At 38.2% G+C, this 144,179-nt stretch overlaps 3 protein-coding genes and 1 long non-coding RNA gene across 4 annotated transcripts; 2 read left to right on the top strand and 2 right to left on the bottom strand.

The window, feature by feature from the left end:
- The first annotated feature begins 48,905 nt into the window (after positions 1–48,905).
- On the top strand, positions 48,906–70,602 carry LOC105218319 (uncharacterized). The gene is made up of 5 exons (XM_029044216.2): positions 48,906–49,032; positions 65,692–66,263; positions 67,075–67,258; positions 67,365–68,105; positions 69,036–70,602. Exons 2-5 carry the CDS (start codon positions 65,746–65,748, stop codon positions 69,555–69,557), a joined length of 1,965 nt encoding a protein of 654 aa, XP_028900049.1. The 5' UTR covers positions 48,906–49,032; positions 65,692–65,745; the 3' UTR covers positions 69,558–70,602.
- Positions 70,603–89,747: 19,145 nt separating this feature from the next.
- On the bottom strand, positions 89,748–108,869 carry LOC128923063 (uncharacterized). The gene is made up of 13 exons (XM_054235431.1): positions 108,748–108,869; positions 108,311–108,677; positions 107,026–107,226; positions 99,603–105,600; positions 98,060–98,337; positions 97,823–97,952; positions 96,839–97,437; positions 96,327–96,710; positions 94,865–95,331; positions 94,726–94,776; positions 94,535–94,628; positions 93,669–93,746; positions 89,748–93,394 (listed from the first exon to the last, which is right to left on the bottom strand). Exons 2-13 carry the CDS (start codon positions 108,674–108,676, stop codon positions 93,359–93,361), a joined length of 8,682 nt encoding a protein of 2,893 aa, XP_054091406.1. The 5' UTR covers position 108,677; positions 108,748–108,869; the 3' UTR covers positions 89,748–93,358.
- A 7,792-nt stretch (positions 108,870–116,661) lies between these two features.
- Positions 116,662–141,010, bottom strand: LOC105218320 (uncharacterized). The gene is made up of 4 exons (XM_011193839.3): positions 140,656–141,010; positions 138,668–138,961; positions 128,072–128,119; positions 116,662–124,938 (listed from the first exon to the last, which is right to left on the bottom strand). Exons 1-4 carry the CDS (start codon positions 140,693–140,695, stop codon positions 117,014–117,016), a joined length of 8,307 nt encoding a protein of 2,768 aa, XP_011192141.1. The 5' UTR covers positions 140,696–141,010; the 3' UTR covers positions 116,662–117,013.
- Positions 136,915–139,440, top strand: LOC128923068 (uncharacterized). The gene is made up of 2 exons (XR_008472143.1): positions 136,915–137,874; positions 138,655–139,440. It is a non-coding gene; the product is annotated as an uncharacterized LOC128923068 (long non-coding RNA).
- Positions 141,011–144,179: the final 3,169 nt, after the last annotated feature.

Below are 144,179 nucleotides of genomic sequence, written 5' to 3'. Positions count from 1 at the left end.
GTCAGCGACAGTTGATCCAGGAATAGTCTGGCAAAAATCACCTGCCAACAGAATCATGGCTTCACCAAAAATATTTTCGTTGTCGCGTAAATCTTTTAAAGTCCTGTGCAGTACCTCCAGCAACTTGAATATCTGGAAAATCTTCTTTTTTTGGCGATTTTGCAGACTGGTGTTTCGTTGATTTGCAATTTAGGAGTAATTTCAAGGCCGAATTGTCGTTTGTCTGTCTACTAACAGGTGCCAAGTTGTCCCTATTCCCATTATAACTGGGCGTTGAAAATGAGTGAAATCGGTTCAGGAATTACCTCAATCCTCATGTACTATATATGCTGATTTTCGTTATTCTATTGGACTTTATTTCAAACTGTGTGTAATAAAATTACATCAATAAATTGCGAGAGTATAAAATGTTCGGTTGCCTTTCCCCACTTGTTACAAATTGTTTTGGGCTATCGACACAGCCTTATACAATTGAACAATGATAAAAATATTTTAACAAAGCAACAATGACAACTTTCAAAATATTATTATTATTTTTTTTTTTATAATTTTGTTGTCAATTCAAAAAAAATCATCTTCTTGTTATCTTCCTCACAATTTTTCGATATATACTCTCGCAGCAAAAGTTGCTAAGAGAGTATTATAGTTTTGTCCACATAACGGTTGTTTGTAAGTCCTAAAACTAAACGAGTTATATATAAGGTACCAAAGATACCAAAGTGATCAGGGTGACGAGTAAAGTTCAAATCAGGCTGTCCGTCTGTCCGTCCGTGCAAGCTGTAACTTGAGTAAAAATTGAGATATCTTAATGAAACTTGGAACACGTGTTCCTTGGCACCATAAGAAGGTTAAGTTCGAATCGGACCACTGCCACGCCCACAAAATGGCGATAACCAAAAACACATAAAGAGCTATAACTAAGCCATAAATAAAGTTATGAAAATAAAATTTGGAACATAGGATCGCATTAGGCACATTTTAATGTAATTTTTTTGGAAAAGTGGGCGTGACCCCGCCCCCAAATAGGTTTTTTCAATATATCTTGCAAACCAATAAAGCTATATAAATTAAACCTTCTGCAGTCGTTTCTTTTAGCCGTTTCCTTATACAGTCCAAAAATTAAAGAAATCGGATACTAACCGCCCACCGCCCACCTCCCATACAAAGGTTAGGATGAAAATTACTAAAAGTGGGTTAACTCACTAACGAAAAACGTCAGAAACACCAAATTTTACATAAGAAATGGCGGAAGGAAGCTGCACTGAGATTTTTTTTACAAAATGGAAAATGGGCGTGGCGTCGCCCACTTATGGCTCAAAAACCATATCTCAAGAACTACTCGACAGATTTCAATGAAATTCGGTATATAGTATTTTCTTGATACCCTGATGACACTGGTGGAATATGGGCGAAATCGGTTCACAACTACGCCTACTTCCCATATAACTAAATTTTGAATCCTTCTGATTCGTTCACTTTATAATGTATACATAAGGAACCGATAAAGATAGCGAAATAAAACTTTACACAACTACTGTATATGAGCTGTAACATCACTTGTGGAAAAATTGTTAAAATCGAATCATGACTTTTCAAGGCCCCTGATATCAAACAATTCAATAATTTGTAATTTTTCAACGAAAATATAGGTTGATCTCTAAATAAATTGCGAGAGTATAAAATGTTCGGTTGCACTCTAACTTAGCCTTTCCTTACTTGTTTAAAACTAAAATTAGCCAGATCGGTTTGGCCTTCTTGACTTTTTTCGAGACTAACGACACAAATTGTTTGTATGGGTGATTAGAAAATTGTGGATTAAAGACTTTTTCAGGCAATTTTTCTAATTTTTCTCTCCGTAAGAACCAACCCGGTACCTCTAAAAACATTCTAAACAAAGAATTTGCGAAATCGGTTTAGCGGTTCTCGAGTTATGCGCTTAGCAACACATTATTATACTCTCGCAACATGTTGCACAGAGTATCATAGTTTTGTTCACATAACGGTTGTTTGTGTCACCAAGAAATAAAAGAGTTAGATATGGGGTTATATATATATAAATGATCAGGATGACGATTAGATTTGAAATCCGGATGTCTGTCCGTCCGTCCGTCCGTCTGTCCTTGCAAGCGATAACTTGAGTAAAAATTAAGATATCTTAATGAAACTTGGAATACATATTCCTTGGCACCCTGATGAGGTTACTTTCGAAAATGGGCAAAATCGGTCCACTGCCACGCCCACAAAATGGCGGAAACTGAAAACCTATACAGTGTCATAACTAAGCCATAAATAAAGTTATTAAAATAAAATTTGGAACACAGGACCGCATTAGGGAGGGGCACATTTGGATGTAATTTTTTTGAAGAAGTGGGCGTGGCCCCGCCTTAAAATAGGTTTTTTGTATTTATCTCGCAAATCAATAAAGCTATATAAACCAAACTTTCTGCAGTCGTTTATTTTAGCCACTTCTTAATGCAGTCCAAAAATGAAAGAAATCGGATAATAACCATGCCCACCTCCCATACAACGGTTAGGTTCGTCATTCTGGTTTGTAGCTGTGTCAACTCTCCTTTAACGATTAAGATTAAGATCAAAGAGATCCTTGTTTTTTTACCACCAATATAAGTCATTCAATCAGCCATTTATGTTTATTATATTATGGTTTCATGTCAGGAAAAACACGATGAATAAGCTCCTCTTTCGAGGCCATGAAGTGATTTCTACAATCGCAGTATGATATTGTTGGAAAAACACTCGTATGTTATTTGTTAATTGGCGATTCTTTATGTGTCGCCACAAATTAGACGATTTTAGGAATGTGATTAGTTCGTCAGCAACAGTTGATCCAGGAATAGTCTGGCAAAAATCACCTGTCAACAGAATCATGGCTTCACCAAAAATATTTTCGTTGTCGCGTAAATCTTTTAAAGTCCTGTGCAGTACCTCCAGCAACTTGAATATCTGGAAAATCTTCTTTTTTGGCGATTTTGCAGACTGGTGTTTCGTTGATTTGCAATTTGCCACCACTGCCACGCCCACAAAATGGCCCAGACCTTTTTGAAGAAGTCTTTAGACCCACTTCTCTTATCGACAATTTGTTGTCGGCTAACGAAGCTGCTTCTTCAATTATGAGCTGTATCAAGAGAGCATGCGACGCTTCAATGTCCAAGCAATCTGTACGTAACCACCACCCTCCTGTGTATTGGTGGAACGATACAATTGCGAAACTACGTAAAGAATGCCAGCATGCAAGGCGCTTATACCAACGATCACGTGGTACCTCAGAGTATACTATCCTCCAAATACACTTTAAGAACAAAAGAAAATCCTTAAAACAGGCGATTAAGAAAAGTAAGCAGGAATGTTTCCTCAAAATGTGCGACGACGTTGAAAATAATGCTTGGGGACTCGCATATAAAGTGGTAATGGGAAAACTCCGAACTCGCGGACAAATGCCAACCTCCCTCTCAACAATCGGAAGAATAGTTTCGGTACTCTTTCCAACCCGACCCCAACTCCAACAGGAGACCGTGAGAGTACAACAGAACCAAGGTATACCTGATGTTACGGATGAAGAAGTTCGAGAAGCAAGCGATCGGTTAAACCCATCTAAAGCCCCTGGACCAGATGGAATTCCGAACATAGTGTTAAAAACAGCGATTGTCAGAAACATAGACCCATTCCGAACAATGTACAACATATGTATTCAAGAAGGCCGCTTTCCTAACATATGGAAAAGGCAGTACCTTAGATTGCTGCCAAAACCTAACAAACCAATGACAGAGCCGTCCCACTTCAGGCCTCTCTGCATGTTAGACTCCGCGGGAAAAATTTTAGAGCGGATCATATACCAACGGTTAAACAAGGCAATCGACGACGCCGGTGGACTATCCCCAAACCAATTTGGATTCAGAAAGGCAAGATCCACAACTGCAGCGGTAACCCTAGTAAAGACCCTGGCTGAACGGGCTATAAGCGGAAAAAGATGGAAGGGAGGCACAATACAGTACTGTATGGTTGTAACCCTCGATGTTAAAAATGCATTTAATTCGGCGAACTGGCAGAGTATATTGAGTGCACTAAAAAGCTTCTCCGTACCTCAATATCTTTACAACATAATTGTAAGCTATTTCGAGGAAAGAACTCTGAGATATGATACAAACAAAGGCACACAAAAATACAAAGTCACTGGTGGAGTACCCCAGGGGTCCTTACTTGGGCCTCTACTCTGGAACATAATGTACGACGGAGTACTACGACTCAAAGTACCCAAAAATGTTCACATCATCGGTTTTGCAGATGATATTGCTGTTGTTGTTATAGCAAAACACATTCACGATATTGTTCTGATAACCAACAGGACAATAGCGTTAATAGGCGACTGGCTCGAAACTCACGGACTGACCCTATCAGAGAACAAGACCGAAGCGGTACTTATTACCGGCAGAAAAGTCCGCGAAGTTGCCACGTTCAGCACAATGGGGGTGAACATTACTACACAACCAGCAATCAAATACTTGGGTATTATTCTTGATGCAAGGATGTCCTTTAAGGAACACGTAGCATATACATGCGAAAAAGCTACAAAAGTGTGCAGAGCTTTGACTCGTTTAATGCTCAATACTCGTGGGCCAAAGCAAAATAGAAGACGACTACTAGCTGGGGTACTTAAGTCCGTCGCTCTGTTCGGCGCCCAAATTTATGGGAAAGCCCTCGAAATAAAATCATATCGTCGGGGCCTTTTCGCCACATATGCCACTTGCGCACTGAGAGTATGCTCCGCATTTCGTACAGTATCGGAAGACGCTGCTTTAGTAATTGCGGGCTTACACCCCTTAGACCTCTTAGCCAAGGAGTTTCAGTATGTGATGAATGATAGTTTACCACACACGACACTAAAAAGAAGTGCCAGGGCAGAAACGACCAATCGCTGGCAAAAACGATGTAAAGACAGCGGAAACGGGCGTTGGACATTTCGTTTGATCCCAAACATTGAACCTTGGTTATATAGAACGCATGGTGAAGTGGATTTCCACCTAACTCAAATCCTCACAGGACATGGCTGCTTCAAAGCATATTTGAAACGATTCGGGCACGAAACTAACGATATATGTGATTATTGCGGAGGCGCAACCGTGGAAAATGTAGAACACACATTCTTCCATTGCCCGAAATATAACCATGAGAGGCAACATCTCAAAAATTCGCTTGGTATAGACCCTACTCCAGATAACCTAGTAAACCAAATGGTCGAATCGGTAGAGAAATGGGAAGCAGTTTGCGAAGCTGCAGCCAGAATCATGAAATCACAACGAGCCAGCGAACAGCGGCGGAGAAGTGAGCTGTTAAATACAACGAACAACTACGACTTGAACACACTAACATTGACGTGACGGGAAGGGTTGGCGACGAACAATTTACGAGGCGGGGTATTAGACCAACAGAGGTGGGGCCAAGTAAATGCAACTTGTGACTGAATGCATTTTGACCACCACGTACGTATGAGTGTAACTCAACCATCCTCCCGACGTAATACTTGACGGTGGTACCGGGGGGAACGGTACAAGACGGTAGGAGGTTTAGTTCGGATTAAAGTTCCACTTGGGGTTCAGGCTTTCGATGCTTCCTCCTCGTAAATAAATAAATAAAAAAAAAAAAAAAAAAAAATGTCACCAACCAATAATGCGCAACCATACAATCATACATATGCGTACACATTTTTTCGAAGTCGTATAAGAAGTATAACTTCAAAAAAATTTAATTTTATCAAAGTGTATTCAACAAAGTGAACTAAGTATATGATATTTAATTTTTTTTTACATTTATTCAAAAATTCAAATTTTGAAATTCAAAAGTAAACAAATTTCTAACCAAAAAAAAATATTTTTTAAATATACTTTGAATTTAATTGAAATAAAAAATTTACTGTCCCGGGTGAGGCTCGAACCCACAACCTTAAGAAATTTGAAAAATTAAATTTTATTGAAATAAATAAACAAATTAATGCCCCGGGTGGGGCTCGAACCCACAACCTTAAGAAATTTGAAAAATTTAATTTTATTGAAATAAATAAAAAATTTAATGCCCCTGGTGGGGCTCGAACCCACAACCTTAAGAAATTTTAAAAATTTAATTTTATTGAAATAAATAAAAAATTTAATGCCCCGGGTGAGGCTCGACCCCACAACCCTAAGAAATTTTAAAAATTTAATTTTATTGAAAAAAATACATACACAGGTGAATATGTTTATACCAGGGACCGTAATCATTATAAGTTTTATTATAAAAATCACAAAATAATGATTATATATTGTTTTTTATGATTTTCTTCACCGTTAATGATTAATTTTGAGTAATTTGTGAGAAATCATAAATAATCATAATTTTTGAGCAAAAAAAAAATAAAAATCCTAAATAATCATTAAAAATTATTTTTATTTTTTTGGCTCAAAATAAAACTCACTTTTGGATTACAGGTTGATTATTAAGTTTTTTGATACTATTTTTTCATGTCCTTTTATAACATATCTGACTATTTGGATGCCAAAAAAATTTATTCGAATTTCGTTGAAATTGGTCCAGTAGTTACTGAGATATAGTCCACTTAGGGCGGCGTTACTTTCAAACTTCAAACTCTTTTGAGTAACGTCCCTATTTTAGACCTGATGGAGATAACATTTGCAAGGTATGTGCAAACCAAAAAGGAGTTTTATCTTGAGCAAAAAAAAATAAAAATCGTTTATAATGATTATTTATGATTTTTTACAAAATTTCTCAAAATTAATCATTAACGGTAAAGAAAATCGTAAAAAATCTGAATTTTAAAAATCATGGTGGAAATGGATAGATCGTCCAAAAAGGATTACAATGACTTTATCCTTTTGTTTGTGTGAAGTTTCTAAGTGATTGATTTTTTTACTTAAAAAACGGAACGATAAACATTATTTACGGTTACATACACATTTGAATATGTTTATACATACACATGTGAATATGTCACCAACCAAAAGTAATACTTTCGATTTGCAAAGAAAGTAAATGAAGACCATTGTATACAGAAGTAGAGAAACTCCAAAAACCCACCTCCAGAAACTACTTTTGACATTTAAGCCAACATGTCCGCCTATGTTGAGCTAATTCATATTCCCCAAAAAGGGTTTCCCATAATCAAAAATTTGTGTATTATTGTTTATTACCATTCGAATTTTTGGTAGTATTATGATGTTATTTAGTATTACGAAATTAAATTATATTAATTTTTCTTGATAGGGATGAATACCCAACATAATTATTTGAAAATATTTTATTTAATTGAAACGAGAAGATTTATTTTACTATAAGTGGGATTCTCGAAATAGCATTGTAATGCGATATGGTACGAAAAGTTAGCAGTAATTTAAATAGTATTATAATTTAATTATTTTGAAGTATTTATAAACAAAATTGGGAATGGAAAATACAATTTATACATAAGTAAATATGCATGTGTATATTTTTATTGTAAATACAAATCGATTTTATGCGCTTTCATCAATGAATAAACATGGGAGAGATCAAGCAGTTATTAAAATAAGACTTCTTATAATAATGATATAAATTTGTTACATTATCAGTTTTATGTATTTGTCTGTATTTAGACAATACACCACATTTTTTTTCTTTTAAACATTAATTGTATGTCATGTATGGCCACTTTATGGCAGCAGACCTATATATGAAGTTAAGTTTTATTTTTCAAATTGTGCAAGAATTATCCAAGTTACTGCATTCAAATATAGAAATATTTGTCCCTTTTAAACAGCTAACGCTAATAATTTAAATCGAAAAAAATTACAATACATTTTCAAATGAGCACAATACATTATATATTACCTATATAAAATAACTTATTTATTCCGCACTCACTTTTAGCTTTGCACTCACACTAACCAATTGTTCAAACAAGTATTCACTTCCCGTAATTTCTGGTTTTTTCAAACTTAGGTTTATTTAACAGATTTTAAATTAATTTGGAATTACTACAATTATGAGGAGGGATGGAATAAAATTGCGATTTAAAACAGCGTCACGTGACAACTTGTACTCGACGGCGTATCGAAAAGAAGGGGCGAGATCTCCTGTTGCGATCCTTTTTGTATGAGATTGTGTGGCCGGTGTGGTGTCCTCGTGTGTGCTGTTATCGGTTTGATGTATGTGTGTGTATTGGTGTATCGGTATGATGTGGATATTAAGTGGTGATGTGGTGAGTGTGGTGAATGTAGCGTGTTAGTGATGTGTATTTGCATGTGAAAATGGTGTGTGTCCAGGTTGATTAGAGCTTCTCAGGGGTTGGTGTTGGTATGGTGTTTACGTGTAATCTGTTGTGTTGTTAGCCGATTGAGACTCATTTAGCCATCCCGGCCCCCCTAGGCGAATGTTTAGCCTAGCAATCGCTGGAGTTGCTGCAATGTAGCTACTACGGTGCTGAGGCCGCTTGGGCGGCGGGATGGTGACCTAGCTCGGTAACGTCGGGTCTGTGACGAGTTGGAACGGTGCCTCGAACGTGGTTCTGCTATATGGGAACCTCGGTTTCGCTGCTGCTGTCGCTGCAATCGTACGTTACCCCTCCAGGTACGTGGAGTAGGGTGTCGCCCGGCTTCGTGGTTGGTGGTACGGTGCAGCATCGTGTGATGCGGAAGCATACATACTTGGCACAGATGGCCGGGCGTACACTCCTGTGTTGTGTGTGTAGGTGCGAGGCAACTCAGGCAATGGCCATGGGCCTGGGCGACCCGCTGACGTTGCGGAGGTGGCATCCCCTTAAATATGCGACAGTGCGACAAACGGTGCGGGCAACAGCAGAGAGGACAGCGTATGTTCGGTTGAACTGCCGTAGTGGGGCGTGTTGTAATTCTTGGAACGATTGGCTGCGGTGTCGCCTTGCTGCTTCGGAGAGCTGGAGTAGGACCAGCGCGTGCCACAGTGATTGCCGAACGAATTGTTGGCATTGGTACTGTAGGCATATCCGCGTCCATATCAATCTGTATGGGAGAGAGTTATTAATATTATAAATTTCTGGCATGTACATGAATGCCTCTGAATGTGGCAAGAGTGGGTCGTCATATGATCGATCATCACAAAGATCGATCGATCTTTGTTGGATGTGAATATGTCACCAACCAAAAGTAATACTTTCGATTTGCAAAGAAAGTAAATGAAGACCATTGTATACAGAAGTAGAGAAACTCCAAAAACCCACCTCCAGAAACTACTTTTGACATTTAAGCCAACATGTCCGCCTATGTTGAGCTAATTCATATTCCCCAAAAAGGGTTTCCCATAATCAAAAATTTGTGTATTATTGTTTATTACCATTCGAATTTTTGGTAGTATTATGATGTTATTTAGTATTACGAAATTAAATTATATTAATTTTTCTTGATAGGGATGAATACCCAACATAATTATTTGAAAATCTTTTATTTAATTGAAACGAGAAGATTTATTTTACTATAAGTGGGATTCTCGAAATAGCATTGTAATGCGATATGGTACGAAAAGTTAGCAGTAATTTAAATAGTATTATAATTTAATTATTTTGAAGTATTTATAAACAAAATTGGGAATGGAAAATACAATTTATACATAAGTAAATATGCATGTGTATATTTTTATTGTAAATACAAATCGATTTTATGCGCTTTCATCAATGAATAAACATGGGAGAGATCAAGCAGTTATTAAAATAAGACTTCTTATAATAATGATATAAATTTGTTACATTATCAGTTTTATGTATTTGTCTGTATTTAGACAATACACCACATTTTTTTTCTTTTAAACATTAATTGTATGTCATGTATGGCCACTTTATGGCAGCAGACCTATATATGAAGTTAAGTTTTATTTTTCAAATTGTGCAAGAATTATCCAAGTTACTGCATTCAAATATAGAAATATTTGTCCCTTTTAAACAGCTAACGCTAATAATTTAAATCGAAAAAAATTACAATACATTTTCAAATGAGCACAATACATTATATATTACCTATATAAAATAACTTATTTATTCCGCACTCACTTTTAGCTTTGCACTCACACTAACCAATTATTCAAACAAGTATTCACTTCCCGTAATTTCTGGTTTTTTCAAACTTAGGTTTATTTAACAGATTTTAAATTAATTTGGAATTACTACAATTATGAGGAGGGATGGAATAAAATTGCGATTTAAAACAGCGTCACGTGACAACTTGTACTCGACGGCGTATCGAAAAGAAGGGGCGAGATCTCCTGTTGCGATCCTTTTTGTATGAGATTGTGTGGCCGGTGTGGTGTCCTCGTGTGTGCTGTTATCGGTTTGATGTATGTGTGTGTATTGGTGTATCGGTATGATGTGGATATTAAGTGGTGATGTGGTGAGTGTGGTGAATGTAGCGTGTTAGTGATGTGTATTTGCATGTGAAAATGGTGTGTGTCCAGGTTGATTAGAGCTTCTCAGGGGTTGGTGTTGGTATGGTGTTTACGTGTAATCTGTTGTGTTGTTAGCCGATTGAGACTCATTTAGCCATCCCGGCCCCCCTAGGCGAATGTTTAGCCTAGCAATCGCTGGAGTTGCTGCAATGTAGCTACTACGGTGCTGAGGCCGCTTGGGCGGCGGGATGGTGACCTAGCTCGGTAACGTCGGGTCTGTGACGAGTTGGAACGGTGCCTCGAACGTGGTTCTGCTATATGGGAACCTCGGTTTCGCTGCTGCTGTCGCTGCAATCGTACGTTACCCCTCCAGGTACGTGGAGTAGGGTGTCGCCCGGCTTCGTGGTTGGTGGTACGGTGCAGCATCGTGTGATGCGGAAGCATACATACTTGGCACAGATGGCCGGGCGTACACTCCTGTGTTGTGTGTGTAGGTGCGAGGCAACTCAGGCAATGGCCATGGGCCTGGGCGACCCGCTGACGTTGCGGAGGTGGCATCCCCTTAAATATGCGACAGTGCGACAAACGGTGCGGGCAACAGCAGAGAGGACAGCGTATGTTCGGTTGAACTGCCGTAGTGGGGCGTGTTGTAATTCTTGGAACGATTGGCTGCGGTGTCGCCTTGCTGCTTCGGAGAGCTGGAGTAGGACCAGCGCGTGCCACAGTGATTGCCGAACGAATTGTTGGCATTGGTACTGTAGGCATATCCGCGTCCATATCAATCTGTATGGGAGAGAGTTATTAATATTATAAATTTCTGGCATGTACATGAATGCCTCTGAATGTGGCAAGAGTGGGTCGTCATATGATCGATCATCACAAAGATCGATCGATCTTTGTTGGATGTGAATATGTCACCAACCAAAAGTAATACTTTCGATTTGCAAAGAAAGTAAATGAAGACCATTGTATACAGAAGTAGAGAAACTCCAAAAACCCACCTCCAGAAACTACTTTTGACATTTAAGCCAACATGTCCGCCTATGTTGAGCTAATTCATATTCCCCAAAAAGGGTTTCCCATAATCAAAAATTTGTGTATTATTGTTTATTACCATTCGAATTTTTGGTAGTATTATGATGTTATTTAGTATTACGAAATTAAATTATATTAATTTTTCTTGATAGGGATGAATACCCAACATAATTATTTGAAAATATTTTATTTAATTGAAACGAGAAGATTTATTTTACTATAAGTGGGATTCTCGAAATAGCATTGTAATGCGATATGGTACGAAAAGTTAGCAGTAATTTAAATAGTATTATAATTTAATTATTTTGAAGTATTTATAAACAAAATTGGGAATGGAAAATACAATTTATACATAAGTAAATATGCATGTGTATATTTTTATTGTAAATACAAATCGATTTTATGCGCTTTCATCAATGAATAAACATGGGAGAGATCAAGCAGTTATTAAAATAAGACTTCTTATAATAATGATATAAATTTGTTACATTATCAGTTTTATGTATTTGTCTGTATTTAGACAATACACCACATTTTTTTTCTTTTAAACATTAATTGTATGTCATGTATGGCCACTTTATGGCAGCAGACCTATATATGAAGTTAAGTTTTATTTTTCAAATTGTGCAAGAATTATCCAAGTTACTGCATTCAAATATAGAAATATTTGTCCCTTTTAAACAGCTAACGCTAATAATTTAAATCGAAAAAAATTACAATACATTTTCAAATGAGCACAATACATTATATATTACCTATATAAAATAACTTATTTATTCCGCACTCACTTTTAGCTTTGCACTCACACTAACCAATTATTCAAACAAGTATTCACTTCCCGTAATTTCTGGTTTTTTCAAACTTAGGTTTATTTAACAGATTTTAAATTAATTTGGAATTACTACAATTATGAGGAGGGATGGAATAAAATTGCGATTTAAAACAGCGTCACGTGACAACTTGTACTCGACGGCGTATCGAAAAGAAGGGGCGAGATCTCCTGTTGCGATCCTTTTTGTATGAGATTGTGTGGCCGGTGTGGTGTCCTCGTGTGTGCTGTTATCGGTTTGATGTATGTGTGTGTATTGGTGTATCGGTATGATGTGGATATTAAGTGGTGATGTGGTGAGTGTGGTGAATGTAGCGTGTTAGTGATGTGTATTTGCATGTGAAAATGGTGTGTGTCCAGGTTGATTAGAGCTTCTCAGGGGTTGGTGTTGGTATGGTGTTTACGTGTAATCTGTTGTGTTGTTAGCCGATTGAGACTCATTTAGCCATCCCGGCCCCCCTAGGCGAATGTTTAGCCTAGCAATCGCTGGAGTTGCTGCAATGTAGCTACTACGGTGCTGAGGCCGCTTGGGCGGCGGGATGGTGACCTAGCTCGGTAACGTCGGGTCTGTGACGAGTTGGAACGGTGCCTCGAACGTGGTTCTGCTATATGGGAACCTCGGTTTCGCTGCTGCTGTCGCTGCAATCGTACGTTACCCCTCCAGGTACGTGGAGTAGGGTGTCGCCCGGCTTCGTGGTTGGTGGTACGGTGCAGCATCGTGTGATGCGGAAGCATACATACTTGGCACAGATGGCCGGGCGTACACTCCTGTGTTGTGTGTGTAGGTGCGAGGCAACTCAGGCAATGGCCATGGGCCTGGGCGACCCGCTGACGTTGCGGAGGTGGCATCCCCTTAAATATGCGACAGTGCGACAAACGGTGCGGGCAACAGCAGAGAGGACAGCGTATGTTCGGTTGAACTGCCGTAGTGGGGCGTGTTGTAATTCTTGGAACGATTGGCTGCGGTGTCGCCTTGCTGCTTCGGAGAGCTGGAGTAGGACCAGCGCGTGCCACAGTGATTGCCGAACGAATTGTTGGCATTGGTACTGTAGGCATATCCGCGTCCATATCAATCTGTATGGGAGAGAGTTATTAATATTATAAATTTCTGGCATGTACATGAATGCCTCTGAATGTGGCAAGAGTGGGTCGTCATATGATCGATCATCACAAAGATCGATCGATCTTTGTTGGCGTTAGCAGATTTTGGTTTCGTTATTTATTTATTATTTTGTTTTTTTTTTTTATCTATTTTCTTTCAGTTTTTCTTCGGTTTTTTGAGTTTTGTGCGGTTTATTTGTTGCGATTTTACGTTTCGGTGTTATCGGTGGTCGGCAAAAAGCATAGTTTAACGAGCGGTCTCGTTAGTATTCCGGTTTGTGTACGCAGATCGACTACGCGAATATGACCGTCGGAGCCGTAGTGAAGCTTCTCTATGCGACCAAGCCGCCATTCTGTGGGGGGAAGATAATCATCGTTGATCAAGACACAATCCCCAAGCTGAGGGACAAAGGGCCCCACCGTGTTTTCCACCGGTACCTTCTGTGGAGGTCCTTTAAATAATCTTCTTTCCATCGGCGACTTAGTTCATGATGGAGAATTTTAATTCTTTCCCATCGGTTTAATAAGGAGAGCGTCTCCACGCCTGGCTCAGGTATGGCCAGGATGGGCGCTCCTTTAAAAAAATGCCCAGGAGTGAGGGCAGTGAAGTCTGAGGGATCTTGCGAGAGTGCAGCGAGAGGCCGTGAGTTGAGAACGGCATCAATTCTGGTTAACAATGTTGAGAATTCTTCATAAATAATTTGTAGTTGCCAGCCAACTTCTTAAAATGAGATTTGAAGCTTTTTACAGCTGATTTCCATAGGCCACCCATATGAGGAGCGCTTGGAGGTATAAACTGCCAATCGACACCTAGGGGAGCGTATTTTTGCACAATATCGGGTGAGACTTGTTTCATGAAATCCACAAATTGTCTTTCTGTCGCTCTTTGAGCTCCGATAAACGTTTTGCCATTATCGCTCATGATTTTTGAGGGTAAGCCACGTCGTCCGACGAAGCGAGCAAATGCCGCGAGAAAAGCGTCCGTCGTCAGATTAGTACAAAGCTCAAGGTGGACTGCTTTTGTCGTGAAACAGACAAAGACAGCCACATAGCCTTTCATGAGCGTGGGTGATCGTAGCATGGACGCCTTTATCTGAAAGGGCCCAGCAAAATCCACACCGGTAGTAGTGAAAGGCAGAGCGAAATTGCAGCGTTCAGGTGGAAGTGCTGCCATAATCTGCGTTCGCATCTTCTGCTTATGCATAGTGCAGATCTTGCACATGAAAATGCACTTCTTTATTTGGGGCTTAAGTCGGGGTATGAAGAATTCTTGGCGAACCATATGTTGCATGAGGCGATGTTCAGCATGCAGCATGAGTATATGAATATATGCGATGAATAAGGTGGCAAATGGAGATTTTTCTGGTAGAATTATAGGATGGCGTTCATTATAAGTCAGACTTGAATTACCAAGCCGACCATTCGTACGAAGCAGACCTTTCGTATCTAGAAAGGGGTTTAGGACTAAAAGTGAGCTCCTTTTATCAATCGGCTTCGATTCTTTTAGCAAGGATATGTCGCGGCTGAAGTAGCGCGTTTGTGTAGATGCAATAAAAGCGACCTTTGCCTTTTGTAGGTCTTGGTGCGTCAATGTATCGCATAAGGGATAAGTTAATCCTTTGACTTTCAATTTAAGGCGCTCTATGAATTTGAGCATATAGGCGACTACTCTCAGTGCCCGGGGGAACGATGAAAACCGTTGAAGGATGTCAGTATCATCCAGTGTTGCAAGATAAGTGTCGATTTTTCGACTTTCTGGGGCTATTATGTTTCGCATGAGCGATTGTGGCCAAGAATCGGGAGATTCTGTTAACCATCTGGGACCATTCCACCATAGGGTGGTGGTGGCGAGATGCAGAGGTTTGCATCCTCTTGTACCTAGATCAGCAGGGTTGTCAGCACTGGCTACGTGTCGCCAAGTGGCTGATCCCACTAGGTCAAGTATTTGAGACGTTCTGTTAGAAATGTACGTTTTCCACGCATGTGGTGGTTTTTCTAACCATGCTAGAACTATTTCGGAATCGGACCAAAGATATAATTTGTATCTTACCATGTTTAAATGGGTTTGCACCATAGATACTAGCTTGGCTAGTAGCAGTGCGCCGCAGAGTTCAAGCCGTGGCACACTTAGTGTTTTTAAAGGAGCAACTTTCGCCTTTGCTACTAGTAGGTGACTTGTTGTTGCAGTATCCATGTGGGCATTACTCCATGTGGGCATTACTCTTCTATCGTCTAGTGACTGTTCCCATCGTAGTAACGCAGCTCCAGGGAGTTTTTCTGCGCAAATAGTTACTATCATATGGTCCCAATATTCTACGGGAGCATTTTGTGTATGTAATATTGATAGGTAATTAGTCAATGTCGAGTAAAACTTTTGATATTCATGACTGGTTTCTTGTTTAATTTTAGGGTAATGTAGTATAGTTTTAATCGGATTTTCTATCATTACTCTTTTATTTTCATATCTTTGGACTAGCGCTTGCCAAGCCAGCTTAAAACTTTCGCCATTTAAGCCGAATTGCTTGACGATCATGCCTGCTTCCCCTTGTGTTTTATACCTTAGGTGGTATAGCTTTTGTGCATCTGCGAGTTTAGGATGATTTATAAAAAGAGCTGTGAACATGCCCCGGAAGGACGGCCATTGATCATAACATCCGTGAAATATTTCTGTATCGCATGCTGGGACATGGAGATACATGTCTGAATTATCTTCTTGGGGTTTTATTTGTGCCAGCTCTACTCTCGATTGGGGAGTAGGCGCGATTGACTTCAAAAGTTTTAATTGATCTGAGATCACAATTTTTGTGGCTACATACTGGTCTAAACAGTTTTCAAATTTGGCGTAAGCCGAAGATTTGAAATTTTCTGGTAGATCTGAATCATCAGTTTCTACGATTAAGTCATATACAGCTTGGAGACGTGCCCAAAAATTTTCGATTGTTTGACCTTTTATTTCTAATGCCGATTCAGAATTATCTTGCATCGGCGAAGAAGTAAATCGAGTGCAGTATCTAATTAGACTGTCACTCTCAAAAATAAATTTAGTGTATAATATGTCTTTCCCCCTCTTTTGTTTCGTAGTACCCTGCTTAGAGCGTGTAGCTTCTGCAGGTGCACATGGACTCTTATCGTCTGAAATCATTTTAGAAATTTAAAAAAATTGGGTCGCTTTAGATTCCTTTGAATCTAAGTTCATTTAGACAATGAAAGTTAATAAAATATATGTATATTTTCTTTGAATTATGGTAATCGAAAACTCTTTTAAATAAATAAGAGTTTTATTTCCGAAAAATTACTCAAAAGTCGCGTTTGTCGTTTTTATTTTCGCGTTTGTAAATACTTGCGATTTTTGTATTGCAATAATTATTTGGTATGGAATTATCCGTATGCCCTTGTATGTGAGCGCACTCGTGATTATAGGGGTCAATACCCTTTGTACATATGTGTGCACGATATGTGCTTATGTATGTGCATATAATAATGCTCTATAGGTTATTCATTGTCCTGCTTGTTTTTGTTTGACAAAGAGAACAAGGGGAACTACGTGAAATTAATATTTAAATGAACACTATGTGTGTAGGGTATATATGTATGTTAACAGAGTAGATGCCGTGGGAAAGAACTGTGCGGGTGTTTGACATCAGCACTTATGAAATGTGTAAAAGAGAAACTTGAATATGTGCGGGTATTTGGCCTCAGCACTTGCAATTGAAATATATATATAATTGTGTAAATATTTATGTATATCCAATTCTAAATTATGGTAATCTATATATAATGGATGATGTATATATATATATATATATATATGTATTAAATATACGTATGTATGTCTCTATGATGTCATTTCTTCCTCTCGCTTTAGGTGAGTTCTCATTCTCTTTTTTTTTTGTTCTTTACTTCCTTTTGTGTATGTATTCAATCCAATATTGCTTACTGCTCTTTGCAACAGAAGATCCCTTCTTGCCGTGAAGTGTTGCCAGTGGAACTTAATTTTTTTATATATATATTAATATGTATTTAATTTATATAATTATGTATATATATATATATATATCGACAGTTTATTTTTACCGTAATTGCAAAAGTTTGACCGTTTTGTTATAATGTATAAACGGTTATTTATTTTTTTTCTTTTTTTTCTTGTTTTTGCTTTTTTTTCAATTTTGAAATTAAAAAATCAATAAGAGGAATCAATAGGACTCACTTTGTTCCGCCTCAAGGGGGTATTTTGTTGTAACGGGTGATTTTTTTGAGGTTAGGATTTTCATGCATTAGTATTTGACAGATCACGTGGGATTTCAGACATGGTGTCAAAGAGAAAGATGCTCAGTATGCTTTGACATTTCATCATGAATAGACTTACTAACGAGCAACGCTTGCAAATCATTGAATTTTATTACCAAAATCAGTGTTCGGTTCGAAATGTTTTTTATCGACAAATTTTGTTCAGCGATGAGGCTCATTTCTGGTTGAATGGCTACGTAAATAAGCAAAATTGCCGCATTTGGGGTGAAGAGCAACCAGAAGCCGTTCAAGAACTGCCCATGCATCCCGAAAAATGCACTGTTTGGTGTGGTTTGTACGCTGGTGGAATCATTGGACCGTATTTTTTCAAAGATGCTGTTGGACGCAACGTTACGGTGAATGGCGATCGCTATCGTTCGATGCTAACAAACTTTTTGTTGCCAAAAATGGAAGAACTGAACTTGGTTGACATGTGGTTTCAACAAGATGGCGCTACATGCCACACAGCTCGCGATTCTATGGCCATTTTGAGGGAAAACTTCGGAGAACAATTCATCTCAAGAAATTTGCCTTTTGTTCCCGTTTCTCCTGCTTTTGTGGATAATGTTCCAGTGTGTTACTGTGGTTTTGTGTCGCGCCCGCCTTTTTTTGTTTTTATGGCTTCTAACACCGCACCTGTTTCATCACTGTTTCTTTAGCTACCCTATCCCAATAAAGCTTTAATTATGAAAAGCAAAAACAACAACTAGAGAATCTGTCAAATAAATTACATACATGGTTGCTGAATTCTTGCTACCATATTTCTGTGCTGAATAATTATACCACCACATTAGATAAAATGAAGCCCAAATAAATGCTTTCATTATTCCTTAATTTGGAAGTTGAACGAGGTATTGCAACAATTAGTGCAAAAAGGAACTCATTTTTTTCGAAAAAGTATTAAATGCATTCAAATAATCAATATTTTCGCAAAAATTCTACAATGCAACCATTTTCCGGTAAAAAGTCAGCCATCTTGGATGCCCAAAGAAACGCACCCCCGGGGACTACTTGACAGTTCTCCATGAACCTCTCTCAGCTGTGGATTGTTTACGTTTTATCAGCTGATAGTTTCTCTACTTTTCTATACAATAATGAAGACTGACTACAAGAAATGATCCTGTGAAGCATAGTCTTAACTTTTCAACGGCAAACGCAGAGAATTTCAACCAAAAGTCACATAAACTAGTTGAGAATTTGCAGAAATGAAACAGAAACGAAAGAAAGAAAATCAAAAGAACCATACGCATAATGTTGGCAAATTTGTTTACATGCATATGTGTGTAAATATGTGCACTTGTAGTACATTTCTTGATTTCTTCACGGACAACGAATGACCACAAATAGTAATTTTTTTGTCACAGACTTGTAATCAGTGTCGCGTTTTCGCAGGCAAAGAGGTCCATGTCCCCAACTTATATTATTATGGATTGTTATATGTCTTTTATATTTGCTAATAGTAAGTCAATACTATCCAATACATATTTTGCGCATTTATAATTACGGAGGGATCACTTGAAACGACTCTGTAAAGCTCGATGTGTCGAAAAATTGATGGCCGCCTGCGCAATGCCAAAGCGACGCAACATTGCGCTGTTGGTAGAAAATCGGCTTGTCGTAAATATGTATGAGCATGCATACATATCGACATAAATTTTTGGCGCTTATTGTTTTTGTAGCTAACATTGCTTTTGATTTTTGGTGGTTGACAAACTTACGTGCACGCATATACAAATGTAAGTTTGTGTGTTTGTTCAATGACATATAAACATGTACATATGTATGTTTATGCATAATGTTGCATATGCGCAACAATTATCGCAAACTTTTCCGAACTCGTATAAGGAGTATAACTTCAAAAATTTCAAATTTTACTATCGAGGCAGCATTTCCCTATAGTCCCTATATCCTCCCTACGATCATGTGAACAGAAAATATGGTATACCACTTATGGATTGCATAAAACATGTCACAAAGGCATGTGATATGGACGTCAAGGGCTAAACAATAGCAAACTGGAACAAACAAAATTACAGAGTATATGTTTTAACGTATTTACAAAAAAATTTATGCGAAGTAAATAAGTAAAACTGTGTATAAACCTATAATTCATAGCTTTTTGAAAAAATTTATGTTTTAATGAAAATTATATAACTATAATTCTCTCTAACTCACACTTTTCTTGTGGATTATGTTGATTCAAATCCACAAGAGATTCAATCAAAAAAAAGTGTGAGCTTTGAAAGAGTGCGGACGAGTTTTAATGCGCTCCGTGATTTATTTGATTTATCTAAAATAAAACAAATAACATTAAATAAGCAAAACAACTAAAAAACTTCCGCAGAAAATCAAAATCAAAACATAAACAAAAACTAAAACAAGAGCTTAAAAACAATAAACAAATTATTAAAAAAGAAAAATCAAAACATAAACAAAAAACTAAAACAAGAGCTTAAAAACAATAAACAAATTATTAAAAAAGTGAGCAAAACAAAAAAGAATAACAAACATGAGCGCTGCGCAGCCTCAACAACAAGGTCGTAGGCATTCTTTGAATGCCTACTTCAGCTTTGTTGAGCCTGCGAAATCTGCTCCAACAAATAAACGAGCCAACGGTGATGCTGATGAGTCATCGAAGCGCTCAGCCGAACAACAGAGAGGATCAGCAGAAGGAGAAAAAACTAACAAGTGCACAACAACAAATCTGCAAACACCTACCAGCAAGCAGGTACCAGCAAATGTTACACCGAAGGAAAACACAAAGCGAGGTGAGCATGTACTACAAAGAAAAGGACCATCTGTCCAGATTGGAATTGACCGCTACGTCAACATAAAAAGAAAATTAAGTCCTATCAAGACAGCGGTAAATTCCAAAAAATTTCAACCCGCCTCGCTTAATACAAATAAGCCTGGAAATTTAAATGGCAACCGATTTGCCTTACTAAGCAATGGATTGGAAGACGATGCGAAGGGTACAACCACAGTCGTGAATGCCAAACCGCCGCCAATATATTTGCGTGAGCGCAGCTCGAATGCACTTGTTGCTAAATTAAGTGAAGTTGTAGGTACTAATAATTTTCATATAGTGCCTTTGAAAAAAGGCAATATAGATGAAACTAAAATACAGTCCTACACTGAGAAAAGTTTTATGGATATAGTGAGATTTTTATCAAATAAGAACAAGAATTATTATTCTTATCAACTGAAGAGCTCTAAAGGCCTAGTTGTTGTTGTAAAAGGCATTGAGTCTTCGGTAGAATCTAACGATATCAAAGAAGCCCTTGAAGAATGCGGCTTTGGAATTAAAAATGTGGTAAATATCTTCAATAGAAATAAAGTACCACAACCAATGTTTAAAATCGAATTGTTTCCAAACTCTAATCCATTAAAAAAGAATGAACCACACCCAATATATAACTTAAAATATTTACTCCATCGTAGAATTACCGTTGAAGAACCTCATAAAAGAAATGGTCCGATACAATGCACTAACTGCCAAGAGTATGGGCATACCAAATCTTATTGCACTCTACGCAGTGTTTGTGTGGTATGTGGTGATTTACACCCAACTTCAAAATGTGCTCTTAAAAAAGAGGATACAAATAAAAAATGCAGTAATTGTGGAGGAAATCACACTGCTAACTACAGGGGCTGCCCTGTATATAAAGACTTGAAATCAAAATTGTCACTGGGAATTCAAGCTCGTCGTAACCAAATGATGAATATCCCTCGTAATGAAAATGTAGAAATTGCAGACCAGAGTTCGAAACCTGGTAATTCTAAGAATATCCTTGTCCAGGGAAGCTATGCAAATGTGGTAAAAGGCAACGCTGTGCAAATGCAACAACAGCAAAGTCCACCAAATGGAGGTATTGAAAATATGACTCTAAATCTTACCCAATGTATGACACAATTTATGCAAAACATGATCCAAGATTTGATCAAATCTCAAAACCAAATGTTACAAACCTTATTATCTAAAAAATGAGTATGCTAAATATTTGCATATGGAATGCCAACGGTGTAAACCAACACAAACTGGAGTTAATACGATTTCTGACGGAAAAAAGCATAGATGTTATGCTACTGTCAGAAACTCATTTAACAAATAAAAACAATTTCTTTATACCGGGATATAGACTTCATGTTACACATGGAAAGGCGCACGGTGGAACAGCAGTATTGGTTAGAAATCGGCTAAACCACCATGCTTTAAAACCACATGCTACAGCGCAGCTACAAGCTACAACAATATCATTGAAAAATCGAGGTTCTGACCTCAATCTGACGGCTATATACTGTCTACCTCGTTTTAAAATTACAGCCTGTGAATTTAAAGATTTTTTTGGAACGCTAGGTACAAGATTTCTAGCAGGTGGTGATTATAATGCAAAACACATGTACTGGGGCTCACGTCTTATTAATCCGAAAGGACGACAGCTGTACAACACTATTATAAATAAGCACAATAACCTTGATATAATATCTCCTGGTAAGCCGACATACTAGCCCAGTGATAGAAACAAAAACCAGACTTAATAGATTTTGCTGTAGTCAAAAATATAGATAGATCGCTAATAAAAGTAGATACATGTATTGACTTATGTTCTGATCATTCTCCTGTACTTATAAAGTTATGCGAACAGCCCATGATATTTGAGCCAAAAGTATCTCTAACATCTTTTAAAACTAACTGGTTGAAATATAGAAAATATATCAGTAGCCACATTAATATCGATTTAAAAATAAGTACAGGAAGAGATATTGATGAAAGCATAATGGAATTCAATGATGTAATAACTAATGCAGCTGTCTTGGCAACACCTAAAAGAAACGTTAAGGTTTTTAGAAACATCTCTAATATTGAAATAGAAAAGCTTGTAAATGAGAAAAGGCAAGCCAGACGTGAATGGCAGTTAAGTCGTTCCCCTTCAACTCTGCGTCAACTGAAATCGGCTGTACGTAAGTTAAAAAAAGCACTTAAACGCGATGAAGAATACAATACTGAAAATTATATAAAGCACCTGTGTCCAAATTCAAGCAAGAAAAACTCTCTTTGGAAAGCCCAAAAGTCTTTTAAGCTACCAGTAGATTCCAACATGCCTATAAGACATTTGAATGGTAATTGGGCGCGTAGTAATGAGGAAAAGGCAAATTGCTTTGCAAATCACCTAGAAAAGGTATTTCAACCCAATGGTCCAAAAAACAATTTTAAGTTGCCAACTTTGCCCAATATCGCAAACGAGTCAAGCGTGTCTATTAGGGCGTTATATGAAATTACCAAGATCCTAAAAGAGCTAAATCCGAAAAAGTCTTCAGGACACGATAATATTACTCCAAAAATGTTAATTGAGTTGCCAAATATTGCTATATCAGTGCTCTCTTTGCTCTTTAATGCAATTCTTGGTTTCGGGTACTATCCAATTTCGTGGAAAAAGTCGCAGATCATCATGATAGATAAACTTGGAAAAGACTTAACACAACCGTCTTCCTACAGACCAATAAGTCTCTTACCCTGTCTTTCCAAAATATTCGAAAAAGTTTTACTATCAAAAATGTCTCCTTTCCTCCACGAAAATAATATAATACCAACCCACCAATTCGGGTTTCGTGCTAAACATGGCACAGTAGAGCAAGTGAATAGAATAACAAACGAAATCAGGAAGGCATTCGAGCACAGAGAGTACTGTTCAGCTATTTTTCTCGATGTAGCTCAGGCGTTCGATAAGGTCTGGCATGAAGGCCTTTTATGGAAAATCAAAAACGTTTTACCTTACGAATTGCATAAAACATTCCAATAGCTAATAACGGACTGACATCAACTTTTGCGGATGACACAGCCCTAATAAGCCGTAACAAATGCCCCATAAGAGCATCAAGAGTATTAGAGGAACACTTAACTTGCGTCGAAGAATGGCTAGCCAACTGGCGTATAAATATTAATGAGCAAAAATGCAAGCATGTTACATTCTCGCTAAGATCGGAAACATGCCGGACAGTTAAAATAAACAATGTGCTAGTACTCCAAGCGAATGAAGTAACTTATCTTGGGATTCACCTGGATCGAAGGCTCACGTGGCGGAAACATATAGCGAGTAAAATAACATGCATGAAGTTAAGAGCAGTCAATTTAAATTGGCTTTTAAACAAAAATTCTAAACTTAGCCTAGACAACAAAGTCCTGTTATAAAATGCAATCATAAAACCGATTTGGATGTATGGTATTCAACTGTGGGGTACGACCTGTGCAACCAACATTGATATAATTCAGAGATTCCAATCTAAAATGCTTAGAACAATCACGGGTTCACCATGGTACATGCGCAACGAAAATATCCATAAAGATCTTGATATTCCTATGGTAAAGAAGGAGATAGAGGACAGTAGAAAGAAATATATTTCTAAACTTCGTGAACATCCAAACCCTTTGGCTAATGCCTTGGTACATTCCTGCAATCAAACACGTTTAAAAAGGAGAGATCTACCAGCCTATTAGAGAGCACCGTTCTACCAAAACAGCTCAACCACATTCTTGAGCTTTTTTAGTTGTAAATAGATTTAAGATTTTATTACTTATTGTTATGCTTTAAACAAAGCAGATTCAATAAATAAAGAAATATGTATAAAAAAAAAATGTTGATTCGAGTTAAAGAAGTTCCACTGAATTTTCTTTTTTTCTACGTTCACTAACTAGTTTTACCTATTTGTATGTCATTGGCGTTGAACCGTTTAGCCGATTATTGCCGAATCTAAGAGAGCGCGCCACTCCTCTCTTTCCTTCGCAGTTCGGCGCCAGTTGGAGATTCCAAGTGTAACCAGGTCGCTCTCCACCTGGTCCCTTCAACGGAGCGGAGGCCTTCCCCTTCCTCGGTTTCCTCCCACGGGTACTGCATGGAACACTTTCAGAGCTGGAGTGTTTTCGTCCATTCGGACAACATAATCTAGTCAGCTTAGCCGCTGTCTTTTTATTCGCTGAACTATGTCAATGTCGTCGTATAACTCGTACAGCTCTTCGTTCCATCGTCTGCGGTATTCGCCGTTGCCTATGTTCTGAGGACCATAAATCTTGAGCACAATTTTCCTCTCGAAAACTTCTAGTGTCGTCTCATCTGATGTTGGCATCGTCCAAGCTTCTGCACCATAAAGCAGGACGGGAATGATAAGCGACTTGTAGAGTTTGATATTGGTTCGCCGAGAGAGGACCAAAGTAGCACCTGTTGGCAAGCTCGATTCTGCGCTGGATTTCGAGGCTGACATTGTTGGTGATGTTGATACTGGTTCCCAGGTATACGAAATTATCTATGACTTCGAAGTTATGACTGTCAACAGTGACGGGGGAGCCAAGACGCGAATGCGCCGACTGTGTCCTTGATGACAGGAGATATTTCGTCTTGTCCTCATTCACCTCCAGACCCATTCGCTTCACCTCCTTATCCATGCGGGAAAAAGCAGAACAAACGGCGCGGTTGTTGCTGCCTATGATATCAATATCATCGGCGTACGCCAGCAGCTGTACACTCTTATAGAAGATTGTACCTTCTCTATATAGCTCTGCAGCTCGTATAATCAAGTTAAAGAAGTCACACGATAGTGAGTTACCTTGTCTGAACCCTCGTTTGGTATCGAACGGCTCGGAGAGGTCCTTCCTAATCATGACGGAGCTTTTGGTGTTGCTCAACGTCAACTAACATAGCCGTATTAGTTTTGCGGGGATACCAAATTCAGACATCGCGGCATAAAGGCAGCTCCTTTTCGTGCTGTCGAAAGCAGCTTTGAAATCGACAAAAAGGTGGTGTATGTCGATCCTCTTTTCACGGATCTTCTCCAAGATTTGGCGCATGGTGAATATCTGGTCCATGGTGGACTTTCCAGGTCTAAAGCCACACTGATAAGGTCTAATCAGTTTGTTGTGTTAGTCTTTCAGTACGCGATATTTAGGAGGCTTATGCCACGGTAATTGGCACAGATTGTGGGATCTCCCTTTTTATGGATTGGACAGAGCACACTGAGATTCCAATCGTCAGGCATCCTTTCTTCCGACCATATTTTGTAATCTATCGGCCCCCGCCGCTTTGTTCTCCTTCTGGCGTGTGATTGCTATTCGAATTTTTTCATGGTCGGGTAATGGAACATCTGTTCCATCGTCATCGATTGGGGAATCGGTTTCGCCATCTCCCGCTGTTGTACTTTCACTGCCATTCAGCAGGTCGGAAAAGTGTTCCCTTCAGTATGCCCTGGACATCGGTTACCTGATTACCACCTTGGTCTCTACTTGAGGATGCTCCGGTTTTGAAACCTTTGTTTTTCATAAAATTTTCGAGCATTACCTCTGTCTGCCAGCTTCTCAAGCCCTTCGTACTCACGAATTTCGCTCTCTTTCCTTTTTGTCTGCAGATGCGTCTCGCTTCCCTCTTCAGCTCTCGGTATCTATCCCATCCCGCACGTGTTGTGTTCGTTTGCAACTTTGCGAGGTAGGCAGTCTGTTTTCTCTCCGCTGCGAGACGGCAATCTTCCTCGGACCATCTTGTTTTTTGTCGTTGCCGAAATACAATTGTTTCGGCTGCAGCGGTACGCAGTGAGTTTGAGATGCCGTTCCACAGTTCCCTTATATCGAGATGCTGATGAGTGCTCTCAGAGAGCAGGAGTGCAAGTCGAGTAAAGTATTTCATGGCTGTCTGTGGCGATTGCAGCTTTTCGACGTCGAACCTTCCTTGTGTTTGTTGACGGGCGTTCTTTGCTACACAGAGGCGAGTGCATATCTTCGCTGCAACCAGATAATGGTCCGAGTCTAAATTTGGTCCTCGGAGCGTACGCACGTCTAAAACATAAGTGACATGTCTTCCGTCTATCACAACGTGATCGATTTGGTTACGCGTGTTTCGATCAGGAGACAGCCAAGTAGCTTGATGTATTTTCTTATGCTGGAATCTGGAACTACAGGCCTTCACTCCGATGGAAGGACCAGGTGGAGAGGGACCTGGCTTCGCTTGGTATAACCAATTGGCGCCAAACTGCCAGAAGGAGGGATACGTGGCGCGCTGTTTTGGACTCGGTTATAACCGCGTAAGCGGTGTCTACGCCAGTCAAGAAGAAAAAGAAGCGTTGAAATCGCCAAGTATGATTTTGACATAGTGACGGGGCAGCGATCGTAGGTGCGTTCTAGGCGCTCATAAAAAGTATCTTTAGTCACATCGTCCTTCTCTTCCGTTGGGGCGTGGGCGAAAATAAGCGATATGTTGCAGAACCTCGCTTTTATGCGGATTGTGGCTAGACGTTCATCCACCGGCGTGAATGCCAGGACTCGGCGACGGAGTCTCTCTCCCACCACAAATACAACAACAAATTTGCGCTCCTTTATATGGCCGGTGTAGTAGATGTCACAAGGACTCACCTTCTTCCGTCCTTGTCCCGTCCATCGCACTTCTTGGATGGCGGTGATATCAGCCTTTAGTCGTATGAGGACATCAGCTGAGCAGCGGTACCTTCCCAATTAAGGGTCCGGAAATTCCAGGTTTGCAGGGGTCGTCATCAAAAGGGGGGTGTCTCAGCCGAGGCTTTCAGTGATTTTTCATTGGTACTTCGTTTTTATGTATTGGGTCCCAAACCCTACGCACAACCGCAGAAGCGGGTTCCCTTCTCACTTTAGCTCGTGTCATCACCATATTTGCCACGATTGGCAACTCTACTATTTATTACAATACACATTCATTTTTATTTGTTCTACTTTATATATTCATCCATTCATTTTACTTTGAATAAGTTCATTTTAACATGTAAGCGGATAGTCGCATTATGAATTCAATAAAGAACGGTCATCTGACTCTGTCTTGAAAGACAGATTTCAGAAGTGGGATGGACCCAAATAATTTAACAGTAGTGCAACTGAAAGAAGCGTTGACAAAGTTGAATCTAAAGACCAGCGGGACAAAAGTCGAACTAATAAGCCGACTCCAAGACGTAAATACGGATTTGCTAAAGCAGGTTATGGAGTTCAGTGAATCATGTGGCGCAGAGTTAGCGCAGGGAAGTGGTGCAAATCATCAGGAGAATGGTGAGCCAGCGTTGGACAACGATCGGGTAAGGACGCTGTTTGAGGTGCAGGTTAGCGCGTTATGTGGCGCAGTGGAAATGCTAACTGCACAACTGCATACTCTACGTTCAACAGTTCCGGACATTCGAGAAACAGTGCACCCAGTTACGCGAGCGCCGATAGCAACGTCGTCCGCATCATTTGCGTTGCAAGTAGAACGCAATTTATCTTCGCAGCCAACCACCTACGCCGTGGCATCCTCATCAATCGTTCATCATGCAACAACCGTTATCAATAATTGCGACACAAGAAATTAAAGCGTCAAATGCGCACTTGCTAGCAACGCCACAAACAGAGACGCATACAGAACATCGAGAACGATCAGGATGAAACATGCATGAGAGCGGGAGAGAGAGAGCACCAGCAACAAGAGGCAGAGGTTATACACCAAGCGAAATAGCAACGATTCTGCCTGAATTCAACCCCATTGACAGCACGGATACGTCGATACAATTTATAGAGAGAGTTGAGCAATTGAGAGCAGCATATCATTGGGAAGACACTCTCGTCATATTCGCTGTTCTCAGTAGGTTGCGGGGAGCGGCTAAGCGATGGGTTGATGCACAGCCAGTTTATCGTGAGTGGAGTGATTTTGTAAAATTCTGCAGACACACATATAAGAATGATGAATACAAAAAGGGGTAAGGGTGAGAAAATTGATAAATTTTATTATAAAATGCTAGCAATAGGCCGACGAGATAATATTGACTATGTGTCTATAATACGATATATTATTAATGGATTAATGGACGATAATTTGAGTAGAGTTTTGAGTGTAATGAAGTTTACTAAGTGTTCTGATTTATTACAATCGCTGTTGAGTATACCACCGAGCGGAGAGAATAAATTTAGGCTAAGTGAATTTCACTGCAAACAACAACAAACGCCTGAAGTGGCAAGTAGGGTAAGCAAGGGTGTAAATGGCCCAATATGTTTTAATTGCCAGGAAAGAGGACATATTGCAAGAAACTGTGTGAAGCCTCGAAAGAATAGAGAGGTTAAACAGAATGTGCAAGTGCATCGAATAAAAGATAGTGAAAGTGCAGAAAGTGCTAAAAGAGTGAAAGTTGAAGAAAACGATATGACAGTGAATAAAATAGAAATAGAAAGAAATCACTGCAAAGAGTTGTGCGTGGACATTGAAATTTTTGGCAACGAAAATGTACGGTGCAAGGCACTAATTGACTCAGGCAGTAGTAGATCACTGGTTAGGAGATCAATAGCAACAAAGTGTGGTTTGTGTATCGCTGAGTGCAATGAAAGATTAATTGGTTTTGGAGGTAGTCAGATCACCTGCCACGGTAAAATGCTAACGCATATTAGAATGAATAAAGCTACACGATCTGTCGAATTGTGGGTAATAGACGACTCGGTGATGACTTACGAAGCAATTGTTTGTATTGATGTCCTATCCAAAGGCACTGTAGTCATTGAAGAAGGCATGTGCACAATCATGCAAATTAAAAGGGACGTCTTAGATATAGGTGCTGAGTTAAGGGTAGGAATGGAGCAAAAGTTAGTTGAAATGGTGAATGTATATGCGAATTGTTTCGGTGAAAAGTTACCTGAACTGGGTATATCAAAGCGATTCAGAATGAATATTAAATTAACGTCGTCGAAACCAATTTATAAGAAACCATATAGTATCCCAATTCCTAAACAGCGTGTTGTTGAGGAAATCTTAGATAAGTTAATGCAGTTGGGTATTGTGCGTAGATCTGAATCCACATATGCATCAGCAATAGTTATGGTGCGTAAGAAAAATGGGGAGGATAAGTTGTGCGTTGATTTCCGTGAGTTGAATGCTGTAACTGAAAAACAACCATGGTTGATGCCGACAGTTGATGGCGTTTTGGCGACACTGTCTGGTAAGAGGTTTTTCACCACGTTGGATTTAATGTCTGGCTACTACCAGATTGAGTTAGAGGAAGACACAAAGCCGTTTACCGCCTTTGTAACGCACAATGGCCATTATGAGTTCAATAGAATGCCATTTGGTTTGCGGAATACTCCGTGTACATTCCAAAAAATGATGACTCAGCTGATTGAACCGTTGAATAAAGCAGTTGTATGCTATGTGGATGAGGTAATTATAGCTACTGATACGGAGGAAGAAAATTTATTTTACTTAGAAGAGTTTTTAAAAATCGTTCAGAAGGAAGGGTTAACGCTAAGATTATCAAAGTGTTCATTCATGAGAAGTGAGGTTACTTTTCTAGGGCATCAGGTAGATGAAAATGGTATTAGACCGAGTATTGTAAAGACATCGGCGATTGAACATTTTCCAACGCCGCGAAATCAGGTAGAAGTTAGAAGGTTTTTAGGGTTTTTCCGGAAGTTTGTTCCCGAATATGCATTGATCGCTAAGCGTCTCACCCAGCTTACGAAGAAGGACGCAGATTTCGTTTGGGACTCGACATGTGAAGAGTCATTCCAGCGTTTATCGAGTTGATAAGTAAAGCCCCAATTTTGACAATCTATGACATCACGAAGGACCATGAGCTCCTTGATGCGTCTGTATGGGTATAGCCGCTATTCTTATGCAACGAGATGAGAGTGGATTGAAGTCAATTGCATATTACAGTAGGGCATGTACGCAACAGGAAAAAAATTGGCATGCATATGAACTGGAAGTGCTCGCTGTGGTTGAGGCATGTGAACGCTTTAGAATGTTCTTGCTCGGTAAAAATTTTACCGGCGATGACGACTGCAAAGATGTCAAAACCGATGATTCCGGAAGTAGCGCGTTGGCTACTACGATTGTTGGAATACGACTATGACATAATACATCGGGTCGGGTCAATGATGAGTCACGTTGATGCTCTAAGTCGTGCACCAATAAGAGGGGATGAACAGGTAGAGGAAGTATCTAGTAAGATTTTGACCCTGACAGTTGACGATTGGGTTTGCACCATGCAGAGGCAAGATAGCAAGCTCAATGAAATTATACGCGAAATCGAGGGTGAAGACGCTGGAAATCAACGCAGTGACATCAGGAAAAGTTTCTGTTTGAAGAATCACGATTGTTCCGTTTAATTAAGAATGGGAGTAATTTGTTAGTTGTTCCAAAAGGCATGCGATGGCGAATACTTAAACCATGCCATGACGATGTAGGTCATCCCGGTATGGACGGTACTTTAAAAAGGATCATGCAGCTTACCGCAACGAATTGTAACAGATAGAGGTACCGAATTTACGTCAGCAGCATTTGGTAATTATTGCGAGGCAAACAAGATACAACATATTAAGGTAGCTGTGCGAACACCACGATCGAATGGTTTGGCAGAAAGGGTTAATCAAGCAGTATTGGCATTTTTGAGAGCATCGACCAATGAGGCGAAAGATTGGGATACACATGTTCGTATGCTGCAGTGGTCCTTAAATACTAAGGTGAACGCGACAACAAAGTTTGAGCCGATTGATTTGGTATACGATTTTCCACTACGCGATTTAAGTGGTAACTTGATGCTAGCAGCGATCCAGAACGAAGAAGAACATCTGCAAATAAATGGTCGACGAAGTGAAGCTATACGAAACATCAAATTGGCACGAGTTAAGTAGAAGGCCAAATTTGATGCATGTCACACCACACCAGTACGGTACGAAGAGGGAGCGCTGGTGCTGATCGAAGCTCCTCCTCCAAACACGGGCGAATCGAAGAAGTTACATCCGAAATATAAAGGTCCCTACATGGTTAAGAAAGTATTGACGTTCGATCGTTACGTCGTTGAAGGCATGAAGCGAACGCAACGTCACTACAGTCAAATTGCAACATCCGACAATATGAAACCGTGGTGTGCCTTGTTTCCAGAAATAGACGATGATGGTAATTCTGAAGATGCTATTAATGACGAATAACTCGGGACGAGTAAATGTCAGGAGAGGCCGAGCTGTCATCACCATATTTGTCACGATTGGCAACTCTACAATTTATTACAATACATATTCATTTTTATTTGTTCTACTTTATATATTCATCCATTCATTTTACTTTGAATAAGTTCATTTTAACATGTAAGCGGATAGTCGCATTTTGAATTCAATAATGAACGGTCATCTGACTCTGTCTTGAAGGACACTCGCCTTCAAACGGATGTTTGTTAGCTACCCAGAGGATACTTGGACTAAAACCGGAAGTCGTGAGCTGCTTGAATCATGTGGAGAAGAATCGTTTCTGGCCACTCCCAAGTAAATGGCAATCAAAAAATTTTCTCACTTACGTGAACACATGATCTACACATGATCCCATCCTCCATCTATTTACTAACGAAATATTTTTGTTTTATTAATTTTGTTTGCACCAATAATGAGTTAATTTATTTAGTGAGTTGTATTACCAACAGCTAAGTTTTCAGATTTTTTAATAAAAAATTCACAAATTACTGTTTAAATATGTAACTTTGTTATACTGAATTGTTTAAATGAAATATATGTTTGTATATATAAAAAAAATTTAAATACATTTGGTTGAATCACCTAACCCCTTAATAGGCTTGTGCATTGATCAATATATGTAATTGCAATAAAAATGGTACGAACATTTGTAATAATACTTGTTCACATAACGGTTGGTTTTGTCTTCTTCTTCTTGACTAGCGTAGACCACTTATCGCCGAGTTCACAACAGCGCGCCACACATCTCTCCTTTTGGTAGTTTGGCGCCAATTGGTAATACCAAGTGAAGACAGTCCTTCTCCACCTCCCTCTTCCTTGGTTTCAGCGGGTACTGCATCGAACACTTTCAGAGCTGGGGAAATGCCAACACATACAGCTCATCATTCCATCTTCTGCGGTATTCGCCGTTGCCAATGTTTAAGGGACGCAAAACGTTTAGCTCGAAAAAGTGCAGTATCATCGGATGTTGACACCGTCCACGCTTCTGCTCCATAAAGTAGAACGGGAATGATGAGGGACTTGTAAAGTTTAGTTTTTGTTCGTCGAGAGAGAACTTTTCTTTTCAATTGCCTACTCAGTCCATAGTAGCACCTGTTGGCAAGAGTGATTCTGCTTCAAGCCATTATTATCGGTGTTGATGCTGGTGCCTAGGTATACGAAATGATCTACAACTTCAAAGTTATGACTGCCAACCGTGACGTGGGAGCCAAGATGCGAATGCGCTGATGACAGGAGATATTTCGTCTTGTTCTCGTTCACCACCATACCCATACGCTTCGCTTCCTTATCCAGTCTGGAAAAAGCAGAACTAACGGCGCGGGTGTTGTTTCCAATGATATCGATATCATCGGCGTACGCCAGTAGCTGTACACTCTTATAGAAGAATGTACCTTCTCTACTTAGCTCTGCAGCTTGTATAATTTTTCCAGCATCAAGTTAAAGAACCTTGTCTGTTTACACAGCCGTATTAGTTTTGCCGGGATACCAAATTCAGACATCGCGGCATAAAGGCAGCTCATTTTCGTGCTGTCGAAAGCAGCTTTAAAGTCGACTAACAGATGGTGTGTGCCGATCCTCTTTTCACTGGTCTTCTCCAAGATTTGAAGCATGGTGAATATCTGGTCAGTTGTTGATTTTCCAGGTCTAAAGCCACACTGATAAGGTCCAATCAGTTTGTTGACGGTGGGCTTTAGTCTTTCACCCAGTACGCTCGATAGAATGTTAAGGAGGCTTATTCCACAATAATTGGCGCAGATTGTGGGGTCTCCCTTTTTATGGATTGGGCAGAGCACACTGAGATTCCAATCGTCGGGCATGCATTCTTCCGACCATATTCCGCAAAGAAGCTAATGCATGCACCTTATCAGCTCTTCGCCGCCGTATTGTTTGTGTCACCAAGAAATAAAAGAGTTAGATATGGGGTTATATATGTATATAAATGATCAGGATGACGAGTGGAGTTGAAATCCGGACGTCTGTCCGTCCGTCCGTCCGTCTGTGCAAGCGATAACTTGAGTAAAAATTAAGATATATTAATGAATCTTGGAACACATATTCCTTTGCACCATGAGGAGGTTGCTTTCGATGGGCAAAATCGGTCCACTGCCACGCCCGCAAAATGTCGAAAACTGAAAACTTATAGAGTGTCATAACTAAGCCTAAAATAAAGTTATGAAAATAAAATTTGGAACATAAGATCACATTTGGATGTAATTTTTTGAGAAAAGTGGGCGTGACGCCGCCCCCAAATAGGTTTTTTGTATATATCTTGCAAACCAAAAAGCTGTATATACCAAACTTTCTGTAGCCGTTTCTTTTAGCCATTTCTTAATACAGTCCAAAAAAGAAAGAAATCGGATAATAACCACGCCTACCTCCCATAGGTTATGTTGAAAATGAATAAAAGTGTGTTGAATCACTAACGAGAAACGTCAGAAACACTAAATTTTACATAAGAAATGGCAGATGGAAGCTGCACTCAGATTTTTTTACAAAATGGGAAATGGGTGTGGCGTTGCCCACTTATGGGTCTAAAACCATATCTCAAGAACTACTTGACCGATTTCAATGCAATTCGGTATATAACTCTTTCTTAACACCCTGATGACACGGGTGGAATATAAGGGAAATCGGTTCACAACTGCGCATACTTCCCATATAACTCAATTTTGAATTCTTCTGATTCGTTCACTTTATAATATATACATTACGAACCAATGAAGATAGCGGAATAAAACTTTACACAAATACTGTATTTGAACTGTGACATCACTTGTGGAAAAAATTTCAAAATCGGACCATAACTTTTCAAGGCCCCTGATATTGAAGATGAAGAACTCAGTGCCTAAGGGTAATTTTTCACCGAAAATATAGGTAAATCTCTCAGATATTTTAATGTAATTCATGCCCCGTGAATTTTTTATACTGTCGCAACAAAGTTGCTAAAGAGAGTATAATAGTTTTGTCCATATAACGGTTGTTTGTAAGTCATAAAACTAAACGAGTTAGATATAAGGATAGCAAAGTGATCAGGGTGACGAGTAAAGTTCAAATTCGGATGTCTGTCTGTCCGTCCGCGCAAGCTGTAACTTGAGTAAAAATTGAGTACGTGTTCCTTGGCACCATAAGAAGGTTAAGTTCGAAGATGGGCGGATTCGGATCACTGTCACGTCCACAAAATGGCGATAACCGAAAACACATAAAGAGCCATAACTAAGCCATAAATTAAGCTATTAAAATTTGGTACAAAGGATTGTTATATGAAGGGGCATATTTGGATGTAATTTTTTTTGGGAAGGTGGGAGTGGCCCCGCCCCCTACTAAGTTTTTTGTACATATCTCGTAAACTACTGAATCTATATTAAGGAAACTCCCAAGAGTCGATTTTTTTCAGTCACGGAAACAGACAGACGGGACAGAATTTTGCACAAATACTACATTTATAGTGTGGCAGCCACTTTCTAAAAATCGCCGAAATCGGACCATAAGTTTTCAAGGCCCCATATATCGAACATGAGGACCTCGGAACTTCCAACCTAATATTAGGGTTTCCAACTTTCAATGTACTTTGTACAATATATATGACGAATATGTGGGTCAAAGTGTGTATTATATAATATTAATAAAATTAAATAAATAAATTGCGAGAGCATAAAATGTTCGGTCACAACCGAACTTAGCTTGTTGTTTCTTATTATTTTATTTCGGACTTTTTAATTCCTCATTAAATATTTATATTCGAGTATATGAAAGAAAAGAAATTTACTATTGACAATTTTAAAAGAGCTCAATATATCCCGAATTTAGTTTATACAGTTCTATAAACACAAATAGTTACAATTATTTTTTACACCATGATTGTATTTTTTAATTATAGTAAATATTCAGGCTTATTGTAAACTTTATGAGAACGACATTACCAATGAAAAAATTCACACTGTTTTTCGTATCATGATTCCATAATTCGAACTTCTATAACTCGAGGTTCTCCATAACTCGAACTCTTGAATTGACAATAGAAGTAAAATTTCATACAAATTACCTCCTGTAACTTGAAAGCCTCTCTAACTCAAAGTTTTTTGGTGGATTATGCTAATTCGAGTTAGGGAAGTTCAACTGTATTCGAAAAATTTCCCTAATTGTAATTTTGTTCATAAAATCGATTGTGGGAAACAACTTAGAATCCTTAGCAGCGGGTAGAAGCACTGATCGGCAGCCCATTGCCCGCTCTCTGACCGCGCACTGAGTGTACGTGTGAAACACACGTACGTGCAATTATTATTACACCATAGAATCGATGCGAGGTCAGTTGCTTGCTGACTTCACAGCGAGTAAGACATAAGAGAAGGCTATGCGGATTTATTTATGAAAATAAAATAAAAATATTGTTTATAAATATATATATATATATATTATATATATACGGCATCTCAAACTCACTGCGTACCGCTGCAGCCGAAACAATTGGTTTTCGGCAACGACAAAAAACAAGCTGGTACGATGAGGAGTGCCGTCTCGCAGCGGAGAGAAAACAGACTGCCTACCTCGCAACATTGCAAACGACCACAACACGTGCGGGATGGGATAGATACCGAGAGCTGAAGAGGGAAGCGAGACGCATTTGCAGACAAAAAAAGAAAGAGGCCGAAATGCGTGAGTACGAAGAGCTTGAGAAGCTGGCAGACAGAGGGAATGCTCGAAAATTTTATGAAAAAATGAAGCCACTTAACGAAGGTTTCAAGACCGGAGCATCCTCATGTAGAGACCAAGGTGGTAATCTGGTAACCGATGTCCAGGGCATACTGGGATTATGGAGGGAACACTTCTCCGACCTGCTGAATGGCAGTGAGAGTACAACACCAGGAGATGGCGAACCCGATCCCCCAATCGATGACGATGGAACAGATGTTCCATTACCCGACCATGAAGAAATTCGAATAGCAATTACCCGCTTGAAGAACAACAAAGCAGCGGGGGCCGATAGATTACCGGCAGAACTATTCAAATACGGCGGCGAAGAACTGATAAGGTGCATGCATCAGCTTCTTTGCAGAATATGGTCGGAAGAAAGCATGCCTGACGATTGGAATCTCAGTGTGCTCTGCCCAATCCATAAAAAGGGAGATCCCACAATCTGCGCCAATTACCGTGGGATCAGCCTCCTAAATATCGCATACAAGGTTCTATCGAGCGTATTGTGTGAAAGACTAAAGCCCACCGTCAACAAACTGATTGGACCTTATCAGTGTGGCTTTAGACCTGGAAAATCGACAACTGACCAGATATTCACCATGCGCCAAATCTTGGAAAAGACCCGAGAAAAGAGGATCGACACACACCACCTTTTTGTCGATTTTAAAGCTGCTTTCGACAGCACGAAAAGGAGTTGCCTTTACGCCGCGATGTCTGAATTTGGTATCCCCGCAAAACTAATACGGCTGTGTAAATTGACGTTGAGCAACACCAAAAGCTCCGTCATGATTGGGAAGGACCTCTCCGAGCCGTTCGATACCAAACGAGGTTTCAGACAAGGTGACTCACTATCGTGCGACTTCTTTAACCTGATGCTGGAAAAAATTATAAGAGCTGCAGAGCTAAACCGAGAAGGTACAATCTTCTACAAGAGTGTACAGCTCCTGGCGTACGCCGATGATATTGATATCATCGGAAGCAACAACCGCGCCGTTTGTTCTGCTTTTTCCCGCATGGATAAGGAGGCGAAGCGAATGGGTCTGGAGGTGAATGAGGACAAGACGAAATATCTCCTGTCATCAAACAAACAGTCGGCGCATTCGCGTCTTGGCTCCCACGTCACTGTTGACAGTCATAACTTCGAGGTCGTAGATAATTTCGTATACCTGGGAACCAGCATCAACAACACGAACAATGTCAGCCTCGAAATCCAGCGCAGAATAACTCTTGCCAACAGGTGCTACTTTGGACTGAGTAGGCAATGGAACAGTAAAGTCCTCTCTCGACGAACCAAAATCAAGCTCTACAAGTCGCTTATCATTCCCGTCCTGCTTTACGGCGCAGAAGCTTGGACGATGTCAACATCAGATGAGACGACACTAGGAGTTTTCGAGAGGAAAATTTTGCGCAAGATTTATGGTCCTCAGAACATTGGCAACGGCGAATACCGCAGAAGATGGAACGATGAGCTGTACGAGTTATACGACGACATTGACATAGTTCAGCGAATAAAAAGACAGCGGCTACGCTGGCTAGGTCATGTTGTCCGAATGGACGAAAACACTCCAGCCCTGAAAGTGTTCGATGCAGTACCCGCCGGAGGAAGCCGAGGAAGGGGAAGGCCTCCACTCCGTTGGAGGGACCAGGTGGAGAGCGACCTGGTTACACTTGGGATCTCCAACTGGCGCCGAACTGCGAAGGAGAGAGACAGGTGGCGCACTATCGTCGATTCGGCTATAACCGGCTAAACGGTTGCAACGCCAATCACATACATACATATATTATATATATATATATATTATTTCATGTCCATTTTGGTTATTTTTATTATTTTTGCAATTCAGTTCATTATTAAAAAAATAACTTTTAATTTTCCAACTTCATTCACTATTTTAAATGATAGTAATATAGCTAATAATTGTGTTGTTAATTATTAGTAGAATTATCGATTTTTTGCCGTAAAAATGTGAAATATATAAAGTTTACTGATTTATAATGTTTTAATGCACATTTGTACGCAGTAATAACAATTGATTGTATGTGTGAAACTAACGTACACTATAAAACGATTGTTAAGAAACCAGTGTTGGTCCCTAGTTCTGAAAATGTTCGGGACCAGTAGAATGTATCACTCGGTCAGTTTAGTCGCTCTCGACACGTACACACTCTCACGAAATAAATTGTTTGAATGTATCAGTTTGTCGACCACTGCTTTAGAGAAATGACTATTTATTCTGGTAAAGCGACGATATGAACTCAAGACTGGTAAAGAAATGTCTACCCTCATTTTCAGTCGATGCCAATTAGATCTTCACGATTTGACTTGTTTGGGTGTCAGGCGATAGAAGAATCCCATGAGCTGACAAGGCTAGACATGTCTGTCAGTTGACCGACAAGGAACAAGAAGGTACACAGCCTATCCTCTTGTGATTTTCTACTTCAGCTGTTCAGTCGCAAGATTATACTGACGCAAGGAAAATTGTTAGATTCTCAGTAATATTCCCTTAGTTATAGCGGTCCCATTAAAAATTGTGTCAGTTGCTAGTTGCAGCAGCTGTCTGGAAGAAGACGAGTTGGAAACAACTCAACACTTCCTTATGCCGGCCATAGACCACACAAGTAAACTGCACAAGTCTAGCACTGCACAGTGCGTTTGTGTAGTGTATGGGGGTGTTTGTGCTACTTGTGCAGTGAACTGAGCAATATCAAAACGATTTTGATATTTTTACACAAGTCTGAATACTGCGCAGTGAATTTGCGTAGTATATGGCGAAATTAGCTCAGTTTTGTTTCAGTTTTTGTGAAGTTAACATCAAACCAAAAAAGGAAACAACGCATTTATTTTAATTATGAGTGATGACAAACAGTTTTGGAGCGAGTTCCTTGAACTTTATAAAGAATCACCTTCATTATGGCGAATAAAAAGCAAAGAATATAGCAACAGAATAATGAAAGCCGAAGCATACGAAAAATTAGTTTTAAAATTAAAAGAAAAATATCCCGACGCAAACAGAGATATGGTGGTTAAAAAAATTAATACATATAGGACAACATACAGAAAAGAATTCAAGAAAGTGCAAAGAAGCGAAAAGTCTGGAGCTGGATTTGTGGATATTTATGAGCCAACATTATGGTTCTATAATATTCTAAATTTTCTTCAGGATCAAGAGGAAAGTGCACCTAGCACATGTTCAATGGAATATGATTGTTTAGTCCAAACAAATACTCCTCTGCATTACTTTCCAAAAAGTAATAGAGCAGTAATGCAGAGGCGATAAACCGCCCCAACTTCACCTATCACACATTACCTTTTCAACACAACAATATAGAAATAGAAAAACAAAAGAAACAAGTGAGCAATACGAAGAAGTACCCGGGCTTTTAAATCAAGTGAACAAGTGCACAACATGAACATACAAAAAGCCCGCGCTTAAAAGAATAAGTGAACTAATAACATAAAACACAACACACATTTTTAAGTAAACCCAAACCCAAAATTCACATAAAAATCATACATCAAGTGAAAACATATATAGAACATATACCCACAAAACCCAGGAGACAACCAAATAAGAAATAGGAAGATAACCAACAGAAGGAGGAATTAAACACTACACAACATAAGGAATTATACCACAGGTCAATATAGTTACGATACACTAACACTTAATTCTAACTAATAAGAATATAAAACAATTAACAAATATTGTCAACCCACACACCCGTATAAATAAACCCTAAATATTATAACGTTTAAACAAAAACAACTCTTTTCTTCAAACGGATCGGCCTCAACGTCATCTTAACTCGACATTTTTGGTCCTATCGAGCCGCGATAGTTTGGAGGAGAGAAGAGGAGTCACACAGTAACAACATCGTTGGAATAAACCAACACCCAACAACAACAATAACATCGTTGGATTTATACCCAAATATAGTACACCAACAAGAACACTAATAATTATTAAAATACCCCAAAATTATCTTAACAGTGTGCGACTGTAAGTGCGCCCCAATATTTATTTAAATTAATATTTATTAAAAGTGCAAATCAAAATCGGTGAAAATTAAATTTTCAAATTGCGAGTTTGAGTGTACTTAAATTCATTTTATTTGACCCTAGTTTCACCAAATTTGCTTTGCACCAATTAATTACCCAAGAGAAGAAGTGCAAAAAAAAAACGCATAGATGCACTCCGTTACATACTTACGAACTAGCGATCTAGTTCGCATAAGCGTTGTTGGTAGCGATCACCAAAAGCGGACAACGCATAAGAAAGAAAGCACCCAATAGGAAATCCAATACGTGACCCAGTAGGAAAAAATCGCAAAAACCCTTCCTAATTTTATTTTCCGAATTTATTCCCAAAATTCGCCCGTACGTTACAAAAATAAATAGTTTTTCTCACAAATAATAACCCGTACCCTATAAAAAGTCAAAACCGAAATTTTTTAAAATAAAGAAAGTTTTTGATAAAAACAATTTTCTACCCGAATTATTTCAATTTTACTCACTCAAATAATATTATTTATTAAAAACACTAACCCAATTGCTGAAATGGAGGATTTCAAATTCACAACCAGCGATTTAATAGAATTCGTGGAAGATCATTTCCATACCCAAGCTGAAGAAGAAACAGTTTACACCCTAGAAATTAAAAGAGTTACACTAAATTCGCTTTACGAGAAAGCAGAAAGGGCATATGATGCTATTCGGAGAATTTCTAGTGATACCCGCGAAACCATCGACTTCAATAAAGTCAAGGATAGATACAAGAAATCCTATAATATGTACCTATCCTGCTTAGCCTCAATTAATGAAGATGTAAACAGACGTAAAACCTACGCGTCATCCCAACCCATTAAGGAAAGAGCCTCAGAAGACTCTACAAGAGATTTCGGTCCCAAGATTGAGTTACCACCATGTGTCTTGGCCCACATTTCAACCCAATTGCTGAAATGGAGGATTTCAAATTCACAACCAGCGATTTAATAGAATTCGTGGAAGATCATTTCCATACCCAAGCTGAAGAAGAAACAGTTTACACCCTAGAAATTAAAAGAGTTACACTAAATTCGCTTTACGAGAAAGCAGAAAGGGCATATGATGCTATTCGGAGAATTTCTAGTGATACCCGCGAAACCATCGACTTCAATAAAGTCAAGGATAGATACAAGAAATCCTATAATATGTACCTATCCTGCTTAGCCTCAATTAATGAAGATGTAAACAGACGTAAAACCTACGCGTCATCCCAACCCATTAAGGAAAGAGCCTCAGAAGACTCTACAATAGATTTCGGTCCCAAGATTGAGTTACCACCATGTGTCTTGGCCCACATTTCGAGATATGTTTACGGCCTTGTATATCCGTAACCCCAGAATAAGTAATGTTGAAAAACTCTTTCACCTTACCCAGAAGACCCGAGGCGAAGCAAGAGAAGCTATTAAAAACACACCCCTTACGAATGATGGTTTCATACTGGCTTGGAAGAATCTGATCGAGCAGTATGACAACAAAAGAATGCAAGTCAACACCCAATTAAAAACCCTTCTCAACCTACCCGATGTCACTCAAGAAACAGGCTGCGCCATAAAAGCCCTGCAACGAATGGTTAACAATGTGTTAACCAATTTAACTCATCTTGAGATTGACACAAAAAGTTGGGACCCGATATTGATATATCTTTGTAGTTCGAAACTACCGAAACAAACACTAGAAGCATTCGAATCTACTCTAGAAGATATTACTTCTATACCCACATGGTCACATTTCGACTCTTTCTTGACCCATAAATATACAACCCTCGAAGCCGTATCAAATTTCAAGGATTCAGTAATAAAACCCCACTCACTCAACCTATGCACAGATAAAAGGTCCGATGAAAAAAGATTTAACCCCAGAAATAGAACCTCAAACTTTCAAAACAATTACAGTTCTTCTCAACCCCACCCGGAAACAGAAAGTTGCAAACTCTGCAAAAAGCATCACTCAATTCGTGAATGCCCCAAATTCCTAGCAATGAATGTTGAGACCCGTATTGCTACGATCAATAAGTATGGTTATTGCTATAACTGCTTAGCAATCTCACACAGCTACAAGAACTGTAGTAGTAAATACTCTTGTCGCAAATGTCACAAGAGACATAACACCTTGATTCACAGAGAATATAACCCTCGACCTGAATCCACTCTGGAAACTTCAAGAATGACTAGTACGACTTCTGATACCGCTACAAGTACCGCAATACCTACTCACAACACAATTCAGCAAGCCTACACCAGCACAATACAGTCCACTCAATTCTCAACCCGAGACCCACACAACCCAAGTAGGAAGCAGATATTATTGGGTACTGCAATGGTTCAAGTAGAACACGATGGTCAACTATATTCTGCAAGAGCACTCATTGATTCAGGATCAGAGGCCGCATTTATATCTGAAAGACTTCAACGAAGTCTGGATATACCCACTCACCCTGTATCAGCCCAAGTGACAGGAATAACCAATACGGTTTTAGCAACCCCCAGGAAAACTTGCAATGTAACCCTTTGTTCACCCGTAAAGACAAATTACAAAATATCGACTCAAGCATTCATTATGAATAGCTTGGCCGATAATGTACCCACATTACCAATAAACCCAAATTTGGCTATTAAGAATCTTGGTTTCACACTAGCGGATACCCAATTCCACAAACCGAGACCCGTGGACATATTAATTGGTAGTGATATCTACCCAAATATCCTACTAGGTGGAGTAAAACAAAATATTCTAGGCTCACTCCTAGCCCAAGAGACAGTATTCGGATGGATTCTGTCCGGACCCATAACCCAACCCTTCCAAAACTCATCCATTGCATCATTACATAATACTATTAACCCTGAGTATCTACTCACTCGCTTTGGGGAGGTGGAGGATATCCCAAAAGATCTCGTAAGTCCCGAGTCTGATGAAACATGTGTAGGAAAATTTCGAAAAACCCACCGACGAACAACTACTCATCGTCATATAGTAGCATGCGCATTATGCGAAGATGACCACCGGTTAGCCACATGTACGAAATACTTGTCGGCTAACTTGCATAAAAAATTCGAAGCTGTCATCAAACACCGATATTGCGTTAACTGTTTAGCCAGGTCACACAGAACAGAAGGATGCACAAGTAGGAATCGATGTTCTATCTGCAATGGGAAGCATCATTCGTCCCTACATGGACACCCAAGCCTACACCCAGCCAACGAGAAAGAAGTTTTTGAGAAACCTAGATCTCAAACCCTACCCACAGGAACCCGGATACCATTCTTACTGGCTAAACAGACCCTTACACACTTTTAAACCCGACCCTTAAGAGACTTAAGTGACGTTGATCAAATACTCTTTGACAACATAGTCCTCTCTGACCCTCAATTTCACACCCAAACAGAAGTAATGTGGGATATCGGAACGCATAACTACCCACACAATACACGAAGTGGATTGTTCAACCCAGACAATGGCACCGTGGTAACCCAGAGCATAGCATTCATCTGGACCCTAACTTGCACCCTATAATAGATAAGTATACTCTAGAATACAAACCCACATACCCAACTAATACTTATTTATTTCGCAGATACTGCAAGGCGGCCGGGATGTTTAGTCCAAACAAATACTCCTCTGCATTACTTTCCAAAAAGTAATAGAGCAGTAATGCAGAGGAGATAAACCGCCCCAACTTCACCTATCACACATTACCTTTTCAACACAACAACATAGAAATAGAAAAACAAAAGAAACAAGTGAGCAATACGAAGAAGTACCCGGGCTTTTAAATCAAGTGAACAAGTGCACAACATGAACATACAAAAAGCCCGCGCTTAAAAGAATAAGTGAACTAATAACATAAAACACAACACACATTTTTAAGTAAACCCAAACCCAAAATTCACATAAAAATCATACATCAAGTGAAAACATATATAGAACATATACCCACAAAACCCAGGAGACAACCAAATAAGAAATAGGAAGATAACCAACAGAAGGAGGAATTAAACACTACACAACATAAGGAATTATACCACAGGTCAATATAGTTACGATACACTAACACTTAATTCTAACTAATAAGAATATAAAACAATTAACAAATATTGTCAACCTACACACCCCAATAAATTTATAAAGTTTAAAATCAACACACTAACTCTTTTCTTCAAACGGAATCGGCCTCATCGTCGACTTAACTCGACAATGATATTTTAGAAGAGGTAAAAATAAGTAGTTTTTATAATCTATATACATATATAAATATTCACATAAATATGTAAAACTTATTTTTTTTAAATTATAGACTTCACCAAAAACATCAACAACACAACATAGACTAAAAAAACGTAAAATTACCGAGGAAGATAATTTAATTAAAATAGCGTGCGAACACCTGAAATCACAAAATAACAGTAACCAACAAAACAACAATGACCCAGATGATGTGGTTGCCAAATCTTGGGGTGCGCAATTAAAAGAGATGGAGCCTCAACAAAAAATATTGGCGCGTAAATTAATATCGGATGTTTTGTATCAAGGATGTGTTGGAAATTTGAATAATTCGCACATACAGGAATTATTCAACATATTTCAATCTAGACCAACAACAGCAATTTCTTACGTATCCACTCCATCGCCAGTAGAGCTTATAAATGCTCCATATGATCCAACAACATATAATTCACAGGAATCAATACAGGGATTCTACGCGAATTTTCAATAAATTTTTTTTTATACTGCTCAAATTAAAGTGAATTTTTTATGTTTCGTTATTACCAAATACTAGAGCAAAATAAATAAAAAAAGAATTATTTGTTTTTTGTAAATCCAGTCGTTTATATTATATAATTCTGGTGTTTGATTAAAAATTATTTTTAATTGGTTGAATCATTGACATTTTTGTTTGTGAGTTTTTCATATATACTGTTTTGCCATGAAACAGATCCTTCAGAATTAAAGTATTTACAAAATTGGTTTCTTATATCTTTTGCATTAGTTGCATGATTTCTTATAACGGTACGATTTACTGGTGCTAGGACTTCTGTTTCTGTTGTACTTGCAAGATTACTGTTGGCGTATACTTGGTAATTTTTTTTTCTTAAAAAATTATGTAAGTGGCAACAAGTGAGGACTATGATTGTTGTTTTTTCGGGTGACAAATTAATAGTTTTTAACAAAATTCTGAATCTTGATGAAAGAATTCCAAATGTATTTTCGACTACGCCCCGCGCACGTGACAGCCGGTAATTGAATATTATTTCATCTTTTATCGTCGAAGTATGGCTGAACGGCTTCATTATATTTTCAGTTAAAGGGAACGCGTCATCTGCGACAAAAACATAGGGTAATGCAGTATCGCAACCTGGAGGACACTCTTTAGACGGTATTTTGAGCTCGTTGTTCTTCAACCTCATAAAAAAAAGTGAATCACTAAAAATTCCAGCATCTGAAGCGCGACCGTTTTTGCCAACATCTACCATTAAAAACTCGTAATTTGCATTTACAACAGCCATTAAAACTATTGAAAAGGATTTTTTATAATTGAAGTAGAAAGATCCTGTTCCAGGGGGTTTTGTAATAGCAACATGTTTGCCATCTATCGCCCCGATACAGTTAGGAAAATTCCATCGTTGGTAAAACGCATTAGCTTCCTTTTTCCAATCTTCTTCACTTGATGGCAACTGCAAAAATGATAAACGATAATTATATTTAGGTGTCAACACGTGAAGTGTTCTGATTAATCACCGCAATGTTGGTTTTCAGGACTTCAATTATGGCTTCACAAGTTTCGAACACTATTTCACCTATAGTTTGCGGTGCAATGGCTGTTAGAAATTTTTAGTCCTCGAAACTGTTGCCACTTGCCAGAAACCGCAACGTCAAGGCCAAACGATGATGCACTGGAATCGCTTTTCTCATAATTTATTTAAAACCATTGTTTACTCCACACACTTCTTTTCCTTTTTTCTAGCGATTAATATTATCGCGCAATATTTACACATGTTGTCTGTTTCGCTTTCAACATTAAAAGAAAAACTTGCACAGTTAGCTTGTATAGTGCGAGTCGCAGTTTTTTTTTTTGCACAGTGCTAGACTTGTGCAGTTTACTTGTGTGGTCTATGGCCGGCATTAGGGAATATCTCGTCCTCATGATATTGACACTAAAATTCCTTGGAACTCACTCATTTAGAAATAAGCAATCTAAGATTTGTAGTGTGTTCACGGAGCTTTTTGGTCTAAGGTCTATTAACCAAACACAGTTGAAGAATTTGATGGAAAATAGTAAAGAGAAAGAAAATGAGAAAGTGCATGCGTTTTGGAATAGTCACATGATTCCCTGGGTATTATGTAGCCACCATTAAAATCGATTTCAGAATAGAAGAGAATTCTCAAGTTGCTACCAATTTGGTTTCGTTCAAGTTATGCCTTCAAATATACATATCTTTCCGGTGTAGAGAACTCAAGTCGTTCCAGCAATGAGAATTGTTATTAGGATAATGTATGCTTTTATATTAAAACAGTCGCATAATTGGCTTAAGAGGCTATACCAGTGTAACCTATGAAAAATTAGGAGATTTTCGTGAATTTTTTTAAAAGAAAGTACTCAATCGATTGTTTCGAAGTTTGTTGCACATAATAAGGTATTAAGGTAAGCTACATTTAAATTTTTTTTTACAAAAATACCTTCGGAGGTGCCAAAATAAAAGTTCCCTAACTGCTGACATGATTCCGGTCGAATGAGTTGCTGAAACAAAAAAAAATCAAATTATTATATTATATTATAATTAAATATATTTCCTATACAATGACCTACGATTTTTGAAAAATATCAAAAATTGACAAAATTGCGTAGTTCTGAAAAAAAATTGTGTTTTCTTAAATGCCATATTGACAATTTTCAACCAATCAAAAAGATTGTAGGTCATTGTATAGTAAATATATTCAAGAACATTCAGTTTAAACTTGAAGTCAATCGGTCAATCTTTCATTTAGTTATGATGTCAGCAGTTTTGAGAAAAGTCGTTTCGAGAAAAACGCGTTTAAAGTTTCGTCATATAGGCTTATGCCGCTCTTTAGAACGCTGTCATTCAAAAACTATTCAAGATACAACCTTACCGCTTTCATAGGATATTTTTAAAATAATAAACTTCGAATAAGCAAAAAATAAAAAAATCGATTTTATGAAAATGTCACACTGGTATAGCCCCTTAAAAATTGAATTTCCATTTATAGCTCCAGTACCAATAATCAAAAAATCAAACCAAAATCATACATATGTACATATGTGGATTTGCTTTTCTTCACAAAATTTGCTATTTCACGCTCCGTTTTTCCTTGTAAATGGTGATGTATGACTAAATTGCGCTCAACCAAAGTAGACTGTTTAATTTTAAGCGACATTTTAAAAAAATACTCACTTAAACTTCACTGACTGGCTTACGATATTCAAATGACAAATCTTCAGGCTTATAATTAAATTTCGAATATATATAACGGAACATTTACCGTTACATTTTCTAGAAATACAGTTTGCCCGACTTTCAATGTGAGGCGAAAAAGTGGCCTTAGTACAGTTTTTGTTACATGCGTTAAGTTTTATGTTACTTTGAATATATAATTTTGTTGTTTTTTAACAGTAAGACTTTTTTTTAATAAAATACAAAAAGATTGAGTTGACTATCTTTTTTCATTACAATTTTATTATAAGTTGAAATTTTGTTTTGCGCTTGCCCGACTTTCAATGTGAGTGACTGTATGTATGTGATAGAATGCCGAAATAGGAATAAAAGTTTTCATTCATACAAAACTCTCGATACTAGATTTTCTTCCGTGTGGAAATAAAAATTCATGAAAATGCCTTATTCACATGATATTTACAATGAGGCTAATTATCATCATCATATTGCTGAAGACCAAAACGTTTACATATAATTTTAGTGTGTTTAAACAAATATTAACTATATAACCAAAAGGAATATATAACTGAAAAGGAAAGAAAAATCAGCAAAAAAATTGAATTCGAAATGTTTGCTATTACTTATCAATTTAATTCCTTTTTTATTTTTATTTTACTTTTTATAATATACTAACGTGTGTATAACCACACAAACCACAGTGACAATAAAACCGTTAATCGTTAGGGTTATTTTTTTCTCACACTACACCACTGTATTGTACCGGCATAAATGCGTTTGATCAAAGCGATACTTATCAGTAACTGAAAATTCCCTTCAAACTTTAACTATGCGGCACTTGCAATGTGGTTGAAAAAAATAAATTTATTACTTACCACTTGTTCCATAGTATATGTGACAAGTTCAAAACACTCGAAAGAGTGCACAAAAACAGAAACGATTTGCGGCAGTAGAAGGATAACAGAAATAAAGGGGAAAGCTACGGCTCCGCATATACAGTTGTATATTTGTTTGCTTGAACGCACTCATACATACATACACGTTTTATTTGTATGCTTTCCAACCCGCTTTTTGAATACCTAATTTGAAATATTGCTTAGAACAAGGGACTTTACTGACCACCTTTCGCTAGTCCTTCGCTAACCATTAGCTAGCCGCTCGCTAGCCGCCGTTGACCGTAGTCTAGTATAGCACTGTAGGTCACAGACGACAGAGCATGGTTTTATTTCATAAGCACTACGTCGTGCTCCAACAGAACTTTTTGGTAATAAAAAAAAATTGTGTGAAATGTTATTCGAAATTCACAAAAATTTCGAGGAAAATAAATTTTGAGTAAAACAAAAAGCAGATGCATTAAAGAAAGTGTTTAATTTTCTATTAATTTTTTAGTGAAACAAGTGCATGAAATAACAGATTTAATTTAAATAATTACAGCGTTTAGTCTAAATACAAGAACATTAGTTGCTAATGCAGATAAAATATAAACGTTGTTCTCAAGTTGGCTTGAAAAACACATACATACATAAACATGTGCCATATATAGAGTACGGTTTTTCTCTCAGAACAGTACAGGTGCATGGTCACTTCATATTTATATATGTTAATGTGTGTCCTAATATAGCTCGACATTTACTTGACATGTCGATATCAACACCAATCATATACACGTACTCTGTAACTATTGGCCTGATTTAGTCAACTCTATATGTATTTGATTTGATAATACATTATTATTAAAAATATTATTACATTACATTTTAGTTTATAATAAAGACAATTTTAAACATTGTGTAAGTATGAAAGCGTAATGTAATAAATAATCCAAACATAAATCAATAAGCATTAAATTAAATAAAAAATATTTATGATTGCATATGACCTAAAATATTAATGCGTCACATTGGTCAAGATCTCGAACTAAACCCAAAATAATATTATATGAAAACTCTATCAACTATAGTGCCATTCAGCTCATACCACTGCAACCGATGTGTGTCGTGGGCAGTACATATAATTTTCTACAAGTCATATAGGTGGTGTATTAACTAGACTGAATACTATGTAAGAAACGCTAAAATAAAGTGACATGTATAAAACTACTTTTGACGTCGTTCCATTTTTCTGGGTATTGGACAAAATCAATTTTTTCAAAAACCAATTTATTCAAAAGATATTGAGCCATAGACCGTTTTTTCCGTTTTTTTTTTTCAAAGTAAACCTCCAAATCGAAAATAGGCTTGCTGAAAACGTCATTGGCAATTATATTGTAGTATATTTAAACAATTCAGGATAACAAAGTTACATATTTAAACAGTGTTTTGTGAAATGTTTATTCCGAATTCTCAGCAGTAGTTACCTCAACTCCCTTGAAGTCTAAAAAAAAGCGCTTGCCGTGAACAACATAACTCATTATTGGTTCAACCAAAATCAAAAAACCAAAAACACTTAGTAAATGTAATTTGTATTTTTGATAGACTTTTAACGAAAAAAACTCACTTTTTTGGTCAAATTTTCCCCATATAATGGGGATTGTATTAAAGAACTAAATCCTGCGTTCATTGCCTAGTTAATGTTCTTTAAAAGATATGTGCAAAATTTGCACGAAGTCGCTTCATAACTTTTCAAGTAATCGTGTCCATCGACTTCAAACTGACGCGGCCTGTTGGCCGGAACTTTTAGTGTCTATCGCTTAGAATTTTACGCTGAGTATTTAATAAGACAAAATTTTTATTTTTCAAATTTTGAAACACACCTAAAGGGTGTCATCTCATTTGATGACCTATTTTTTAGTGATTTTTTTCCTACGACCAGAAAATTGTTAGAGCTCTAAATTTATCAACATTTATTAGCATGTAATTCGACAGTATAAATAAAAATGTTACGCTAAAAAACGCTGAACATTGAACAGTGAAACCCCACCCAAAAAAAATTGCGTATTTTGCGTAACAATTTTTTTGTTTTTTTTTTTTTCTATAAATACATCAAAATAATTGCGTGGTAGAGTGCACCCAACAATTTTAAAGTCATTCAGTCAAGCCGTTTATGAGTTGCGATGGAGGAATGTTTAAAAAACACAGTTTTGAGAAAAAAGTGCCGAGAAAAACGCGTTCAAAGTGTTCACCTGCAAACTGACTTCTAACCTGCTTCTAACTGCTGTATCTTTAAAACGACGACGATTTAATTTTAAAAAATCACTTTACCACCGTATTATAGACATGTTAAAAAAGCAATTTAATTTTTAAGCCCATCACATGGAATGACACCGTGAAGTAATCGAAATAAATAGTAAATTTGCTTTCTTATATAATATAATAGTTACATTAATTTTATAAAACACGTTTGTTACACATATTTCTTCTAAAGGCAGTCGTTCTTTGCGCAAACCATCCAATATCGCAATTTTGAAAATTTATGGCGACAGATTGAAGTGGCTCTATGAGGTCAATCAATCCAATAAAGTTGGTCTTTGGGAGCTAGTGAAGGACACATGGTATAAAATTCCTGCTGTTATGGGCCAGCATTTAAAATTTTATGAAAAAAACAATGGATACTGTATTGAATAATAAAAATATGTATTATTATTTATACCTATGTATAAAGGGGTTTTACATACAGTGGAACTTCCATAACTCGAACTTCTATAATTTGAAGATCTCTATAACTCGAACTTTTGAATTGTAAATAGCGTTTAGAAATTAAATTTCATACAAAATTTCTTCCATAGCTCAAACTTTCCTAACTCGTACTCTTGAATTGGCAATAGAAGTAAAATTCCATACAAATTTTCTCAGAATATATTTTTTATCGTATTTACATAAAACAATATGCAAAGTAAATAAGTAAAACTGTGTATAAAACTATATATATTTTTTTGTAGATTATGGTGATTCGAGTTAGAGAAGTTCCACCGTAACATTAAACCTATTAAGGGGTGAAACTTTTAAAAAAGTTTTAATCGCAAGTGCTTTTTCCCTCTGTGATTATGCTATTTTTTGGCTTAAATCAAACAAGTTTTTGTTACAGCCCTTTAGATTTTATCGTTTAAAATTAGTTTATTGACGGGACTAGCGATTGCAGCTTAGAGGGAAAGCTAGAGAGATGGACACGATTTCTCGAAAAGTTATGAAGATTTTTATACTCTCGCAAAAATGTTGTTAAAGAGAATATTATAGTTTTGTTCACATAATGGTTGTTTGTGTCACACAGAAATAATAGAGGATATGGGGTTATATATATATATAAATGATCAGTATGGCGAATGGAGTTGAAATCTGTCCGTTCGTCCATTTGTCCGTCTGTCCATGCAAGCGATAACTTGAGTAAAAATTGAGATATCTTAATGAAACTTGGAACACATATTCCTTAGCACTCAGAGGAGGTTGGCGAAATCGGACCATTGCCACGGCCACAAAATGGCGATAACCGAATTTTAATATTTTCTTTTTTCTACGTTTATTAACTAGATATAATATATCCATTTACTAACGAATCTTTTTTAGCTTTTTGATTTTTGTTGAACCAATCGCATTTCTTTTTGGACACGTCATTGGAGTTGAGCTTCCAACGGCTGAGTTTTCGGAATTTTTAAATACTAATTTCACAAAATTCTGTTTAAATATGTAACTTTCTTCTATGAATTGTTTAAATGAAATATGTGATTGTATATATTAAACAAAAATTGTAAATAAAAATAATAAAGATACGCTTGTCCTTGAGACAACACTTACTCGCATTTCGAACAGTTACTAAAATGTCGAATTGAAATAAGTGTCAGATATCTTAAAAACTCTACTTAAAAGAATTGATGTATAGATATTTTTTATTGAAATCATTGTATTTTATGCCCAAATATGCGCTTTATTAATATTATATTTTAGTATATCATGTTTCTTATTCTTATGTATATACTTAAAACCAAATGAATTGATTATATATAAAATCACGTTTTCTTATGCTTAAGACATACATATGTATGTATATGGTTCTGGTTTGAAGGAACTACACTACCATTTATCCCAATCAATGCATGCGCACTTTGTGTGCTGCTTCAGACAGACTTAACATGTAAATAACGTAACTGCACAAATAATATGATTGTCTCGCTTTATCATATTCGTCCCAATACATATATACAATTTGTAGGTGCAGCTACAATATAAACGCAATCCTAACATTGCTGTACTTTGCTGCCAATCGTTTTGTTGACAATGCTCCAATTGGTGCAAACCGACAGTTATTTACTGATATACACACTGCTGTACAACCGAACAAATCACATTAGCGTGTGGGAAAGGAGGGTTCTTATCACAGTATCCAATAGCAAGCACCTTGAGCGCTTTAGCGACAGGAGCGATATGCTTTAATAGCGGGAGATAAAAAATAGTACAAAAACATATGCAGTTGAACTTCCAAACTATGAAGTTCTCGAACTCTTGAATTGGCAATACTAGAAGTCAAATTTCATACAAATTACCTTTCGTAACTCGAAGACACTCTAACTCGAGGTCTTTTTGTGGATTATGGTGATTCGAGTCAAGGAAGTTCAACTGTATATGTATGTACAGTGAATTGCCTTATATTCAGACACACACCGGCTGGGCAATTAAGAGAACTCACAGCGTTGTACTGGAACCAATATTTTAACCAACTTTGAAGTATGCTTAATCGTTATACAGTTTAAATTTACATATTACTACACTTTCCTCAGAATATGTCAACAACGTGGTCTCCAAGATATCTTCATACTGGAACCTATTAATGGTGTCTGTTATACGATTCAGCCTCAGACCATTATGTTGTCATCGTTATGCTTAACGGTATTTTTTCTAAACCGTGTATGAAATTCTTTGTTTTTCGGTGGTAGTACATTTCATTCGGCATCATTCCCGTATAACAATTTTTTTGTTTCAATAAAAAATATTGCACCACTTTTTTCCTCCGACTGGACTGGACAAATCTGAGTATTTGTTCGCGAATTCTAAACTCATGCTACATTTTGTCGCAATAAATGTTGTATTTTCGATTATTTATCCTGTCAGGTAAATTAGCGCGTTGTAGCCTTCGTTGAACTATACAAAGATTAATTTACCAATATCGGAAGAAATGGTTCTTGAAGATAAGAATGGATACTTTTTAGCGAGAGTGGTGATACGGTGTTATTGATGTCTAAGTGATGTTTTAAGTCGACCGCGAGTTCCAATATTATTTTTGATATTTTTTACATTTCATTCTGCATTCTAAAATACAATGAATGGCCTTTTATTTTAGCGATGTTTCGAAAACTTTGAGTCTTTTTTCGCACTCGAACACTTCAAAGGACAAACCATTAGAATACATCGTCCGATAAACTGACGTCAGAGTTGAATTTGTGTATTTTCCTTATAATATTGTTAATACCAAAATCGTAGCCATGTATTTTCCTTATAATATTGTTAATACCAAAATCGTAACCAAAATATACCTTGCTGCCGTTGAAAAATACTTAAGAACCATGTTGTGATCTTGCCCCTAGAGATTATTTTTAACAAGTAAGGAAGGGTTAAGTTCGGTAGTGACCGAATATTTTATACTATCGCAATTTATTTATTTAATTTTATTAATATTATATAATACACTATTTGACCCACATATTCGTCATATATATTGTATAAAGTCCATTGAAAGTTGGAAACCCTAATATTTGGTTAGATGCACCGAGGTCCTCATGTTCGATATATGAAGATTTGAAAACAGATGGTACTCTCGCAATTTATTGATCTAATTTTATAAAGTTAACACAATTCGACCCATATATTCGGTATAAAGTTCAATAGAATAACGAAAATCTTCATAAATAGTATATGGGGACTGAGGTAATTCCTAAACCGATTTCACTCGTTTTCACCACCAAGATACAATGTATCGAAGACTATACGCTCACTTAATTTAATATTACTTATAATTAGGTATATGGGATCTGAGGGAAGTTATGACCCGATTTTTACCATTTCAGGTACAGAGAAAAACTGTTATAAGAAAACAATTCAGAGGGAATGAATTACATTAAAATATCTGAGGGATTTACCTAAGTATATTTTCGGTGAAAAATTACCCTTAGGCACTGAGTTATTCATGTTCGATATCAGGGACCTTGAAAAGTCATGGTCCGATTTTGACAATTTTTCCACAAGTGATGTCACAGCTCAAATACAGTATTTGTGTAAAGTTTTATTACGTTATCTTCATTTGTTCCTGATGTATATACAGTATACTCTCGAAAAGTAAATTCTCAGAAAGTAAATAATCGCGGAAAAGTTAATCACCTTTAAGATTACACATGCACCTCGAAAAACTAAATTTTTTAATTTACTTTTCAGAGAGTGTGATAAAAAATTCGAAACGAAGCAAGCATCGTTTTTTACGATGTTGCAAAAACACTTACTCTCTTGTTTATCGCGTCTTTTTAGTAAATAAACTCTCCTACTTGATCCACTGGTTTAAAAATGAAAACGATGCAAATCAGGTGTCAGACTTTTTGAATTGTATTACTAAAATGGTCAGAAAATATATTGCAAAAGAAAAAAAAACCAAAGGATATTCAAGATTTTTTCTCTTCATAGTACTAAATACATATGTATGTAAATATAAATATGTTTTCCATGTAAATCCATATGTTTTATTGAAGAAAATAAATGAATGATTTTTTTAAGTTTAAAAATGCATTTACTATTATATATATATAGTTCCTGTTACTCCTGCAAGGAGCATAGGGCCACAGTAAAACAGTTCCAACCATTTCTGTCACATGCCATACGCTTTATTTCGCCCCAACTTTTTCCTGTAGGTCTGAAGTCAGCCTCCAACTGTCTTCTCCACGTATGAGCAGGTCTGCCAACTCGCCTCTGTCCAGGCGGGTTCCAATCAATAGCATTTCTTGCTGTATCGTTTACAGGTTTGCGCAAAGTGTGCCCGATCCACGCCCACTTACGTTTGAGAATTTCGAGACGCAGTGGGGTTTGTTGCGTGCGTCTCCATAGCGTTTCATTGGAGATTATATCCGGCCAGTAAATGCCTAGTATTCTTCGAAGGCAACGGTTGACGAAGGTTTGTAGTCGTTGTGAATCCCTGGTGATGACATTCCAAGTCTCACAGCCATACAGCAAAACAGATTTTATGTTGGAGTCAAACAACCGCACTTTTGTTCGAATGGATAACTGTTGAGACTTCCAAATATTTTTGAGCATTCCAAATGCTTGCTTTGCTTTTCCTATGCGGTTACTTATATCCTCAGAGGAACCTCCAGAAGCGGTTATCGTGCAGCCAAGATATACGAATGATTCAACATCTTCTACGTATTCTCCAAGTATATGCAGTGGACTCTTATTGTTGGTGTTCAAACGCATCATTTTTGTTTTTTTGAGATTAATTTTAAGACCTGCGTTTGTGGATGATTCGGCTATATCGTCGAGTTTAGCTTGCATATCTGCGTGACTATGCGATAAAACGCATATGTCATCCGCATAATCTAAGTCTTCAAGCCGATCAAACAGTCCCCACCTTATATCTCTCTCTTCACGCGATGCGCTCCTCATCACAACATCCATAACTGTGTTAAAAAGTAAAGGCGACAAAACACACCCTTGTCGCACGCCTCTTTCGACAGGAATGCAGCTACCAAGTTGGCTATCGTGAAACACGCGGGAACTGGCTCCAGAGTACAAGCCCTTTATAAGTGTAATGTGGGTGTTCGGGACTCCTTTACATTCCAGAGCGCTCCAAATTGCACGATGACATAGCGTGTCGAACGCTTTCTCGAAATCTATGAAGGCTACATATAGTGATGAGCGCCATTCCGCCGACTGTTCAACGATTATTCGTAACGTGTTTACATGATCAACACACGACCTTCTGGGACGAAAGCCGGCCTGTTCCTTTCTGAATCCTTCGTCTAGTTCCGAAGCTAGTCTAAGTCTTATAATTTCAGCTATAACTTTATTGAGACAACTTAATAGCGTTATTCCCCTCCAGTTATTGCACAATGTGAGGTCACCCTTTTTCGGAAGATTAATGATGATACCTTCTTTTAGCTCATGCGTGAGCTCTTTCGACTGCCAGAATTTTTTAATATGAGGCAGGATCAGAGAGGCACTCGTCACTGGATCTGCTTTCATAAGTTCTGGGGGTATATTGTCAATTCCAGGCGCCTTGTTGTTTTTCATACATTTTATAGCCATGGTGATCTCGGCTACATTTGGACATTCTACGGATATAAGGGGGTTATCTATGTGTGCTTTGCATTTGCATATACGGTGTGCACTGTCAAGAGTAGAGGCTAAGGTTTTAGTGTAGAAATTTGACCAGATCTCAAGCTGGGTTTCCTTTGATGTGGTGATATTGCCATTGCTATCTCTTAGGGGCCTAGCAGTTGGTTTGGAGTGACATAGAGCCAGTTGTCTTGTGTATATGTAGAGGTCTCTGCTGCGATTCGTCACGGCTGCAATTTGAGTCTTCTTCGCGATGTCATCGACCCACTTTCGCTTGTCACGCCGCGCACTCTGTTTTATCTCGCGGGCTAGTGCTGAATACTGCCTTTGCAGCAGTACTTTTATATTACGCGTTCTTGCGGCGTTAAGATCTGCTTTCATACGTTTCCTATGTGCAATCAGCGCCCAATATCTGTCTGATAGCCACACTTTCCGCGCACTTTGTGGTGTTCCAATCAGTATTTCAGCTGGTTTAATGAAAATTTCTTTCAACGTGCTCCAATTAGAAAGTTCTTCTGCTGTATGCGAAGATAGGGAGCTTTTCAAGGCTTCTGAATATTTCCGCGCTGTTTCCTCCATTTTGAGTCTGCTTAACTGAAATCTGTTTGACCTGAGGGGTGGCGTTTTGTTTACAGCCGCAATTTTTAGTTGCAATGTAGCTAAGAGTAGATGGTGATCGTTGTCTATATCTGCCCCCCGTTTGACTCTTACGTCCAACAGAGAGTGTCGCCATTTTTTGCTGATTGCGAAGTGATCGATTTGGTTTTCTACCAAACGATTTGGTGAAGTCCAAGTGGCTTTATGAATGAATTTGTGAGGAAAGAGTGTACCACCAACGACGAGTTGGCTACCCGCACACATTTCTGCAAAAATAGCTCCATTTTCAGTCATCCTCCCGATTCCATGTCTTCCCATTACTTCCCTGTAATTGGTATTGTCAGGTCCAAGTTGTGCATTGAAATCCCCCATCACTATAAGAATGTCCCCCTTGTTGTCCGATTCTATGATCCTCTCTAGCTGCTGATAAAAGTCTTCTTTGATGGAGATGTCGGTAACGTCAGTGGGAGCGTAGCATTGTATACAGGTTATATTGCGGGCGCGGGATCGAAATCTGGCCGAGATTATTCTGTCGCTGTGCGGTTTCCATTCTATAATAGTTTTGCGAGCAAAATTCGACAGCAAAATACCAACACCACTGCGAGATTGATTTGTTGGTTTGCCTGGATACAGAAGGTGTATACCCGCGGTCTTAACTTCGCCGAACTCTGGCCATCTGGTTTCAGACAGGCCAAGGACGCTGATGTTGTATGCTTGGCTCTCCCTAATTACTTGATTAAGTCGTGACGGTTCTAAAAGCGTACGTATGTTCCAGTTTCCAAATCGTAACCTTGTTTTCATTGCAAATCTCGTCATCAATTTGTGGGGTTGATTTTTATTGTTTCTTTTTTTGGTTTCCATAATCATGTGATTTTAAGACGGATGGCTGATTGGGCCATCGCATCCGCCCAATTATAAAAACAGATAATTTATGTATATATTTGGAAAAGTAAATTATTCGAAAAAGTAAATTACCCAAAATACCAATCGATTTACTTTTCGAGAGTATACTGTATTATAAAGTGAACGAATCAAAAGAATTCAAAATGGAGTTATATGGGAAGTAGACGTAGTTGTGAACCCACATTCCACGCGTGTCATCAGGGTGGCAAGAAAGTGTTATATACCGAATTTCATTGAAATCGGTCGAATAGTTCTTGAGATATGGTTTTTGACCCATAAGTGGGCGACGCCACGCCCATTTTCCATTTTGTAAAAAAATCTCAATGCAGCTTCCTTCTGCCATTTTTTATGTGAAATTTGGTGTTTCTGGCGTTTTTCGTTAGTGAGTTAATTCACTTTTAGTAATTTTCAACCTAACCTTTGTATGGGAGGTGGGCGTGGTTATTATCCGATTTCTTTCATTTTTGGACTGTATAAGGAAATGGTTAAAATAAACGACTGCAGAAAGTTTGGTTTATATAGTTTTATTGGTTTGCGAGTTATATTCAAAAAACCTATTTGGGGGCGGGGTCACGCTCACTTTTCAAAAACAATTACATCCAAATGTGCCCGTCCCTAATGGGATACTATGTTCCAAATTTCATTTTCATAACTTTGTTTATGGCTTAGTTAGATACATAGATAGTGATATTGAGGAAAGCACCGCGACCAGTGGTCTATTGTGCCCTCTCCAAGTCTACAGCGACTCCATAAGACCCAGTACCCTGAAAAACTCCAGGATAGTACTAGGACCAAGGGAGACGATGCGCCCCTCTGTTGGGATGGTATAACCCAAGACTTTGCTCCTGGTTCTGTGAAGCGCTGCACATTTCAGCAGTAAGTGCAGGGGAGTTTTGTCCTCCATGTCACAGAAGCGACAGGTCCGCGACGAGACCAAGCCCAGATTGTTAAGATGTGTCCTGAGCTTACAGTGGCCCGTGTATATACCCACCAATACCCTCAGTTTGCATCTTGGGAGGTTTATTAAGCACTTTAATCTTTTGGTATTGTAACCTCCCAATAGGCCTTTTGACTGACGCAATGCAGCTGAATGGCGCCAATGCTCCTCCCTAACCCTTCTTTCCTCTGCCCGGAACATATCCCTGATAGTGTGGGGACCCACTGCTAGTAAGGGTTCTGGCCCAGTATTTATAGTTGCAGCAGCTGTGCGAGCCAGCTCGTCTCCAATTTCATTCCCTTCTATCCCCTTATGTCCAGGCACCCAGATCAGGTGAACTTTGTTACACGCTGATAGGTAATTTAGCCTATCCATGCACTCTCTGACCAGGCGGCACTTCGTTTCGTATGAGGAAAGCGCTTTTAGTGCCGCCTGGCTATCGCTCATGATGGCAATTCTCTCGTTATGATACCTGCGTTGAATGTTTATTTCAGTACACCGATAAATTGCGTAAACTTCAGCCTGGAATATGCTAGGAAAAGCACCCAGTGGCACAGAGAGTTTAGTCCGAGGGCCTGTTATTCCCGCACCTATGCCATCAGATGTCTTGGAACCGTCAGTGTACCAGTGCAGCGAGTTGCTTTTCAATAAAGCTTCGAAGGCCTGACTGTCCCAGTTGTCTATTTTTCCTAGGGTGATCGTGAAACTCCTAGTAAAGTTGGTCTCTCGGATAGTATCATCTCTAGGAAGGAGAGCTAGAGGGATTCTCTGGCCAATCTCCATCATGTTCCTGGATGATATTACTTTGCCTTTTCCACACCCATCCGCTGTCATTTGCAGAATGGTCTGGTCGGCGCAGTGTTTGATCACAAAGCCTTGTCTGCCCATGCCACCGCTCCATAAGTGATAATTGGTCTAACTATCATGGTGTACATCCATCTAATAATGTGTGGGCTGCAGCCCCAGGTCCTGCCAGCCAGACGTTTACACACCATGAGTGCCTTGGTAACCATATTATTCACTTGAGTATTCCAGCGAAGAGAAGCGTCCAAGGTAATTCCTAGGTATTTCACTACGCTGGAGAATCCTATATCACTGCCGCTAAGTTTAATGGTCCTTAGAGCCGGCAGGGTTCTCCATCTAGTAAAAGGGACGATAGTAGTTTTGGCAGGGTTGATACCTAGACCAACCTTGTCGCACCAACGTTTTGCTAGACTAAGACCTATTTGAATAATATCACAGAGGGTACTTTCGAATTTGCCTATTGCCAGTATCACTATGTCATCCGCATATCCTTGACACCGGATTCCGTTCTCGGATAGTAGCACTAGGAGTTCGTCCACCAGGAGGCTCCAGAGTAGAGGGGACAGAACCCCCCTTGAGGGCAGCCCCTAGTGGTGCCGATCTGTGCTTTCCCCTGAGATGGTCTCAGCGATTCTCGAGCTAAGCAGCGCTTCCGTCCATCTGCAGATTGGATCGGCAATTTGCCTCTTTTTCATGGCATTGATAATGCTAGTGTGTGAGGCATTGTCGAATGCTCAATCGAAGTCTAGGAAAGCACATAGAGCTATTTCTCCGTCCTCTAGAGATTTCCGGATATCAGTTGTTAGCTGATACAGGGCAGTGTTGGTAGACCTACCAGCTATGTTCGCATGCTGATTTCCGTGCAAAGGTTGCACCTTGAGTGCCTTTGCTCTAATCTTATTATCGACTATCTTCTCCATGCTTTTCAGCATGAAGGATGTTAAACTGATTGGCCTGAAAGATTTGGCCAAGGAGTAATCCTTCCTATCTATTTTGGGTATGAAGATGACCCTAGCTATCCTCCAGGAGAGCGGAATGTATGCTAATGCAAGGCTCGCTCTCATTAACCCCACCAGGTGAGTTATTAAGGATTCTCCTCCATGCTGTAGAAGGTCCGGGAAGATCCCGTCCGCTCCTGGCGCCTTGAATTTCTTGAAAGATCCTAAAGACTATTTCACTAAGTCCACTGTGAATAGCTTTCCCGCGAGTGCCCAATCAGTGCGTTTGGGGTGGTAAGGACCTTTCTACACAACCTGATTTTCCGGGATCGACTCCGAGAAGTGCGTACTCAGCAGCACTCTTATCCTGTCTTCTGCGCTTGTTGTATAAGATCCGTTAGGGAGTTTGATAGCTAATGTAGTATCACTTTTCCCCCTGACTAGGGCCTTATGTAATCTCGCAGCCTCTAGCGTCGAGGAGACGCTTTCACAAAAGTTCCTGAAGCTGTCTCTCTTTGCCTGTCTGATCTCCTTGTTATAGTTTGTCAGACTTGTCCTATACTCCAACCAGCACCCTGTGCGTTTCGCTTTGTTGAAAAGCTTGCGCACAGAGGTTCTGAGTTTCGAGAGTTTTTTGTTCCACCATTTGCAGGATTGCCTGCCAGTGGACTTACTAATATAGGGCAGCTGTTATGGTATGCGTCAATGACGTACTGGGTAATTGCAGTGACCCTGCTTTCCAGTGACCCAACAGATCTGTCCCTAACATACTGGTCAACTCTTTCTAAGTTTAAATTAAGAGTTGTTTTGTAGGTATCCCAATTTGTATTTCTTGGGTTGCGTTTTGGTAGAATGTTTTTGATCTCAACTCCGAGTACAAACCTTATGATCCTATGATCTGACATGGATGGTTCCGAGGAGACCCTCCATTGAGATATCAGATTTGTCGCAAGGTCGTTACTCAGAGTGACGTCCACTACTTCTTCCCTGGCCATGGTAATGAAGTTGGGCCTGCACCCTACATTCTTCACGTTTATATTATTACTAATAATAAATTCTAAAAGAGACTCACCCCTTGGGTTGCAGTCTGAGCTGCCCCATTCCACATGGTGCGCATGTGATGCCAATCCTAGGATGAGCGGAAGCTTGCGTAGCCTGCAGTAGTCCCATAACCTCTCCACCGTTGAGGATGGCACAACAGTGGTGTCTCCTGGAAAATAGGCTGACACTAGGACAACTTATTTTTCCTCCTTGTCCCTTATTTGTACAGCCACCAGGTCCTGTGTTAGAAACTCTGAAATGCAGAAGAAATCAATGTCTTTCTTCAGAACAATACAGGCTCTAGCTCTGTCACTGGATAAATTCCAGATTACCTTGTTGTTGTCAGTGTTTAGTCCTCTGACCTCCCCTCTGAAAACCCAGGGTTCCTGGGCTAAGAGGATGCTCAGTTTGTCTTTAACGAACCTGCTGGCGATAACCGTCTATGCAGCCATTGCATGATGCAGGTTCACCTGAGCAACTTCTAAACTGGAGTCCATCATAGAATGGGCTCTAGGAGGTGGAGGTCCTCAGAGTCGCTGGCCTTGCTATCTGCAGCGACTACCTCCTCCATCCCCTCCAAGAGCTCCTGAGTAGAGGGTGCCTCCTCTACTGACTCTTTGGGAAGCGCTTCCGTGGTGTCCATGACATCCGCAGTGGAAGCCTGCGCGACGGGAACCAAGGGGGCGGATTTGACATTTGTCCCCGCTCCATCTTGCACTTTGGCGCTTTCCTTTGCCGTTGCTTCTTCCACGGGCTTTGGCCGCCAAGGGCGCATGTGGACGGCGCTAAACCTGAAGTTTAGGCGGAAGCCCGCCTTCCGGAGTGTTTTGTAAGATACGTCGTCTATCCCATCGTATATTCTTCTTTCTTGCTGTCTATAATTTGCCAAGCTGAGGTGTTAATGCCCTCATTTTGTGCTGTAATCAGCTCCATGGCGAATTCAAGCGGCTCATCAGCGCTTCTAGGAAGGAATACCGTCATACTGTGTATAGGCGGTATTTCTTCACCTCGTTTAGCGCAGAGGACTGGACCGTCTCAACCCTCAAGCTTGGGAGCAGTCTCCGTAAGCCAGGTTGCGGTCTCTTCGTCCCTACATTCAACCAGTAGCATGCCTGATCGGAAGTAGACGCCATTAAAGGATAGAGCGTGCCTCCATCCTTTGGCTACCCGTTTCATAATACGGTTTTGGAGGACAGTAAGTTGGGCCGGGACCAGAGCTATCTCTGGGTAGTTAAGCGGCAGTACTGCAATGCGTACGCTCTTGAGAGTGTCCGCATACCTGCGCTGGCTATCTACCACCCTGGACGCTTCTTCGGACCTAGCATGCCCGCTCGACTCCGGAACCGTGGCTGGTCTGCGCCGCTTAGAACTTGGTAGTTCTTGTGGCGTTACCTGGCTTCTGTCACGTTTGCCAGCTCTTTCACCTCTGACTTGCCGCCTGGTGTCAGAGTTTTCCTCTTTATTGTTTCCTCCGTCGCCGCATATTCTGCCAAGGGCAAGTTCCTTGGCTACTTCAGGCGATTTACTCTCGTCCAGATGCCGAAGGTACCACTTTACAGTGGCCCCACTCATTCCTTTCCTGCGGGGATCGTCTGGACCACCTGGGCAGCCTGCCTCAGGTAGCGGAGGGTATTTACCCCTCCTGTGCCTCCGTCTCCTGTTGGGCTCATTCAGTTTTTCGGGCCGTTCCTTCGCCGGCTCCTTGCCTTTATCCTTAGAGGGTACATTGCAGGGGTTCGTGCTCGCTCGAACCTCCTTTGGGTGTTTTCCCGTCTGGGATGCCAGGAGTAGTGGCTTGCCTACTCTGCCGCTGCTCGTTGAGGATACGTCGTCGTCTCTCGCGTACTCCTCGAACAGCGAACGCTCCTCTGCTGTTAAAGCATCAAGGAAGCGTGGTCTTCTCCCTGAGCTGGGAGTACCGCTGTTTGTTTGTTTTTGTTTGTTGTTGTTGTTTGGCTTAGTTATGACACTGTATAGGTTTCGGTTTCCGCCATTTTGTGGGGGGGCAGTGGGCCGATTTTGCCCATTTTCGAAAGCAACCTCCTCAGGGTGCCAAGGAACATGTGTTCCAAGTTTCATTAAGACAAGTTTTTACTCAAGTTATCGCTTGCACGGACAGACGGACGGACAGACATCCGGATTTCAAATCCACTTGTCATCCTGATCATTTATATATATATAACCCCATATCTGACTTTTATATTTCTTGGAGACACATACAACCGTTAGGTGAACAAAACTATGATACTCTGTGCAACAGGTTGCGAGAGTATAAAAATCAATCACTTAGAATCGTCACACAAACAAAAGGATAACGTCATTGTAATCCTTTTTGGACGTTTATCCATTTCCACCATGATTTTTTAAATTCCGATTTTTGTGATTTTATTCACCGTTAAGTTTGAGTAATTTGTAAAAAATCATAAACAATCATAATTTTTGAGCAAAAAAATAAAAATCAAAAATAATCATTATTTTTGAGCAAAAAAATAAAAATTATAAATAATCATTATATTTGATTTTTATTTTTTTTGGTCAAAATAAAACTCAATTTTGGATTACATGTTTGCTGTTAAGTTTTTTGGTACTATTTTTTCATGTCCCTGATTTTTAGAAAGGGGCTGTAGTATTTATGCAAAGTTCTGTTCGCTAGTGCTTACTTTACATATTGTAAAATAAACTATATGTATATAGGAAGTAGGCGTGGTTGTGAACCGTTTTGGCCTATTTTCACAACATATCATTGGGATGCAAGGAAAATATTACAAATCAGAGATATGGCTTTTGACCCATAAGTGAGCGGAGCCACACCCACTTAAAATTGTGTATACCAATTTGGGTGAAGCCCTTCTGTACCTTATTTATAATGAAATTTAAGGATACTGGTGTTTTCCCTTAGTGAATTAAAGCATTTTTAGTAGTTTTCAACATAACTTTTGTATGGGAGGTGGGCGTGGTCATAATCAGATTTTTGGACTGGTAGTACCCTGTAGAAACGATTCTAGAAAGTTTGGTTGATATAGCTTTAGTAGTTTACGAGATATGTACAAAAAACTTAGTAGGCGGCGGGGCCATGCCCACTTTCCCAATTACATCCAAATTAGTAAATGATTCCTTTACCACAACGTATAGAGAAGTAAAAAACGAACGAGGTCGGCCCGCAAATTACAAATGTAAAAATATTATCTTAGAAATACTCGTTTTTACTGAAGTTATTTTGTTTTGAAAATTGCAACAATCGGTTCATACGTACCTCCAGCAACAAATACGACCAATATAATAACTTATCTCCTTTGTATTTATTTATACTCCAACCCACTGTCGATTTTGTAAAATTCGTGCGAGATATGTCGAACCTCGTTGTTCACTAGAAACTTGGTCAACAGATTATGTAGCACCCAAAAATTTGCATGCTGCAATCTGAAATTTAATTTTTGTGTTTTATTTTTTTATTATTGCAGCAGTTAAAGGCAATTAATGCGCAAATTTAAAAGTTAACAACAAAATATAATACAATGGCTTCAAAGGATGACAGCAATATGAATGAATCAGATGACGAGCGTGACCTTACAAGCTTAACCTGGTTAATGGAGTTGAGGAATCAAAATTTTAGTTGGACAAACGACATGAAACCGATTACTTTGAACGATGTTGAAAAACATAATCAAAATAACACGGAATGCGCACACGATACAGGTGGAGGTGGGCAACCAGGCGCGTTTGATAAACTAAATCTTTTTAAATATAAAGACAACTGCAACAACAATTCTGTTCTGAATAATCGTACTGTGAGAACGAGCAGCAATAAAACACCGATTACTGTGTATGATAAACAACTGAAAGAAACCAGTGCAAGCAGCGACACTGAGCTCAATGCAACGAAACGAAATGCGATTGGAAAATCTATTGAAAAATCATGTAGGAAAATGAATAAAGTCGTACACTGTCATCAGCAACAACCACAACAACAACTATTACTGAAACGAGCGACCCCCTTAGAGCGCTACGAAATGTTTGTGGAAAAAGTCAAGAGGTACATTTTTGTAAACTTTATTTTCATCTCAATATTTACTCAAGTTAACGCTAGCACTGATCAAAAGACAGATCATAAGCTGTGTTCATTTGACTTGTGTGGAATTAATGACATGGAACTTTGACCTTGACCTTGAACTTTCTACAATGAGACCACTATGCTCCCAGTTAAGAAGCATGACGAACTGCTCACCAAGCAGTTTCTACTAGGTTGTTTTTAAAGAAATCCCCCATGTAGTCGCCTGCTAGGTGCAACAAAAGGTCGCTTCTACAATACGCCGACCAGGCTGCGGAAGCGCACAGATTCAGACATGCCATAAACGACATTCGCAGCTGACTCATTAACACCTTCCTTACCTCTTTCTCAGTGAATGGCGTGCTTGGAGCCAAACCGTCACACATAGTAGACGTTGAGTTCGAGTTGCCACGTGAAACCAGCAACTTCGTTCTGTATACTCTAGCAGGTTAAACACCTACTTAGCCAGTCTGTACCCCGACATACAGAATATATGTCTGTCCTGCGTATAATGTGTTTCCGCATGATACTAGTTAGTCACCTCTTTGCATGACCAACGAACTCGACTCACCCCTCTCCCTTTGGTCCGACCCTGTCGAAACACTACGTTTCCTATGCCTACCGTTAGTTGACCTCGACGACAACTGTTATAGATTTATACTTTCCGTTCCAGTAGGGCTATAGATGTTCTTATCATAATGTAACATAGTTACAAAATTTTCAAAAAATGTATATGAACAAATCGCTTCAATATTTTTTATGGCAAAAAAGTAGTTTTCTAAATTTTGTATTTTAGAGTATTTGTAGAATATCAGAAATCGGCGATTAACTATCAAACGGACACAACGGAGAAACCGCCCTTTAATTACTCACACATAATTGGCATGGCGATGTTGGAGAACGGACGAGTGACGTTACAACAAATATGTGCTTGGATTGAGAAGAAATTCGCTTTCTTTCGAGTTAGAAAAAAATGGAATGTGAGTATTTACATATATTACTAATTATATAAGTATTTGTAACTATATACAACAGCAATAAAAGTATATTATTTATGTTATTCTAAACAAAAAATATATATTACAGAATTCGATCAGACACAATTTATCGCTACATCAATGCTTTCGTAAAATAGACCGCAAAAAATTTGAGAAAGGCAAAGGTGGTTACTGGGAACTGGGTGTGGATACGCGCAAATGTGATAGAAAGCGTATAAGGAACAGAAAAAATGCACAACACAGAAGCAAGCATGCGCAGCAGCATCAACAGCAACCGCCACAAACGCAGCAAAATCAGCAGTTCAGCACAAAGAAAAGCAATACTGTACAGGAAACCAAAGCGGTTGTGGTAGTTAATCAGCCGTCAAATCAAACAAAGGTGGCATACAATGAATTGCAAAAACTACAAACTGGTAATTACTATAGTGATTGTGCGTCAGCACAAACTAATGAAAAGCAGGAGGAAGCACGCTCAGCCATTTGTAGCAGCGCGCTTGAGTCGATCGTTAACGCAAGCGAAGGGCATTTATTATTGGACGAGCTCGACATACAGCAAAACATCGATGTGGTCAGCTGTTGCCAACAGTCGCAACCGGAGCAGGAAATCTGTACTACCAGCAATGTGACGGACGCAATGAATTGTGTTGCCAATGTTGATAGTCTACAGCATAATAGGCAGCAGCAATATCAACTGGGTACAATTATAATTAGTACACCCGCCGCCAAATATGGGAGCATTTCCAATTTCGCTGCTTCAACGGGCTCCATTAATTGCATCATTAATGGCGAATGTATTGATGACAAAACACATGAACTGAAACACAATTTCGTAAGTTAATAAACAGTTTAATTTATGTGTAGGTATCGCATTGTAGTTGTATGTAATAGTTGAAATTCTCGGATTGCTTTACGCCGTCTACTAAATAGGTTAGGTTAGGTGAGACTGGTAGTCCAATAACACACACACACATACACAAATTTTGGTTCTCTGCAATGCCAGTTGGAGTGTCGTCACGTAGCCTTCTTTAAGAATGCCTGCGCTTGACGCGAATTCTAAAAGATTTTATGGAGGCAATTTTGCATTGGAGGCTAGCTTTGGGGCTTTTCCAGTAGAAAACACCTCCGCTTGAAATAAATATACTGCAGTGATTCGGTAGTTTGAAAGGTCTTTCACCTAACTCCGCACAGTATATCCCCGCGCCTCCGTTCTCCATTTTCGCGTTAATCGTTTGTATGTTTAATGTGTTGTGTTTAATACCTTTATTCCAGCCGTCTATTTCTATGTTTACATGGCACCATCATTCCAAATTGAAAATGGGATCAAGTAGTCGGTACCTGCCAAATCACCATTTCCTACAGAGCTATTTCCAAAGTTTCTATATGTAAATTCCCCCCCAGTCAGTTGTCATATTGCCAGTTGTCGTCCCGAAGATTTTTCCGCACAATCTTCAGCAAAGAGATCTAACAGCGGCAGGTTTAGTACACATTCAAGAGTCGCCGTTGGGATGGTTCTTCGGTTAGAGTTTCGTTCCGTTTAGCGAGAGGAGCCTCCAAGGATTTTGTATTTCCTTGTAAAGAGAGATCGGTCTTCTCCGCATTCATTCATTCCCGAAATGATGTAGAGCTTGTTAAATTTCATATAGGTCTAAAAATATATTTCTTAAAAGTACTAATAACACAGAGTTCTAAGTTCTAAGTATTATTTGTAGTATACATCATATTCACAACTCGCGCTTATCATACATTTATTTTTCTGCAGATCTACATCAATGACAACGAAATACAAACCCCCTGCGAGAATATAATTATGTCACCATATTCTGATAAAGATGAAATAACGGAAAATGGATCCAAACACAACTCGAATTGCCAATGGCATGCCAACGCTACATTAACACCATTTGTACAATATCCGATAACAACAACGACTAAACCTGTCTCTTCTGTATTGATTAATAGCGTCGAGCAAGAGAGACAAAATTTAATTTCCCAAACTAGAATGCCAAACTTTGTCGTGGAGCAACTGTTGCAACCCACTGGTTTACAATACACATTTCGTCCACCTTTGGAGGCAACAGCAACAACAGTCACGCCAACTGTTACGCTTAACAACAATAACGTTTTGATTGCAGAGCAAAATAATCAGCAATTTCTGACGCATGACAATATACGTCCATACATTGACGGCATTGAAGAGGAATTTCAATATCTGCGCAGCATAGACAATAATCGCGAAGATATATTAGATAGTTTCCTGGATATTTCAGTTAGTGACTACTGAGCTCAATTACAAGGCGACGACGTACATATGTACATATATTCAATTATATTTATCTACAAATAACTCTATAAGTAATTAGTAACAAACCATACGTTATAACAAAAATAATGTATTGCTTTATAGTTGGCTTGAATGTCCTCAATAAATATCTGAAATTATGTTACTGAAAGTGTAGAAAGTGTAATTTGTGTGTTCTTAGTATTTTATTAATTTGTTACAGTTTGAAACTGCAATGAAAATCATGCAATCTTCCCATACAATATATTTTTGCATTCCCTCAGTTGTTTTCAGTTAACAATATAAATGAAGTCAACAACAATTTGGCCCTACAACTGGTTTTCGGTTTTGGTCGCGCCAATAAACCTTCGCCAGTCGTCTCTGCATTGCGCACAACGTCGCCAATAGGGGATTTCAAGCTTCGTCAGGTCTACATCAGAGAACTGCAAAACTCACTTTTTCCTTGAAAAACTTTCTATTCAATTCCAATCACTGAGCGAAGCACAGCGTTGAGTAAAAATCAGCTAATGTTGCCGAACCGCTCATTCGCGTACAATGTGAGCCTTCGGTCCGAAATGCTTTGCTCACGTTTGCTCACATCACGAAATGTTTAGCTCACTTTCGCTGAGTGATTGGAATTGAATAAAAACTTTTGCGTATGAGCTTGTATGTATGTATGTGATTGGCGTTGCAACCGTTTAGCCGGTTATAGCCGAATCGACGTTAGTGCGCCACCTCTCTCTCTCCTTCGCAGTTCGGCGCCAGTTGGAGATCCCAAGTGTAACCAGGTCGCTCTCCACCTGGTCCCTCCAACGGAGTGGAGGCCTTCCCCTTCCTCGGCTTCCTCCGGCGGGTACTGCATCGAACACTTTCAGGGCTGGAGTGTTTTCGTCCATTCGGACAACATGCGTAGCCGCTGTCTTTTAATTCGCTGAACTATGTCAATGTCGTCGTATAACTCGTACAGCTCATCGTTCCATCGTCTGCGGTATTCGCCGTTGCCAATGTTCTGAGGACCATAAATCTTGCGCAAAATTTTCCTCTCGAAAACTCCTAGTGACGTCTCATCTGATGTTGACATCGTCCAAGCTTCTGCACCGTAAAGCAGGACGGGAATGATAAGCGACTTGTAGAGCTTGATTTTGGTTCGTCGAGAGAGGACTTTACTGTTCAATTGCCTACTCAGTCCAAAGTAGCACCTGTTGGGAAGAATTATTCTGCGCTGGATTTCGAGGCTGACATTGTTCGTGTTGTTGATGCTGGTTCTGTTTGCTTGATGACAGGAGATATTTCGTCTTCGAAGATTGTACCCTCTCTGTTTAGCTCTGCAGCTCTTATAATTTTTTCCAGCATCAGGTTAAAGAAGTCGCACGATAGTGAGTCACCTTGTCTGAAACCTCGTTTGGTATCGAACGGCTCGGAGAGGTCCTTCCCAATCATGACGGAGCTTTTGGTGTTGCTCAACGTCAATTTACACAGCCGTATTAGTTTTGCGGGGATACCAAATTCAGACATCGCGGCATAAAGGCAGCTCCTTTTCGTGCTGTCGAAAGCAGCTTTGAAATCGACAAAAAGGTGGTGTATGTCGATCCTCTTTTCACGGATCTTCTCCAAGATTTGGCGCATGGTGAATATCTGGTCCATGGTGGACTTTCCAGGTCTAAAGCCACACTGATAAGGTCTAATCAGTTTGTTGTGTTAGTCTTTCAGTACGCGATATTTAGGAGGCTTATGCCACGGTAATTGGCAGAGATTGTGGGATCTCCCTTTTTATGGATTGGACAGAGCACACTGAGATTCCAATCGTCAGGCATCCTTTCTTCCGACCATATTTTGTAATCTATCGGCCCCCGCCGCTTTGTTCTTCTTCTGGCGTGTGATTGCTATTCGAATTTTTTCATGGTCGGGTAATGGAACATCTGTTCCATCGTCATCGATTGGGGAATCGGTTTCGCCGTCTCCCGCTGTTGTACTTTCACTGCCATTCAGCAGGTCGGAAAAGTGTTCCCTTCAGTATGCCCTGGACATCGGTTACCTGATTACCACCTTGGTCTCTACTTGAGGATGCTCCGGTTTTGAAACCTTTGTTTTTCATAAAATTTTCGAGCATTACCTCTGTCTGCCAGCTTCTCAAGCCCTTCGTACTCACGAATTTCGCTCTCTTTCCTTTTTGTCTGCAGATGCGTCTCGCTTCCCTCTTCAGCTCTCCGTATCTATCCCATCCCGCTCGTGTTGTGGTCGTTTGCAACATTACGAGGTAGGCAGTCTGTTTTCTCTCCGCTGCGAGACGGCACTCCTCATCGTACCAGCTTGTTTTTTGTCGTTGCCGAAAACCAATTGTTTCGGCTGCAGCGGTACGCAGTGAGTTTGAGATGCCGTTCCACAGTTCCCTTATACCGAGATGCTGATGAGTACTCTCAGAGAGCAGGAGTGCAAGTCGAGTAGAGTATTTCGTGGCTGTCTGCGTATGAGCTTATTCTAGGAAAAAGTGAGTTTTGCAGTTTTCTGATATACATACAAGAATTATAGAAGACAAGATTACGACAGACTGAAGCGTTCACGACCCACAAATGGGAATAGGCAACAGAAGAATTGTCAAATGGAAAACGGAAATGTGAAACATAGTTAACCAAATTGAATAATGTGCAGATAAAATATCAATATAATAATGCATATTTATAATTAAAATTATATGTTTTGTTACAAAAAGTTCGCCATTTTGCTAACTTTTTTGTTGGTTGGAAAAGTGAAAAAAATTCTTTATATACGACTTTTTTGTACTATTGTTGTTTAATTCCGCCATTGCAAACTTCTTTTTCAAGTTAATAAATTTTTCACTTAGAATTTTAAATAATAATTAAGCACTAGCCTTGACTTCAGCTCTTTGCTTTGGTTTTATTGTTTTGTACCACCGTGCAATTTGCAAATTTTTCGATCTTTTTTTGTTTTGCTCGCGTGTTTGGGGTCGTGAAAGTTGTCACTCAACAGGAACTCAAAACCCAAAAAAGCTAACTGTAAACGACTGTCGTAATCTTGTCTTCTATCATTCTTGATATACATATACAATTATATATGTACGTATATATATGTATATATGCATGTGTGTGTGCCAACGGATTTTACAAAACCACCCAGCAGATTTTAGGATGATCGTTTGAGACCTCCTGGATTAATCCTTTAGGAGATATCCTATACTCCCTATTACTCCTAATACTCGTGTGTAAATACATGTAAAATTGTATACTCGCTTTTAACATTGCATGTCATTGGAACGCGAGTACTCCTTTTAACCTCCTAATGGAGATCTCTATGACTACTGCTATAGGAGATCTCTATGATTACTCCTAAAGAAGATTTCTATGTTTACTGATATAGGAGATCTCTATGATTACTACTATGGGAGATCTCTATGATTAATCTTAAAGGAGATCTCTATGATTACTACTATAGGAGATCTTTATGATAAATCCTATATTATTTTCAACCTGCAATTACTTTAACAAAAACAAATTTTTATAATTTTTTTAAAGTTTTTTAATTAAATGAATGTACATGAAATCTATTATTTTTTTTATATTATAAGTGTTCCTGTAGAACTGAGTCTTACATTTGAGAAACGCCTTTTTGATCTTTGCCTCAAAATCAGGGTATGAGTAATCATCTTTTAAGGCCTCTAAAAATTAAACTTGTTAAAAAAATATATGACATTAATTGAAATTATGTATTACCGTAAAAAAATTTATTGAAAAGTGCATAATTCTTCAATGCAACTTTTTTTGGCTCCATCCTAATTCACTTTTAAGAGCAGGGACTCCGCAACCACTTCATCCAAAATTTTTGATAGGGGTCTCTTTGAAAACTTTTGATTCAGATACGCCACCTATAATAAACTCAAAGTGTTTAGTAACATCTTAACTAAACACTTTGAGTTTATTATAGGTGGCGTATCTGAATCAAAAGTTTTCAAAGAGACCCCTATCAAAAATTTTGGATGAAGTGGTCAAATGTATTTTATCATACTCACAATTTCTGCCTCAGGCTTATTCAAAACAAGGACTCTGTAGATGCTCAGCATTTATGTTTTTAATAGGAAATATCATTAATTCAATCTTCTTCGGTTGCAATATGTCAATAATCCGCTCCAGGAGTATAGTGTTCTGCGCCGATATTTCCTCTTGCTTCCGTATTCTTTGTTCCATGTCTTTCTGCCAGGAGGAGGTGTTTCGGGAAGTATTGGTGGACACATTGATATTTTCTCCACTTAAAATTGAAGAACTTCCGCATTCTAGGAAAAAAATGTGCTAAAGAGTTAGGAAAAAATATTTGCAAGAAATAAACTTACCGAGAGAATTGAATAAAAAGTTATTTTGTTTTTTTTATTTTTTTTTATCTATAATATAAAAATGAATCGCAAAATGTGTTGCTAAGCGCATAACTCAAGAACAGCTGAACCGATTTCGCAAATTCTTTTTTGCAATGCTTCTTATAGTACAAGGATGGTTCTTACGGAGAGAAATATTAAAAAAATTCCTTAAAAAGTCTAAAATCCACACTTTTCTAATCTCCCATACAAACTACTCTACAAACATAAAAATGAATTGCTGTTCGTTAGTCTCGCAAAAAGTTGAGAACGGTCACACCGATCTGGCTAATTTTAGTCTTGAAATATTCGAGCAAAGCCAAGAAAGGTTTAGAAAGTAAGTAAATATGGAAAAATTGCGAGGAAGATAATAATAAGAGAATTTTATTTGAATTGACAACAAAAATACAAAATAAAAGAAAACAAAAAATAATAATATTGTGAAGGTTTTCATTGTTGCTTTGTTAAAATATTTTTGTCATTTCTCAAATGGATAAGGTTGTGCCGATATCCCAAAACAATTTGTCACCAATAAGGAATGACTAAGTTCGGGTGCAATCGAACATTTTATACTCTCGCAATTTATTGCTATATTTTTTTTAAGATAACACACAATCTGACCTATATATGCGGCATATCTTCTTCTTGACTGGCGTACTTTCAGAGCTGGAGCACCTTCATCCATTCGAACAACATGTCCTAGCCAGCGTAGCCGCTGTTTTTTTATTCGCTGGACTATGTCTATGTCGTCGAATAACACATACAGCTCATCGTTCCATCGTCTGCGGTATTCGCCGTTGCCAATTCTTAAGGGACCATAAATCTTCCGCAAAACCTTTCTCTCGAAAACTCCTAGTGCCGTCTCATCGGATGTTGACATCGTCCACGCTTCTGCACCGTAAAGTTCGACGGGAATGATGAGAGACTTGTAGAGTTTGGTTTTTGTTCGTCGAGAGAGGACTTTACTTTTCAATTGCCTACTTAGTCCATAGTAGCACCTGTTGGCAAGAGTGATTCTGCGTTGGATTTCAAGGCTGAGGCTGTTATTGCTGTTAATGCTGGTTCCCAGGTAGACGAAATTTTCTACAACTTCAAAGTTATGACTGTCAACAGTGACGTGGGAGCCAAGACGCGAATGCGCTGACTGTTTGTTTGACGACAGGAGATATTTCGTCTTGTCCTCGTTCACCACCAGATCCATACGCTTCGCTTCCTTATCCAGTCTGGAGAAAGCAGAACTAACGGCGCGGGTGTTGTTTCCAATGATATCGATATCATCGGCGTACGCCAGTAGCTGTACACTCTTATAGAAGATTGTACTTTCTCTGTTTAGCTCTGCAGCTCGTATTATTTTCTCCAGCATCAGGTTAAAGAAATCACACGAGAGTGAGTCACCTTGTCTGAAACCTCGTCTGGTATCGAACGGCTCGGAGAGGTCCTTCCCGATCCTGACGGAGCTTTTGGTGTTGCTCAATGTCAGCTTACACAGCCGTATTAGTTTTGCGGCGATACCAAATTCAGACATCGCGGCATAAAGGCAGCTCCTTTTCGTGCTGTCGAAAGCAGCTTTAAAGTCGACAAAGAGATAGTGTGTGTCAATCCTATTTTCACGGGTCTTCTCCAAAATTTGGCGCATGGTGAATATCTGGTCTGTTGTTGATTTTCCAGGTCTAAAGCCACACTGATAAGGTCCAATCAGTTTGTTGACGGTGGGCTTTAGCCTTTCACACAATACGCTCGACAGAACCTTATACGCGATGTTGAGGAGGCTTATCCCACGGTAATTGGCGCAAATTGTGGGGTCTCCCTTTTTGTGTATTGGACAGAGCACACTGAGATTCCAATCGTCAGGCATGCTTTCTTCCGACCATATTCTGCAAAGAAGCTGATGCATGCACCTTATCAGTTCTTCGCCGCTGTATTTGAATAGCTCGGCCGTTATCCATCGGCACCCGCCGCCTTATTGTTCTTCAAGCGGGTAATTGCTATTCGAATTTCTTCACGGTCGGGCAATGGCACATCTGCTCCATCGTCGTCGATTGGGGAATCGGGTTCGCCATCTCCTGGTGTTGTACTTTCACTGCCATTCAGCAGGCTGGAGAAGTGTTCCCTCCACAAACTCAGTATACTCTGGTCATCAATAACTAGATCACCTCTGGGGGTCCTACAGGAGTGTGCTCCGATCTTGAAACCTTCAGTTAGTCGCCGGATCTTTTCGTAAAATTTTCGAGCTCTACCCCTGTCGGCCAGCTTGTCAAGCTCTTCATACTCACGCATTTCGGCCTCTTTCTTTTTTTGTCTGCAAATGCGTCTCGCTTCCCTCTTCAGCTCTCGGTATCTTTCCCATCCCGCTCGTGTTGCGGTCGATCGCAACATTGCGAGGTAGGCAGTCTGTTTTCTCTCCACTGCGAGACGACAATCCTCATCATACCAGCTGTTTTTTTGACTTTTCCGAAAACCAATGGTTTCGGTTGCAGCTGTACGTAAGGAGTTTGATATGCCGTCCCACAGCTCCCTTATACCGAGATGCTGATGAGTGCTCTCAGAGAGCAGGAGTGCAAGTCGAGTAGAAAATCGTTCTGCTGTCGGTTGTGATTGCAGCTTCTCGATGTCGAACCTTCCTTGTGTTTGTTGACGTGTGCGCTTTTCTACACAGACACGGGTGCGTAGCTTAGCTGCTACAAGATAGTGGTCCGAGTCGATGTTGGGACCACGAAGCGTACGCACATCAAAAACACTGGAGACATGTCGTCCATCTATCACAACATGATCGATCTTGTTGCGAGTGATTCGATCCGGGGACAGCCAAGTAGCTTGATGGATTTTCTTATGCTGGAATCTAGTACTACAGACGACCATATTTCGGGCCCGGCGAAGTCGATCAGCCTCAGACCGTTTGGTGATGTTTCGTCATGGAGGCTGAATTTTCCGACTGTTGTGCCAAAGACACCTTCTTTACCCACCCTAGCGTTGAAATCGCCAAGCACGATTTTGACATCGTGGCGGGGGCAGCGCTCATAGGTACGTTCTAGAAGGTATCTTTGATCACTTCGTCCTTCTCTTCCGTCGGGGCGTGGGCGCAAATCAGCGATATGTTGAAGAACCTCGCTTTGATGCGGATTGTGGCTAGACGTTCATCCACCGGAGTGAATGCCAGGACTCGACGACGGAGTCTCTCTCCCACCACGAATCCCACACCGAATTTGCGCTCCTTTATATGGCCGCTGTAGTAGATGTCACAAGGACCCACCTTCTACCGTTCTTGTCCCGTCCATCGCATTTCTTGGATTGCGGTGATGTCAGCCTTTACTCTTACAAGGACATAAACCAGCTGGGCAGAGGCACCTTCCCAATTAAGGGTTCGGACATTCCAGGTGCATGCCCTTATTTCGTAGTCCTTTAAACGTTTGCAGTGGTCGTCATCAAAATTGGGGTCTCTCATCCGAGGCTGTTTTTTCTTTTTCATTGGGGGGTGTTTTTATGTGGTGGGTCCCAAACCCTACGCACAACCGCATAGGCGGGTTTCGCCTTCTCACTTTAGCTCGCCTCCAAACGGATGTCTGATCCAGAGGATACTTGGTCTAAGACCGGAAGTCGTGAGCTGCTTGAGCCACATGTAAAAGAATCGTTCCTGGCCACTCCCAAGTGAATGACAGTCAGAAACTTTCCTCACTTACGTGAACTTCTACATATGACTCCATCCTCCTATGCGGCATATAATCCAGTAGAAAATCATCAAGGTTAAATTGCATATTCGGCCTTGAAATTACTCATAAATTGCAAATCAATGATAAACCAGTCTGCAAAATCGCCAAAAATAGTGATATAGCGAAGATTTTCCAGATATTCAAGAAGTCGCTGGAAGCACTGCACAGGACTTTAAAGGATTTACGTGACAACTAAAACGTTTTTGTTAGAGACATGATTCTGTTGCCAGGTGACTTACGCCAGACCCTTCCAATTATTCCTGGATCAACTGTTGCTGACGAACTAAACTCATGCCTAAATCTAATTTGTGGCGACACCAAAAGAGTCGCCAATTAACAACTAATATACGAGTGATTTCGAAACAATATCAAATTGCGATTATGGAAGCAGTTGGAAATGGTAGCGTCCCAGTTGACACCTCGATGGTTTAATAACATTTCAAAAAGATTTCTGTCACTTCATTGGTTCGAAGGAGAAGCTTATTCATCGTCTTTTTTTTTGACATGAAACCACAATATGATAACCATAAATGACTATTTGTGGTAAAAACGAAGAGCTCGGTGATCTTAATGCTACAATTTAGAACTTCCTTCCAGGAGAGTTGACAAAGTTACAAACCAATATGTCCCACAGACTATTTAAAAGTGCCTGGACTATCCCCACTCACTTGCAATTAAAAGAAGTGTGGGTTGACTTCAATATTTCTCGACTTTTCAATATAACAATACTGGCTGTGAAGAAGGTAATCAGTATAGTCATCGAAGCCAAATTTGAGCCAACTTATGCTCATTTGTTACATACTTCAATATACGATTACAATTCAAATTATAACAAATTATGATGATTTACGATTAATACAGATCTACAATAATATATATTAAGAATTTTCAAATTTACCGGCTATAACTTTTTCGTCTCTATGCGTAAGAATCTTTTCTCTGTATTGAAAAATTTACTAATTTAATGTATACCTTAGCCACAAAAACGTGTGGCCGCTTCTGCTAGTTTATCTATAATTAAGTGTATAATATTATATTATTTTACAAGTATTATATTATGTTTTTATTATATATTAATTTAGTAACAATGATGCAAAATGGGAACAAAATGAAAGTGATCGTCTTCAGCAATTGCAAAAAACATGCAGTAAATTATTTCGAGAGGTATATTGTGCTCTAAATCAGCTAAAACAGATGCTTTCGATATCACAAACGCACTTGTTGAGTCTACTGGATAAGTAAATGAACTTGTTGCATCGTTAAAATTTTTACCTCTAACAACCAGCTGTTCACCCACTTTTTGAAACCCAATTATTTTAAAAACATTTAATTCCTGCGTCATGCAATATCAATCTGGGACTTTATTGCTTAAAAAAAAATTACCGAACTGGTATTTATTATAAATATTATTAACTATTTTGCCCAGTGGACAATTTTTATTTTCTTCCTAGTAATAAAATTTCGCTCTGTAATGCGATTATTCAACTGTATTGAGATTTCCGGTGTGCAGTAGTATGAAATCTTGCTAAATGGAAGTTTTTTGTGGTTCGTTCTTCGAAACTTTGGTCAGTTCTTAAGACGCCAGAAGTTAAAGAATATGAGAGACGTTTATTTATTCTTACAGCTTTTCGCTCACATTTGGAACATCCATATGAACACGTATGGCCAACAGTGCCACTTAAAAAAGCTTTGGCTGGAGCATCACATATGATAGCACCTATTTTGATTTTATAAGATTTACCGTCATAGAGCATCCCATTTTTTTAAGCTCAGAGTACTCGTCCAAAAATTTCTCCAAATATTTTCAACTTCCTGTGGCATTGAGCAACCAATAAAACTGCCAATTAAAAATGGTTGTGATTCACAATTTGAAATTGCTCCCAATATTGGCCAAAGAGTTTTCGCGGAACTTTTGTAAAGTGGCAAACCATCGCACAGTGGGGCCAATGGAGATCATTTCTCGGATTAATTAAAAAAAAATATATGAAGATCCTTCAAAACTAAGTATACTTGCTTAAAGTACACAAAATTCTACATCAGTATGCAAAAAAAAAAATGTCAAATACGTAATAGTGCTTACGTAGTGAAGCTACAAACTTGATATTTGCGAAACAAAAATCTAATTTTTTGTTTTTTAAAGCCGCAGATCTTTTGTACGTAAATTGTGTTTTTGTAAAGTAATTCTAAAAATTTGTAAAACTTAACCATGGAACCATCAAACTCAGGTAATAATTGAACTAGTTTGCTAAATTGTGTGTAAAGTTATAATTGCAAAAGTATGTTTTTTTGAGATTATATATATGGAGTCCAAAAAAAAATTAATTTTCTTAGTTTAAGTAGACAAAAAGTTGGTAGTTCAATTGAGTTCAGATAAGATTTAAACACCATTGGAAAGCCTGAACAATTAAATGTTATTTTAGAAAAATTTAGGTTGCGCATCAGTGCGCCTCAGAAGATATCCTCGCATTTGTAATAATATTCCGTATGCAATTTATAAATTAAATTTGCTTCTGGACTGTAGCTTGTGCGCCTAACGGTTTTGTTGTTGTTTTTGTTGTTACATTTACTGTTGTTGTTTATATTGTTGGAGTTTTGTTGCTTTTGTTGTTGTTATTTTATATTTTTATTTTTTGTTTTGTTTTAATATACCATATTTTAAGAGTCATGTGATTAAATTTTGCAGGAACATGCTCAAACGTCGTTTTTTTTACTCGCCTCAGCTTGTACAATATTTTCAATTGTGTCAGCTGTAGGACAATGGATGATAAAATCATGCATTTAAAAGAAGAGCTAAAAAAACGTACTGGTTATTCTGAAGACAACTCTCAAGTTTTCAATGAACGAATAAAAAAATTTGTATTTGAGTTTAAGAAAAAATGGAATAAGGCCCATAGAAGGGAAGATAGATTTCTATCTGATATTAATAAGAATTGGCTACAATCGTCAATTGGGTTTCCACTAGGTCAAGCATGTAAAAGAGGTCGAAAAGAAATTTCATTTAGTGACTCTAGTGATTCGTCTAAATTAAAAAAAACTAAATTTTTAAGAGATACCACAGAGTTACCAGTTTTACTTCATGCAGCAGAAACTAAATTAAGAACAACCGGCTCCGTAGAAAAATCAAAAGCGATACGTAGTATCGTACATTTTTCACCATCAACAGCCAAAAGGTTTAACGAAAGTTTAAAGAAACCTGTAGTCAGTACAAAAATGTCAAATCTTAAAGCTCTAGCTGTCTTCGTAGAAGCTAAGCTATCTCGCTACCAATACAATGTTGTTAGACAATCTGCTCCAGATAAGTTTCCATCATATAAAATTATACAAAACGAGAAAAAAAAAGTGCTATCCAGAATATCGGTGCATTACAATAAGCGAAACTTCCGCTGAAGTAAGTTTACAAGCACTATTAAACCACACAGCAGAACAATTAATACAAATTCATGAAAACCGTATTGACTCGTTAATTAACCAAAAACTCCAACTGTATACTAAATGGGGATTTGATGGAAGCTCTGGTCACAGTTCGTACAAGCAAGCTTTTCATGGATGTGATGGTATCGATTCCTCCGTATTTTTAACTACAATTGTGCCTCTAAAACTTATGTTGGCTGAACAAGTAATTTGGAAAAATCCTCGACCATCATCAACTAGATTTTGTAGGCCCCTAAAAATTGAATTTGTGAAGGAAACCAAATCTGTGGCGATTACGGAAAAGGAAAGGGTAGAACAAGAAATTAAGAATTTAATTTGTACAATTATACTAGTTAATGACAAAGTTGTATATGTGGATCACAAATTAATTTTGACAATGATTGATGGGAAGGTGTGCAATGCTTTAACTGGAACTACATCAACACAAAAGTGCTATTTATGTGGGGCAACTACTAAGGATTTTAACAATATAGAAGACATGATCGAAAGACCTGTAAATGTAGAAAACTTGAAATTTGGCTTATCTATTCTTCACGGCTGGATTAGATTTTTTGAAAGCCTCCTACATATTTCATACAAATTGCCGATACAGAAATGGCAAGCTAGAACCGATTCAGAAAAACAAATCGTTTCTGAGACGAAGCGAAAAATTCAGAAGCAATTTAAAGAAACTTTAGGATTAATAGTGGAAGAACCAAAACCTGGCTTTGGAAACACAAATGATGGTAATACCGCCAGACGTTTTTTTCAAAATGCAGAAAAGTCTGCTGAAATAACCTCTATAAATTTAAATTTGATAAAGCAAATGCACATTCTTTTAATTGTGGTATCTAGTAGGTATGAAATAAACAACAAAAAATTTCGATTTTTTTCACGTAAAACACCAAAACTTTTTGTTAAGTTGTATCCGTGGTACAACATGCCCCCGACTTTGCACAAATACTTTATACACGGACCTGAAATTATTGATAACGCACTTTTGCCTATTGGCCAATTATCAGAAGAAGCACAAGAAGCTCGCAATAAAGATTTTAAAAAATATCGTCAATTCCATTCAAGAAAGTGCAGCCGCGAAAAGTCTAATCTAGATATTCTCAATTCTTTTTTTTTAACCTCAGATCCAATAATTTCAAGCATGCGAAGATTGCCAAACAAGAACTTGCAAAATTTACCAGAAGAACCTGTCGATTTAATTATAAGTGATGAGTATGGAAATAGCGATGATGATAGTGAAGATGTTGATGATGATGATAATGATGATGATGATGATGACGTCGACGATGACGATGATGATGTTAGTGAAGGTGACAATTATTACAATGAGAGTTTAGATACAGATGACATCGATATTAAATAAGAACTTTTTGGAATTGCTTCAATTCTATAGTCATATATAGTAAACCATTATTTTAATATTACAGCTGCATCCAAATCTTCTTAAAAACTATTTGTTGTGCCTAACTGGATTTGAATAAAATATAAAATAATCAAAAATTATAAAAATAAAGCTCCTGTTAATTAATCCGAGAAATGATCTCCATTGGCCCCACTGTGCATCGCAAAAAACATCTAATACAATTGTTTCACCTACAGAATTATCGTGTTTTATTTCATTTTTCAATGCATTTTCTAAGCCAAAGTGAAAATATTCTCCATACTATTACATACTATTACATTAGTATCATCTGGTTGAAAAGATTGTAAGAGCTTATTTTTTGATATAGGCACATTTAAATTTTGTGAGTTTAAAATTGCAAGAAGACTATTACATGCGGCCCTTGTTATTCGATTTTCAATTGCCCAAATGGCTAACAAATAAAATTTCTTCTATCACTTCTTTCGAGCCTGTACCACTTTCAACTTCTTCAAAAACTTCTTTAGAGCCTGTATCACTTTCAATTTCATTAACACTTTCCACATCATTTTCGTTTTGCGTATTATTATTTTGTTTTTTATTTAAATTATTTACTTTTTTATTCACTAGAGTAAAAAAATGTACCTTATAGAGTACATTTAATTATCAATTTTAAATATTTAATACTCAATAGATATAAAACACTTACGTCTGCACGCTTTAAAAACACAGTTGAAATGAACAATTGCTTGAAGACAAAAATTAACAGTTATTATTTCCCGACCATGAAGAAATTCGAATAGCAATTACCCGCTTGAAGAACAACAAAGCAGCGGGGGCCGATAGATTACCGGCAGAACTATTCAAATACGGCGGCGAAGAACTGATAAGGTGCATGCATCAGCTTCTTTGCAGAATATGGTCGGAAGAAAGCATGCCTGACGATTGGAATCTCAGTGTGCTCTGCCCAATCCATAAAAAGGGAGATCCCACAATCTGCGCCAATTACCGTGGGATCAGCCTCCTAAATATCGCATACAAGGTTCTATCGAGCGTATTGTGTGAAAGACTAAAGCCCACCGTCAACAAACTGATTGGACCTTATCAGTGTGGCTTTAGACCTGGAAAATCGACAACTGACCAGATATTCACCATGCGCCAAATCTTGGAAAAGACCCGAGAAAAGAGGATCGACACACACCACCTTTTTGTCGATTTTAAAGCTGCTTTCGACAGCACGAAAAGGAGTTGCCTTTACGCCGCGATGTCTGAATTTGGTATCCCCGCAAAACTAATACGGCTGTGTAAATTGACGTTGAGCAACACCAAAAGCTCCGTCATGATTGGGAAGGACCTCTCCGAGCCGTTCGATACCAAACGAGGTTTCAGACAAGGTGACTCACTATCGTGCGACTTCTTTAACCTGATGCTGGAAAAAATTATAAGAGCTGCAGAGCTAAACCGAGAAGGTACAATCTTCTACAAGAGTGTACAGCTCCTGGCGTACGCCGATGATATTGATATCATCGGAAGCAACAACCGCGCCGTTTGTTCTGCTTTTTCCCGCATGGATAAGGAGGCGAAGCGAATGGGTCTGGAGGTGAATGAGGACAAGACGAAATATCTCCTGTCATCAAACAAACAGTCGGCGCATTCGCGTCTTGGCTCCCACGTCACTGTTGACAGTCATAACTTCGAGGTCGTAGATAATTTCGTATACCTGGGAACCAGCATCAACAACACGAACAATGTCAGCCTCGAAATCCAGCGCAGAATAACTCTTGCCAACAGGTGCTACTTTGGACTGAGTAGGCAATTGAACAGTAAAGTCCTCTCTCGACGAACCAAAATCAAGCTCTAGAAGTCACTTATCATTCCCGTCCTGCTTTACGGTGCAGAAGCTTGGACGATGTCAACATCAGATGAGACGACACTAGGAGTTTTCGAGAGGAAAATTTTGCGCAAGATTTATGGTCCTCAGAACATTGGCAACGGCGAATACCGCAGACGATGGAACGATGAGCTGTACGAGTTATACGACGACATTGACATAGTTCAGCGAATAAAAAGACAGCGGCTACGCTGGCTAGGTCATGTTGTCCGAATGGACGAAAACACTCCAGCCCTGAAAGTGTTCGATGCAGTACCCGCCGGAGGAAGCCGAGGAAGGGGAAGGCCTCCACTCCGTTGGAGGGACCAGGTGGAGAGCGACCTGGTTACACTTGGGATCTCCAACTGGCGCCGAACTGCAAAGGAGAGAGACAGGTGGCGCACTATCGTCGATTCGGCTATAACCGGCTAAACGGTTGCAACGCCAATCACATACATTTCCCGTTAAATTGTAATTTTTGAATCAAAAGTACGATTTTTAAGCTACGAAAAATTAAAAAATCTCCTTTATTGCTCCTAAAGGAGGACAAAAGGAGATCAATACTAAAATGAAGTAAAAAAATTACAATAGAAGTATAAAATTTCCTTTTTTGCTCCTAAAAGATGACAAAAGGAGGTCAAAAATAAAATAAAATATAAAAAAACACAATATAAGAACTAAATTAAAAAATCTCCCTTACTGCTCCTAAAAGAGGTTAATAGGAGGACTCCTTCATTCCTCCTTTCAGGAGATCTCGCTTTTAAATCTGCTGGACAGTAGCGCTGCTGGTTGCGCATTTATTCAAGCACAATTAGTTTATCCATATGTGTTGAGTTTGCTCATACCCATTGAGTTTGCTCTGTTGTGTGTTTGTTTTCATTCCACACGATCATTGTTGAGCCGATTGAGCAAACGCCTGGGTAGAGCTGTTTCAACACGAGCAAACGAATTCACCGCAATTGAGCTGAATTTAGCTCAGTAGCGAATCATTCACGAATGCCATTTTGAGCGCTTGAGTCGAATGGGCTGATACTTCGGGTATTGTTCGTGCATGAACATTTTTGCGCTCAACGGTTGCTGTTCTCTGGTCTACATCCACTTGATAATTCTACTTGTGTTTTGGACGTCCTTTTCTTATTCGGCCGCTAAAGGGAATCGTATCGTATATTTTACGCGCTGGAAAGTTTTTAGGCGATAGGCATAAGCCAGCGCTTATTCTTAAGCTTCGCATTATGTCCATATTAGCAGTTCTGGGATATATGGCTCCTGGGACCCAGATAGACGAAGTCTTTTATAACTGCCTCGCTGAGAATCTTTGCATGATGACAGGAGTTAGCTTGTTTTGCCCTCATTCACCACTAGACTATTTGTCGAACAGTTATTTTAGTGGATTTAGACACCATATACCCGATATAAGGGTTTCACACTAACTGGACGACTTTATACACGCTTTATACAGCCCCGTTATACTATACATACATAATGATTTTCTTTTTTAGTGGAGTGAATATATCCAATTGAATATTGGTGAAATAGTGAATTATCTTAACAACATACTTACCACTAGATCCAATATACGTCACTCCCGACTCTATTACTCGCCTGAATTATGATTTTTTGGTAAGTTTTCCTTACTTCAGCTGCAGAGATATGGTACTAATTTAGGGGACCATAAATCAATACGGTTATACCACAATTTGCATCATCATGCCATTGTATTGGTCAGTCGTCTGTTTTTCTTTGTAACAATGGACCTCATGGACCAACTTCAGTCTTATCTCATATACTCTAACTCTCGAAAAGGGAAGGTCACTCCTCGTCTTAAACACATTCTTGGACTAAAGACCTCCAAAGACTGCGAGCTCCTTGATTGCTGCACCTAAAGCATCAGCTCCGGTCGACGCTGCTCCGAGGACGCAAAGAATCACGGGACCACTCAATCAATCCAATGTCGCATTAGTCAGCGATGCAAGCGAAGTGCAGCAGTTCAAAGATCAGGGGTCGCCACGCCACTTTCGAGTGTACGGCCGACAAATACGCTGTTTCCAACGTTGCCATTTTGGTCCGAACGGACCAAAATTGGTAGTTTCATTTGCCTTTGGTAGTTTGGTTGGTAGGTTAAAGGATTTGGTAGGCAAAATCTTTTTATTAGATGTAATAGAATGTTAATACAAAGAATGTTAATCTTAAAATTTGTTCGCTTAATATTTCTTGCTTTAAGAGACTATAAAAAATACTGTTCAGTAAAATCCCAAATGTGCTTGCTATTTCACAAACAATATGGCTTAGTTGTAATAATTAGATGTAATTTACAGATTTCTTGAACAATGGGAAAGTGTTAGAATATATTTTATTTCAAATTATCTTGAAGTCAATGGAATTCGATCCACAGAGTTAGAAAACACTATGAACTAAAATATTTATTTTTTGTTTTTAACGTATGGGAGTACATTATTAATATTTTGAATATGGAATTTCAGTCGGAAAGTTGTCGGTTGTCATATTTTTATTCTAATATTAAGTAAATATTCCTTCACATTTTAAATAATTTCATTTGCAACAAATTTTGAAACAACATATTTATTAATGCAATCGCGTAATTGCGATGCGAAGAGAATGACTTGCAGGGCGATTTTCAGTTTCAGATTAAGATTCTCCAGTACGGAGTCTTTTTGATAACCCCACCTGGGAACTATTTCCAGAAAGTTGAGATTCTTACAGAAAATAAAGCATATGTTACTCGGGGTGAATGTAGCTTTCCAATGGTGAAAGAATATTTGAAATCGGCACAGTAGTTTTTGAGTTTATTCATTACAAACATATGTACATACAAATCTTTCCTCTTTATAATATTAGTATAGATAAAGAAACAAAAAATCAAATTCATGTATCAAAAATATTTGTTGGGACAACTGTGAATTATATACAGTAATCCCCGCTTAAGTGCCCCTTCTTAACATGCAAGACTTTTGAGATACTTAAGCGCCTCGAGATACTTAAGCGCCTCGAAGTACTTACCAAGTTTTTTCTCAAATATTTCGATCTAATATTTTTTCTTTTAGAATGAAAGCCACATTTATTTGTTATTAATAACAAAAATACTTACTAATGACAATAAATATGAAAGAAACAAGCAAGGAAGGGCTAAGTTCGGGTGTAACCGAACATTTTATACGCTCGCAATTTATTTAACTTTATTAATATTATATAATACACAATTTTACCCACATTTTCGTCATATATATTGTATAAAGTCCATTGAAAGTTGGAAACCCTAATATTAGGTTAGAAGCACCGAGGTCCTCATGCTCGATATATGGGGCCTTGAAAACCTATGGTCCGATTTCGGCGATTTTTAGAATGGGGCTGCCACACTATAAACGTAGTATTTGTGCAAATTTCTGCACCGATATCTTCACTAGTGCTTACTTTATATATTGTAAATTAAATGATTCAGATCGTCTTCAAAGTTCTGGTATATAGGAAGTAGGCGTGGTTGTGAATTGATTTGGCCTATTTTCACAACATATCATTGGGATGTAAGGAAACTATTACAAACCAAGTTTCATTGAAATCGGTCGTTTAGTTCCTGAGATATGGTTTTTGACGCATAAGTGGGCGATGCCGCGCCCATTTTTCATTTTGTAAAAAGATCTGAGTGCAGCTCCTATCTGCCATTGCTTATGTGAAATTTAGTGTTTCTGACGTTTTTCGTTAGTGAGTTAACCTACTTTTAGTAATTTTCAACCTAACCTTTGTATGGGAGGTGGACGTGGTTATTATCCGATTTCTTTCATTTTTGGACTGTATTAAGAAGTGGCTAAAAGAAACGACTGCAGAAATTTTGGTTTATATACCTTTATTTATTGAGAGATAAATACAAAAAACTTATTTGAGGGCGGGGCCACGCCCACTTCTTCAAAAAAATTACATCCAAATGTGCCTCCCCTAATGCGATCCTGTGTTCTAAATGTTATTTTAATAACTTTATTTATGGCTTAGTTATGACTCTGTATAGGTTTTCAGTTTCCGCCATTTTGTGGGCGTGGCAGTGGACCGATTTTGCCCATTTTCGAAAGCAACCTCCTCAGGGTGCCAAGAAATATGTGTTCCAAGTTTCATTAAGATATTTTAATTTCTACTCAAGTTATCGCTTGCACGGACAGACGGACGGACATACATCCGGATTTAAAATTAACTCGTCATCCTGATCATTTATATATATATATAACTACATATCTAACTCTTCACTTAAGCGGGGATGACTGTATTAAAAGTTAAACTAGCGATAACGAAATAGGTGATAATCAAACTAACATAATTAAATTTTATATTGAGCTTTAGACCAAATCAAATCGAGATTTGATTTTTACCGGAAAGATTTGCAATTTTAAATAGTATAACGCCAAGTAATGTTCTTTTGAAAACCAAAATATAGAACTACAACCATTAATTCAAAATTTTAAAATTTTAGTTCTGTGAACCTCGATAAGATAATAACTCAATGGAAGTTAAAGTACTTTCATATATACATATGTACAAGTACTTTCAATAGTATTATACATTGTAAAGAACTAGTGCACAAGGGTGAAGTATATACGTTATGTATGGTCAGCCAAAAAATTATCTCTTAGATAAATAATAAACTGCTGCACAAGTGCAATTGAAATCACCGAAGCAATGTGCGAACTATTGCATGTGATTTGTTTGATGACATTTGAGACAATATAGCAGGGAACCTAAATAGCAACGAACACCAAAAGTCATAAGCAAGCAACACTTGTTCGTATTTACGACAATGCAATGCAATGTTTACTCATTTTTTAGGCTTGAAAGGCAATGAAAACAAATGGTTTTATAAAATAATTTACATTTTAGCATAAAAATAACAACAATGTGTGCTGACATGAATTAGGAAAATGTTTTGTTGCATTCGTTGTCATAGGCTTGATTTTCATTGCCTTTCATTGTCATACCTTTCGTACCTTCTCCGACAGTAAAACAAGCATTTGCTTTTACTGCTCTGAGTGTATTGTTGATACGTACAAAAATATTTTTTCGAGTGGTAACACTGGCTGTTTCACCAATTTCCTAATAGAGCCAATCCGTTGAGAACTCACACCGGCATCGACGTCAACGGAGATTACTGTTGTATTGACCACGCTACAACAGCTGAAGAAACTGCTAGGCAATTAATTCGCCCATGTTGGCCGGGATGAGTTCCTTGCAGCACAAATGACTGGTGCTCTTTAGCTGTTTAAGTCGGTTCATTCGTAACTCTTGTCGCATGAATAATCTCTTTAGCCTAACCAGTGATTTGTGATTTCAAATCAGATTGCAGGAGAGTCTGTCCTTTCCTTGTTTTGTTTAATCCAATGATTCCACCGGCTAACAAACCACACCAAACCATTGCCTATGATCTTGACGTGGTCATTCGGTCGGATGAAATAAATAAATATTTGCTGAAATATAGATTTTATAGCTTTGCTTTTAAGTGTTTTTATTAAGTCGTGATTAATTATTACAAAAACAATTGCTTTATTTGTATACATGTTATTGGTTTATGGCGTAGAATAATTTCACTTTTTAGTAATTTAAATATAAATTTCTAAGCAAATTTATACAACTCAGTTATGTATGTTGTATTATTATATAATAGATATAAATATGTATATGCATAATTTAAAATAAAATAGTTGTCTTTATGACAATAAAAGTATCTGCTGGCACAAAGTTTGTCACTCGTTTGTTCCCATTTTCTGACTTATAGTACATATATTATTATATACTCGTATGCTTAGTACAATATAAAGAAAAATATTATTATATATTGTATATTTTACATATACAACAAATGCAATTATTGTTTTGTTTTTGTACATTTTATAATACGCTATTTACCCGAGCACAAACATAATTACGTTTGGAAATTTCGTTGATATTTTGTTTTCTGCTATGGGTGTGCTCGAACTCTCACATACGTTGGTGTAAGTAATCCCCCTATTATGTTCTTTCGAGTAAACAACTCTATGTGACAACAGTACGATACGTCGATATGCAATCTTAAGCCTCTTCAGAGTTTCCGGGAATATTTGAACCAAGTTTATACAAGGTTTTACTGTCAGACCCCTAATAGGTTTTTCGCACAATTAACCGGCATATGCTCGATTCAAGCGCAGATTTAGATTGATTTGCCATACAAAAGAAATTTCTTAAATACATTAATTTTTAAACGAATATGTACAAAGCGAGTTGAATAATTTGGCTGTGATAAAATAGCAATCAGCTGCTGAACGTTAATCGAGTAGCCGGCTGTGCGAAAAGGCAAAAACTGGTTTATCAATTAAAGTATTAATATATTCAATTAATTTGGGTATACGAAAAGGATATAATCCTTTGTCGATGAGTGACATTTTTTATAATAGTATGTGCTGTGGCATTTATATTTCATTTTACGTTCTCAAGGGGTTAGGTGGGTTTCGAAATTGCAAAATGTAGAATTTTTTTTTGTGTGAATAGTACAATATGCTTAAAAATTATCAAAAATATAAGATCGATCCGTGTAAAATTCTATGAGAGAGACTCTTTCAAAGTTCCGCACATCAGGCCACATCAGTTTGAATGTAAAACTTTGGACACGATTTCTTGAAAGGTTTTGAGGCGATTTTTTTTTTTTAATTTTGCACACATCTTTGGAATGACATTATCTATTTAATGAGCGAAGCATACTTATACTTCTTATACGAGTTCGGAAAAGGTTGCGATAATTGTTGCGCAACATGCAACATTATGCATAAACATACATGTGTATATGTCATTGAACAAACACACAAACTTACATTTGTATATGCGTGCATGTAAGTTTGTCAACCACCAAAAATCGAAAGCAATGTTCTACAAAAACAACAAGCGCCAAAAATGTATGTCGATATGTTTGCATGCTCATACATATTCATACATATTTACGACAAACCGATTTTCTACCAACAGCGCAATGTTGCGTCGCTTTGGCATTGCGCAGGCGGCCATCAATTTTTCGACACATCGAGCTTCACAGAGTCGTTTCAAGTGATCCCTCCGTAATTATAAATGCGCAAAATATGCATTGGATAGTATTGACTTACTATTAGCAAATATAAAAGACATAAAACAATCCATAATAATATAAGTTGGGGACATGGACCTCTTTGCCTGCGAAAACGCGACACTGATTACAAGTCTGTGACAAAAAAATTACTATTTGTGGTCATTCGTTGTCCGTGGCAACGAAGATTTTACAAGAAATGTACTACAAGTGCACATATTTACACACATATGCATGTAAACAAATTTGGTTCTTTTGATTTTTTTCTTTCGTTTCTGTTTCATTTCTGCGAATTCTCAACTAGTTTATGTGACTTTTGCTTGAAATTCTCTGCGTTTGCCGTTGAAAAGTTAAGACTATGCTTCACAGGATCATTTCTTGTAGTCATTTACTTTCTTTGCAAATGGAAAGTATTTGGTTGGTGACATATTCACATGTGTATGTATAAACATATTCACATGTGAATGTATTTTATTTCAATGAAATTAAAATTTCTCAAGGTTGTGGGTTCGAGCCTCACCCGGGGCGTTAATTTTTTTATTTATTTCAATAAAATTGAATTTTTCGAATTTCTTAAGGCTGTGGGTTCGAGCCTCACCCGGGGCATTAAATTTTTTATTTATGTCAATAAAATTAAATTTTTAAAATTTGTTAAAGTTGTGGGTTCGAGCCTCACCCGGGGCAGTAACTTTTTTATTTGAATAAAATTAAATTTTTTTGAAGTTAAACGACTTCGGAAAAATGTGTACGCAGATGTATGATTGAAATATGAACATATTCGCATGTGTATGTATAAATATATGCACATTGGTATGTATAAACATATTCACATGTGTACATATGAAGCTGAACCAATACTGGCATTCCTCAGAGAGAAATTTTCATTAGAAATGATCAATGGAAGAAATGATCCTACGACAAAAGGAGGTACGACTATTGATACGGTATTCGCGAGAGTTATAGATAAAATAGATGTAAGACATTTCATATCGTATTTTAGTTATCATAATCCAATTGTAAATATTATAGATATCAATCCGACAGAACCCAGAAATGATAATTAATTTGGACTTTGGTTTATAAAATGTGCCTAATAAATTTATAAAATATGAATTTAAGAAAGTGTCTCTCGCTATTTTTCTTTCATACAAAATGATATGCATTTCTTGGAATATCACTAAGAAGTATAACTTCATCCGCGCGTAGGGACTCCTCGCACTCTTTTTTTTTTATTTTTTATACCAACTATTTAATTCGTGCCAATAAAAGGTGAAATTTTGAACAAAAAATTTTAATAAAAAACGGCTAAGTTTTCGGAATTTTTAAATACAAATTTCACAAAATACTGTTTAAATTGTATGTATGTATGTATGTATATGTTTATATTAATTTAAAAAAAATTGTAAAAATAACAGTTGTTTTTGGCATCTGACACCCACCTAATCCATTCAACGATGCTTGGATTTCACGATTTTTGACTCGTTTTTCATAATTTCGTAAATTTGATATTTTAAAAGCTAAATGCTCGCACTTTTTATGGAAAACGATAGTGATACAGTTAGTTTAACGTATGCTTGGTTGTTATGTATTTGCTTAAATCTAACATTTAATAAATAGTTGAATTAACAAACAATAATTATGCTTGTGAGTAAATCGCCTCTTAAAATATTGGCGTCACTTTTTATAGCGAAATGCATTTAATACAGTAGTTTATATATGTTATTGATTTAATCAAAATCTGGCATAAAATTTATATTGTATATTCAATAATTTTTCTTGAATCACAAAAGCTTTTAAATTGCATTTGAAAGCTATGTTTTGTCTCATGAAGCATACAAGATTTTATTATATGAATTATGTAATATCTAAGTAAATAAGTATAAATAAATAATTATATTAATACAAAAATATATGCGTACATAGTATATACATACAAACAAAAATCATCAAACGATTTTTGGACCACCTGTTAATACGCGCTACTGTTGTGTCAGAGATTAGAATGAATCGAAACCAGATATATCACTTCCTTGCTGGAAAAGAAAAAAATGTAAAGAACATTACGACGCTAGGAAATTCTGCAAGTCTATACGGCTATTCGTTTATGTTATTTGCGAGGAGCGGAAACAGAATTGAGGATTTTTGAAATATTTATTGAAAAATACTTGAATCAAAAATTAGCGATATTACTAAGTATAAAAGACTGAAGCATTTAAACCGAACTGCGGTTCTGCGGTACTCATAATGCGGTACTTGAAATGGTACGAGCTTATTTTTGAGTAAATTTAATACTCGACTAAAACTTACCTTGTCCGATTTATAAAGATGCGTATGCGGTAACAGAAATGTAGAGCCCACGTCCCGTTCAGCCATCGTGTTTGCATCCTGTTATATAAAAATAATAATTTAATTAAGAAATAAATAGTACATGAGCTTGCATCCTAAAACTAAGCTCATAGATCTGGCAATTAAGATTTTTTATATCTCTGATTTTCTATTATAAAACGCTTGATCATTTAAATAACTTTAAAATTTTTTAAAGTTACTCGTTACTTTAGTAAAACTTTAAGTTGCTGTTAGAATCAGTGAAGACCACCAAAGGCAAGCTAAGCTGCCCGGTGTCGGATGAGCAGCAACATAGCGCTGGGACAAGACACAAGTAGAGGAAGTAACGGCGGGGAGACTACTCCCCTCATCCTGCTGCGGGCTGTCCAGGTGGTCCAGCTGAAAATCGGAGTATTGGTATAAAAGGCGCCAGCATCAAATAGTACCTCTGCCAGCTCAAATATGGTAACACCGCGGTAAACGCCAAATACAGCGGAAAAGAAGAGCAGCATACAGATTACGCCACAAGAGTTGCTAAGCTCCAAACAGCGGAAACAGACTCCGACCTACATGAAAGTTGCACAAATACCTGCTCACAAGCCGCATCGGGTGCGGGTGGAGTAGGGTCAGAAACGCTACGCGGATGCCCTAAAAATCATTCGGATAACACATGTGGATGTGTTCACTACCGGATGTGTTCACTACCGGAACAAGATTATATTTGATTGTTGAGATGAGGTGGAGCTGTCCTCTCTTCTTCAACGGCCAGTGCTCTCGGAAACAGTGGGATTGTAGTCGGCTGGGACTGTCACTAATAATGGGTGATTTTGATTTGTATTAATACTTACATCATTTGTGTTAGAAGCCAGCGTATCGAAACAAATATGTGAATGTTTCATAGCAGCATGTACGGATTCGCGTGGAGAATGCGCGTCAGTTGAACTGCAAAAGCAAACAATTCAATTTTACATATGGTATATATATTACTATATTACGCGGACATTCAAATGTGCGTCATAGTATTATGTATTATACTTACATCTCATGTCGTTGACAATGTTCAAGCCAAACATCCATAGAGTTGAGTAAGCTGTAAAGGTTAAAAAATACAACATTATATTTTACATAAATTTTTGATAATAAAACGAAGTGAAGTGCACGAGTCTACAATGACTTACTTATTTTCATCTTGGCCAGGAGCACAATTTTCACCTGACGATCTACATGAACACTGTTCAACCAGTTTGTTTTGTTCGATTTGGTGTTGCTGTTGTTCACTTAGAGTTAGTGTAGTTTGATTCAAACTTCTAATTTTTTTATTGTTAATATCTATGTTCGAGTCTCTGGCGTCATCATTTCTAGCTGTGTGATCTTGTTTTTGTTTTTCCAAGTCATCAATAGCATCAGTGCTGGGTTCTATGGCCAAAGTAATGTTTTCGGATTTCGTATTGCTGCTTGTTATTAATAGATTTTCCCCAACTATGGCTGACACCTCAAATCCAGCCGATACAAGCGCTCCCAACTGATGCAGATGCATGTTTGTTAGTTGACAGTCATCGTTCTTAATGTTGCGTATGGATATTGCCTCTACATGTTTAGGCAGCCTGTTGTTTAGCTTTTTCTGTGTATTACTCTTCTGTTGTTGCTGAAAAGGATACATAAATACTTTAATGGTAATATCACTTAAGTATGTAAAACATACAAGCGCTTGAAACGCACCGCGGCGACCCCGCAACGATCTCGAAATCCAGCTTGTCGATTTCAATACCAGCGCATGTTTTCCGCACAACGGTCGAAAAGGAAACTACATACTCCATGACAAAACATCCCCAAACGAACTTAGGCTAATCGACTTCGTCGGTGCCCGAAATAGCCCCGGCACAAGTAAATGTGGAGACTTAAAGAAGGTTTCAATACCGGAGCATACTCATATAGGAATCAAGTAGGGAGACTCAACAATCTGCGTGAATTATAACGGTCTGATCGAGCGTACTATGTGAAAGGCCTACCGTTAACATACTGATTGTACCTTATCAGACTGGTTTTAAAACTGGAAAATCTATAACTGACCAGATATTCACCATGCGTCAAATCTTGGAAAAGTCTCATGAAAAGAGAATCGAGACACACCACTTCTTCGTCTATTTAAAGCTTCGAAAGCACGAAAAGGAGTTGCCACTATGTCCGAATTTGGTATCCCCGAAAACTAATACTGTTTTGTAAACTGTCTTTAAACAACACTAAAAGTTCTTTCAGTATCGGAAAGGACCTCTCCCAGCCGTTTGATATCAAACGAGACTTCAACAGGGTGACTTATTCTATCTATTACTGGTGAAAATAATACGAACTGCGGAGCTTCATATGGAAGATTGTAGAGCTGCTGGCGTACAATGATGATACTGATATGACTGGTCTCAACAAGTTAGTTCTGCTTTTTCCAGACTAGGTCTGGTTGAGAAGACGACAAAACGAAATAAATCCTGTCATCAAACAAACAATCAGCGATTTGGCTTCCACGTCACTGTTGAGAGTCGTGTCTTTAGGTTATAGAGTGAAGCACCCCAGCTTTGACAGTGTTCGATGCAGAAAATCCGAGGCATATTATATTACAATCGTAATGTTTTTTTTTATTTTACTTACCATACTATTGGAATTACTGTCTTGCCTTAGTATAATTGGCGTAGTAATATCTGATTTAAGCTGCTCCTTTCGTTGTGTTCGTTGCTGTTCAAATTGTTTTTTGGTGCGTTCCATTACAACATGTTGGTGAAATAATTCAGTTTGCGGCAGCACGGAAGCATGATACTTGGCACGCGGTATCATGACAGTCAAAGACCGATCCGTTTGATCGGGATGTTTGTAGGACGAATCGGTGAATGAGTTGCGTTTATTTAGCATATATTTCTCATTATTGTTGGTATTATTGGCATCAACTGACTCTGGCTGCTCTATACGACTGCCTGTCTTTACATATGCATCTTTGGAGCGCTGATTTGCCTTCTTAGAACTAGAAGTGGACTCCTTCTACATAAGTAAAATAAGTTTTATAGTGAGGCTCAAATATAGTGAGGCTCAAATATAGTAGGTGTCTTAATAAAAAAATAACAGAATTTTTTTTGTATTTGAGAATTAAAGTTGTACTCTTCACTTACCTTCAACACATACAACAACGTATTCTGACTACTCTCACTACTTGTATCCTTGATTATTGCACATTTATCGAGCTGAATACGTTTTGATGGGCGTCCTCTTATACCGTATTTACTGGTGGTGCTCCTTAAAAGCCCAATACCGGCTAGACCAGAATTTTTCGTCGTAGTTATGCATTGAATACCCGAAATTGATTGCGATAACGGCGGATATTTTTTACGCAAGGTATGCCGTTTGGTACACATTAGCAGTATACAAAACAGTAAAAGTGTAAAAAGTATCGTACCGACGGCTATTAGTATTATAAGTAATATTTTTAAATTTAGTTGGCATGTTGAGCCCGAATACCAGGCAAAGCATTCGCACAGTACACGTCCGGCAGTGTGTGAGCGTTCGGATTTCTTAATGGCACATTTGCCATGATAGTGGCATTGTTCACATCCAACTAGTTCGGCTGAGCACAGACGTCCCGGGTAAATGGTGTTGCTGGATAAGTCGGCGAAACCCTCTTTGCAACTGCATGTATAAGTGCCTTGGAGATTGAAGCAAAAGGCGTTCGCAGAACAATCGTGAAAATTTTCGTGTGCACATTCATTGAAATCTGTGAATTAAATTTGTAGAATTACTATATAGTTGAAATATCTGAAACACAAGCTTTTAAATTTGTTATTAGTAAATGTTTTCAGACAGTGTATTCTGAGTTTTTAATGTAGTTTGTAATAGAGACGCAGACAAGTATGTGCGCGCGCACGCGAGTTAGGGAGGATGGAGCCATCTCCCACGCAGAGTGGAAGCAAGTCGCTGCTGCAATTTCTGGGGTATTCATGAGGTTGGTCAAGGGAAACCCTGGTCCCCTCCTAGGGGCGAGAGCTCGGGGTGACATCCGTGACCCACATACTGTATACAAATGATCTTGAGAAGTTGTCTGATTTTAAAGCTTCTGAAAAGTGTTGAAACAGGAAAAAGTATTTGGTAATTTTTCTTACCTTTTATAGCTAATGATTCGACACCATTACGATTCGTAAACAGTTTTGTGCCACCGATACTATAGTTACTTAGGCGTAAACTCTTTTTGAAAACAGCCATTAAACGCTCTTCCTCGCTATTTTCTGAAAGCTATATACAAATATTAATATTAAATCAAATATTTTACTATGTATATATATATATATAATTCTGATGTAAATAACTATAATAGTTATAATGAGCTTAGGAACACTAACCTGTAAAAGTAAATTCGCGGATAAATCCAACGGTTGTCTATTTGCCGAATTGCCAGCGCCATTATTTGCATTGTACATTGAAGTGTATGTTGACAATTGTACGCCATGATAGATATCACGTAAATCAGATTGCATTACCATACGATTAATGGCCTCTTTCGTAACTGTTGCTAGATGTTTATATTCATCGGTGGAATTATCGGACAAGGTATGTGCGTAAAACAATTTAATGTCTCCAAAATGGTCAATATGTAGGCTCAATTCGTATGTGTAGGTTGCTTGATAATTTGTAATATTATAGAAAGTTGTTAGGCATTTTACATACAAATAATATAAGAAAATAAAAAAAATAAACGATAAATTTGACCTGTTTAAAGAAATTAATGAAGCGCTCAGTTCGTATGCATCATTATTCATTCTATTAACTGCCAAATTTTAAATTTGCGATTCAGATCGAGCTCTTTATAATTTTTAGGACGTCGGAGTAGCGGCCTCCGTCTTTAGCTCGAGCACCTCATCTAGCTATCCACTCCTTGGTCTCATAGGAGGAAGTTGTGGATGCGCCTTGAGCCGTTTATTGTCCGGCTGATTTCTTGACATATTTTGGATTTTACTCGCAGGCGTAGTTAGCGGTGTCGCGTCTACTGGTTTTTTGCTAGTGGAGGGAATCTCATCCCCCTAGCGTGTTCCTGGCGGATGGGTCGAAGTTATCGGGGAAGGTTGAGGAAGTAGTTTTTGTCGGGAACTTCTTTTCAAGCTCAGCTTCAGGCTTCCAGACTATTGTATCGGTTTTAAGCGGAAGTGCCTGCCATAAAAGTTGCGGCGAATTTAACACTGCAAGCGCAGCAGCCTTCAGAGAGGTGACGATCCACTCTGATAGTACAGCACCGATACTAGCATTGATCTCGATGACTGTGTGCTCCAAGTTTGGAAGTAATGACAATTCTCGCTATAAGCTGCATCAGATCACTTCGCAACTGGAGTAGTTTGGGTGCATAGCTACAGCGGAATCGCAAACAATTGCAAGGTTAATGAGCTGACAAGGTTAGGCATGTCCGTCTCACCTACAGATGAATGAGAACAAGTAGATTAATGGGTCTCAGCTGAACTGAGCAAGCGCTATAAGTCGCTAGCACCTGTTATGTCGCTAAATTCTGCTGGCCCAAAGTAGAAACGCTAAGGTCAAGGGAACTCTTCGCCCAGAAATCAATATTTCCCTAGTCATAGGAGTTCTAACAATAGCCATTGTCCCATCGATATGCACGCGGTCAAACTAAAAACTCAAACACAAATTTGTCGATTTTAAAATTTAAGTAGGGAGATACATTTTTTGGCATCACAAAGGATTCAAATGCCCTCAATAGTCTAGGTGGGTTTCCTTTGGGAACAGTTGTCGAACCTAACCTAACCTAAATTTCGTAGGAATAAATCAGGGAGTTCCTGAGACATGGTACCTTTTTCACTGTTAAATTGAGTGCTTCTGATATATTTTGGAGGATGGTAGGGGTCATCTCCTATATTTATTACATACATATATACTTACGTTTACACGGCCGATCGGGAAACATGCGTGCAAAGCCGGGACGACAAACGCAACGCCAGCGTAATGCGGTTAGAATGCACACCTCATTACGCGCCATTTTGCATGACGGCAGACATGTTACATTCTCGGTTATACGATTAATGACAACATGATCGCTTAGCTTCGGTGGCGTAGCGATAAGTACGCCACCCAGCAGCACTTGATTTATGGTTATACGCGAATCGTGCAGATCGGCAATAGATTCCTCATCGCGCGTAGGTGCGCTATCAGCATAATCTAACTGTATAGTTTCAGCAGTTGTATCAATGCTGTCCAAATCATTAGTAGCGTTGGTGACATTCGCTGCGGCGCCCGTGCTGCCAAACTTAATCACATTCGTCACGTAATATGGCTGCTTAGCTTTAGCGTTATTTTGTGAGTTGGTCATCACAATAAAAATGCTGTTGTTAGGCGGTTCCACATTGACGCTGTCTTCAGGCGCACTTGAATTGTTGTGTAACTGCGCTTCAAGCTTTTTAGCCATAGTAGTTTCATTTGCAACGAAAACTACTTCTGGTTGTTGGTTTGTATTATCAAATTGTGGCACTGCTGCTTTTAAAGTTGTTGCAAATTCATTGTTATCGTTGAAGCTATTCTGCAACGTTTCGTCTCCTGTTATAATAATATCCGTAGTTGCTAATACGCGTGTTTCAGTTACAATTGGTGCCTCCGCAACAATTTTGTTTGTTGTTTGTTTTTGTATTTTCACTTTTGAAACATTTGCTTTCTGATTTGTTAAGACTGTTGCAGTGGCGGTTTCTGTTGCCATTTGAAGTATCGATTCTGTTGCGATTTCTGCTGCAGCTTCTACTGTAGTTTCAGTTTGTATAATTGTATGCCCCGCGTTAGTCGCTTGTGGTCTGTTTGCAAAGTTAGCACCATCTTCTGACTGTTCATAAGCAGTTGTTGTTAATAGTGTACTCTGTGTTTTGGAAATATTTAACAATTCTGTGCTCATTACATACATAGTTGGCGTCAACTCCACTTGTACATAAAATATGGCATCCGTTGTGCTGTTTGTGAGTTTATCAGTCTGCAGTTGCGTTTGACTTTTTGCTTTGTAATTTTGTAAATTATTTGTATGCTGTTTTTCATAAAGCATTTCATTTGGCAGAACCGTTATTTGTGCAAATCCGCCATCCGTTAGCAACGCTGTATTACTTGGCATTAGTATTGGCGCTTCGGAAGATTCCAGCAAAGACTCGATGACAGACATCTCATGCAGGTTGCCAACTGTATTTGGCGACGTTTCATGCAACAAAATTTCTTCAGCATCATTTAATTGTTGCACAGTTATTGTGCTATTGTTTCTGCTTTCAATTACGTGCTGCGCGTTTGTACTCAATTTATGGAAATTATGTTGTGGGATGCGGAAAGCTGCATCTACCATGTTTGTGCTACTTGCACCCCTCAAGCTTGTTGTTGGCCTAACACGTTTATACACATTATAATTAATTGTAGTATGTGTATTTGGCGCATTTTGCTTTTCAACTGTTATTAATGGCATTTTCTGCTGTATTACCCTCGAAATCGGAATGGTTTGCAGTCTCGGTGACAGCAGCGCTGTTGTGCGTGCTATATATTTGTTTTTTATTTGCGTTGCTAACGGTTTTTGTGTTGGCGCTTGTAACGGTGGCTGCCATATTGCTGACTTATAAGCCTGTGAGTTATTGGTATTTCGATGCTGCGCCGTTAATTGTGGTTTCACTGTTGACAAAGCGAGCAAATGCAGCTGCTGTTGTTGTTTTGTAGACGGTTTTAAAATTGTTGTTTGTTTTAACGGTAAATTGCTTATATTGTGGCGACGCTGATTCACTGCACGCGTATCATTCTGTGCTAGTTGTTTATGACTACTAGCGCCTTGCTGCGTTCTAATTCTGTTGCTGTTCGGTCCACCCATTATAGTGTTCAAGTGTGCTTCCACTACTGATTTATTTACAGCTGTTTTTGACATTTGCTTACTTGCCGTATCATCTGTAAGGGTATATACAGCATCTACTCCCGCATTAATTGTGAAACCGCCACCTTTAGCAAAATAAACCGGCTCTTTTTGCGTTTCTGGCGTCACATTTTGTAAAGTTTGCCGCGTTTTCGCGGCAAACGGTGTACCAACCGCTAATAACGGCGTATGCTGTGTATGATTTTTATCATTAGGCGTTGTAATAACAAGTGCCTTCGTCGGTAGCACATAATAGCTTATGGGACGTAGGGTTTTACGATTAGCGTTCATGTTTGCACTGCTGGTGTTAGCAATGTTTAATTGCTCGCGCATTGTGGTGTGCATATTATTGACTTCCATTGCCGCAATCGGCGAGAAAAATGGTTGCAACACTTGCTGCTGCTGCGCCGTGCGTATTTTCTCATGCAGACTATTTGTCGCCGACGCGGTGTGCTGATCCAGCTGCGATTCACTGTTGTCACCAACAGCAGTGTTATAGTGGTTGCCAGGTGTAGCTTTCGATTTATGGTTTTTATTGTTGTCTGCCATGTTGGGCGTCATAGTAGCTGACGACGCATTATTGTTATTCACAGCAAGCATATCAACTGCTGTCACATACTTGCTGTTGCTTGTTAAGTAATCTATTTCGTCTAGCGTGTTATCCCGTTGGTAATATGAGCTTGCGATATTTAAAGCGACCGTTGCAGGATATATGCTTGTCTCAGGCTTCATAACAGCTGTTGTTTTTGTAGTGGCGTCATCAACAATATGCTGCGGCTGCGTGCGCGTATCAGCTGCTGCTGCTGCCGGTATAAATATGCGTTGGTACTCATTTATGACTTGCTGTCGCTTGTCAGCGCTTTGCTTGTGCTTAGCTGTCATATTAGCATCATGCGCCATAACATAGAGATGTGTTTGTGCTTGCAGCGGCTTTGCTACTTTAAAATTTCCATGTTGTTGTTGTTGCAATTCACCCGTCGGTAAGCTGTTAGCAAGCGAAAATGAACCAATAACTGCGCTGTCGTCGTTATTCTCGACATAAATCGCTTTTGTATGCGCTGTGTCTTTGGTGTATGCCACAAAATCGGCGTGCGGGTCACCGATTTGTTCGATAATATTTTGTGGCGTTAAATTAATCTGCACTTGCTTCTCATTGTGTGGCACTTTGATGTGTGGCATATTGTGCCGCACTGTGCCGTCAACCACTCCATTCGGTATCTGGCCACGTACAGCGGTGGCATACTTCGGATAATCTGCTTCTTTCTTAAATGTCAGCGGCGGTGCGTGCATATTCACATTGTGACTGAAGACATGTGTATGCAAATTGATATTCTGATGATTGGCTGGCGTGCCTATAGGCACGACGAGAGTTTCCGGCAGCGCGCCGCTTAACAGCATGGTGTCATAGGTGGCATTCAAAGCGGAATAAGAGTATGGTGGGTATGCCGTTGGAGGGCGCAGATTTGGTGGATTTAGGGAATTTTGCAAATTTTGTGGATTTTCCATATATTGCATTGTAAAATCTGCTTGCTGTGGCGACGTTTGCGGAAAGCTGCCGTAATAATTCACATATTTTTTTCTTGTATTCAACATTACAAAAGGTATACTTGGTAATTTATTATTATTATTTAAATTGTTATTATTTATAGTATTAATTTTGTTATTAAAATTATGATTATTATTATTATTAGCCGTCAAATCATCGCGTTGCATTGCTGCTTCCTTACTTACTACCGTATTAACATTATTATGGTTGACGATTTGGTATGGTATGGTATGGTACGGTTCCGATTTCTGCAAATCACTAGCAAGTAATTCAAGCGTAGGCGTTACTGTACTTTTTAGTAACGGTAAATTTGTGATACGAGTTGTAGTTATGGGTGGCAATTTTTCTCGACTCGCAAGTGGGGCGTTTAAGACTGGCGGTGGCGGTCTCAGAAGGTAATCGTAATTTTCGCTTGGCAACCTTTTATTATACTCATAATGACTGTGGTAACTCAGTTGCAACGGAAAGTTATTGTATTGTTGCAAGACTGGCTTGCGCTGGGCGTAATGGTGTTGCAGTTGTGGTGCATGCCATAACGGTATTGTGCTCATATGATTGCTCAACACAGACGTACTCTTAGCATCGAATGCTTGCAATTGTTGTTTTTCATTCTCAAACGATAAATAGTGTTGCTTATAAGTTTTTTGCTCATGCTTTTTACTATGCTTCGGAGTTTGTGCCACTAACGGACCGCCAAAATTGCTAGTGAGCGGTATCTGGGGTTGCTGTATGCCATTCGGCTTGCCGATGATAACATCAGAATTTGCAGTGATCACCTCGCCGGGCCTAATTGGTATGCCGCCATTTATTAGCAAAGTGTTGAAATTGTTGTTTTCCTTTAACGTGACTGGATTTTGTGCATTTTTAAGATTAACAGCGACATTTGGACTCTGGTGCGGCAGCGTGCGTTGTTTCAAATTATTTACTTGCCGATTTAATAACCAATTATTGGCATCGCCCACGTTAACAGCTCCAACGGGAGGAGATTGTAACTGTAGACTTTGCGTGTAGTAATCTACTGCGCCGTTTGCATCAACCACGATCGGCGTTTGTATTGTAGCGCTATCAATGTCATAATCGGCGTTGTCTTGCACCGGTATATATATAGGCGTATCCTGCTTCTTCACTACACTTGCGCTCATCGGTTGATAGTTGACACGCTGCATGCTCTTCACAGGCGTACTGCTGACAACTGCACCAGTTTGTACCGCTAACGGTAACGGCACTGCGGCACTACCTACCAGCTGCAACTGTTGTTGATTTTGCGTTGTTGCAAAACTGCCTTGCAACAAGCCGGCCATAGCGTTGATGACTGGCCGCAGCGCATGCAAACGCTGTAAGTTCAGTGAGTCGATTATTTGACTCACAGCTACCGGCAACCGATTGTTGTGTGTTGTTGTAGTTGTAGCAGTTATATTGTTGTCCAACAAATGGTGTTTTGTTTGATGCTTTTGTGGTTTCGTTGGTTTAAGCAGCTGCTGCGGGGATTTGCTTAAATAGACCTCGTTGTACTCGCTATCCGCACTCAATGAGTCCTCATCCCTAGTTGCATGAGTAGTTGTTGTATTCTGATTTTTCATGGCTACAGCCGTGCTTTTTTTGTATTGCGTGTGTGCCGCTTTGCGTTTAGTTGGCACAACGCTCAATGTGCGTGTCTTTTGCGGCGGCACGTTTGTTGTAATAATTGCTGTTGTTGTTGCCTTCGAAGTTTTTACTTCATCCTTCATCGCCACTAACGTTGGTTGGTATACGCGCATTGCAGTTATTTCCACTGTTTGTCCATTCAGTAAGGCGGCTGTGGTTATGAAGATGCGTCGGTCTGGCTTTGAAGATTTCAATACAACTCGAAATTTGGAAACCAACGCGCTGTTCACCAATGTGCTCGGTATTGTTTCGGTTATTACATTATCGATAATGCGTGTGCGATAATTTAGAATGACATGATTTTGTGTCGACTCCGGCACCACAGCGCTATTCGCAGCATCACTGCCACTTAATAATGTGCTCTTCAAATAGGTTAATGTTGTCAGAAATGTTTTCGTTGTGTATATATGCAGATCGTATTCACCCTTCGTTTGATACAACCCTGTTTGCGACGGCGTCGTTAATGTCGCATCAGTTTCACTATTAAGCTGTGTGGTACTAGCCTCTATATACTTCAACAATAGCGAGTTGCGTGGCGACAATGACTCTGTTATAATTACCTGTGTGAGTATATTAGTGGTTAAAAACATTTCTTCGGCGCCGGTCGTATGTAGTATATTTGTAAATGTCAACTTGCTGTAATACGTATTAGTTTCGTATACAGGTGTAGCCTCTTCAGACGACTGCAGAAAATTGATATAGCCATCAGGGCCTGTAATTGTATTCACAATTGTATGCTTGGACAACTGCACCACCGAATGATCATCATCCAGTATGGTGTTGTAATAGGAATATGTCGTGGGAAATATTCCTACAGCTAATGCAGGCGTCTGTTAATTAAAAAAAAAAATAAAAATAAAATGTAATATTTGTACTACATTAATATGAATAACATTTTGTGTTTGTTGTGGGCAAAGAATATTTTTAAAGCATTCGTGGTTTCACTTTCGATACCTCTTCCAGATTCTCATATTGTGAGGCCCCCAAGTAGCGAAGTCGTTGCCTTGACAATGCAGTGCAGCTGCACAGAAGATGCTTCATTGTTTCTATTGCTCTTGACATTTCCTGATTCCTCATTTATTTAATTGACATAATTGTCAATAAAACTAAAGCAATATATGGTATGCTATGGTATACTCCTCGTGGACAACGTGACGGCACTCCATCTGGTAGAGCAAAGGACCTAAATAGGTCTATGTGTGGCGTATTGGCCTACCAGTTTAACCTAACCTAACCTTTGCGAAAATAATATAACACAAATAAGACAAAATCTAAAAGGGAGAAACCCACAATCTGCGCCAATGACCGAGGGATAAGTGTCCTCAAAATCGCATATAAAGTAAAGCCCACCGTCAACGAACTGTTTGCACGTTATCAGTGTGGCTTTAAATCTGGAAAATCCACCATGGATCAGATATTGTGTCTGGTGGTGAATGAGGGCAATACGAAATATCTCCTGTCCGCAAACAGTCAGCGCATTCTCGCCCTGACTCCCACGTCACTGTTGACAGTCATAACTTTAATGTCTAAGATAATTTCGTCTACCTTCGAACCAGCATCAACAACACCAACACCAACAGTTGCTACTTTGGCAATCCGCTCTCGACGAACTAAAATCAAACTCTACAAGTCGCTCATCATTCCCGTCCTACCTTATGGTGCTGAAGCATGGTCGATGTCAACATCCGATAAAAACGATGCTAGGAGTTAACGAGAGAAAGGTTATGCGCAAGATTTATGGTCCTTTGAACATTGGCAACGGCGAATACCGCAGACGATGGCATGTGGAGCTGTACGATTTATTTGACGACATTGACATATGTAGTTCAGCGTATAAGAAGACAGCAGCAACGCTGGCTAGGTCATGTTGTCCGAATGGACGAAAACACTCCGGCTTTGAAAGTGTTCGATGCAGTACCCGCTGGTGGAAGCCGAGGAAGTAGAAGACCTCCACCCCGTTGGAAACACCAGGTGGAGAAAGTCGTGACAACACTTGGTATCACCATTTGGCCACTGCGAGAAAAATAGCCATAAGAAGAACAAATGGCGTTCGAGTTTTAGTCAATATATCGCTTGTACGGACGGACAGACAGACATCTGGACAGAAGTTTCAACTCTACTATACTCTATTAAGACAACGAAAGAAATACTTGCTAATATAAAAGACAAAATAAAGACAAGTATAAACTTGAGTATACGTTCAGCAGCTGATATTTTACCATTGTGGCTAGTATAATAAATAGTATTTTACTTACTCTCGTCAAAGTTACGCCCAAAGATAAAGCTGGTGCCATCTGCAAGTAGTTGCGCTCCTCCGTGGCTATATTGGAAATAACTTGCTCTCGGCTCTCCACAGTTGTAGACCCATCTTGTAAATATGTGGTGCGGTAAGTATAAGTCGTTAAGCACGTTTTCGTTACAAACTGATTGTAATCAGCTGGGAAATAAATTTTTTCCTGTAGAAGGAAAGACATTAAAAAATTCAGCAGTGTAATCTATCACATAACACAAATGAAATGCTACTTTACTAAATATCAGCTTAGTTGCGAAGCAGTCTGGCGACTTAAACTTATTTGTCGTTTTTACAGAGACATCCAATTTAGTTAGCGTTGTGGTATTGGAGTTTTACACTACCACTACAATAAAATCAGGCAGATTCGGTACGTTCACATCCAGACGCTATGCATGAAATCGCTTGACAACCACGCCCAATGTTTTGAGCAGTTAAGATATCGGAAGTAAGCTTTGCACCAATTCGGGGTGTGATATCGATCATCGCAGGATTGTCTAATTCGGATTATAACTTTAAAAGACCCCAAATAGCGAGCATTAACACCTAAGTCCCTATGATATATTTTTTAATATCGGTAAATCTCATTTTAGAGTAAATATATATTACTATTATTCATATAGCGGGAATATCAACACATAATTTTCGGTTGAAGATTATTCTTCTTCTGCGAAATTTGAACCCACCTCGATTATGCAGTGCTACAATTTCCAAAGATACTAGTATCAGCATCTACGATGCCCTTCGGAAGGTTATAATTTCGAATTCGTTAATACCATAAATAATCCAATGTTGCAGCGGATTCCCTGCTGCGAAGAGCAAGCAATGCCAGTACTATCAGTTGCATCGGAACACTTCGCAATCAGACTAGTTTGGGTGACTGTCCGCAGCGGAATCACAGGAAATTGCAAGTCAGTGAAGTCAATATTTTCGTAGTTACAGGAGTTCTAACTGTCAAACATAAAATTTTACCGGTCGCTAGCTAGATGCTTGGGGGTGGGGGTGGGGTGGTTGGCATGAGGTAGAATCTTTCCTTCATTTTCTTTTGTAATGCCTAGCTTTTGCGAGATATAGGCAAGAGTTCCTAGGATCTTGGGAATCGGTCGGACACTACTTATTAATGCAAGTTATGTTTTAGGACCTTAGAAGCGATATTTCATGCTTTCATTCATTCCTTGAATTGCCTTAAAATATGGTACTTTATGATTGTTTAAGCCCTGCAGAGCAAATTGAAATCACAGTTATCTTACCTGTTGAGTACTTAGAGTTGGCATTACAAGTATCATTTTATCCTTTAAAGTACTCGGCGCCAGTGTCATGGGGCGGAAGGTTGTTTGACTTGGCACACTTCGTAATTGCAGTGGCACCTGTTGCGTTTCTTCCGATTGTATTGCGTTTTTAGACGCCAATTCCGTTACATTACCATAAATACCAGTTGGTTTACTCTTATCATTAGCAATAATTACTTCAACACCATTCGACATTACGCGTGTAGCAAAATTGTAGCGTGCCTCATCTAAGAATTCATCTATTACTTCATCATTGTCTACTTGCACCAGATTAGCGCCAGCGTCATCATTAAACTGTGTGGCAACCTTATTGTGTGAACAAAACATGCTGATTAAAAATTGTGTATATGTTGGCATATTTGCCGGCATCGTTTAAATTTTTTTTATTAGTTATTTACCACGTTGTTTAAGCTTCTATCCGTCCTAGAACACTTTGTTGCATGCTCGGAATGCTGCCTAATTTGGCGTTGTGTGGAAGCAGTAAAGACACTCGCTTGCCTATAGCTGTTTGCTGGAGTTACTGGTAAAGAGTTATATGTTTGCATTACGATTTGTAAATCTAATAAATGTTTTCATAACGCACTTATGGGGCGCAATATCACTATATACAGGATGTTTTATACAGACAATGTTGTCGAACTTATATACAAAATTGCGACTCTTAAAAGGTAAAAGGTTGGTACAAAAGACAAAACAAGTTTAGAGTGTACGGTTTCCGGAGACATTCTTACAAGCATTTGCACTTTGTATACTTGAGCATTAATTTCGAATCAATCGGATCCATAATAGCGATGTCAGTACGATCTACCCTTGATAAGGAGTGTCTGACATCCTTATCAATACATCATTATAATAACGGTCACCGTCGAATCGTTGGTGACTGCAAAACGAACAAGATTGCACGAGAGGGTACCAACATTGACGTCGGGATGGCAGCAGGTCGGTGATCTACTTGTGCAAGCGCGCTGGACATATAGACATCGCACGAGCTCGACAAGCGTTGGACAAAAAGCAGCACTGGTGCAGCTGTGTGGTCCTTTTGGCCCACCGTAGAACGAAAAAGGTCCTTCCAGCTGCAGTCGCTTAGGAAAACTCATCTCGCCTGGAATGGAAATAGGTGCCGTCCTGTCGGACCCTGTGAGGATTGGAGGCGGATCGCCGATTAACAAAACTGTCTTCAGCCGCTCTAGTACAACGGTTGAAGAACTTGTACTTATGGAGAGAATTATGGAAGATGAAGAAACTTCAGATTAATCGACTGTACACAAAGGCGGCCTCCGCCAAACTTCTGCTTCGTCTAGGAATGGTCGAAGCCGCCGTTGTTCTTATTAAGGTACGGTAGCTGAGCATCAGTGTTATATCTGTGTTAAGGACAAGAAGCCATAGACTACAAGCAGCAAATATTACAGGTAGAATAAAATCTTGCTGTAGCTGACAAAATCTTTACCAATTTCGTTGCTATCTTAATTTCATTGGAGGGTTTTACATATTTATCTATATATTCAATGTAAAGTCATCCGTAAATTAACATTTATTTTCATGCAACGGACATTGAAAACAAGCCTCTCTCATCATCCTGTTTACATACAAAACTTTTATATGCCACATGTTGCAAAAGCATAAATATTTATAAACAGTGTCTAATACTAAAATATTTAAAAAATATTATATTACATATACACAATTTACATGTAAGCATTTTTGTGCCAAATAAATTCTATATATTTTTTATTATATACACATTTCTGTACATATGTATATACAATTAGATATATTTCATTTACCTTGCTATTAATAAGTGAGAAAGCAAGCTATCAGGGACTAATTTTAGACAGGAAGCTATCATGGAAAAGTAAGGGTAAAGAAAGCTGCTTTAGCACTGTCTACCTGCAAAAGGTTGGGGACTAACACCTCGTGTATCTCATTAGCTTTAAATGGCTGTGGTAAAGCCGATTATGACATATGGCCAATGGCTGAAGTCCAATAATTGATAAGAAATATCAAAGCTATCAAAGAAAGCCTACTCTTTCAAAAAGAGTATCAACGAACAGAAATATCTTATATTTACGGATAGCCAAGCGGCTGGCTTTAAGATCACTGAAGCCTCATAGAATATCAATCAAGATAGTAAAATAATGCTTGAAGCTATTAGTAACACTATCATTATATTTCACAATAAACCTGCAATGGATTCCAGCACACAGTGATACCCAGAGTGAGCACAGTCTTACAGTTAGATGTCAATAAAGAGTAACCTCTTGCATACCTCTGGCAACGTGCAAATATTTAATCGACACATATGCTGTATATAATATATGTAGCTGGTTCTCGGTGGAAACAGTCACTGATTTGCTCACAAGCAGACAAACGTGGCCTGAGTAGAAGAAGAGCCGTATATGTATGTCGACTATTGATATTTAAAAGGAATGATAAGACTGTCTGATTGGGAGACGCGCCAGCAGACTGGGGATAACTTACAATGAATACAGCAGAAGCTGCCAAGAAGTAGAAACTATAACACACCTCTTCCCTATATAAGGAAAGAATCGCAACTATTGGACGCGGTTTCCACGATGATGTGGCGCAAATTGCACATATTAAACTATGCGGATTACTTAATTTCATCAAGACCACGGTGTGGTTCCAAGAGGACTTAGTAATGTGAGTGGATTCCAGTCCCGGTGGTGTCACAATAGGTCTCGCAAAAGCCTAAGTTCGTCGACAGACAACCACTTAACCTACATACCTATATGAGGCGAGATACAAATGATTCAAACCATCTCTTTGGACATTTACGGATTTCTTTTTACTAGATTTCCTATCTTCGAATATTGGCCTAGAAGCTCCCATTTGTCCTAAAACACAAAAAAACTTACAGCTAACGCGATAAATTGCACTAGTGGGATTATAAAGCAGTAAGCAGGATTGTATAAAATAGCAAAAAAGGAAAATTGAATGCTAAGCATAATTTATACAATATTTATAAACATTTACATTAGAAGTTGAACGTGTACATACCTGAATTGTGGAATAATTTCTTGAATAATTAATTTCCGGGCTGTTATATATCGCTGATAACTGTAGTATACTATTATATTCCTTTATATACATGTATAAATAATTACCGATTTATTAAAAGCTAAATTATAACACATGTGGATCAAAGGCAGCAATGTTTTCGGTATCTTCAAACTCTCTCATGAAATCTTAGAAAGACTAACTGTAAATCGTGCAGATTTATTATTATGCTAGCTGACCTGGCAGCGAACTTCTTCTCTTTACAGGTAATAAATTAGCAGATTTTTTTGTTTTAGTGGGTTTAAGTTTCGGGGAATGCTTATAACAGAGCCAATCTTTAGTCGTAAATTGTACGTTGATAAGCGAGGCACATCCAATGAATTGGTTAGTTGGTGATTATACAGTTAATAGATTTGAATGAATGACATGATGAGTTCGTTTTTCGATGAGACAAAGTAACAATAATTCGAAATCCGCTCGATTCGTCGACAGCTACTCGATCATTACCAATAATCAGCAATTGCTCAGTCAAATCTTCAACAGATGTATGTATCGTTCAGCAATACAACTCTCTGGTTTGTTCTTGGCTGTTTCTACACATGTGCCATAGAATCGATGATTTAAGGGAAGCGTTTACCTACCGAGCTCTTCACCTCTCCTTAGTCGTAGAAATACTAACTGGCCATTGTTCAATTGTGATCCACGCTGTAAGGCTAAAAATTTTACCGAATGCTAGCTGTAGCAGCATGGAGGAGGACGAGTTGGAATGAACTCATCAGTTTCTGCTGCAATGTCCCGCCTTTGCAAAATCAAGAACAATATTTTTCGGATCTCACTTTTTCGAACAACCGCGCAAAATAGCATATTTAGAAGTGACAAATCCCTGCGAATTTGTAGTATGTTCAGTACGCTTTGATGCATCGTAATACCTAATCAAAAGGGGTTCCTGGCCTCATAAATTTCATTGTCTACGTGCGTTTTTCTCTGGGAAACAGCCTTACAACCTACGTACCTTACCACTTATACGTATAAAAAATTATGAACTCGATTATTTTATTGTTAAAATAACTATATTTCAAATTTTTTTGGTAAACAGAAGAATCCACAAATATTTAAACTAATTATGGATACAAAATTACGTAACAAAATAACATTAAACTAGATAATGGAATTTTAATTGGTTAAAGTGTTATATTATCGATACATATATGCCTATACATTGGTAAAAAAAATATATATAAATTTATTTTTTACAACTAATATTAATTTGCAATATAAACTAAGACTCACAATTAATTACAGTTGAAAATATATGCAGGTTTACGTGAGTCAGATGTCTCACTAAAAATATGTACAGTGATTTCAGCGTCGCTTCCCATATGTAAATATTGAAAATGTGAGGACTGCTACGAAATTGAAAAAAGGCTGTCTGTTCAAAAGAACTGACAGTGCTTTAATTTGCGCAATAAAACATGTTTTATTCCTTAGTATCGAGCAAGGTATATATGTATGTAGATTAAACTATCTTCGAATTATTATAAATTATTTCAAGTTGAAATCGTTAAAAACATATTTGACAATAATTTATCTTTTAAGTCATATTTATGTACACTGCGTATGGTCTAAACTGTGTTTATAAGAAACATGAACTTTATAGCCTTTTCGAACAACGGTTAATTGAACAATTAGCCGACCTTTGATAAAAGCGCTGAGTTGATTTACTATTTTTACCATTTTGTTCAGCAAGCAGCTGCGAGCGCTTGTTACTCGACTCTCTGGCACGCGATTGCGATGCGAAGAGAATGACTTGCAAGACGATTTTAAGTTTCAGATTAAGATTCTTCATCACGGAGTCTTTTCGATACCCTCACCTAAGAACTATTTCCACAAAGTTGTGATTCTAGCAATAAATATAGCCTATCTTATTCGGGGTGAATGTAGCTTTCCAATAGTGAAAGAGTTTTTGAGTTTATTCAATACAAACATACATACAAATCTTTCCTCTTTTTAATAGTGGTATAGATATTATAGAATATAAATAAATGTAGTAGCAATTTTTCAATCGAATAAATATCAGTATGGTATGCAACGCTGTGGGTTGTTGTCCAAGCTGTAAATTTGGCTGTGTTTATTTATAAAATAGCAGTTAGATGCTGAAACATCCGAGCTTCTTATGGAAAGCAAAAATAAAAAGTGCGAAAGACAAAAACTGGTTTCTCAGTTATAACCTTAATTTATTCAATTAATTTGGCTGTGCGAAAAGGCTATTAGTGAGGTAGTGCCATTATTGCGTACCACATATTCATCAAGATGCCGCGCTTTCGAAAGATCGTTTCAAAATCTATTTTTAAATTTAATATAATATATACGTTGTCGAAAGTGAATCTAAAGAAATCATTTGTTTAGCGCATATAATTTTATAAATTGTATTACATTTATTTCAAACAGGTGATTGTCAACAGTGAATTTTCGCGTGAGTATTGTCCTTGTTATGTGGCCAATAATATTTACAGAAATGTGTACAATAACTTTGAGCTCACATATTCTCGAGTATATTTACAAACTAATAGAAAACGTTATATGCTTCCATACATTTAATTATGTTATAAAAAAAGATAACCTACGCACGGAAATCTTGTCAAAGCTGGTACGTTTTTGTAAGTCAATTCTAGTTTTGATTTATTTATTTCTTTATAAGCAGAAACTTCGCACAGATATGCTGTAAATATAAATAAATAAAATAAATGTAGTAGCAATTTTTCAATCGAATACATATCAGTATGGTATGCAACGCTGTGGGTTGTTGTCCAAGCTGTAAATTTCGCTGTGTTTATTTATAAAATAGCAGTTAGATGCTGAAACATCCGAGCTTCTTATGGAAAGCAAAAATAAAAAGTGCGAAAGACAAAAACTGGTTTCTCAGTTATAACCTTAATTTATTCAATTAATTTGGCTGTGCGAAAAGGCTATTGGTGAGGTAGTGCCATTATTGCGTACCACATATTCATCAAGATGCCGCGCTTTCGAAATATCGTTTCAAAATCTATTTTTAAATTTAATATAATATATACGTTGTCGAAAGTGAATCTAAAGAAATCATTTGTTTAGCGCATATAATTTTATAAATTGCATTACATTTATTTCAAACAGCTGATTGTCAACAGTGAATTTTCGTGTGAGTATTGTCCTTGTTATGTGGCCAATAATATATACAGAAATGTGTACAATAACTTTGAGCTCACATATTCTCGAGTATATTTACAAACTAATAGAAAACGTTATATGCTTACATACATTTAATTATGTTATAAAAAAAGATAACCTACGCACGGAAATCTTGTCAAAGCTGGTACGTTTTTGTAAGTCAATTCTAGTTTTGATTTGTTTATTTCTTTATAAGCAGACACTTAGCACAGATATGCTGTATTGGCACTATTTTTTTTGCGTGTTTAACAAATGTAAATAGAATAATATTTGAACCTAATTTATGTTTTTTTTTTACACTATATATTATTAATAGTCAACCGGAGTACGAAATTTTGATGAAAATTAGTTATGACAGTGCAAAGTTTAATAGAAAATCTGTGTCTGTAGCACAGTACTAAGATTGTGCAGTATATCGAAACGGTATCATCTTGAATTTTACGTTGATGGAAATGCTTTAATTACGAGATTGTCTTAACCATTTGAACCCAACCTTATCGAGCCTTTTGTAAATAGATGCTGGGAGAGTAGTTGCATTGGTGTTGCTTATCCGAAGGTTAGAAGGTTGAAGTACGTCGTATTTGACTTAGATCTTAACAAAAAACATTAAGAATGAAATATTTTTTAATTCGATCGTATAATAAATACAAACATTATAGAAACCACACTTTTATGATATGAAAGCAATAATAATTGGGTCCTTGGGCTCTTGACTGATATTTTACAACTTTGTTAGGAAATGCAATGCAGGAAATCCTTTGGTATTAACTTTTGAGTAGATGAGCGGCAGCGCGCCGGGTATTTTCATGAACACTGCAGTTCTATGTATGGTAACCAACTATTTAATGCGTTCACCCAATTACGGCTATGACATAGCTGATGGTGTGACCACTTTTTGTACTAGTACGTGCGACAATGTGTGCGTCGATAGCACATTATGTGGCTCAATTTGCGTTTCTTGCCGCACCAATGTGGAGGATTCTATGTAATGATGCTGGTCATCGTGAACACGATCAACAATATAAGTATATGTACGCGTGCGTATCACCGTTTCGTACCGTATACTTGTAGCGATCTCATAAGATAAGCTGGTTTGTGTGATACTACCGATATGGGTATTGAGTGCTGGCGTTGGTTGCAACACCTCTTCGTTAATATCGTCAGTGAGCTTAAACTCAACGCCGTCTTCATTTGAACTCAACATTGTTGTGGCGTCACTGGGATAATTGAAAATTGTGGACACTACAGTTGGTAATGCGGTTTTGGTTGCCTGTGCCAATAATGATGGTGACAGCGTAGTTTTTTGGTTTTCGGTTACTACGCTAACAGTATTTCTAGCGACTATTTGCATCGCTTTTCGGCTTCGATTTCTTTGCGACTGCATGCCATCCTTATCCTTCTTTTTGCGTCTACGTTTTATGGTACCCCGACTCGGCGCGATAGTTGCTTCCAATGGCTCTGAAATCATTTCCATTTCAGATTTCTGTGCATTTGCGTGAACTGCAGGTATTTTAGTATGTTCAGTGTTTGTTTGGTTATTGTGAAAGTGCCGCAGCTTCCGGTTCACACACTTTCTAACAAGACGTACAGCACCACGGAGGCTCGAGTTTTGCAGCATCGTTTGGTTGAAGGTTGTATCAGACGTGTTAGAGTTATTTGTTTTATTTGTGTACACATGATTTGTGGTACATACTGTTGAGTAAGTATTCGGAGCATTTGTTTCTTTTTCCTGACTCAAATAACGCGGTTTACTTGCTGTAGTCGTCTCCTCCGCTATCCTCGACAACATTTGTAGATTTCTGCGACGTACCAGTAACTTCTTGCATCTCCGTCCCGAATTCGTAACATTTAAATTCATATTATTTTTACAACTATCCAACTCGTTTGACGTTTTTGACTCGTCTTCATAGTCTCGTGATGGTACACGCTCTCTATACTTCATCTGCAATGCGCTCCTTTTACGCCTACTCAAAATTTTACTATTCTTCTGCTTCTTCTTCTTAGTTTTATTTTGTTCTTTATATTCGCAATTCTGCGAAGTGAACTTGTCCCAGTTTTTGTTAGGATTTCGCTGGATATTATTATTTATAGTTTTATCCCCTAAGTATATGAGTACATCAGTTTCGATCTCCTGCTCTTCTTCATTCGCAATAACCTTCCTTTCCACTTTTTCATTCTTTTCTGTTTCCTTTCGCTCATTACCGTCATTCTCATTACTGTCGACTTCGCTTTCCTGCTCTCCTATATTTGCTATAACCTTACTTTCCGCTTTATCATGCTTTTCAGTTTCATTTCTCTCATCTCGGCCACTCTCATTCCGTCCGCCGCTCGTTTCAATGCATTTACTTTTTCGACAATCAGTACTACCAAATATACTTATCGTTGATTTCGTTCTATTAATGACCTTGAACTGGCATGGGGATGACAACACAGTAAGGTCAGTTAAACTAAAAAATGCTGATTGGGTTTGTGAACGGTCGCATTCGTTCTCAGCTGCAGTTGCGTACTCTCTGCAACTGGAAAACCACTGCTTGGCAGCGACTTCGTAAACACTAATTGCTTGCCAAATGTTGCTGCCTCACCATATGTGTGCGTACTCTTTGCGATCCATGTACTCACGTCGCCAACAATACTCTCCAACGATTGTGTTTGCCGATCGAGCAAGTTGTATTCAGCGCTTTCTAGGAAATTATTTTCAAACTGCTGCGCTGGCTTATCATCCTCCGGCAGTAGATAGGCCGGCACATATTCGCTGCCATCTTTCACGTAGAAATCGTGGATCGTATCAATTTTGGCTGTATGCTGTTGAGCGCCGGGCGCTTGGCGTTTATGTATGGTGGAGTCATAGCCGAATGGCACGGTACTTAGAATCGTGCTAAACTCCCCCGGGCGGCGGCCGGATACATACAACGTTATGACGCTAGAGCTCTCTGGCGCCTCATCTTGGAAGGATTGGTGTTTACGCTTGTGCGTTTTGCTGGACTTACGCGACTTCTTGCGGCCGCTCTTATTATTTTGCGTATTCTCCTCATTAAAAGTAATATCATTATCATTCTCATTCGAGAGACGTATATGGTTCATGTCGAATTCTTGCAAATTATCACTCAATAAAAGTGGTGACGCCGTGGTGTGTAGTATGGGTATTGGTAACTGTGGCTGCTCGATATGCGGCTGTAGCTGTTGTTGCAATAATAGTTGTTGTAGTAGCAAACTATTAACCTGTGGCACTGCTTGCACTTGTTGTGTGGGTGTTGTCACAATAGTATCGGTTATGAACTCAGTGGCTGTTATAGTTTGTGCCGTCGTATCGTAGACCGTAGTCAAAATCTTTTTACCCTGGAATGTAATGGGCAAGACGGTAGACATACCCTCAAAGACAGTTGTCACATATGTAGATGAATGCGTGCGATATTCAGTGACTGGCGTGGCTGGCACTTGCGGCAGTATACTAGCTACACCTAACGGATTAGGCGCTGGTGTGGCTGCTGCGCCCAATGCGCCAAGTAATGGATTGGCGGCTGGTAGCCCTATATTGCCGAGTAGCAACTGTGATAGCAATATATTTGCCAATGGCGCGTTCGATGCGATTTGTGGTTGCGTTGTCGAAATCACATTCTCCACTGAGTAAACTGTTGATGGTATGACGTGTGAGAATGATGTTTTGCGTCCGCGTATTGTGGTTGGCGTAAAGATAACAGTTGTCGTCGGCGACTCATGCAGTACATACTGCGTAATCTCGGTGGCACCGCCAAAGTTCACGCTAGAATCTTCACGCGTCAATGCGAGCATAGTCTGTCCATTGCTACCCACAAAGCTGGTGTATTGCTGTGGCGACAAAATTTCCGTGCTCGTTTTGGCTGTCACAACATTTTTATACTCAGTAACTTGGCCATTGATGACTGGTATAGTCACTTCGGCTGGTATGACATGTGTTATTGTGATGGTGCCATCAAATGGTATTACAACGGGATCAGCATTGTACTCATTGCGGCTGCGTCCACGTACGGTGGTACGTGTGCGACTTAAGTTGGTACGTGTGCGCGATGAGGTACTGCGTACAGCTGTATCTTGTGACAAATTGCCATTGTTGTTATTGTAAGATTTGCGGCGATTACTAGTCGTTGGCGCTGACGAACGACGCGATGAGGCTGCTGTTTGTGGACGCCGAAAATGACTTGTGCCAGGGCGTGTCAAACCTTTTTGCGTTGTCGTGGTTGTATCCTTTTCACGTAGCGTGAACTGAGCTCTACCATTAGTGGGTCGTGTTGGTCGGATCGTGCGGTGATTGCCTGTGCTCGTAGTAGTGGCCGGTGCTGTAACCACTTGTGTGCTTGTGTGATGCAAATTATAACGTGGTGCGAAACGGCCACCTGTTCTTGCACGTGGCACCGCTGTAGTTACAGGCGCTGGCGCTTCGGACTCTGATTCTTCTTTGCTATTGCGGTCCTCGGTAGTGGTGGCTGCAGAGGCCAGTTTTGGTCGTCTAAACCTATTGCGAAAACTACTACGCGGCTTTTCAGCTTCACGACGCACACGCGAGGACTTATTTTTATGCAAAGCTTTAATTTCAGCATTGTCCGTTGTCAATGGTTTTTCTAGCGCTAGCGTTAATTTTTTATTACTATTTTGCTTACTATTCGAACGCCGACGCCGGTTATTATCGCCATCGGTGTCATCCTCATTGTCTTCCTCATCTTCGTCATCATACTCAGAATCGTCATCGTTATCTGCATTACCCTCGGTACTGTCATCCTTTTTATTTTCATTCGTCTCCTGATTTATTTGACGCTGTAATAGACCACGTGGTGGAAACAGACTATTTTGTGGCCGCGTTCTGCCTAGTGCATTGTTGAGTTGCGGTCTTTGTAAACTGCGCGCGCGTGGCGCTTGTGTTGTTGTCGTAGTACTTGCAAAAGTCGTGGTAGATTTGGCAGCACGGGAAATTAACGGATTACGACGTTGTGAAACAGCACCACCAGTCACAATGCCAGCACCGCCGTTTACTGCACGCTGACTAGCTGGTGTAAAACCAGCCGGCCTATTTAATGGCCTACGCAGACGTAGCAGTGGATTTTGATTGCGGCGTGCTGCATCTGCGCCACCCTCGTCATTTTCATCGAAACTAGTTTGAAGTTCGGGAGTTGTTGACTCCTCAGCACTCGTCTCGGATGTCGCAATGGTGACACCTTCTGCAGCTGGCGTATTTTGTTGTCCGGGTTGAGGTAAACCTGTAGGTTTTATGCGTATGCGTGAGTTACCGGCATAAGCGCTCGAAAAACCTGGACGAGCGCCTGAAACCGATGAAGGGCGCACCAAAACGCCGGCACGACGTGACGATGATTGTAGGCGTGCAGATGATGTCAAACGGTTACGGCCACCACTATAACCGCTACCAGACCCGAGTGCAGGTGTATTTGAGGCAAAACTATTGCCACCGGACGCTGTTGGTTTAATGGGACGCCCGAAGGGGCGACGTGATGAACTATTAGGAAGAGCACCACTAACACCTGCGTTGCTTGCACTGGCGCCTTTGCGTGTGCTAAAACGCCCGCTAGACTTCAGTGCAGGCGTGGCCGTTATGGTTGGTGTGAAATCATGGCGTGTTATAATTGTGGCGCTACTCAAAACGCTGTTCTTCTTTTTCGGTGCGAATTGTGGCCGATTACGTGAAGCAAATGGGCGTATTACGGGTGTAAACGTGCGCTTTTTCGACTGATAAGCCAAACGTCCCTTATTGCTGCCATCACCGTCATCCTCCCCATCCTCGTCTTCATTACCAGCATCGCCATCGAAATTCTCCTCATCCTCTTTGCCATTATCATTGAGCGCGGGCGTATCAGCGGTGCTATCAACAATACTGTTTTGTAACACTGGTGCAGCGGCGGCATTCAATGCCGTAGCTTCGAGCTGATCCTGCACTTGCAATATTAGCGTCGGTTCAATAACTGCGTCGGTGGCCAACGGACTAGTGTTTGTTTCGAAAATAAAACTGGATGTACTCTCAATTATTTGTGCATAGCGATTTTCAATGAAGGTGCCAATAACTTTCGACTGATACAAGGTAGTTGTGTGATTGCCAATGCGTGTGCCCTCGATCAAGCGCACCAACCCCGTCTTGTATTGGCGACCCGCGCTGTTATCTGCATTTGCTGTAGCAATGCTGCTCGACTGCGTAGCTTTCTTCAATTCATCAACTTGCAAACTGGATGTGCTGCTGGTAAAGTTCGTTTGCATGCCATCCGTGGCGGTGGTAGGTAATATCTCCGTAAGATAATGCAATGTACTTACACCTTCCGCATCAATAATACGCTTATAGTCGTAGAACAGCGCGCTGGGACTTTTCTCAATCACCGGCGTAATCACGTTGCTCAAAACTTCCTTTAATGCAGCTGTCGCGCGTTCGTTAATATCATTTGCAACGGTTTTATTAGCAACTCTTGTTGGTGTAACTACGTGGGTTACAGTCTCGTAACGTGAATCCGTTATGGTGCGATCGGCATCGTATGATGTGGTGTAGTATGTATAAGTTGTATAATAAGTTGTGGGCTCTAAAAGCGCCGTAGCGTCTGCGTTATCTGCTATGCCGTTAGCGGCAACAGCTGGATCAACCACAGCCGCAATGTTGTCGTTATTTACCAGCACAGTATTTGTTTGTGTACTCTGTGTAGACTCGAGGTCATCTCTTGACACCGTGCTCTCGAGTATATGCTCATCTCCTGACAGGGTACTATCGAGCATATGCTCATTTCCTAACAGAGGTTCATCTGCTGTTTGTATGCGTGTTTGTGTTATTGTACTAGGTGTTATGACATTGGATATGGTCTCTTCTCTGCTGAGCGTAGTGATTTCACCATTTTTCGCCAACTTTGTCCAATAAGTGAATGTTGTGAAATAGGTTATTGGTAAAGTGACTTCATCAACACTCTCGGTTTTAGTCGGTTGTAGCGTTTCGGTGACGACATTGGTTATCGTCTCTAAACGACTGATCACGTTTGTCGCATCATTATTATACATTGTCGTATAGTATGTGAATGTCGTGTAGCTTGTCTGCAATAATAGTATGGCTGACGGTCTAATTTCGTCCGTATTGCTCTCCGAGCTGATTTGATCGCTAAAAGCTTCCTGCTGTTGATTGATAATATGCTTTTGGCCATTCGAACTGCTCGAGCGTATATCAGTGACCAATGTGACGTCTTTGTAATTGTCGAAACCAAGTTGTTCATTCGCAAAAACTGGTGTGGCGTCCAGACTCATGGTGCTATGACTTAGTTGGTCATTTGCATTTTCCTTTGCTTGAGTTATTGCAAAAGCATCAGCATTGTTGGTGTCACTGGCTTGCGCTGCATTGTTGTTAATGAAATTAGTAACCGTTTCACTTTGTTGCTCCGCCACAGCGGTTGGCATTATCATGTCCGTGGTTACATAGTTGGTATACACCTCGGTTCTGGACATGATTTCAGTTTCACCCTCTGCAAATATCGTTGTATAGTATGTATACGTTGTAAAGTAAGTTTTCACCAACTTACTATCATCCAGCAATGCAGTTGCGGTGTGCGCAAGCGCTACATCATCCGTTTTACCATTTTGCATATCATGCTCATCAACACGTAGTATACTCTCCAGCTCAGTAGAGAGTATAAATTTACTACTGCTGCTAATTTCATGCTCATTTTGCGCTTCAACTGCTGTTGCAGTACTTAATACCTGATTTGTTACAGTTGCTGGCGTGGTTTCAACATTACCGACTGCCAAAGTCGATGTGACAATATTCGTAAGAACTTCAGTGTGACTCGATATGCTAGTGCTGCTGTCTTCATTAAAGAATGTCGTCAAATACGTATAAGTCGTGTATAGGGTTTTATAAATCAGCTCAATCTCTTCACCAGAATCATCATCCCCCGACGCATCATCGGCATTTAGAACACTATCAACATACTCATCAGTGACTTCAGAGTCATTATCATTATTGTTGCTATTATTATTAACGCTATCTGCTTCAGCAATTTTTGTGGTATGCTCTAAATTTTCCTCGTCATTCATATCAGCTGTTGTAGTGACACTGTCATCTGTGTCTACGCCGTCAACATTATCGCCAGCAGCGCTTTCGTGCAGTTTTGTTTCCTTTAATTGTGGCTTCTCTAGCTGCACCATATCCTCGGCTTTTTCGTGCCAATTCTCGTTGGACGCACTTGGTACGCCTACTATCGCTGTTGCCTGTGGTTTGATGCAATAAACTTTCGTAGTTTCTATAATATCGAAAGTGGGTAGTAAAACGGTTTCGTCTTTAGTAGCATATATAGCTTCAACAGCGTCTGTGTCGCGCAAAGTATTTAGCTGCGTAATCGTTTTCGCTATTTGTGTGAGGAAAACCTGTGAAGTTCGAATGCAATCACTCAACTCAGCAATATCTGCATTGTCGGCATTGATTTCCTTCACAGCCATTTTGACGTCATCATCAACGTTTTCTTGCAATGTTTGCGCAGTTTCTGCTTTATACTCAGCCGTAGTGGTTTCCACATTATCCTCAGCTTCCTCAGTCGTGGCTTGTACACCACTTGAGCTTGTCATATCATATGCCGGTTGTGTTGTTAACGTACTATTTGCCGCATATAACATATCTGTTGCCTTAGTGACGCTCGTAAAGGACTCTACAAAGTTGGCGAAGGGATCATCTTCATAGAATACTGTTGTGGCGCCACCTAAAATCTGCAGTTCAGAGGTAGTGCTGGTGGAGGTTAGCTCTAACAAGTTGTTTGTAGTTTCGGGCTGCTTTACCTCACTGCTCTGCAATAATGCTACACCATTTGCAACAAATTGTACAGTATTGTTTTCAAGTATTGGATGCGCGCTTGTTCCCTCAGCATGTTTTAAGAGCGTATCAGCTGGAGCATTTTTTGATGCGTCTACTTGCATTGTTGGCGCGTCTATTTCCATTGTTGCTGCGTCTACTTGCATTGGTGCTGCATCTATAGGCATTGTTGGCGCGTCTACCAGAATTGTTGTTGCTATACGCTCACGTGCTGCTGCTGCACGCGCAAGTGACGCATATATTTCTGCAATTTCCTGCTCGGAAGGACGCGAATATGTCGGCTTAACGCTTAACGTTTGCTCAACAGCTATTACAGTGTCAGCAATTACGCTTAAAGACTCATCTGTAATAGCTATGATGTTTCTGCTGTCATTACTTTCGGTCACATCTGCCAAATTTTTATCATCCACGTCGGAATTTTCCACCGGCTCTTCGCTCTGCGTCTCACTGGAAATATCAATGAGATTTATGCGCGTTGCCATATTTGCTTGCACATCCGTTATTAGTGTGGCCACATTGTTGATTTCTTGCGTTTGCTGCACTTCAGTTGCCATAGCGACCGGTATAGCACCAACAGTTGCCTGTACATTATCTCCTAGACCTGCTAATGTGGCTTCACCCATAATCGAGGTCACATGTCCTAAATTCATGGGCTGCGTAGCGGTGCTGGGCGAGAATACAATCACGCTATCACCAACAATTGTTGTGAAGTCGGCAAAGCCATAATATGTTGTTGTTGATAACTGCCTGTTGAAGGGTGAATTTCTAAGCGTACTGCCACCACTATTAGTTGCCATCAGTTGTTGGTAATACAGTTTCGGTGAGCGATTTGGATTTTTAACATTTGTGTCTGCTGCTGGTTCGCTAACGGTTTCTGTCGGTAAGCCACTTGGTGAGAAGTGATTGCGCACAGTGTAGGTGGCCAAATCGCCAATGGGCAACACTTTATTGGCACCTACTTTAAGTTGCTTTGACTCTGAACCGCCAACGACATTACTACGCTCATCATTTGCTACAGTTTGTGGCAACACCGTTGTGATGGCCAAATTCTGCAATATGCGCTCATCGTTAAGTGGCGGCTGTTGTTGTTGTTGTTTTCTACTACTCGTTTGACTAGCAACATCCGTATTGCCAACAAAGACATTACCATCGGTATGCAGCAAGCGATCATCAATATCTTGCCAATCGGGCAAGTCCGCATTGAAGAGATCATTGTGACTCTCCAATAGCGATTTGGTTTGTAATTCCAAATTGTCACCCACCCAACTGGTGACCACTGTGGGCAAAACGAAGGCTTGCTGCGTCTGTTGTGGTGGCTTCTGGCCATTGTTATAGAGTACGCGTGAACTCTTCCTCAAGTATTGTGCATATAAACGGCCACTATCGAGTGTGGTGCCCACCACTTGTGTGGCATACTCCGTCGTGACGCCTTCTTGTATGAAGGTGCGCGCTGTGGAAGTTAAGAGACCAACCTCAGACCGTATATTGAGATGGTGGCCCACAAAGTCACTACGCCCATTATTTGCGGCGTTATTAACAAGCACAACCGTTGTTAAATCTGTTCGATTAATAATTGAGTTAAATTTTATAATTTTTCAAAAAATATATTTAAAGGAACACGCGGCGACACGAGTACGGTTGTTACGCATTAAATTCAGATTAATAATGGTTTGACATAAATGTTCATAGATGAATTAACAGCAGTTATATATAATTTAATTAAAATATTTAATATATAAAATTATTTATTAATTAAATAGGTTATTTATTTTTTTTATTTAGTTTTATATTATTTATAAATAATTAATTAAAAAAAATATTATTTAAAATTACAATTATTTATAAATAAAAATATTTAATTAATTCGTTTATTTATAGTTACAAATATATATATATATATACATAAAATATAATATATACAGTGAGTAAAATATCAAATATATACATACAATATTTTTACACCGTTATGCAGTTTCGCAGCAACATGTGGTTGTTGTTATTGTAGGTAATTTCAATATGAAGGTGGTATACATATATAATTTTTGTTTAAAGGTAGTGATAGATTGGTGCATGTACATGACGTAACCAATGCCAACAAACAAATCCATTTAAAGAGATAGGAGAAAAAGAGAAAGAGAGAGAAATATATATATATATAACACAAATTGTTATAAAGTTTAAATATAACTTATTTTACATAAATACACTTATAGATAGCTTATTGTATATGTACAGATTAACTGTTTTCCTTAACATCCACAGCCAATATAAAAAAGTATGATAAATATTCGAAAAATAAAGTTTACTAAAGTTCAGCTATAACAGAACATGCTCTATACGCTACGCTCAAAGACAATGTGTTGAAAAAATTTATATTACAAAATGCTACAGATGAAGTTCATAAACTCCAATCGACGAAATTGTGCAAGGATAACAATCATGTTCGGTATCTTCGTTAGGCTAGACGACTTTAGTTGCATGCCTTCATTTTGCTTCATCTCGAAGGTATTTATATTGTAATCAACTATAAGATATATAAGAATAACTAACCTCACTAACCAAATTGCAAATCTACATTATCCATCATTTTTACTTCCTTATGACATTATATATAAAGGGTGATTTTTTAAGAGCTTGATAACTTTAAAAAAAAAAAAACGCATAAAATTTGCAAAATCTCATCGGTTCTTTATTTGACACGTTAGATTGGTTCATGACATTTACTTTTTGAAGATAATTTCATTTAAATGTTGACCGCGGCTGCGTCTTAGGTGGTCCATTCGGAAAGTCCAATTTTGGGCAACTTTTTCGAGCATTTCGGCCGGAATAGCCCGAATTTCTTCGGAAATGTTGTCTTCCAAAGCTGGAATAGTTGCTGGCTTATTTCTGTAGACTTTAGACTTGACGTAGCCCCACAAAAAATAGTCTAAAGGCGTTAAATCGCATGATCTTGGTGGCCAACTTACGGGTCCATTTCTTGAGATGAATTGTTCTCCGAAGTTTTCCCTCAAAATGGCCATAGAATCGCGAGCTGTGTGGCATGTAGCGCCATCTTGTTGAAACCACATGTCAACCAAGTTCAGTTCTTCCATTTTTGGCAACAAAAAGTTTGTTAGCATCGAACGATAGCGATCGCCATTCACCGTAACGTTGCGTCCAACAGCATCTTTGAAAAAATACGGTCCAATGATTCCACCAGCGTACAAACCACACCAAACAGTGCATTTTTCGGGATGCATGGGCAGTTCTTGAACGGCTTCTGGTTGCTCTTCACCCCAAATGCGGCAATTTTGCTTATTTACGTAGCCATTCAACCAGAAATTAGCCTCATCGCTGAACAAAATTTGTCGATAAAAAAGCGGATTTTCTGCCAACTTTTCTAGGGCCCATTCACTGAAAATTCGACGTTGTGGCAGATCGTTCGGCTTCAGTTCTTGCACGAGCTGTATTTTATACGGTTTTACACCAAGATCTTTGCGTAAAATCTTCCATGTGGTCGAATAACACAAACCCAATTGCTGCGAACGGCGACGAATCGACATTTCACGGTCTTCAGCCACACTCTCAGAAACAGACGCAATATTCTCTTCTGTACGCACTGTACGCATTCGTGTGGTTGGTTTAATGTCCAATAAAGTAAACTGAGTGCGAAACTTGGTCACAATCGCATTAATTGTTTGCTCACTTGGTCGATTATGTAGACCATAAATCGGACGTAAAGCGCGAAACACATTTCGAACCGAACACTGATTTTGGTAATAAAATTCAATGATTTGCAAGCGTTGCTCGTTAGTAAGTCTATTCATGATGAAATGTCAAAGCATACTGAGCATCTTTCTCTTTGACACCATGTCTGAAATCCCACGTGATCTGTCAAATACTAATGCATGAAAATCCTAACCTCAAAAAAATCACCCGTTATATATAAAAAACACAAATGCGAAATATTTTCGATTAATTTTATTGACATAAATTTTAACAAATGGTTGAAATTTAATATATTTGTCATATGAATATCGAGAGACAAAGTCGACTATATTAACCAATATAAAGAGTACAAATACAAAACTGTATGTTTGAAAAAGTCTGTTTCTGATGGTATCAACATTGGTTTTTGGACATTGGCAAGGACGCATACCACAGATGATAGAGCGATTAGCTGTATGGGTTATACGACGACATAGACATAGTTCAGCGTATAAAAAGACTGGGTAGGTCATGTTTTCCGAATGGACGAAAGCACTCTGTGCGATGCAGTACCAGCCGGTGAAAGCAGAGGAAGAGGAAGACCTCCACTGCATTGGATAGACCAGGTGGAGAAGGACCCTGTTGCACTTGATAAACAACCAAAAAGCAAAATGAATGACGCGCTGTTGTTAACTCGTCTACGGTGAAAACTTTTTGCCACTAGAAGTCAATTAGTTAGTAATTCAAAGCAATTATTTTAACGTCAACTGTTTGATACAATATATATTTGAAAATTGGAGAATATACTATTAAGCGTAGACCCTGTATATTTTTACAACGGCATATCATTATTTAATTTAGTTATTTAAGGTTAATAGTACTCAAGTAAGTAAAGTAGAATACACAATCTCAGGTTATATATGCATTTTAAATAATATATATACATACATACATATCTCATCATATATCATAGACAAATCTTATGCTTAATTCCTACTACATACCTTCTTTGATCATATGAAGCGCTGGGGTTGGTTTAATATACAGCTCATCTGTAAAAATATTAAAAAATCATTATTATGATATTGGGGTAAAATCTAAAATTGTTCATATTCATATTTACTACTATTATAAAGAGAAAACATTTGTATATATGTTTGTATTGAATAAACTCAAAAAGTACTGTGCCGATTTCAAAAATTCTTTCACCATTGGAAAGCTACATCAACTTTGAGTAATATGTCTAACTATTATAGTTATGTCACAATAAGTGTTTCTTGCTGTTTTAATACCAACTTGAAAATTGTCGCATAGTCGCCGCTCACACCGCTCGTTTAGACGCCACTATAACGCGGCAACTCGACAGACAAAAGTTTTAACTGTCAAATCGATTGCTTATTATTATTTATTTGAACTACTACTTTTTTAACACAAAAATATTTTATCAGTTTATATAATTACAGATTTTCATAATTTTTCCAGAATGTTCATTGATATATTTGAGGGTGCTAATGTTGGTGCAAAGGCGGTTTATTTTTTAATTTAAAAATGCCGAAAATATCTAGATCTCAACTTTCTGAGAATTGTTCCTAGGCGAGGGTATCAAAAAGACGCCGCGATGGAGAATCTTCATCAAAAACTGAAAATCTTCTTGCAAGTCGAAGAGAATACGCATCGTAAAAGCATGCCAGAGGGTTGAGTAACGAGTGTGCAGCGGCTTGAAGAACAAAATACAATCTCTCCGCTAGGGAGTCCAACTCTGAGAGTTCCCAACGGCGGCAACGGTCATCAAAGACTAGAGGTCGTAATCAAGTTTTAGGTCATTACAAACTAAAATATAAATTCATATTCGAATTTTCTTCATTTTACTTTTTGAAATGGTCCACGCAAAAAACGAGAATTTACATACATATACAGTATACTCTCAAAAAGTAAATTCTCAGAAAGTAAATAATCGCGGAAAAGTTAATCACCTTTAAGATTACACATGCACCTCGAAAAAGTAAATTTTTTAATTTACTTTTCAGAGAGTGTGATAAAAAATTCGAAACGAAGCAAGTTTTTTACGATGTTGCAAAAACACTTACTTTCTTGTTTATCGCGTCTTTTTAGTAAATAAACTCTCCTACTTGATCCACTGGTTTAAAAATGAAAACGATGCAAATCAGGTGTCAGACTTTTTGAATTGTCGTACAAAAATGGAATATTCAAGATTTTTTCTCTCCATAGTAAATACATATGTATGTATGTAAATGAAATTATGTTTTTCATGTAAATCCATATGTTTTATTGAAGCAAATAAATGAATGAATTTTTTAAGTTTAAAACTGCATTTAATATTATAAAACAGATAATTTATGTATATATTTGGAAAAGTAAATTATTCGAAAAAGTAAATTACCCAAAATACCAATCGATTTACTTTTCGAGAGTATACTGTATATGAATGGGTGGGTGTGTATGTGCGTGTAAAAAATTACAACTGAAATTACAATTTTGAAATGTGCGAAGCCGGAGCGGGCTTCATTAGGCTTCAGGTATTAAAGCACAACCACCAGATATTCCCTGAGGGTTAAGGTTGGAGCGAACTCCAAGTGCTCCTGCTTAAATTAAGTCTCCGGTCACACTTCGTAGTCAAAACTACCACCAGTTGAGCTTCCATACAGCTCTGGACTGGTGACCTGGGGTTGGGCCTCATACTCTCATTCAACTCACACACCATTCACGCAAGAAACTAACCGCGGTTTTCAACCTGTTCAACTCACGCGCATTTCGACTAGTGGATATCACACCACTAACATCTAACCGTCCATCAATCCAACTAATCCCTATAACCTTAAAGTCCCTAATGTCCGAGTACATCGGGCATTCAGCAATCCCATGCCCCGATAACAGGAAACCCAGACTCAGACAGAATCTAAAGTCTGTTTTCCCTTCAATCTACAAACCTAACGTCGCTCGGAGGGCTCCACTTCGATGGAAGGACCAGGTGGAGAAGGACCTGTCTTCACTTGGTATTGCCAGTTGGCGCCAAACTGCCAAAAAAAAGAGATGCGTGGCGCGCTGTTGTGGACTCGGCTATAACCGCATAAGCGGTGTCTACGCCAGTCAAGAAGAGGAATCATTCATCACGATGTTAATATTAAGTATAGTATAAAGAACTTCATTATTTTTTTCACATTTATTATTACATTATTTAGAATGATCCGATTTATTTCAGATATGCACAGTTTTGTTCAACAACTTGTTGAAATTAGGAATATAATTTCATAATGCCACTCGTATTGTTGCTATTGGCAAAAAAGCTGGGAGAGTATATTTTTAAAAATTTCTCTTTAGACAAATTTTCATTATCAACATCAACAAGTGCTCCAGCTTTAAGCAACGAAGTGGAAAAAATCCTTGGGAAGAACAGTCATCCCAAAACGTCAAAAAAATTCCTAGAGAAGCTGATTTCAATGGCCGCACAGCCCGAAATGAACCAAACATCAATGCTAAAGCTTCTGGAATACCGTAATTTTTGCAGATGAGAGTAATTTTAAAATGTTTTGATCGGATAGAAATAGATATGTATGGTAATCATCGTTTGTGCTATGTACAAGAGCGCGAAATTTGCTACAAAATGCTGCGAAATTAAATTCTTTGTGTTGTGTAAAATTTGCTTATTTGGAACTGTCGACATAGTACAAACACCAGCGCAATCTTCAGATTTGAATGCAAATGAGAATCTGTGGTCAGTTTTGGAACGAGACATGCGAAAATACCAAATTAGAAATAAAGCCGACTTGAAAAACGGCCCTGCAAACAGATCGGAATAAAATTTCTCCAAACTATACAAATAAATTGGTAGAATCCGTGCTGAAACGTATGAAAACATTTATAGATAGTAAGAGGCATCCCACAAAGTACTAAGAAAATTGCAATGTATTTTGTTTATTTGTTACTGCATCATTTTCGCTGTGAGATGCAATATTATACTGTAATTTGTAGATAAATAAAATAACAAAATAACCTGATTTTTTAAAGCATAAATATATTGTGTATATCTGCCGCTGTTAATTTTAAATTTTTTGGAAAATGTATTTAGTTTTCAAGTAATACTTGCTTTAGTATTTCCTGCACGGTTGCATCACTTTGGCTGTGAGCCACAGTATATTTTATAGAAATAAGTTATTTAGTTTTGAATATTAATTGAATTAATAAACACTTTCATAGTTACATATGGACTGATTTTTTACATATTTGTGATGTTATTTGTTTTTCTTTTGTTATTATACTAGTTTACTTATTATATTAAATTTGTTCATGAAAGAATCGGCATCGGTCAAAAATTGGGTATCGGTCAGACACTACTCATTATATATAGCCACGGATGCATTTGACTTTTCATTTATGGACCAAATAGAGTAAAATGGACCAAGCCTAATTCGAGACCGAAGAGGACGGGGGAGTGTGTAAGCAACAAAAGAGAATTATATTTTTCCACAAAAAAATAATTATATATTCAGTTTGTTAATTGAATTTTAATTTCGTTTGTTTTTTTCTCTTTTTATCTTTCAGGTAAGCGAGTATAGGTACATGTATTAAGATATTAGACATTAATTTTAGTAACAATTTATACATTTAACAAATATTGGATATTCTTCAGGTTTATGTGCTTATTTCATACCAAATATATAAAAAGTATAATATAATGACTCTCCTCTCTCGACGAACCATAATCTTTGGGCCAACTTTTGAAAAGCCAATTAGTTTGTAGATGTCTGATAATTTATTATGAAAGTTTCATACTAATTTCCCACAATAAAATTAAATGTTTGATTCATGGAGAAAAAGTTTAAATATTCCATTGTCTATAATTATTATTATAAACAGATATGAACTCATAGTACTGGACTTGACTCGTGTATAAAAAAATAATAATTCAAACCATTATTAGAAGATGACCGATTATGATTTCATGCTACTTATTAATTTTGGTTTGAGAGTAGTAATATATTTTATACTACACAAAAATAATGAATGGTTGAGTGAGCAAGGCTAAGAATAAAGATAAAGATTACCTAAAATACATAATTTAGAATGAGATCATTGGTACACTTCATTCATTCAAATCTGTTAATTGTATATTAAAAGTCACTAACTGTGATCCAACTGTCTGGCTTACCATCGCACAATTTACGACTAAAGATTGGCACCTCATTCCGAGGCACCAATTTCCGATCCGTCTTGCATTCTCTATGACCGTTAACAAATGAGAAGGCTACTCCTTGAAAGTATGTGGTCTGAATTTATAAAATTCATGTATTTCCAATGGTCAATTATATGTATGTATGTGGCATACTCACGGGACAGAAGACCATCTGTGTTATTTGTTCTTGCAACCCATGCACCAAAATACATAGCTAATAAAGGACCTTTAAAATAATTAATTTTTTATTAACCTAACCAATGCATGAAAATGAACTAAACAAAATCAAAAATCTGCTCATTGAATGCCTCTAAGGCGGAAGAAACTTTTCCGCTGGGCCAGCTAGCATAGTATATAGGCTGAGGTAATTCCTTAATCGATTTCACTCATTTTCATCACCAACATACATTATATCTAAGATTATATGCTCATTTAATTTGGAATGGATATTTCACATATTAACCGATTTCTTTCTTCGGTGAAAAATTACCATCAGGCACTTAGTTCTTCATATTCGATATCCGAGGCATTGAAAACTTATAGTTCGATTTCGACAATTTTTTCACATGTGATGCCACAGATCATATGCAGTATTTGTGTAAAGTTTTATTTCGCTATCTCCATTGGTTCCTTATATATATATTATAAAGTGAAGGAATAAGATGGAATTCAAAATTGAGTTATATGAGAAGTTGTCGTGATTGTGAACCAATTTCATCCATTTTCCACACGTGTCATCAGGGTGTCAAAAGAATATTATAGACCGACTTTCATTGAAATCTGTCGAGTAGTTCCTGAGATATGGTTTTTGACCCAAATTGAAGTGGTTTTGTAAAAAATCTGAGTGCAGCTTCTTTCTGCTATGGCTTATGTAAAATTTAGCGTTTCTGACGATTTTCGTTAGTGAGTTAACCAACTTAAAAGTTACTAAAGTAATTTTCAACCTTACCGTTATTATCCGATTTCAACTATTTTCATGGTGTATGGTGGGGTACGTAAGGGAACCGATTGCAGACAATTTGGTTTTAGCGAGATATATACAAAAACATATTTGGGGCGGGGCCACGCCCACTTCCCCAAAAAAATTACATCCAAATATGGCCCTTACTAGAACTATCATTTGTACAAAATTTTACTTTTATAACATTATTTATGGCTTAGTTATGACACTTTATGTGTTTTCGGTGTTCGCCATTTTGCGGGCGTAGCAGTGGTCCCAAGGAACATGTGTACCAAGTTTCGTCGAGATATCTCAATTTTTACTCAAGTTATCCGTTGCTCGGACGGACAGACAGACATTCGGATTTTGACTCGTCTCGTCACACTGATCATTTTGATATATGTAACCCTATATATATCTCGTTTAGTTTTAGTACTTACAGACAACCGTAATGTGAACAAAACTATAATACTCCTTATCAACTTTTGTTGCGAGAGCAAAACTATAATACTCCTTAGCAACTTTTGATGCGAGAGCAAAACTATAATACTCTCTTAGCAACTTTTGCTGCGAGAGTATAACAATGATCATATATTTTAAACAGTGAAATTTATCGCTTTGATTGTTTTTCTGTTTTGCTTATGGGGGTATTGCATTAAAAAATAATAATTTAAATATTCGTCATTTCAACAATTTGTCGCAAAACACACTATCATCTGAAAAAGACAAATATTTAACAACAACAAATGTATGGATACCCCTAAATAGAGCTTTAATATTTAGTGTTGGCAACTTTAGCGTTAATTATGGCCAAAAGACTTTGAGACTTGCTGTCTACCAAGTTCAGAAAAAGTGATTGTGGTATGTTTTCCAATAAGTCCTTCAATGTATTTAAAATGTCTCAATTATTGGTACGACAAGAATATCGGACGATCTAATCAAATATTGTTATAAATACTTAAAAGGATTTAAGTCAGATGTTTTGGCAAGCCACAATTGGAGCTCTATCGATTTTTGATCGAAACATTCTTTCGTAAACCGACTTGTATGTTTGCGTTCATTGTCTTGCTGGTATATAGAGTTATCTTCTAAATACATTTTTTGTGCTGAGGGCTCTAAATTCGTAATCAGCATCACTCCGTAGGACTCTCCCGTCATTTGCCTTCGTTTAATACCAGATTTGATAGACCATTGTAGCTACTGCAACCCCAAACTTAAACTTTTTCACCTACGAACTTAATGGTGCCTTGGATGTACTTTCTTTGGAGCCTCTCATAACTCTTTCGTCAAACTTTTTGACTGCTTTTCGTATTTTTTAAATAAAGCATGCTCCCATTACTCTAAATTAGTATTTTCCAAAAAATTGGCGGCATTTGATAACACTTTTTGGTAAATTCATATCAAGAGTTATTCAAATAATAGTAAATGGTGGGGTATCCATAATTTAGTTGGATACTGTATATCTCCGTAGGTTGAGCTTGGTTTACCAAATTGCCTAAGCATGGCCATTCGCCGCTGACGAATGACGCTGATTTATGCAGTTAGCGACCACCAAAAAGGCGCTTATGAACAAATAAACAAATCTCTTTATATGGTCAGAAGATAAATTGCTGATTTATTTAAATATACGTTAATAGCAAACTTGTTTTTAATTTTTATACACGTTCTCGAATTCAATTGTAATTTTACTGTTATAGTGCACTTACAGTTCCTACAGGGTATCTATATGCATTTATATATATGTGCATATATATATGTATAAGCGCGTAAACATCCGTCTACGTTACCGATTTCTCCTCCATTGTTGCAGATTATTCTTTACTCGTTTTGTAGAAATATGTCAATGGGTTAAGAACATAAAATCTATTGTTGGATAAACGAGTTTTGTAAATGTAGAATGAACAATTTATATTACACACACAAACGGCTTTTTCATCTCAACATGTTATTTGAAAGCGTTGCGTTAAGAATAGCTAATGAAAGGTTGACACAAGTGTCTATCGCAAGTGTATAAGTGATGATGAGGCGCTCTGCTTTTCAATTACATGGACAGCGTAAGGTGCCCTGCAGTGTCTTATACTTGGGAGTGCTGATTTAAAAAAAATATACACGTATTATTTGTACCCAATGAAGAAATTACCAGATTGCATTATGCATGAGGTTCGATTCTTAATACAGATACATACAGATTGGAAAAAAATCAATTCATAACACTATACGGTAAAATCAACATTCTTTCTCGGTATTGGACCAATTTTTTTTCTGGAGCTTGAGGCATAAGAAAAAAAAGTGAATTCCCCGATTTTCGAAGTTCGAGCCTCCCAAATATTTGGTTTCGAAGTTCAAAAAATTACTTTTTTTAATAATTATTATTAATTACTGTATTTAGTTACTAAAAAAACAAAATATGGAAAAAATTACATAGTCTTCATATTTAAAATTGGAAAAAAGATGTATACATTTTTCCCATTATGGTCTGCAGAGTAAAGATAACGTTTCATTTATCACCCCAAGTCTCAGTTTTCCAGTCACAAGATCGATCTATTCAGAGTTCTATGACAAGATCTAGTTTGATATCACGTCCCCATTGGTGCGCAGTTTGGGTCCACTTGCCCAAGTTCTTTAACCGACTAGCTGTGAGCGTTGCATCACACTTTACGTATTGACCGGTTCTCCCAAGCAAACAGACCCGCTGAACCTGTTCTAGTGGTTTCATCCGGCACTTTTTCTTCAATGCTTTCCACCAAACCAAGTGTTCTAAGTGTTGGTATTCAAAGTATGCCCTCGAATTGAAAAGTAAAGCCCTCTCTCGACGAACTTAAATGAATCTCATCGTGCCCGTCTTGCTTTATGCTGCAGAAGCTTGGTGGAGCATTCGGCATCTAATGAGACAGAACTAGGGATTTTCGAAAGAAAGGTTTTCGGAAAATTTATTGACTTTGGCAAGATCGCATATCGCAGACGAGGGTACGATGAGCTGTATGAGTTATATAACGACATTGACAGAGTTCAATGTATTAAAAGACAGCGACTACGCTGGTGAGGTCATATTGTCCGAATGGATTCAATGCAGTACTGGCTGGGGCAAGCTGAGGAAGAGAAAGACCTACACTCCATTGGAAGGAACAGGTGCAAAGCGACCTCGTTTCACTTGGTATCTTGGTCAATCGGCGCAAAACGAAAAGAAGGAGAAACGATATTGATAGATATATACTGGCAGACCGCTCCGGCTTCGCACGGGTTTAAACAAATATTTCAAAAGTTATAAGTACACACTCTCACATACATATGTACATTCTTTCCCGTATCTTGCGTGGGTTCATTTAAAACAAGTAAAGATTTCAGTTTCAGATTAAGGTTCTCAATCACGGAGTCTTTTTGATACTCTCACCTGGGATAAATAAAATAAATATAGCCTATGTTAATCGGGGTGAATATAGCTATCCAATGGAGAAAGAATTTTTGAAATCGGCATAGTAGTTTTTGAGTTTATTCATTGCAAACATACATACAAATCTTTCGCCTTTATAATAGTATAGTATAAATTAGCAATGGATAGTATATACATATATTAAGTATTTTAAAGCAACTTAGCAGTGAATGGTGTTCAAGGTTGCAACAAAACATCTACATTTCACCCAAATTACACCAAGAAGTAATGAAACTACGTCAATTCGGAATTTGCAATACACTTATATTTATGTATGTATATATTTCAATTCTTCGATGAACGCAAACTATTCATTATTAATTGTGTTTGATATGAACAGCGTTAAGCTTCACACTTGTTTTATGGGTCACATCGAATTGTGTAAATATGGTGTGATGAACCGCATCAGCCTTCTTTCGTTTATTAATTTATTTATATCACCTATGTTGTGAAAATTATATTCATTTATTCATGCATATGTATGTAGATTCGCTTGATTGTTGTGAAATTTTTCAATTCCATTGTATGAGTCGGAAACAAATTTTGGAGATTATTGTGCGCTAATCTTTTCAGTAAACCAGTTTTACGCTTAATTATAGATGTGTTTAAGACGTCTGCAGAAATGTATACTTGTATAAGTATACTCATGTATGGATCGTCATACATACGAAGTCATGCCTTAGTTACAGCATGAGTATGTGTGTTTTGAACAAATTCCCACTATTATATCCGGTGACAACGCTGATTTTTAGAAATTCTGTACATATGTTATTATTTTTACATATTTTTTGGATATTATTTATATACAGATGGGATAAATATAGCACAATACTGCCTATACCCGAAAATTAGTAGAATCATTATTAGGTATTGCGCAATTCGATGCTTAATTCGCAGTCAAATTATTATAGCAGAGATACTTAGTTGACTTCGAGTGATATAAGAACCACACATGTCGACTATTGATATTTAAGAGGAATTATGAAAGCAATTACATAAGCGCCCCAGTAGCGGTGTTAACAGCTCACTGTCTGTTTGGGAGACACGCCAGCAGACTGGAGTTATCCTGCAATGATTACTGCAGCAGCTGTCAAGTAGTAGAAGAACCTAAAACTATAACACACCTGCTATGCGGATGTAAGGCGCTGTAGGAAAATAATCGCAACGGACGCGGTTTCCTCGATGATGTGGCGGATGTTGCACATATCAAACTATGCGAATTATTTAATTTTCTGAAGACAAGTGTGTGAGTATGTCAGTCCAGGTGGTGTCACAATGGACCTCCCAAAGGTCTAGTTGCGTCGAAAGACAACCACTTAATCCTAACCTAGTTAGTTAACTTCAATTAAATAAAGGGTTACATATACCAAAGTGAACAGGGTGACAAGTAGAATTAAAATTAGGATGTCTGTCTGTCCATCAAACAGTGGAAGCAATGGCGAGTAAAACTCACGGATAATAACCACTCCCACAGAGGTTATGTTGAAAAGTACCTAACCTATCCTAATTCTAACTCACTAACGAAAAACAAATACCGGAAAATCTCTCAAATATTTTTAAGAAATTCAGTGGGAATCTTTTTCCTCTAATTGTGTGTCCCTGTGCCAAAAATGGATGAAATCGGGTCCCATATACCTAATACTTAGAGTTTTCCAGCAACCGATGGACTTTATACCATATAAATATATCGGTTACTATGTGAGATATCTTAGCAAAATTAAGCGAGCGTTTAGTGCCACAGCAGTCGGTGTACCCAAGAGAGAGTGATTTGTTCTAAAAATTTAACTGGAAAAAATGTCCGTTCAAGGGAGGAGTTTCTATGTATATATCAATTCCGATTATTTTATTATGTGTGTTTCATACTTTGTTGAATATCCTTAATAGCTTGAAATATTATGCTGGTCAACGTCTGTCGGGTCAGCTAGTTTTATATACATCATTTGTAATTAACAGATATGATCTCTAATTGTTTGTCTACATAGACTTGTAAAATACATAAAAATATTCTTTAATTTTTATATTTTAGAAAATACACTTACCTATAACAGCTGTTTGTGTCAGTGCCGCCGGTACCAACAGCATTGTAACCAACAAAAACAATAGTATACTGCGTACTGTTAGTGTTTTACAACTGGAAATCCTGTGTGTTGTTGGACTTGCTTTGGCTGGGAAATGTGACAATTCATGGTTAGACATCTTCGCTTGCTGCCGCGGCCAACGCGCCCGAATGTGCATCGATCCACATCTACGGCGCAGATGCAACATATCACGCAATTGCGTTAATTTTTTGCGATTTTCGTTGTCAATGCTGGTTGTAGCCAGGCTTATTGCGTCTGCAAACAAAAATATACTTAGATACGACAACTACATACAGTGGAACTTCCATAACTCGAACTTCTATAAATCGAAGATCTCCATAACTCGAACACTTGAATTGGCAATAATGTTTAGAAGCTAAATTTCATACCAATTTCCTTCCCTAACTCGAAGTTCTCCATACCTCGAACTCTTGAATTGGCAATAGAAGTTAAATTACATACAAATTTCCATCTATAAATCGAACTTTTTGATAAGGGTATAATACAAAATTTAAAATTTTACTATCGAGACAGAATTTTAAAAGAGTCCCTCTATATTGTACGGATGCGAACAAAAAATATGATATTACACTTATGGATTGCATAAATCATCTAACAAAGGCATGGGATATGGACGTCAAGAGCCAAACAATAGCAAATTGTAACAAACGAAATTAAACAATACATGTTTTAACGTATTTAAATAAAAACTTTTGCGAAGTAAATAATCAAAACTGTGTATAAAACTATATTTTTAAATTTATGTTTTAATGAAACTCGAAGTCTCTCTAACTCGAAACTTTTTTGTGCATTATGGTGATTCGAGTTAGAGTTCCACTGTATAAACTTAAGGGGCTTAACAGTGTGGTTTAACATTACAGTGGTTTAACATTGAATGTTAATGCTTATATTACTGTCTAAAATCAGTCTTTAAATCAGGAGCAAATTTTTTATATCACATATAATGTTTGATTATAATTGTAGTATATTAAGGGGGTCATAGTAACTCTTAAACGGTTTGAACTAATTACTTAAAATTTTTAGCGTACACTCAGCACATGTAAATGCTAAAAACAAATTACCTAAATTTCGATTAATTTATAACAAAAAAACCAAAAACACAGAATTCGCAATTTGGTTTTCAAATGTTTAACAAAAGCAGAATTTTATGTGGTCACAGCTTTAACCTTACAGTTGAAAACGCCGCTATTTTTATAGTATTTTATTTTTTTTTTTTTGTTTCCGTTAAGCCAATCTGCCGGAAACATGCAGGAAGTGCGCGCGCACTTTTTCGAGTTCTCGAGGCGGTGATTTCAGCACGCTATAACTTAATAAATGTAAATAAAAATAAAGGAAAATAAATTACTGATCGTGGAAAAAAAATTCTAAAAAATCGCTAAAAACAGGCCACCACATGGCATTACCCGCTTAAGACCTATAAGATTCCTTCTTGAATTATAAAAATAAATTACAAAATAAGAATATTCAAGCATATATGTATTTTAAATATTTTTTATTTTAAATTTTAAACATGATGGCTGCATATATGGCTGCTTAAGAAAAATAAAAACAATATTTATTTCATATTCATTTCATAAATACTAAAAATTGGCATTTAATGCATTTAATTATACTGAAAAATTAAAAATTTACTCCAAAAAGTTGAGTATGAACTTCAATTAAAAAAAACTCATTGGTTGTCACTTGTATGCCTACTTCCTTATCTAATATGGAACAACGTAGTGCTTAGGACCCAACTTCACAATATTTGCATAAAATACCACCCACACGTAACTGAGCTAAAACGCTTCTTGGGTGAGTGTTTTCATAAAAAAATGTTAACCTCACATTAAATGTAAACATGACGCCTGCCGTTACCGATTTTGCTGCCGTTTAAACGCTGACTTTTTCAGTACGAAACACTGTCGTGTCGAAAATTTCAAACTCACTAAACAATTTTTCCTGAAACCAACAACTGCTAGCTTTCATAGCTTACTAAAATAAATACAGCTGTAAAGCTTTCACATCATCACTAAACATTATCATACACTATGAAACCGGATATGCCGACATTATAATTTCGTACAAAATACAGTGAAACTTGTTTAACACGTAACATATGGATGTATGCTCTAGGTATTCATATATTGCGGTTTTCTGAAGTAAAAATCCGGCTGCGTCATACTTTTCACGTGTTTTGGATAGTAGTTTAGCAATTTATTATCCAATAGTATAACATAATTTGTTAAAAGTGAGCTGTATTGAAGACACTCTACACTCATTTTATCACAGCTTTGAAACAGAAGTGTACGGGATGCCTAGATTACTAGATTACTTTGAACCATTGAACCTTTATTTCATGAAATTTTAAAGATTATGTAATTATTTATTATTTAATAAATATTTATTCAAAATATAGATGAAGCTAAACTTCACATAAACTGACCTCCTCGTATAGCCCACAAAGTTTTGAGCGACTTCGAGTCCAATTGCCAATTCAAAAGTTCGAGTTATGGAAGGGTATTTGTATGAAATTTGACTGCTATTATCAATTCAAGAGTACAAGTTATGGAGAACTTCGAGTTATAGAAGTTCCAGTTATGATAGTTCAACTATATATATATATATATATCGTTAATAAAAGTTGCAAAGTTGATCGGCAGCTCTGCAAGTAATTCCAAGTAAAGTTAAAATGCGCGACGTTTCACTGTATCTATGGTAAATATTTCAAGGAATGCTGTTGTGAACCTTGAATTTGGTTTTAGACGCTTAATTCAAGCGCTGTTATGTTAGTTAAGCTGGTCAAAGCTGGCCGGTTTGGTTAAATAAAAAAATCAAAGATTATTTGCAATTTGCAAATATAGTGACAGTTATGTATAGCAACAAATCGGTTTCTTGGGTACATATATATATTATAACATACTTGTTTATGACCCAGCAGACACAATACATATTTATGTTGGAGTTATTTATGGTATATATGCTTGTAAATAAGTTGTACATACTTGTTCAATTTTATACACCAACACTTGAGAGTAACACTATCTTGCGAGTTTATATTTGCATATGCACAATTTCCAATTTAAATACACTTTTATAAACAACGAAATTCTTTTCAATTTTTAACAGTTAGGAAATATTAAAAAGAAAACATTTAGCTTTGCAACATCCTTTAACTCGTTTATTTTTTCTCTGCGTTCGTTGTTGCCATAAATACGTGCAGAGTCCAGCCGCGCAACCGTACAATTCGAATGAAAGTTAATCAACTGATTAAGTATGTGTCGGACTTGACTTCGTGTACAACTTGTATAACAGCGCTGCAGTTGTATAAACGTTGATAGCAAAACAAGAACTGCTTTTGCACCATGGATGACTTTTTCTCACCACATATTTGGACGACGAGAGCGTTGTTTATTTGTTACCATTGAAGCTGCTGTGAAAACTCTGCACATGCGCAAGCGTGTAGTCACTAGCGTCGCTGGCTGGTGTGGGTATTAACAGTAATCTCGCCTATTACAACAAGTATCTCTCACTCGCACACAGTATACAAATGTAGAAATGCAAAACAAGACATAACACAATGGCCAGTAAAAGCAAGCAAACATATGCAAAAATAAGAAAAACACAAAAAAGTAAATATTTTTAGACATAGTCAACAGTCTACCATCTCCCTTGTAACCTAAAATAAGCGAAAAAACATATTCAACATACATACCGTTAAGTGTTTGAAGTCGTCAATATTTGAAAATAATCAATTGGTATAAGGGCTTAAATTAATATTTAAAATATAAAAGCTGAAATGACATCAAATAAATATGAAAAATACAGTGAAACCTCAGTTGTACAAAACGTCAATTGTCGAAAGTTTTTTGCTTTTCCAACTTTGGAAGCTCGAATGCTCGAAACCTTTTTAAGTGTGAACCAAGTCTACCAAGGACCCGGTCGGCTGTCCCCTCATAAATAGTGTTATGTTTTTAAGGAGTGGTGGAGAGTCATTTAAATGGTAGAATGTTCGTGAACAATAAGTCATAGATCGAATGCAATAAGATCTGCAATGAAATTTGAAACAGCTTCTTCGGTAATATCTTCAGCATCTGTAGTATTATCAACAACAGTTTCGAAATTTTTTGCAACATACACCTTTTCCAATCATTGCGTTAAAGTCATACGAATTACGCTCTGCATGGGTTCAATAAAAAAATTACTAACAGCAAATCATCTACGAGCGCGAATTCAGTTGCAAGTTTGTTATTTTTGATCAAATCTTGCATTCTTGATCAAATGAAAATATAATCGCTTTGTCCGTTGAGAAGACGTTCGCGTCCGCTGTGTGGTAGTGTTTTGACGTTAAAGTAAATAATTGAACGCGCCCGCCCAAGAGAGAATACGTCTAAGAGCTGGTCATTTTGTCGAAAAATGTAACCTAAAACTTGGTGCATGAAAAAATATCTGAATGTGTCCGTATAATAGAGGTGTCCGTTAGGTGAGGTTTCTCTGTACATAATTCTGCAAGACAATAGCGTATTACGTTACATAATAAAGTGCGGCCTAATATCGTTATATAACATCGTAACCGGGGCTTTCATCCTAAACATTTAATGAAAGCCCTGTATAAACAAATTTCGAAGATTAGTGAAAGTTAGCATATATTTTATATAATATTTTATATATTCTTTAATTTCATTACATTAATTTAACAATATTATTAATATTAATAAAAAAAGTAAAATACTTAATTCACAGCAGTAAAAAATTGTTAAAACAAGTAAGGGAAGGCTAAGTTCGAGTGCGACCGAACATTTTATACTCTCGCAATTTATTGAAGTAATTTTATTAAGATAACACACAATTTGACCCATATACTCGACATAAAGTCCAATAGAATAAGGAAAATCATCATATATGGTATATGAGGGCTGATGTAATCCTTAAACCGATTTCACTCATTTTCCGCACCTGCCAAGCTATATCCAAGACTATTTGCTCACTTAATTTTGCTAAGATATCTCACATATTAACCAATATATGCGGAATAAAACCCGCACATTCTTAGGTATATAGCAGCTAGGGTACTTTCTGCTCCGATTTTAATAATTTTTGGAAGAAAAAAATTGTCTCTGAATTAAATTAAAATATCTGAAAGATTTGCCTATAACTTCGGTGAAAAAGTACCTTTAGGCACTGAGTTCTTCATGTAGATATCCGGGGATTTGAAAAGTTATAATCCGATTTCGAATTATTTTCATAAGTGAAGCCACAGAGATATACAGTATTTGTGTCAAGTTTTATTCCGCTATCTTCATCGGTTCCTTATGTATATATTATAAAGTTAACGAATCAGATGGAATTTAAAATTGAGTTATATGGGAAGTTTTCATCCGTGTTGTCAGGGTGTCAAGAAAATATTATATACCGAATTTCATTGAAATCGGTCGAGTAGTTCCTGAGATATGGTTTTTGACCCATAAGTGGG

The sequence above is a fragment of the Zeugodacus cucurbitae genome, chromosome X (genome assembly GCF_028554725.1).
Source record: "Zeugodacus cucurbitae isolate PBARC_wt_2022May chromosome X, idZeuCucr1.2, whole genome shotgun sequence".
Taxonomy (NCBI): Eukaryota; Metazoa; Arthropoda; class Insecta; order Diptera; family Tephritidae; genus Zeugodacus; species Zeugodacus cucurbitae.
This window is presented reverse-complemented; position numbering and strand designations above follow the sequence as displayed.

What these genes read in the sequence shown, in the direction of transcription:
- LOC105218320 (XM_011193839.3), bottom strand. Translation starts at nt 140,695, where the DNA reads ATGAAAGCTAGCAGTTGTTGGTTTCAGGAAAAATTGTTTA. An exon ending in GTTTCAGGAAAAATTGTTTA is followed by an intron (nt 138,962 to 140,655) that starts GTGAGTTTGAAA and finishes TTTTGTTTGCAG; the next exon opens with ACGCAATAAGCCTGGCTACA. An exon ending in GACACAAACAGCTGTTATAG is followed by an intron (nt 128,120 to 138,667) that starts GTAAGTGTATTT and finishes ATATTTTTACAG; the next exon opens with ATGAGCTGTATATTAAACCA.
- LOC105218319 (XM_029044216.2), top strand. Translation starts at nt 65,746, where the DNA reads ATGGCTTCAAAGGATGACAGCAATATGAATGAATCAGATGACGAGCGT. An exon ending in TTTGTGGAAAAAGTCAAGAG is followed by an intron (nt 66,264 to 67,074) that starts GTACATTTTTGT and finishes TTTGTATTTTAG; the next exon opens with AGTATTTGTAGAATATCAGA. An exon ending in ATGAACTGAAACACAATTTC is followed by an intron (nt 68,106 to 69,035) that starts GTAAGTTAATAA and finishes ATTTTTCTGCAG; the next exon opens with ATCTACATCAATGACAACGA.
- LOC128923063 (XM_054235431.1), bottom strand. Translation starts at nt 108,676, where the DNA reads ATGTTTTGTTCACACAATAAGGTTGCCACACAGTTTAATGATGACGCT. An exon ending in CCGCGAATTTACTTTTACAG is followed by an intron (nt 97,953 to 98,059) that starts GTTAGTGTTCCT and finishes ATTTGTATATAG; the next exon opens with CTTTCAGAAAATAGCGAGGA. An exon ending in CATTGTCAACGACATGAGAT is followed by an intron (nt 94,629 to 94,725) that starts GTAAGTATAATA and finishes TTGCTTTTGCAG; the next exon opens with TTCAACTGACGCGCATTCTC.